The sequence below is a fragment of the Pan troglodytes genome, chromosome 18 (genome assembly GCF_028858775.2).
Source record: "Pan troglodytes isolate AG18354 chromosome 18, NHGRI_mPanTro3-v2.0_pri, whole genome shotgun sequence".
Taxonomy (NCBI): domain Eukaryota; kingdom Metazoa; phylum Chordata; class Mammalia; order Primates; family Hominidae; genus Pan; species Pan troglodytes.
In genome coordinates, this window is record NC_072416.2 from 34,949,647 (window position 1) to 35,056,155 (window position 106,509).

The 106,509-nt window shown below is 54.7% G+C and overlaps 5 protein-coding genes across 22 annotated transcripts; 4 read left to right on the forward strand and 1 right to left on the reverse strand.

Annotated features, from left to right (window-relative positions):
- The first annotated feature begins 655 nt into the window (after positions 1–655).
- On the forward strand, positions 656–25,910 carry FBXL19 (F-box and leucine rich repeat protein 19). 7 transcript variants are annotated; one of them, XM_063797769.1, is made up of 11 exons: positions 657–958; positions 3,536–3,736; positions 5,111–5,254; positions 5,376–5,462; positions 5,548–5,766; positions 6,271–6,303; positions 7,877–8,388; positions 19,480–19,643; positions 19,741–19,902; positions 24,078–24,296; positions 24,400–25,910. In XM_063797769.1, the coding sequence occupies exons 1-11, from the start codon at positions 917–919 to the stop codon at positions 24,576–24,578; spliced, it is 1,962 nt and encodes a 653-aa protein (XP_063653839.1). In that variant the 5' UTR covers positions 657–916; the 3' UTR covers positions 24,579–25,910. The 7 variants fall into 7 exon arrangements, with proteins under 7 accessions (XP_054525296.2, XP_063653839.1, XP_063653838.1 ...); XM_063797768.1 differs by having other exon boundaries at positions 786–958; positions 6,271–6,432; XM_054669319.2 differs by lacking the exon at positions 657–958 and adding an exon at positions 1,378–2,264 and having other exon boundaries at positions 6,271–6,432.
- Positions 25,911–26,385: 475 nt separating this feature from the next.
- ORAI3 (ORAI calcium release-activated calcium modulator 3) lies at positions 26,386–32,276 on the forward strand. Its single transcript, XM_016929733.4, has 2 exons — positions 26,386–26,856; positions 30,526–32,276. Exons 1-2 carry the CDS (start codon positions 26,629–26,631, stop codon positions 31,183–31,185), a joined length of 888 nt encoding a protein of 295 aa, XP_016785222.1. The 5' UTR covers positions 26,386–26,628; the 3' UTR covers positions 31,186–32,276.
- A 2,824-nt stretch (positions 32,277–35,100) lies between these two features.
- On the forward strand, positions 35,101–62,066 carry SETD1A (SET domain containing 1A, histone lysine methyltransferase). Of its 6 annotated transcripts, none has more exons than XM_016929721.4 (19): positions 35,101–35,311; positions 36,069–36,233; positions 36,445–36,540; positions 38,622–38,892; positions 40,785–40,906; positions 41,445–41,674; positions 41,961–42,810; positions 42,950–43,735; positions 44,234–44,410; positions 44,851–44,938; positions 46,700–46,857; positions 46,997–47,084; positions 48,784–49,125; positions 56,561–57,610; positions 57,901–58,073; positions 58,155–58,265; positions 58,477–58,596; positions 61,037–61,174; positions 61,252–62,066. In XM_016929721.4, the coding sequence occupies exons 2-19, from the start codon at positions 36,084–36,086 to the stop codon at positions 61,423–61,425; spliced, it is 5,124 nt and encodes a 1,707-aa protein (XP_016785210.2). In that variant the 5' UTR covers positions 35,101–35,311; positions 36,069–36,083; the 3' UTR covers positions 61,426–62,066. The 6 variants fall into 6 exon arrangements, with proteins under 6 accessions (XP_016785210.2, XP_016785211.2, XP_001155055.3 ...); XM_016929722.3 differs by having other exon boundaries at positions 35,142–35,272; XM_001155055.7 differs by lacking the exon at positions 35,101–35,311 and adding an exon at positions 35,334–35,471.
- Positions 62,067–62,187: 121 nt separating this feature from the next.
- Positions 62,188–66,567, forward strand: HSD3B7 (hydroxy-delta-5-steroid dehydrogenase, 3 beta- and steroid delta-isomerase 7). 7 transcript variants are annotated; one of them, XM_009430679.5, is made up of 7 exons: positions 62,188–62,699; positions 63,077–63,244; positions 63,469–63,624; positions 63,843–63,951; positions 64,025–64,124; positions 64,260–64,422; positions 65,188–66,567. In XM_009430679.5, the coding sequence occupies exons 1-7, from the start codon at positions 62,399–62,401 to the stop codon at positions 65,601–65,603; spliced, it is 1,413 nt and encodes a 470-aa protein (XP_009428954.2). In that variant the 5' UTR covers positions 62,188–62,398; the 3' UTR covers positions 65,604–66,567. The 7 variants fall into 7 exon arrangements, with proteins under 7 accessions (XP_009428954.2, XP_054525299.1, XP_001155219.1 ...); XM_001155219.7 differs by having other exon boundaries at positions 62,579–62,699; positions 63,073–63,244; XM_009430678.5 differs by having other exon boundaries at positions 62,583–62,717; positions 63,073–63,244.
- A 115-nt stretch (positions 66,568–66,682) lies between these two features.
- On the reverse strand, positions 66,683–88,768 carry STX1B (syntaxin 1B). Its single transcript, XM_016929734.4, has 10 exons — positions 88,496–88,768; positions 79,653–79,727; positions 78,485–78,584; positions 78,319–78,393; positions 74,908–74,981; positions 74,355–74,463; positions 74,087–74,160; positions 70,746–70,883; positions 70,529–70,639; positions 66,683–70,300 (listed from the first exon to the last, which is right to left on the reverse strand). Exons 1-10 carry the CDS (start codon positions 88,523–88,525, stop codon positions 70,220–70,222), a joined length of 867 nt encoding a protein of 288 aa, XP_016785223.2. The 5' UTR covers positions 88,526–88,768; the 3' UTR covers positions 66,683–70,219.
- Between the last annotated feature and the right edge of the window lie 17,741 nt (positions 88,769–106,509).

Here is a 106,509-nt window from a genome sequence, read left to right on the forward strand (position 1 = left end):
GAGTGGGAGGTGCCCAGGCTTTCTAGGGAACAAGAGTGTGAATACACTCTGGACGAGAACCACGCCCCCCTGTTCGACAAGACTGATTCCTGCTGCCTTCCTTTAAGGGCCCTCCCCTGAAACGCAAAGTCCTCGCCCCATGGAGAGGCGGACATTCTTTATTCCCGGATCGCCCGACGTTTTTCTCCCCCACCCGCACTGATCCCCACTGGTGACATAAATCCTTCCCCTCCACTCGCGAGTGAAAGCTTGGGACTACATTTCCCGCCAGGCTATTCAGAAGCCGGTGGCGGAGAGAGGAGAAAAGAGTCTTTCCGTTTCCGTCGCCTGGCAATTTGGCGTGTCCGCCGGGATTCACATTTCAACAGCGACGTCCTTTCTCTGTTGGGCTCGGCAAGGAACTACATTTCCCAGCAGGCACCGGCGCAGAGGTCGAGGGGCGAGGTCGCCATCTTTTTCGTAGTCCTCTCCCTCATTTCCGCAGGGAAGAGGCCAGACGCCTGGACTACACATCCCATGTCGCAGTCGCCCCGGCCCTGCAGCCGCCATCTTTGCCGGTGGCCCCGCCCCATCCCCTTCCATTGTCTCGACTTGAGATGATAAACGGGAGCCGGGAGACTGCAACTCCCGTCAGGCCGTGCGCCACTGGTGGGGGGGATTTCGAGACCACAGGCGGGCGAGGTGCCCAAGGTGGTGGAAAGCGGAGACCGGGAGAGGTTAGGTAGCCTGCCATCTTTACGGTAGTCTCCTCGTCCTCTTGGTTCCGCCATTCTTAAGGAACACTAGAAGGCTAGAAAACTACTAATCCCATCGCACCTCGTAAGATCGACTACTAGTCAGGTGTATGTCCCTCTTCCGCCATCTTGCTTGTAGTCCTCTTTCCTTTTCACCTTTCCATTGTTCCTGACGAGTAGAAATGGCAGCGGGAAGGCAGCAGATGGACTGCGACTCCCGTCAGGTACCACACACGCGGAGGGTTGTGGACAGGAGGGCGTGTGAGCGCCTGGGAAGGAGGTCGGGTCGGGGGAGAAGGCCATCTTGTTTGTAGTCATCGTTCCCTCTCCTTCTCGATGTTCTGCAACTGGGAGCCTCGGGGCAACGGGACTCTAACTCCCGGCATCCTCGGCTCCCGGCTGGGCACGCCCTCCGCCGTCCTGTTTGTAGTTCCCGCTGTCCCCAGCGTCCTATTGTTCCCCCGTAGCATCAGTGGCCGCAGGACTACAACTCCCGTCGAGCCCTGCGTGCGTTCGTCCTGGAAAGTGGAGATGGTGGAGGAAGGAGGGGGAAGGGGGCGGGGTTCCTCTGGGAGAAGGAGGGAGTAAAGAGGGGGAGGAGGAGGAGGAGGAGGGAAGGAGGAGGGAGGGGAGGGGAGGGGGGAAGAGAGGAGGAAGGAGGAAGGAGCTGAGGAGGGATGAGAGAGGCGGCCAGGGCCCCGGGCCGTAGCAGCGCGGGGCTGGGGGACCAGGGGGGCTGAGACACCCCAACTGCCCCCTTCCCCTTTCCCTCTCCCCCTCTATCCTTTCCTTCCACCCTCCCGCTTGAGGAGGGGGATTTATTCAAATTTTATTTAAATCCCTATCTCCCGAGGGTCGCGCGCTGGGGGGAGGGGGAGAGGTCGGGGGTGCGCGCGGGCTGGGGGGGCGGGGCCGGAGCAGCTTCCTTCACCCCCCCTCCGCTCATCTCGTAGCCGTAGGGCAGGGGGTCGCAGTCCAGGGGCGGGCCCAGGGGAGGGGGGCAGGTTACAGCGACCCCCCCCTCCCCGGGAACCGGCGGTGGGCGGGCTTGAACCCCGGAAACGTTGGGGGGGGGCCCAGGCCTGGCCCTGGACCCCTGGGCAGTGGGGTCCGGGAAGGGGCCAGTTAAAGGGCCAGGGGCGCTGGGGAGAGGCGGGGCGGGGTGGGGGGAGGGGAGCTGGGACTCGGACCCGGGACTGAGTGGGCCCCGGGCAGAAGCTGAGCACCCTGCGCCCAAGGAGCCCCCGTTGGCCTGGGGGGGCTGAGGGACTGAGCCCCCCAGAGCAGGACCTCCCCCTGGAAGGGCCGCGCCGCAGCCCGTGGGAGGGCCTCGCCCCCGGCGCCCCCCATCTCCACTCGCCGCCGTCCCGGCCTCCGCCGGAGGGAGGGGCCGAGCGCCCTCGGGGGGCCGTGGACCCCGGCGTTCTGAGCGTTCCGCGCCCCGCGCCGCCCGGCCCCCCCGCCGCCGATGGCCGCCGACCCGCCGGGAGCTGCCGAGAAGGGAGAGATGGCTCCCGGGACACGTGTGAGGTGGGTTCATGCGGCTCCTCCTCACCCCCAGACCTGGGCAGCGCCCACTCCCATTCATCCTCAGCCCGGCCTCTCTCTACCTTCCCCGCCCCCAGCCTCACCCTCTCTCTGCTCCAAACTCATCTCCAGCCCTCCTTCCTATGACCTCTCCACCCTGGGGAACTGGCCCTCCTTCCTAGACCCTGCTTCCCCTTGAAAGCCCCCACCCCCGCCTGCAGTCGCCGCCCTCCAGGCCCCTCCCCTGGAGCGCTGGAGGGCCCCTTAGCCCCATGGATGGGTATGAAAGTCCCCGGAAAGGGGGAATCTGGGGTAAGACTGACTGGGAAGAGACCCTCCAGGCTTCTAATTCCACATGGGATCTTGGAGGATCTGGTTTCCATGGGAGGGGGAGCCCAAGGGATTCTAGATGATTAGGGATGAAAGCAGCCCGGGAAGCTGGGGGTCCTAGGACTGAGCCCATCCTCAGTTCTGGGAAGATGTCAGGCTGGATTCTAGAATCCCAAGGAATTTGGGAGATTGCCCAGGTGGACCTGAGGGATCCAAGAGGAGGGTGTCCTGGAGGAGGGAACCCTGTGGGGAACAAGAGGGGCTGAGATCTTGGGCTGAGAAGGGTCTCTGAAGAAGCATCTCCAGGGCTGTCAGAGCTCTGGGGAGTTAGTGGGCAGAGGAGATCGTTAGGGACTTGGGGGCAAGGATCTCGCTGGATCTGGTGAGGATAACTGGGTTGAGGGGAAGAGAGATTGGATGGCTGCTGTGGATGAAAAGGTTGGTGGGGCGGGGGGGAGGAAAAGTCCGGAGCTTCCGTCTAGGAATCTCTGGGTATCTGGGAGGTGAATCTGGGCAGTTTACCCCAGATTGAGGTTGGGGAGAGCCTGGGATATTCTACACTCGGATAACAGGGGAAGAGTTGGGATCTCTCCAAGCTAACACCACGGACAAGGAGTGCCTGGCCTTTCCAAGGAGCTCCGGTGTGGGGATGGCAGAGGAGAGGGCCTCGGTGTCCCCTCCTGCTCCCTGGGCTAGGGAAGGGACCCTGAGGAGGCGGTAGAGGAGCGAGGCCAGGAAGCAGTTCTTGGGCTCCTCTTGAGCTGCTGCAGGGAGACAGGCCTTGAGTAGAGGATTGGCCCCCAGATACACAGAAGGGGGTGACCTCCTTGTCCCCCTGAGGAAGAGGGCAGGCTCTAGCTGCCTGTAGGTGGAGGGACCTGTCGGGGGTCTCCCAGGCCAGGGCCCCAGTGGGCCCATCTGACCCTGCCACCATCCACCTACAGCCCTCGGCGTTGCTGACGCCCCCAATGTCGTCGAGCAGCCGGGGGCCGGGGGCCGGAGCGCGCCGACGCCGAACCCGCTGCCGCCGCTGCCGGGCCTGTGTGCGAACTGAGTGCGGGGATTGCCACTTCTGCCGAGACATGAAGAAGTTCGGGGGGCCCGGGCGCATGAAGCAGTCGTGCCTGCTCCGGCAGTGCACTGCCGTGAGTTCTGCCCCCACCTTTGGGCTCTGCCCACCCTTCCCAATACCTTCTTGGAATGGCTGGTGACTGCCTCCCAGCCTGTACTGTGGAGTGGCTGTTTGTTCACTCGTTCATTTCTTCCCTTCATTCACTAGTTTGTGTCAGTATCCATTTTTGTCCTCAGCTCCAAGCTGGGGGCAGTGTCCGGGTGCACAGAAGGATCTGACCCAGTCCCCACTTTCAGGCTCTTCCCAGCTCTCAGAGTCACACCCCCGCAGAATGCCCAGCCCCTGCTCTATCACCCCCCAAGATGTCTCTGTGCAGGAGGGGGCCCATCCCCAGAGATGGCCCCCTTCCAACAGGTCTTGCCCTTCTCTGGCCTCTTCCTCACCCAGGGTGGTCTTGGATTTGAGGCTAAGCTCACCCTTTATGTGACCTTGAGCAAATCATGCTGAATGAACCTCAGGTTCCTTCTCTGTAAAATGTTTCCTTTGCTGAGTTGTAAAGATTAAACAATGGCATGGATGCGAGTGTGTCTACCACAAGGCCCAGCACACAGTAGGGATCAGGGAAGCATGGGTTTCCGCCCTGCCTTCCTCATCCTTTGAGCGTCCCTGGGCTCCAGAGCATGGCCCCTCCCCAGCAGCCGCGAGGAGCCAGCTGCATCCTGCGTCCCCCTCCCCACTCTGTCACCTCCCTCTCTTCCTCCTGCCACTCTTTCCTGGTTGGTCTCTTCACCCCTCAGCCCCTCACTTCTTTTCCTTTATCCCCCAACCCCTTGCCTCACTTTTCCTTCTCCCCCTACCTGCATCTTCCTTGATCCTGCCGCATCCTTGTTATGACTCAGTCCTACCACTGTCTTCCCCAAAGTCACACTGTCTGAGGCTGCCCCCACTTCCCCAGGACTAGTGGCTTCCCTAGTGTTCCCAGGGGGTCTTGCCAAAACCGGATTCATTGTGGGATTCAGAGCAACCCTTGGGCTGCTCATGGAGCGACCTTGGTATCACCCTAAGCTGTCTTCCCCACCCTCTGAGTGTTACTGTCCTCCTCTCCAAAGCCAGCTGTAATTTCAGGGTCCCACTGGCCCTGGGTCCAGCTATAACAGTCACAGGTGATAACAGCTACATATCAGTGTCTCTCGCATATTATTTTGCTCTCCCAAGAGTCCTGCGAGGGAAAGATTCTTAGCCCCATTCTGCAGATGCAGAAACGGAGACTTAAGGAGGTTAAATCAGTTGCTTGAGGTCACACTCCCAAAAGGAGCAAACTCAGGATCAGACCCAGCTTGACCCGTGGGTGCTGCACCTCATCCGTCACCTGGCCAGGGTCCCTAGAAGGAAGGGTCTTTCCCGTTGTTAGCTTTCGGGGCCCCTGATGTCCCCTCTCCCCCAACAGCCCGTGCTCCCACACACAGCTGTGTGCCTCTTGTGTGGGGAGGCTGGGAAGGAGGACACGGTGGAGGGAGAGGAAGAGAAATTTGGTTTGAGCCTCATGGAGTGTACAATCTGCAACGAGATCGTCCACCCCGGCTGCCTGAAGGTGATGGCCCTGGGACCCCGGCGTCTGGGGTGGGGCAGATTGTCAGGGAGCAGAGAGTGGGGGATCACCCTGGCTCTGGGCTTCCTGGCCAACCCCCCACTCACTGCCCTCTTGCCTACAGATGGGGAAGGCTGAGGGTGTCATCAATGCAGAGATCCCCAACTGCTGGGAGTGCCCTCGCTGCACCCAGGAAGGCCGCACCAGCAAGGTAGGGGCTGGGCTGGGCTGAGCTGTGGGTAGGTGGGGGTTGGGGAGCTGTGCAGGTCCTCACCCCCAGCTTCTGTCCCGCCTAGGATTCAGGTGAGGGGCCTGGCCGCCGTAGGGCCGACAACGGCGAGGAGGGCGCCAGCTTGGGGAGCGGATGGAAGCTGACAGAGGAGCCACCGCTTCCACCGCCCCCGCCCAGGCGCAAGGGCCCCCTGCCTGCCGGGCCCCCCCCGGAGGACGTGCCTGGGCCCCCCAAACGAAAGGAAAGGGAGGCAGGGAATGAGCCTCCCACCCCAAGGAAAAAGGTGAGCCACGGAGCACGCTCACTAGGCTTGTCCTGAGGAATTCTGGGAGCTGTAGTCCTGGCTGGTTCTGTGGGGCTGTGTGGGCCTGGGAGCGTGCTCTGTGGGTTCCCCAAGGACTGTTGGGAGATGTAGTTCAGGAGTTGAGTGGGGGGAGGATAGAGCATGCTCAGTGTGGAGGAGGGGGGGGCACAGGTGAGGTGAGCTGGCACTGCAGGAAGCTTTGGGAGCCCTGGGTGGGTTAGGGAGGCAGGAGAGAGCATGCTCAGATCATCCCTGCATGAGAGGAGGGAGGGGCTGGAGAGGGCCTGAGGGGAGGAAAGAGGAGATGGAGCATGCTCAGTGGGCTAGGACGCTGGGTGCAAGGTGAGCATGCTCAGAGTTATCCCTGGGACGGGGGCTTCTGGGATTTGTAGTCTAAGAGGAGGACATGGACCTTAGATTTCTGGCCCATGAGGGCCTAATGGGGTCTCTCCCTTCCCCCATATCTCCCTCTCACCCTGGTAGGTGAAAGGAGGCCGAGAGAGGCACCTGAAGAAGGTGGGTGGAGACGCCTGCCTCCTCCGAGGATCGGACCCAGGCGGCCCGGGCCTGCTGCCCCCCAGGGTTCTGAATCCGAGCCAGGCTTTCTCATCCTGCCACCCTGGGCTCCCTCCCGAGAACTGGGAGGTGTGCCGGGGACCTCCTTCCTCCCCTTTCCACCTTCCGTTGCCCCACCCTTCACCCTGGAGCCCAAGACCTGTCCCTTCCTGCTCACCTTGTTCTGCCCCAGCCCCACTTGGCCACGGTGGGTGTCCGGACACCTGGGATGAGTTGGGTGGGAGGGTGGGTTGAGTCCAGGCCACAGGAGCCCCTGACTTCCCAAAAACCCTTAGGGCTCATCTGACCTACTTGCCTCATCTTTCCAAGCCTTACAGGGGAGAGAACTGAGTTCAAATTTCTGTCCGACCGTTTACTCTTTGTATGATTCTAGCAGCTTGTCAGCCACCCTGAGCCTTAGTTTCTTTATCCATGTAGTGGAGATGCTGCTGCCTGCCTTGCCCCCTTATCCCGCAGAAGTGTATAAGTCTTACGAGGTTCTGAAAGGCAATGAGCTTTGTAAGCTATACAATTTACCCAGATTGAAGGGAAATAAGGCCCAGAGAGATTTGAAGACTTGTCCAAGTCACACAGTAAAGCCAGAATTGAGATATTACTTGGCACGGACACTCAACACAGGAGTCCGCCTAATTGGGTCCAAATCCTGCCTCTGCTGTTTGTCAGTTTGTAACCTTGGACAAGTCACTTTGTGCCTTTAAGCCTCGGTTTCCTCATGTCTGAAAAGAGTGGCCCAGGTCACCACTGTGTTAGAATACTGTGAGGACGGAATGAGTCAGCCGATGCGGGGTGCTGCTCGTGGGGCCAATCACTGTTACCCTCAGTTGATAGACAGACGCCTGCTCCAGCTGGTCCGTGTAGTGGATGATGAAGCAGGGGCTTCCCACAGCCATCCAGAGTTGAGGGCAAGCCAGGATTCAAAGCAGGGTCTCTCATTTCTCCATTCCCTACTGCTTTTGGAAATGCCTAAGCCATGCAAACCCATAAGGGCTGGAAATTATTTTATTTTATTTTATTTTTGAGACAGAGTCTCGCTCTGTCGCCCGTACTGGAGTGCAGTGGCGTGATCTCGGCCCGCTGAAACCTCCACCTCCCAGGTTGAAGCAATTCTGCCTCAGCCTCCCGAGTAGCTGGGACTACAGGCTTGTGCCACCATGCCCAGTTTATTTTTGTATTTTTAGTAGAGACAGGGTTTCACTATGTTGGCCAGGATGGTCTCGATCTCTTGACCTCGTGATCCTCCTGCCTCGGCCTCCCAGAGTGCTGGGATTACAGGCGTGAGCCACTGCACCCGGCTGGAAATTATTTTAATTAGCACTCTTCTGTTACCAATAAGAAAACTGAGGCCCAGGGCCTGGCAGTGGCTTTAGCAAGGTCTCTCACTGTCCGGAGCAGAGCCAGGGCTGGAACTCAGGACTGTCCCTCGGGCTGTTCATCCCCTGGTGACTCCTCGGGGTAGGGGGGTGGGAAAATGTATCCCAGGCCCTAGAACAGCATCAACCCTGTCTCCCTGCAGAAACCAAAGCCGCCTTTGGCCTCTGCAGAGGGCCCAGCGGTGCCGTCCCCGTCCCCGCAGAGGGAGAAGCTAGAGCGTTTCAAGCGGATGTGCCAGCTGCTGGAACGGGTGCCTGACACCTCCTCTTCCTCCTCGGACTCAGACTCCGACTCCGACTCTTCGGGCACATCGCTGAGTGAGGACGAAGCCCCCGGCGAGGCCCGGAATGGGCGACGGCCAGCCCGGGGCAGCTCTGGCGAGAAGGAGAACCGTGGGGGGCGGCGGGCTGTGCGCCCTGGCAGTGGGGGGCCCCTGCTCAGCTGGCCCCTGGGCCCAGCCCCACCACCCCGGCCTCCACAGCTGGAGCGGCACGTGGTGCGGCCCCCGCCTCGAAGCCCTGAGCCCGACACACTCCCCTTGGCTGCTGGATCCGACCACCCCCTGCCCCGGGCCGCCTGGCTTCGCGTCTTCCAGCACCTCGGGCCGCGGGAGCTGTGTATCTGCATGCGAGTCTGCCGAACTTGGAGCCGCTGGTGAGTGGCCTGGACAGGCCTGCGTTCCGTGGCCAGCAGGCTTCCCGCTTGCTGGGTGACCTGCGGTAGGTCTCTGGCCCTCTCTGGGCCTTGCTTTTATATTGGGGATACTTGTGTAGTATGCACAGATTACAGTGCATCCTTCCGTATTTCCCGTGTGCAGGCTAATTTCCACTTATGGGCTCATTTAACCACCTAGACAACTTTGAGGTAGAGGTTATTTTCCCCTTTTTCAGATGAAGCTGAGGCCCAAGGTCATGTGGAAGAGAAGTGGTGGTAGAACTAGGCATTGGAACCTAGGCCCTTTGGCTCCAGTGCCTTTCCTCCTAATAGTAGCGACTATATTGAGTGTCTAGTGTGTGTCAGCCATAGCACTGAGCGCTGTACTGCATTGTCACTTCTCATACTGCCACTTCCGAAAACAGTCTGACGATTGATTCCATTCACTTAGGAGAACGCCATGTGCTGGGCTGCCCCTGCCCTCGAAAGACAGCCAGGCTTGAACCTCCTGACTCGGTTCCTGCTTTCCTTCTGCCCTGGAGCCACCACTAATGCCCTCTGCCCATCCCCCAGCCCCCCAGCCTCTATTAGAAATGTCGGTCATCCTCCCGAGCCTCTTGTCTTCCTCTCTGATCTCGCCCCCAACAAAATTCCTCCTCCTCTCTATCAAACTCCCACAGCGCTCTGTTCCCCTCATAGAGCAAGCAGAGGCCTTCGGCGTGTTGACAAGCCTTCATTCATTTACTCATTTCATGTTCCCATCAGTTGCTGGGGTGGGAGCAGATAACTGTGTCTGTTTTATCTTCATGTCCCTAGCACGGGACAAAGGGCAGTATAAGTGCCCAAGAAATATTGCAGTAAATGAGGCTATCAGGCTCTTTCCCAGGGACTCGCTGTGGCTGGGACCAGGCTCCCTGTTGGGCACTGCACCAAGGTTAGCTGATTTGACCTTCATAATGGCAGCCCTGTGAGAGAAAAGGGACACCTGAAGTTACAGTACAAGTTCATGGCTGAACTCAAACTCTAGTCTTCTTTTGGGACCAGGTCTGGGCCACTGGTGCCTTCTGGTATCTGCAGAGATTGTGCAGCCAAAAGTACCAGAGTGCAGGCTCTGGAGGCAAATTGCCTGTGACAGAATCTTTTTATTTTTATTTTTTTTTAAGACGGAGCCTCACTCTGTGGCCCAGGTTAGAGTGCAGTGGCATGATCTTGGCTGATTGCAACCTCTGCCTCCCGGGTTCAAGCGATTCCCCTGCCTCGGCCTCCTGAGTAACTGGGATTATAGGCGCCCACCACCACACCCGGCTAATTTTTTTTTTTTTTTTTTTTTTTGTAATTTTAGTAGAGACAGGGTATCACCATGTTGGCCAGGCTGGTCTTGAACTCCTGACCTGAAGCGATCCACCCGCCTCAGCCTCCCAAAGTGCTGGGATTACAGGCATGAGCTACCGGTTATGGTTATAGCTGAAGAGCTATAAACCATTAGGCCAGTCACTTAACTTCCTGTGCCTCGGTTTCTTCATCTGAAAAACCAGATAATCAACGCTCTTGCATAGTGTTTTCTTGAGCTAATACACATGAAGAACTGAGCACAGTACCTGGGAAATAGGAACTACTTGAAAGAGCTCTCATTGTAGCCAGTATTTACTTAGTTGCAAATAGTTGCTGAACGCACAGCCTGTTAGGCCTCAGAATGTAGATCTGTGCCCTTGAAGAGCATATAGTTAAGCTGCAACATAGAAGCAGATAGTTACAGAAGTTGCAGGGGATGACACCTGCCTCATGTACTAATCAAGGAAATGTTTGCTGAGGCCCCTTCAAGGCCAGCTCTGTGCCTGGCATGTGGGAGCCAGAACTGAAAGGGACCTGATTTCTGCTTCAACGGGAGACGTGTGGCCCGAAGCAGACAAAGCGAGAGGCAATGGCTCCCAGTGTGGGCCCTGGACTCTGCATCCTTGGGTTTCACTGGCTGCGTGGCCATGTGTGGAGAGTGATACCTCTTGAGGCCCTGGTTTTCTCATCTGTAGTCTGGGTTTGTATGAATACTCACCTTTTGGGGATTAAGTGAAGTGATTCCTACAAAGCCCGCAGCACAATGCCTGGACGGTACTAAACACTCAATCAGATGGCACCTCCCAATGAAAAGGACACGAGCCGGGCAGAGCAGGGGCCTGTGGGGGCACAGCAGGACCACTCAGGAGGCTCTGCGAGGTCTGGGCACAGAAGCAGGGGTAGTGGGGAGAGATTTGCAATGATAACTTTTTTTTTTTTTTTTTTTTTTTTTTTTGACAGAGCCTTGCTCTGTCACCCAGGCTGAAGTGCAGTGGCATGCTCTCAGCTCACTGCAACCTCCGCCTTCCACGTTCAAGTGATTCTCCTGTCTCAGCCTCCCAGGTAGCTGGGACTACAAGCACCCGCCACCATGCCTGGCTAATTTTTTTTTTTTGAGATGGAGTCTTGCTCTGTCACCCAGGCTGGAGTGCCTTGGCGCAATCTCAGCTCACCACAACCTCCACCTCCCAGGTTCAAGGGATTCTCCTGCCTCAGCCTCCTGAGTAGCTGGGACTACAGGCATACGGTACCACGCCTGCCTAATTTTTGCACTTTTTTAGAAGAGACAGGGTTTCACCATGTTGGTCAGGCTGGTCTCGAACTCCTGACCTCAGGTGATTTGCCTGCCTCAGCCTCCCAAAGTGCTGAGATTACAGGCGTGAGCCACTGCGCCTGGCCTAATTTTTGTATTTTTAGTAGAGACAGGGTTTTGCCATATTGGTCAGGCTGGTCTCGAACTCCTGACCTCAGGTGATTCACCCACCTTGGCCTCCCAAAGTGCTTGGATTACAGGTGTGAGCCACCTTGCCAGGCCTTATTTTTGTTTGTTTTGTTTTTCTTTTTTAGAGAGGGTCTCTCTCTGTTGCCCAGGCTGGAGTACAGTGGTGCAGTCATAGCTCATTGCAGCTTCAACCTCCTGGGCTCAAGCAATCCTCCTGCCTCCGCCTCCTGAGTAGCTGGGATTGCAGGCACATGCCACTGTGCCTGGCCAATTTTTAAAACTTTTTTGCAGGAACCAGGGGCTCGCTGTTACCCAGGCTGGTCTTGAACTTCTGGCCTCAAGTGATCCTTCCACCTTGGCCTCCTAAAGTGTTGGGATTACAGGTGTGAGCCACTGCGCCCGGCCAAGAACTTTTTTTTTTTTTTGAGATGTAGTTTAGCTCTTGTTGCCCAGGCTGGAGTGCAATGGCATGATCTTGGCTCACCACAACCTCCACCTCCTGGGTTCAATCAGTTCTCCTGCCTCAGCCTCCCGAGTAGCTGGGATTACAGACATGCGCCACTATGCCTGGCTAATTTTGTATTTTTAGTAAAAACGGGGGTTTCTCCATGTTGGTCAGGCTGGTCTCGAACTCCTGACCTCAGGTGATCCACCCGCCTGGGCCTCCCAAAGTGCTGGGATTACAAGCATGAGCCACCACGCCCGGTGTAAGGACTTTTTAAGAAGTGGAATGGCTTGGGCCAGGCATGATGGCTCATACTTGTAATCGCAGCACTTCGGGAGGCCAAGATGGGCGGATCACTTGTCAGGAGTTCGAGACCAGCCTCGCCAACATGGTGAGACCCTCTCTCTACTAGAAATACAAAAAATTTAGCCAGGCATGGTGGCATACATCTGTAGTTCAGCTACTTGGGAGACTGGGACAGGAGAATCGCTTGAACCTGGGAGGTGGAGGTGCAGTGAGCCGAGATCACACCATAGCTCTCCAGCCTGGGCAGGAAGAGTGAAACTCCATCTCAAAAAAAAAAAAAAAAAAAAAAAATGGCCGGGCACGGTGGCTCACGCCTGTAATCCCAGCACTTTGGAAGGCCGAGGCAGGCGAATCACCTGAGGTCAGGAGTTTGAGACCAGCCTGGCCAACATGGTGAAACCCTGTCTCTGCTAAAAATACAAAAATTAGCTGGGCATGGTGGTGGGCGCCTGTAATCCCAGCTACTCGGGAGTCTGAGCCAGGAGAATCGCTTGAACCCGGGAGGCGGAGGTTGCAGTGAGCCAAGATTGAGCCACTGCACTCCAGCCTGGCCAACAGAGCAAGACCCTGTCTCAAAAAAAAAAATGTGGAATGGCTTGGACTTGGTGACTAACTGGCAGTGGGGACAGCAGGGTAACCCTCAGGTGAGTTTCTGACCCAGGAGCCTGGATGGGCAACAGCATCATTCCCCAGGCTCAGGAGGAGCAGTTTCCAGGAAGGTAAAGAGCTCAGATGACTGACGTGTGTGGTGTGCTCAGGACGTGTGGGTCTGATGCTCAGGAGAAAGATACAGGAGTTCTCAGGAGTTCTCAGCCTGTAGGTAGCAAGCCAAGCAGCTTTGATGAAGAGGGCAAAAGATCATACATCAGTACTTGTGAGTTAGAGCAAGAGCCTAGCCAGATAATTGGAGGAGCTCATGGCCAGAGGTGTGCCCCCGAGTAGAGAGCGAGGCAGGAGGGAATGTGGTAAGCCAAGGAGGATGCTGGTGAGAGGCCGTGGGAGATCAAGGACCAGGAAGTGGTGGTTGGATTTTGCTACCAGGAGGCCTTAGTGTCCTCAGCTGTGCTCTGGGGGTTGGGGGTCCAAAGCCAGATTGAATGGAGTCGAGGACATCAGCTTCCAGGCAGGGACTTGATTCGTTTGTTCCTGTTGTGTTCCTGGTGTCTAACAGCACCTGGCGGACAGTGGGCAGTGAGATCATCTTCGCTGAATGAGTGAAGGACAAGAGAGCAGGATGCAGTGTGGAAGGATGTACAGAGGGTGGCGCTGGAGAGGCGTGTGTAGGGGACAGCAGGAGGCTGCAGGCTTTCCTGTCTGGTGGCTTCCATCTTTTCTTGGAACTGAAAGGGAAGTGATCCCTTAAGAGTAAAGAGTGGAGAGAGGGCAGCAGGGAAGGCGTGCAGGGGTTATTGAGATGCAAGGAAGAGGGTTGGGGCTTTTGAGGACATGGACAGAGAGAAGGCGGCAAGGAAGGGACTGGAACACAAGGTGATCATGGTCGGGTAGGGCCTGGAGGTGGACAGATTGGAGGACAGTGGTAGCATCGGGGCCCAGAGAACTACAAGAGGGCGGAACTGGCAGTGCTTGGAGCCCTAGGGGCCGTGAGCCCTCAGAGGGCAGTAAGGGCTGGTCCAGCTCCCTGTTCCCGGGGGCTTCTGCAAGAGGGAGGGTTAGGATTGGAATTGAGGGTTTGCAGGTCGGCCTAGTAGGAGAGGACTCATTGCGGGGTGGCTGGAGTCCAGGAGGAAGTGAATGGGTTAGGGGACTTTGGCATCAAGCCACATGTCTCTGGGACAACGGCACACCTTGGCTCTTAGAGCTTTCCCTGCCTCTTGTCTCAGTGTCATTCTCCAGCTTAGAAAGAACCCACCTGTGGCTCCCTGTCGCCCTCACAACAGACGCCCACCATCGCAGTCCTGTTGGACATATGGACATGAACTGGGCCTACCGACTGCACCAACCACTTCCCTGAGCTGTGTCCCTTCCTTGTCACAGCAACCTCTGAAGGAAGCGCTGTTCTTCACCCCACTGTACAGTTTGGGAAATGGAAGCCCACACAGGGCGAGTGACTTGCCTGAGGCCCCCCAAAGCCTGGAGGTGGCAGAGCTGGGATTTAGATCCCCATAGCTCACATCCTCAGCTCTGGGCTCTGTGACCATGATAGTCTATGGCCTGGCGTTCTAGCCCTCCTTGACATGACACCCATCCCTCCTTTGCAGCTCCACTCTTGCCTCTTCTCTCCTCAGAATTCAGGCTTTCCACCCAGACGGGCTAGGTGGAACCCCGCCTCTACTACCTACCACTTGGTAGTTGTGGGACCTTGAATACATTTCTCAATCTTTCTGGGCCTCATTTTTTTTTTTTTTTTTTTGAGACGGAGTCTCACTCTGTCGCCCAGGCTGGCGACAATCTCAGCTCACTGCAAGCTCCGCCTCCCGGGTTCACGCCATTCTCCTGCCTCAGCCTCCTGAGTAACTGGGACTACAGGTGCCCGCCACCACACCTGGCTAATTTTTTTTTTTTAATTTTATTTTTTATTTTTTTAGTAGAGACGGGGTTTCACCATGTTAGCCAGGATGGTCTCGACCTCCTGACCTCATGATCCACCTGCCTCAGCCTCCCAAAGTGCTGGGATTACAGGCGTGAGCCAGCGCGCCCGACCTTTTTTTTTTTTTTCGAGGCAGAGTCTGACTCTGTTACCCAGGCTGGAGTGGAATGCTGTGGTCTCGGCTCACTGCAACCTCTGCCTCCCGGGTTCAAGTGATTCTCCTGCCTCAGCCTCCTGAGTAGCTGGGACTGCAGGCGCGTGCCACCACACCCAGCTAATTTTTGTATTTTTAGTAGAGACGAGGTTTCACTATGTTGGCCAGGCTGGTCTCGAACTCCTGACATCGTGATCCGCCCTCCTTGGCCTCCCAAAGTGCTGGGATTAACAGGCGTGAGCCACCGCGCACGCTTGCCTCATTTTCTTTACTGTAGAAAGGAGATGATGATGGTAATGTTGACCTCCTAGGGCTGGCATGAGGTTCAGTGCTTAATGCATGGGACAGTGCCTGGCACACAGTGAACCCTGGATAATGGCTGGTTAGTAGTGCTGAAGTCACTGTGATCAGCGTGACTCTGGTTATGATGATGAGTTCCTGTGGCCTGGGGTTTCCAGAGCTCTCCGTCTTGTCTCTTGTGGGCCTGGACACAGGTTCTTGCCCATCTGGAACACACACCCTCCTCCCCCTCCCCTTGCTGATATAACTACTGCTTTCCTCGGAGTCTCAGGTCAGGCATTGTCCCCCCAGGAGGCTCCCCCACCCAGTCCTTGAGGTGACTCTTACCATGCCCCTTGTCACCTCAGTTACTGCGGACTGTCCATGTCTCCCTGACTGTATGGCAGGAACCTGTCATCTTTGCCTCCTCCGTGCCCAGTGGAAGCCAGATACTTGGGATCAGTAGGGCCCTCAGTGACTGTTGGTTGTCCCTCTGAGGTTTAACCCCAGTGTCCTGGTTGTACAAGAGCAGGGGGACTGATGAGCTGTAGCCAAGGAAGGTGTGGGAGACTTCCTGGAAGAGGAGGCACTGGAGCCGAGCCACGAAGGCTCTGGGTTGGCATTTCTGGCAGAGGCACAGCATGTGCCACAACGTATTGGCATCAGACAGCACTGTGTCTATAGGTGGGCAGGTGTGTGGCCTGGCTGTTGTGGAGTATGATACAGAAACACAACTGGGGGCCTGTGGGTGCCCCCAGGGAAAGGGGCTTCCTTCCAGCTGTGGACCGTGGAAGGGAAGTGGCTTCAAGGAAGTGGTGACAGTTAAGCTGGGAGGCAGTCGTGGCAGGGTCACAGTGGGCAGAGAGAGGTTTTGGATAGAGCAGATGTCACCGATTTTCTTGCTCATGGAAAGAGCAAAGGGGCAGGACCTAGGGGTAGAAGCTGGGTCGGGCATGAGTTGGTTTTTTTCCTTTTCATGTTTTGAATTGGAGAGATTTGCAGATGTTTATTAGTTGAGAGGAAGGAATCAGGAGAGGGAGAGGCTAGAATGCCAGAAAAGCAGGATGAGGGTAGGAGGGAACAGGAGAGCGAGTGGCAGAGGGGTGAAGGTGTTCGGACTGAAGCCTTGGTGTCTGTGCCCTCAGCCTTCTCTAAAACGTCACACCAGGGCTGGGCCCAGTGGCTCACGCCTGTAATCCCAGCACTTTGGGAGGCTGAGGCAGGAGAATTGCTTGAGCCCAGGGGTTCAAGACAAGCTTGGGCAACATAGTGAGACCCCCATCTCTATTAAAAAAGAAAAAATTAGCTAAGCATACCTGTGGTCCCAGCCACATGGGAGGCTGAGGCAAGGGGATCACTTGAGCCCAGGAGTTTGAGGCTGCAGTGAGCTATGATTGCATCACTGAGCTCTAGCCTGGGCGACAGTGAGACTTTGTCTGAAAAAAATAATGAAATGACACACTGGGCCTCTGGAGTAGGTCTGGCATTTTTCAGTGACACAAAAATATGGCTTAATCCCTCTGTGAGTTTTGGAAAGGAAGTCTTTCCATTGGAAGGAAGTCTCTCCATTGGGTGCTTTTTTTTTTTTTTTGAGATGGAGTCTTGCTCTGTCGCCCAGGCTGGAGTGCAGTGGTGCAATCTCGGCTCACTGCCAGCTCCGCCTCCTGGGTTCACGCCATTCTCCTGCCTCAGCCTCCTGAGTAGCTGGGACTACAGGCGCCCGCCACCACGCCCAGCTAATTTTTTGTATTTTTAGTAGAGATGGGGTTTCACCGTGTTAGCCAGGATGGTCTCGATCTCCTGACCTCGTGATCTGTCCGCCTTGGACTCCCAAAGTGCTGGGATTACACCACACTTGGACTTCTGTGTTTATTTTTAAGATTAACATATTTATGTGAAACAATACTGGGGTTTTTTTTTGTTTTTTTTTGAGACGGAGCCTCGCTCTGTCGCCCAGGCTGGAGTGCAGTGGCACGATCTCGGCTCACTGCAAGCTCCACCTCCCAGATTCACGCCATTCTCCTGCCTCAGCCTCCCGAGTATCTGGGACTACAGGCGCCCTCCACCACGCCCAGCTAATTTTTTGTATTTTTTTTTTAATAGAGACGGGGTTTCACTGTGTTAGCCTGGATGGTCTTGATCTCCTGACCTAGTGATCCACCCGCCTCGGCCTCCCAAAGTGCTGGGATTACAGGCATGAGCCACCGCGCCCGGCAACAATACTGGTTTTAAGTGCAAAGAGGAGATGATTCAAAGATAAATCATGTTACGCAGATAAGTGAACAGCAAATACTGGAGCTTGGGAATCACTGCCCCAGCCCAGGGCTTCTGCAAGGAAAAGCCTTTCAGAGTTATGAGGGCAGGGAGGGAAGCAAGGGAAGGATTGCTTGAGCTCAGGAGTTCAAAACCAGCCTGGACAACCTTGTCTCTACTAAAAATAAAAAAATAGGCCAGGCACAATGGCTCACGCCTGTAATCCCAGCACTATGGGAGGCCAAAGTGGGCAGATCACCTGAGGTCAGGATTTCGAGACCAGCCTGGCCAACATGGAGCAACCCTATCTCTACTAAAAATACAAAAAATTAGCCGGGCGTGGTGGCGCATGCCTGTAATCCCAGCTACTCTGGAGGCTGAGGCGGGAGAATCGCTTGAACTCGGGAGACGGTGGTTTCAGTGAGCCAAGATCACACCATTGCACTCCAGCCTGGGCAATAAGAGTGAAACTCTGTCTCAAAAAAAAAAAAAAAAGTCAGGTGTGGTGGCATGTGCCTGTAGTCCCAGCTACTCAGGAGGCTGAGGTAGGAGGATGGCTTGAGCCCAGGAGTTTAAGGTTGCAGTGAGCTGTGATCGCAGCACTGCACCCCAGCCTGGGTGACTAAGCAAGACACTGTCTCAAGAAAAAAAAAAAAAAAAAGCTTCCTGGGCCTGCTGCTTCTGACACAGTCTATTGAGTCTCAGAGGCATTTCTGGACATGCCTTTGAGAACTACTGAACTCAGAGAAGAGAGTTCTCAAACTGAGTCCAAAGGAACTTCGGTGTACTACAAAATGTTACTAGATTACCTTGGGAGAGGTGGGGAAGGATTCCTGGGGAAGTACGTTTGAGAGGCCCTTCTCCAGTTCACTGCATGTTTTTTGTTTGTTTGTTTGTTTTTGAGACGGAGTCTCTCACTGTTGCCCCAGCTGGTGTGCAGTGGTGCGGATCTCGGCTCGCTGCAATCTCCGCCTCCCGGGTTCAAGTAATTCTCCTGCCTCAGCCTCCCGAGTAGCTAGGATTACAGGCGCCCGCCACCACGCCCAGCTAATTTTTTGTACTTTTAGTAGAGACAGGGTTTCACTAGTAGAACAGCCAGGTGTTCTCGAATTCCTGACCTCATGATCCACCCACCTCGGCCTCCCAAAGTGCTGGGATTACAGGCGTGAGCCACTGCACCCAGCCCCCTGCATGTTAGATAGTCTGTTGAGGCCTGTGGAGTGCTCGGGTTAGGAAACTTGTTTAATGTTGCTTAGGACTCGTTCATCTTTGTAGCTTCAATACTTGGGACCTATAACGCTTTCTATAATCAGAGTGAATAAATGAAATGCTGTAGATGAGGAGGTGGGGGAGAGTGGTCAGTGGAAGCTTTAAGTAGTTACTAGCTTGATTCATTCATTACAAATGGGCAGCTGGGTGCAGTAGCTCATGCCTGTAATCCCAGTGTTTTGGGAGGCCAAGGCAGGAGGATCGCTTGAGGCCAGGAGATCAAGACCAGCCTAGGCAACATAGTGAGACCCTGTCTCTACAAAAAAATTGTTTAAAAATTAGCCAGGCGTGGTGACATGTGCCTGTGGTCCCAGCTACTCAGGAGGCTGAGGTGGGAGGATTGCTTGAGCCCAGTAGGTTGAGGCTGTGGTGAGCCTGGGTCCAGCCTGGGTTACAGAGTGAGACCCTGTCTCAAAAAAAATTTTTTTTCAAAAAGTGGAAAACGCAAATCTGCCCTTGTGGAATTTACATTGTAGTTGGAGGAACACAGTAATGTAATAGGGAAGATATTAGGGCTATAAGTCCAGCTGCGGGCAGCTGGCTGTCAAGATGGGACAGGTGTGGATCAGAAGCAGAGATGAGTAAAGGAGGCAAGGACCCATGAGCACCGGAACTCAGTCAGGAATCAAGAAGCCCAAGGGTGGCTGGAGACGACTGGATAACACCAGTCCCCTTGGCATGACATCAGGCAGCATGCGTGGCGTTTGTGTATGTGTTGGGCAGCACACTTTCTATGCTGGGAGGCCCACAGCTGGGATGAGCCCATGTGACCTGACAGCTGCCCTGTGGGCAGGCAGAGTGGGGGGGCTATTGCCTTCAATCATAAACGAGGCTTCTGAGGCTCAGGGAGAGGAACAGACTTGCCCAGGGTCTCATTTCCAGTTAGTGATGGAGTTGGGTTCCAATCCCAGTGCTCTTGGCTGAGGTCAGGTGCTTCTTGCCACCCTGTTGTCTGTGTGGCCAGAAGAGAGCTGGGGTGCACCCTTGGAGCTGGGGAGCCTGGGAACTGTGGGCTGCTGAGAGCTGAGGGCTGAGGTCTCTTGTCTCCCCCCTATGGCCGCCAGGTGCTATGACAAGCGTCTGTGGCCTCGAATGGACCTGAGCCGGCGGAAGTCACTGACCCCGCCCATGCTCAGTGGTGTGGTTCGCCGCCAGCCCCGTGCCCTGGACCTCAGCTGGACAGGTGTCTCCAAGAAGCAGCTCATGTGGCTTCTGAACCGACTACAAGGTAGGGTGTGTGGTGCGGAGGACAGGGTGGGGACAGGGACAGGCCTGGGATGGAGTCCTCACAGCACCTGCTTCCTGACTGCCCCCTCTCTCCGCAGGCCTGCAGGAGCTGGTGCTCTCTGGCTGCTCCTGGCTCTCTGTCTCTGCCCTGGGCTCAGCCCCACTGCCAGCCCTGCGGCTCCTGGACCTCCGCTGGATCGAGGATGTTAAAGACTCCCAGCTCCGGGAGTTGCTGCTGCCTCCACCAGACACCAAACCAGGTGCAACCTCTGTTTGCTTTTCTGGAGAATGGGCTGGGCAAGGGTAGGGTAGGAGGCCTCAGGTCTCTTCTGACTCATGCTGGATGGTAAAGTATTTGAAGAAAGGAAAGAATACATGAGTTTGAATAGGAAGGCCCTGGTTGGGCATTATTCATTCATTCACCCACCTGCTGTGTACTTTGAACTGAGTCTTGAAAGGAACAGGGTTTTCCCAGGGAGTGTGAGACTGAGCAGTTTGGTGGGGCAGGAGGCCCATATTGGCAGAGGGGGATGCTGGGAGCAGAGGCCATCTCTCTTCATCTACTTAAATCTCATCATCCTTTAGGCCTGGGTATAAATGCCACTTCCTCCAAGAAGCTCTCCCTGATCCCACCCCACATTGAGCTCAGAGTCCCTCTCAGCTTTGAGAGCAGCCCGCCAGCATAATACTGGGCAATTGTGGAGTGCCTTGATGCACATCTGTGCCCTTCTGCCAGAGTCTCCAGCTCCCTGAGGGCAAGCGCTGGCTGGTCCCCCAGCACGTTCTCAGTGGCTGCTCCATAGATAGCTGTTGAATGAATAACTTGAATGAGCAATCAGGATGGGAGAGGTCTAGTTTGAGGAAAGATTTTCAAAAGGAGATTTGCAGTCCCCTGAAATAAGATAATCCTTTTGTTTGTTTTTGTTTTTTGAGACCATCTGGCTCTGTCATCCAGGCTGGAGTGCAGTGGCAAGATCTCAGCTTACTGCAACTTATGCCTCCTGGGTTCAAGTGATCCTCCCCACCTCAGCCTCCTGAGTAGCTGGGCCTACAGGTGTGTGCCACCACGCCTGGCTAATTTTTTTGTAATTTTTTTTTTTTTTTTTTTGAGGTGAAGTCTTGCTCTGTTGCCCAGGCTGGAGTGCAGTGGTGCGATCTCGGATCACTGCAAGCTCCACCTCCTGGGTTCACGCCATTCTCCTGCCTCAGCCTCCCAAGTAGCTGGGACTACAGGCACCCGCCACCACGCCCGGCTAATTTTTTGTATTTTTAGTAGAGACGGGGTTTCACTGTGTTAGCCAGGATGGTCTTGATCTCCTGACCTCATGATCCACCCGCCTCGGCCTCCCAAAGTGCTGGGATTACAGGCGTTAGCCACCGCACCCGGCCTGTAATTCTTATAGAAACAGGGTTTCATCATGTTGTCCAGGCCGATCTCGAACTCCTTGTCTCAAGTGATCTGCCCACCTCTGCCTTCCAAAGTGTTGGGATTATAGGCGTGAGCCACCACACCTGGCCAAAAGAATCTTTTCTTTTGGAGTTCTTTCACCCCTCTCTTTCATAGTTCCCTTCTTCCCACCATGCCCCCTCCACAACAGCCCTGAAAGGGGAGAATAGAGAAGCAACTAAGATTCTTCCCGTATTCTAGATGAGGCACTGGAGGCCCAGAGGGATTGACTGCTGCAGGTCACCCAGTCAGGCCAGAGCACTCAGCCATTGTCCACTCTTACCGGAATTGGACTGAGTTGGAGAGCTATGGGTGGGGGGTAAGGTGGGCATTGGGAATGGTGCATCCTGGGAGGTGAGAAAGTGCTGGCTGGTCCATTTCCTCCTGCTGGAATTCAGTTCAGTTCAGCCCTTTATCAGGAGCTCAGGAAGGCGGGCCTTTTTTTTTTTTTTTTTAGTTTTTAAATTTTTTTTTTAACTTTTAAGTTCATGGGTATATGTGCAGGTTTGTTAAATGGGTAAACTTGTGTCATGGGGGTTTGTTGTACCGATTATTTCATCACCCAGGTATTAAGTCTATTTACCATTAGTTATTTCTCCTGATCCTCTCCCTCCTCCCTCCGAAAGGCTCCAGGGTGTGTTGTTCCCATGGATGTGTCCATGTGTTCTCATCATTTAGCTCCCATTTCTAAGTGAGAACATGCAATTTCTGTTCCTGCATTAGTTTGCTAAGGATAATGGCCTCCAGCTCCTTCCATGTTCCTGTAAAGGACATGATCTTGTTCTTTTTTATGGTTGCATAGTATTCCATGGTGTATATGTACCACATTTTCTTTATTCATTCTTTCATTGATGGGCATTGAGGTTGATTCCATGGCTTTTACTATTGTGAACAGTGCCATACACCTTCAAACTCTTGCCCAGCTTAAATGCCACCACCTCAGTGAAATCCTCACTGATGCCTACTCCTCCCTGCCCAAGCCAGAAGTGACTTCTCTTTCCTCTGCTTTCCTCTATGGGCCTTTCCTCCTTGTGCCTTTAGCTGTGGCCCAAGGTTGAGGGCATCTGTAAAGGTATCCCCTCTCCAGGCCCTTGGCTCCTCAAAGACAGGAGGAGGGGTTAAAATTTAGGGCTTGCAAAGTCAAGTGCCCATAGAGTTGGCCTGGGAGGTAACAGAAGTGATGCATTGGTGTAGGACATTAGGGAGTGGCACCTAGCCACCCAGCTCCCCTCAGTCATCATCTGGTGGGAAGGAGTGCCTAGTGAGGCCACATCTTACGATTCTTCAAGGAAAAGCTCAGTATGTAAATTTATTTATAAAAATGTCCTTTTTGTAGTGTTAGTCATTAAGGAAGTTTTTAGCATTCTGTAGACTCCATAAAACATGTTTGGAGGGCAGCCTCATGGTTTGTGCCATCTGATCTATTAATAGTTTATCTTAGGGATAGGCTGGTGCCTGGGAAGCAGGCAACACTGTGGTAAGAGTTCAGATTCAGCATCACCAGGCCTGGGTTTCCTGGCTGTAAACAGGAATGATGATCAGAGATCTTGTCTCCCAAGGCTGTGGTTCTTAAAGTGTGTTCGGGGGACCAGCAGCATCCACAAAATTGGAGAACTTGTTAAAAAAGTAAACTCTGGGCCGGGCGTGGTGGCTCACACCTGTAATCCTAGCACTTTGGGAGGCCGAGGTGGGCAGATCACTTGAGGTCAGGAGTTTGAGACCAGCCTGGCCAACATGGTGAAACCCCATCTCTACTAAAAAAATACAAAAAATTAGCCAGGCGTGGTGGCAAATGCTTTTAACCCCAACTACTTGGGAGGCTGTGGCAAGGAGATTGCTTGAACCTGGGAGGTGGAAGTTGCAGTGAGCCAAGATTGCACCACTGTACTCCAGCCTGGGTTACAGAGTGAGACTCCATCTCAAAAAAAAAAAAAAAAAAGTAAACTCTGGTCAGGTGCGGTGGCTCAGGCCTGTAATCCCAGCACTTTGGGAGGCCAAAGTGGGAGGATCAAGGCTACAGTGAGCTACAGGGAGGTTGAGGCTGCAGTAAGCTGTGATTGTACCACTGCACTCCAGCCTGGGTGACAGAGCAAGACTCCGTCTCGGGGGAAAAAAAAAAAAAAAAGGAAAACGTATATATGTCAGAAAAATGCATATAATATGTCAAATGGTGAGAAAAGAGGAAAAAATGATGCAAGGAAGTGGTAGGAGTGTGGAGAATTACATTAGTTTTTGCATTGCTATAAAGAAATACCTTCGGCTGGGTAATTTATAAAGAAAAGAGGTTGAATTGGCTCAGGATTCTGCAAGCTGTACAGGAAGTATCGTGCCTGCGTCTGCTCAGCTTCTGGGGAGGCCTCACGTAGCTTTTACTCTTGATGGAACGTGAAGGAATCGGCATGTCACATGGCAAGACAGCTAGCAAGAGAGAGGAGGGGAGGTCACAGACTCCCTTATTTATTTATTTATTTATTTATTTTGAGATGGAGCCTCGCTCTGTTGCCCAGGCTGGGGTGGAGTGGCACAATCTTGGCTCACTGCAACCTCCACCTCTCGGGTTCAAGTGATTCTCCTGCCTCAGCCTCCTGAGTAGCTGGGATTACAGACGCCTGCCACCATACCCGGCTAATTTTTGTATGTTTAGTAGAGACAAGGTTTTGCCATGTTAGGCCAGGCTAGTCTCGAACTCCTGACCTCAAGTGAGCCGCCTGCCTCGGCTTCCCAAAGTGCTAGGATTACAGGCATGAGCCACCACGCCTGGCAGAATATTGTAGTCTCAAATACAATAATCATGGAAGGCCTCCGAGGAGGTGATGTGAGGAGTGGACAGATGAGGTCAGGCCATGAGGGTGTTTTTGAGAAGAGCAAGCCACAGAGTGCACCAGGTCACTCACTTATGTGGGAAGCAGGTGGAGGGCAGATGGTCTGGATACCTGGGCGCAGGGATGGGAGTGGCCAGGAGTGCTGACCTCTCATCTGGCTGCCCAGGGCAAACAGAGAGCCGTGGTCGGCTGCAGGGGGTGGCAGAACTGCGTCTGGCAGGTTTGGAGCTGACAGATGCCTCCTTGCGGCTCCTGCTGCGTCACGCACCCCAGCTGAGCGCCCTGGACCTGAGCCACTGCGCCCACGTCGGGGACCCCAGTGTTCACCTCCTCACGGCCCCCACGTCCCCACTCCGCGAGACCCTGGTGCACCTCAATCTTGCTGGTAAGCACGGTCCCCCGTCCGTCCTGCCAGCCTGTGGATCCCCACGGCCAGTGCCAACCCCTTGCTCACCTGCCTGGTCTCAGCTCCACTGCCCCATCCCCAGGTTGCCACCGCCTAACGGACCACTGCCTCCCGCTGTTCCGCCGCTGCCCTCGTCTACGCCGCCTAGACCTGCGCTCCTGCCGCCAGCTCTCACCCGAAGCTTGTGCCCGGCTGGCAGCTGCCGGGCCCCCTGGCCCCTTCCGCTGCCCTGAGGAGAAGCTGCTTCTCAAGGACAGTTAGTTGGGCGCCCCCCACCCTCCCCCGGACTCGACAGGAGCCTGGACCTCCGGCTTCATTTCACCCCTGCTGGGAGGCCAGGTTCCCACCTCACCACCCTGGGATTCCTGAGTGTCAGTGACTTGGGATTCCCACCCAGGGACTCAAGCCAGCCACCCACTTCTTTCCCCCCTGCACTGATATCTCTGGGGGTTTCTCCTTCCTATGTCCTCCCCCTGCTACCTGCTTCATTGTCCATCCCCTGGGGGAGTGGGTCAGAGGTATTGGAGGGTGCTGAGCCGAAGGGACGGTGGGAGGGGGGTTATGGTGCAAGTGTTGGGGAGAATGGGGAAAGGACACACACAGGATATGGGAGCCAGGGGCTGGGGGAGGTGGAAGGGGCGGGGGGCGGGGCAGACAGCAGACCACCAAGGGTTCAGGGAACAAAGACCAGTTACTTGGAGTGGGGGGTGGGGGTGGGGCCACAAAAGGAAAACCGGAGGAGCAATTGGGGATCCAGGTGTCAGAGGTAGGGGAACCAGGGGCAAGCCGGGGCTGAGCTGGAGGTGGGGATGAGAGCAGGTGTGGGGACAGCAATACCCCCTTGGGGGTCACCTCTCTGCTTCCCCCCTCCCCAGGCTTCAGTTCCTTCCCCCTGACCCTGACTCCTTGAACGTCACTGAAAACGGCAGCTATTGCAAGGAGTGGGGGCCGCGGGCAGCCGCTCTTCAGCTCGCGGCCCAGGGGAGTGGCGAGGGGCGCCCCAACCCCCTGCCCGCCTCTCCGCACAATACTTGAACATTCATCTGTACTGAAGTGTTACTTGAACCGGGGGAACCTCGGACCTGGGGGAGCCGGAGTGTGAGGGGACTGGACCAGCTTGGACTGAGACCTGAGACCGGGCCGGTGGGCGCCCATTTGGGACTGCGCCACCCCCAGGCTTGTTCTTGTTTTACTGTATTGAGCGGCGGCACCCGCCGGACCCGCATTATGGCTGGGGGCGCCAGCCCAAGAATGGGGACCATGGGACTCCTCCAGCCTGGCTCTTCCCACTCTTTCATCGTCATGGAAACTTGTATCCCATTTGCCCAGGGAACTGCCACTCCTGGTTGCCATGGAAATAGCCAACGGACACCTCCCGATGCCAGTGCTAAGGCTGGAAATGGCCCCCTCTTAGTTGCCATGGGAACCTAGTAACAGACTCTCCTGGCCCTCCTTCCCCGCCCCTTCCTCGAGCGCGGGGTGGGGCTTCGGGACCCCGGGGATGAGCCGGGCCAGGTCCCGCCCCTCCGCGCAGGCCTCCGGGGGGCCGGGGCTTACCATGTAGGGGAGGGGAGATCTATCCACATACCTCAGGTAACAGGGAGGTGCGCGGGTGGGGGAGGGCTGGGCGGACCAAAGGCCGGAGGGGTGGGGCCTGGGGATAGCGAGAGGCTTGAGAATGGGGCCGCTTTGGGGAGGGAAGAGGCAGCCCGGCTAGGGGCAAGCGGGGGACCCAGCCGGGCTGGGCCCCTGGGCCCCGGGTCTGTACAATACGGTTTGCTATAAAACTCAAAATCTTCCAGCCGGGGCTGCGGAGTTCGTGTGTGTATCTGCGGGGTCCCTACCTACAGATGAGTGGGCTCACCTCTCCTGGACTCATTTTGGGAGGGATTTGGAAGTGTGGACACCTGGGGTGTCCAGCTGTACCTTGGAGGGAGCTGGGGTTGGCGTGCACCTCTGTGGGGTCCGGGCGCTTGGATAACGTTCTTGGTGGGTAGGGGTCGCGGGGAATCTCTGCGGGCCCGGGACTGCGGGGACTTGGTCCCCGGCTCCACCCCATCATGTGGCTAGCCCCGGCTCCGCCTCTGTCCCAGTTCCTGTTTTGGCCTCCGCTGTCCCGCTCCGGCTCCTGGGGCTCCCCGCAGACGCTGCTTTTCCTGCTCCACTGGGGCTGCCTCTTCCTGGGCGCCCGCCGCCTGCATCCGGCTCGCCCTGTCTGGGAATGGGGCCGCCCCCGGGCTTGGGCCGGCCCGGCTGGGGCCCCCGAGGCGCTTCCGCCCCGTAGTGACCGCCTGGTGCCGCCGCCCCCAGGATGAAGGGCGGCGAGGGGGACGCGGGCGAGCAGGCCCCGCTGAACCCTGAGGGCGAGAGCCCTGCAGGCTCGGCCACGTACCGGGAGTTCGTGCACCGCGGCTACCTGGACCTCATGGGGGCCAGTCAGCACTCGCTGCGGGCGCTCAGCTGGCGCCGCCTCTACCTCAGCCGGGCCAAGCTCAAAGCTTCCAGCCGCACGTCTGCCCTGCTCTCGGGCTTCGCCATGGTGAGGGGCCGGGAGGGGTCACACCCGGTGGGGCAGAGCACGTGGGGGGCACAGGTCGGTGGGGGGGAGCGAAGTAAACAGGTCCCAGGGGAGACAGGTTAAAGGGGGCTTTCGTCAAAGGGGGAAGGAACAAGGTCCCGCGGGACTGAGCAAGTCCCTTCTTACGGATGTGTGTGTACAGGGGACCCCAGGAGACGGGGCCACCGGAGGACACGAAAGTCCTAAAGGTGTCGTAGTGGGAGTGGGGTGAACAAATCGCCGGTGGGGTTGACTGTAACAATGAGGCAGAGTGGTCCAGATGGAGCCTGCTCCTGGCAGAAGTGGTTCCTAAGTCCCAGTGCCAGCTTCAAAGGCAGGTCAGCTGGGTGGGGGCTGCATCAACAGGTGGGGGGCTCGAGATGGATTAGCTGGGTGGAAGGGTCACCCAGCTGAAGGTGGGCCCGTCCCAGGGAAGGTGGCCACTCTCCAGCGGGCCCAAGGGGTGCTAGTGTCAACCAGGAAAACTGACAAGAGATCATGCCCGGGAGGGAGCCGCTGGGGAAGGAGGCTGATGAGGAAACTGATAAGCGAGTCTCAAGCTGATAAACCCCAGGTGCAGGAGGACGGTGTCGGCTAACGGTCTGCCCCAGCAGTGGCCTCACAGGAAGTGGGATGGAGGGAGGTCCCAGGGTGAGGATCAGCAGACACAGTCCTGGCTCCTCCCTGCTTGTGGCCAGCTGTGTGACCCTGGACAGGCCTCCACCCCCCTTGCAAGCCAGTGGGAAACTGAGATCATGGAGGGTGCGCCCTCTGTAGCCAGCCAAGTAACCGCCCCAGGGTGAGCCAGGCATGTCAGAGCAGGTCACGTGCCAAGGATGGCTCAGACTAGCCTGCTAATTGGACAGGTGTGGAAAGTAAAAGCCTTGCCTCTGGGCAGGAGCGAATGAACTGGGACCCAGGGTTGCTGCTCTGTTAGTCTGGGGTTTCCCCACCATCACCCCAGGAAAAAGGAGAAAGTGAGCTGCAGGAGGTACTTTGGGGAACGCACTCCTGTGGGGGTGGATATCAGAGGCGGTTGGGGTGGGGACCATGGCGCTAGGGGATCTGGGCTAGTCCCTGCCCTGTCTGTGCCACAACCTCTGTATTTGAACGACGACAGGGAAACTCTCTAACCCTAAGGGTCATCATAAGCCTATGGTCTTCTATGTGGGGTCCCAGAATCCACAGACCAGCTTACCTTTCATGATGGGGGCATCACCTAGGGACAGGATGTTGGCTCCCCTTCATCTGCACAGCCTGCAGAGGGAAGGGAGCAGCCACCCAAGCTGAGGGAGGTCAACCCCATGGTCCAGCCTGTTCCCAAGGAGACAATCCCTCCACGGCAGAATATGCAGGTGCAGGTTGGTGGGGTGACAGCTTAAGGGCCCGAGCCTTCTCCGCAGGAGGAAGGGGCTGGAGGTTTAGGTTCCGGGGACAGGACTGGCCGCAGTCCTAGCAGGGGTGACCGAGGCTGGGCCAGGCTCTGGGAGAAACCAGGACTAAGCCTGGCCCAGATCCCTGTCTGTGGAAAACACCTCCTGACACCTGCCATGGCCCAATTTCCCAAAATACTCAGCCCTGTTTTCCTACCTCCACCCGCCAGCCTCTACACCTACCTTCTTCTTTCCCCAGGCCCAGAGCAATCGAATGGACCCTACAAGAACCAGGGATGGGGAGAGAGTGGGCTTCTGAAACTCAGGTGGCCTAAGTTAGAATAGCATTATACAAATTGTATCCAGCTGTCACTAAGCACCGGGCACTGCCCTCAGTGCCTTTATATACATCATCTGTTAGCCTACAAAGTGGGTACTGCTACTCTGGCCATTTTACAGATGAGGAAACTGAGGATCAGAGATGTTAAGACACCTGCCCAAGGTCCCACAGCAAGTAAGTGGCAGGATTTGAGCCTAAGCCGTCTGGTTCCAGACTCCAAATTTATAAATTCCTAGAATAGGGTCATCAACTCAAATGTTTGCAAAGGGCCAGGCAGGTAATATGGATGCCAAATTGGCTGGGTAGGGACTAGCAAGCAAGAGACCCCATGACATTGGGGGTGATGGCTCACACCTTTCATCCCAGCACTTTGGGAGGCCAAGGCAGGAGGATCGCTTGAGCCTAGGAGCCCAGGAGTTCGAGTCCAGCCAGCCTGGGCAACATAGCAAGACCTGGCATCTACCAAAAAAAAAAAAAAAGAGAGACCCCATGACCTTTCCAAGGGGAGCAGCCATGACTGATTTGAGCTGATAGTTCCATGCAGGAACGCGGGCCAAGTGTGGCTAGTTCTTCCAAGTTTTCAAGGGGATCTGGAAATAGGGATATAAGAAATCTCTTCAGTTTTACAAGTTGGCAGCATCTTCCATTTTTTAAGAAACACACTGTGTGAGCCAAGCAAAACACGTCTGCAAGCTGGCAGTGGTCCACAGTGTGCCGATTTGTAAACTCTGTCCTCAGACTTTAGCATTCACTATAGCAAGAACAGCAAACACATACCTAGTGCTTACTCTGTGCCTGGCACTGTTCTTTTTCTTTTTCTTCCTTTTCCTTTTCCTTTCCTTTCCTCTTTCTTTTTCTTTCTTTCTTTTCTTTCTTATCTTTCTTTTTTTTTTTTTTTGAGACAGAGTCCCACACTGTCACCCAGGCTGGAGTGCAGTGGTGCGATCTCGGCTCACTGCAACCTCTGCCTCCTGGATTCAAGCAATTCTCCTGCCTTAGCCTCCCAAGCTCCTGAGTAGCCGGGATTACAGGCGCACACCACCACGCCCGGCTAATTTTTATATTTTTAGTAGAGACAGGGTTTCACCATGTTGGCCAGGCTGGTCTTGAACTCCTGACCTCAGGTGATCCGCCCAACTTGGCCTCCCAAAGTGTTGGGATGAAAGGCGTGAGCCACCACTCCCAGCCCATTTCATGTATATTTCATTTAATGTTTATACCAACCCTATAAGGCAGGGAGGTGCTGTTATCAATCTCTATTTCCAGATAGGAAATTGAGGCACACAGAGAACTGAGTTGCTCAAGATTACACAGCTAGAGCAGAGAATGATCCCAGGCAGCCCAGCTCCAGAATCTGCTGTTTAATCCCTATGCAGTAAACCTGTTAGAAGCATGTCATCCAGCCCTTTTTTTAATTTTTATTTTTAATTTTTTTTTGAGACAGAGTCTTGCTCTGTTGCGCAGGCTGGAGTGCAGTCGCATGATCTCGGCTCACTCAAACTTCTGCCTCCTGGGTTCAAGCAGTTCTCCTGCCTCAGCCTCTCAAGTAGCAGGGATTACAGGCATGTGCCAAGATGCCCGGCTAATTTTTGTACTTTTAGTAGAGACGGGGTTTCGCCATGTTGGCCAGGTTGGTCTCAAACTCCTGACCTCAGGTGATCCACACACTTTGGCCTCCCAAAGTGCTGGGATTATAGGCATGAACCACCGCGCCCGGCCATCCAGCCCTCTTGATAGGGAGGTGGGGAAACCAGAGCAGAACAGAGCCTTTGCAAAGCTGTCCATTCGTTTACTCAACAGAGACTGAATGTCTCTGGTTTCTGCCAGGCACAGTTCTAGGTCCTAGGGATATGTATCAGTGATGTATCCCAATAGGCGGAAAAAATCTCTACAGTTGAGGTTATGGGGAGATCAGTACATCCCCTCTTGTCCCTGCAGGTGGCCATGGTGGAGGTGCAGCTGGAGAGCGACCACGAGTACCCACCAGGCCTGCTGGTGGCCTTCAGTGCCTGCACCACCGTGCTGGTGGCTGTGCACCTCTTTGCACTCATGGTCTCCACGTGTCTGCTGCCCCACATTGAAGCTGTGAGCAACATCCACAACCTCAACTCTGTCCACCAGTCGCCACACCAGAGACTGCACCGCTACGTGGAGCTGGCCTGGGGCTTCTCCACTGCCCTGGGCACCTTTCTCTTCCTTGCTGAAGTTGTCCTGGTTGGTTGGGTCAAGTTTGTGCCCATTGGGGCTCCCTTGGACACACCGACCCCCATGGTGCCCACATCCCGGGTGCCTGGGACTCTGGCACCAGTGGCTACCTCCCTTAGTCCAGCTTCCAATCTCCCACCATCCTCTGCGTCTGCAGCACCGTCCCAGGCTGAGCCAGCCTGCCCACCCCGGCAAGCCTGTGGTGGTGGTGGGGCCCATGGGCCAGGCTGGCAAGCAGCCATGGCCTCCACAGCCATCATGGTACCCGTGGGGCTCGTGTTTGTGGCCTTTGCTCTGCATTTCTACCGCTCCTTGGTGGCACACAAGACAGACCGCTACAAGCAGGAACTAGAGGAACTGAATCGCCTGCAGGGGGAGCTGCAGGCTGTGTGAGGCTGGTGTTAGCCACCGCTCACTGCAAGCACTGCCTCCCTCCGGGGTCTGTAAGAGGCCGCAGGGGCATACAGACCTCATCCCCCCATCCCCTGGCTGGAGCCACTTCCAGTGGCCACTCTCAGGCAGAGTTCAGATTCCTGCCCGCAGGGTCCTCTGGGCTGGGCCTTGGGGCAGCTCCCACATTCCCAGGGATTTTCCCCATCAGTCTGTCCCTTGGGTTTTGCAAGCTACTCTGCACTTGGGCTGGCCTCAGTTGAAGGATCATGCAGTAGATAGAGGGGAGGCAGGGAGAGCTTGTGGGACCTTCAGTGCTGACTTTAGCCACCATTTCCATTCCTATACAGGATGTGAAGGTCAGAAGGCAGCCAATTGTTGGTTTAATTTTTTTTTTTTTTTTTGAGACAGTCTGTTTCCCAGGCTGGAGTGTAGTGATACAGTCACAGCTCACTGTAGCCTCGACCTTCCAGGCTCAAAAGATGCTCCCACCACAGCCTCCCAGGTAGTGAGTAGCTGGTACTACAGGTGTGTGCTGCCACACCCGACTAATTTTTTTGTAGAGACGGTGTTTCGCTGTTCCCAGGCTGGTCTCAAACTCCTGGGCTCAAGTGAACCTCCCGCCTCGGCCTCCCAAAGTGCTGGGATTCCTTTCTTTATTTCTGTAGAATCTATTTTATGGTTGGCATTTTGGGGGAAGATTTCGATGGGTTCCACATTCTTGCTTTAGTTGTTGTAGAGGGATTTGGTCTACCCAAGGCATTGGTCTAGCTTTTCCTACAATGAACCTATCTTTGGAGGTTCAAGCTCCCCACCTTCCCCCACCGTGGTGACCTGTGGCCACTCGCAGAAGGGATGGTGCCTGACCCACTGCCCTAGCCCCACGCTATGCACCAAACTTGTTCTCCCCCTCCTGGTCCAGGGCTGGGGTCTTTAGAGACTGACAGCCTCTGCCCCAGGCCTGAGTCCTTAGCAAGGGTTGGGTAAGGAGGTTTTAAGGGAGAAGGTCCAGTCCTTAGCCCTTGAAATACAAAGCTCTTCTGACACTGAATTTGGATGCACCTTGTTTTATATAATAAATCGTGTTTCACAGATGTCCCTGTTGCTGTGAAGGGGATGCAGGGCAGGCCTTCTTAGGATAACTTTACTTGTTCCCAAGAGCCGGGTGGTGGCAAGTTTGGTTGGACAGGACCTGGGAGGGGAGTGGGTTTCAGGTGTAACCCTGTCAGATGCTAACAAGGGCCAACAGCTTCTGAATGGGGAGAGTTATTCCAAGGCTACAGGCTTTGAACTCTTGTCCCTGAGTTCAGAGTCTCTATCTCTCCCACTGAGTATTTATTTATTTAGAGACAGAGTCTTGTGTTGCCCAGGCTGGAGTGCAGTGGTGCGATCTCAGCTCACTGTAACCTCTGTCTCCCAGGTTCAAGCAATTCTCCTGCCTCAGCCACCAGAGTAGCTGGGATTACAAGTGTGTGCCGCCACACCCGGCTAATTTTTATATTTTTATTAGAGATGGGGTTTCGCCATGTTGGCCAAGCTGGTCTCAAACTTCTGACCTCAGGTGATCCACCTGTCTTGGCCTCCTGAAGTGCTGGGATTACAGGCATGAGCCACCACACCCAGCCCTCCCTGAGTGTTTAGTATAAGCACTCTTTTTTTTTTTTTTTTTTTTTTTTTTGAGACGGAGTCTCGCTCTGTCTCGCACTGTCGCCCAGGCTGGAGTACAGTGGCATGATCTCGGCTCACTGCAAGCGCCGCCTCCTGGGTTCACGCCATTCTTCTGCCTCAGCCTCCCAGGTAGCTGGGACTACAGGTGCCCACCACCACGCTCGGCTAATTTTGTTTTTGTATTTTTAGTAGAGATGGGGTTTCACCATGTTAGCCAGGATGGTCTTGATCTCCTGACCTAGTGATCCCCCTGCCTTGGCCTCCCAAAGTGCTGGGATTACAGGTGTGAGCCATCGCGCCCAGCCGAGACAGAGTCTCACTCTTTTGCCCAGGCTGGAGTGCAGCTGTGCAATCTTGGCTCACTGCAGCTTTGATCTCCCAGGCTCATGAGCCTCCCACCTCAGCCTCCCAAATAGCTGGCACCACAGGACGTCCCACCAACCCAGCTAATTAATTTTTTTTTTTTTTTGTAGAGAGGAGGGTCTCACTATGTTGTCCAGGCTGGTCTTGAACTCCTGGGCTCAAGTGATCCTCCCACCTTGGCCTCCCAAAGTGCTGAGATTACAAGTGTTAGCCACTGCACCTGGCCTCAAGTTTCTTTCTTGAGCAACTACCACATACTAGGGGACTTTCATAGGTTATCTTATTTAACTCTCACAACACCTTAAGCGTTAAGTCTTTATCATTTTCATTTCAGAGATAAGAAAACAGGCCCAAGAAGGCTGAAGATCTTGCCCAAAACCACACAGCTAGTCCATGAAACTGAACTTGGACTATCTACCCCTCACATGGGAATCTCTCTTTGATTTGAGAAAAGGAACCAGTGCCTTTCAACTGGAACAGAAAGGAATCTGATCTCAACAACTATGCCTCCACGTAAATTATTTTTTTCAGCCTTATTTCCCTCAAAATTGTAGAGTCCTAATCTTCTTCTATCTTGTGGTGTGAGACCTTGGATAAGTCTCCCTTCCACCTTTTCCTATTACTTAAAATGGTGAATTTGCATAAACCAGGCTCTAAGGGTCTTTTCTGCACTGTTCGGATGTGTACAAATTGACATCCAAGTTTAAAGGAAGACTCTGAAACTTAGGTCAATGACTTGCCCAAGGCCATATAGCGAGGGCCTGATGTACACATATCAGGAGCGTGGGGCATCCTCAGCTCAGGAAAAGGGACCTCCTGGGAGTGCCTGCGCCCACACGGGATCAAAACGGTGCCCAGCCTTCAGAAACCTCAGCCCGAGTTCCAGGGGTAGGCCTGGGCCGCTGCTGCCCTTGTGCGGAGGCATCCCGTGAGCATAGGGCGCCATAGCCAAAGAAGCGGGCAGTGGGACCATGACGCCAGGAGGACACACCAGTCCAGTCCCGTTCCTGTAGGACCTCGTTTATTATTACAAGGCCCATTTAAGGGCACTTAGGCCCCACTAGGCTCATCAGAAAACCTTGAGGCGGTCCCTGGATTTAACCACTAATGGTGGGTTTGAGTACGGCAAAGTAGGGCACCTTCTACAGGCCTCACTCTCCCCATCTGGCAAATGGGCATCCTAAGCAGCCAGACACCCAAGGGCAATAACGGGAAGGAAAGGCACCCTGCATTTTTGTGCGAGGCGGGGCAAACCGCCTGAGTCACCGCTCACGGTTGTGTTTTTCCACCTCCCGGCCGTCCCTCCCATCCGGGTGAGTCCTCGTGGGTCCTCCCGGAGGCGCCCCCTAGTCCCAGGCTCTGCACGCCCTGGCCCCGCCCCTTGACTCGGCCCCGCCCACAGCGGAATCCGCAGATTCGCCAGGCCGGATCCTCAGAATTCCTCGGGTCCCTCGATACTCGGCTGAAAATTCTCATCGGACTCTGAGAGGAGCGCTGGGCTGGAGGCATTTTCCCCAGGGTCAGAAGCGGGCTATTTTCTCACTTGGGCCAGTAAGAAAAATCCAAAAAAGTTGTCGACTCTGCCAGCAGGGATTGGCTAACGGGCCGTTATTTTCTTGACTCCACCAAGGCGGATGAAGGGGAGGCTACGGCTGAGGCCGGGAACAGTGGCGAATCTGCAGCCTCTCAGACTTCGGCAGTGCAAGGAAGGGACGGGGAAGAGAAGCAAAGCGGCGCGCATCCTGTCCAGCGATTCGCCCCGCCCGCCCGGTGAATCTGCGTCTGCAGAACGCGCCACTGAAGGTTCCCCAGCGCTGGCTGGCCTCCTCCCCTCCGCCCCGCCCCTTTTCCTCAGGGACTAGTCGCAGCTTTCGTCGCCGCCGATTCGTCAAGGTCCCGGGCCGCAGCATCTAGATCGTCGTGGCGAAGCCGACTCTCCGGGGGATGCGGCCAATCTCCAGGCTCCCTGGGCCGCAACTTCCGAGCCTCCCAGGGCGCCGGCCGAGGCGAAGCCGCTACCCTCGGCCCCGTGGGTCCCCCGGCAGCGCCTGTGGCGAAAGTGCGAATGCAGACCCTGTGCCCGCTGGGCCTCGCGCAGGTGGCGGTGGTGTTTGGTGCGCGCGCCGGGGAGGTGGTGGTGGGGGGGCGCCGCCGCCGCCACCGCTGCGGGGCCGGGTCTCGCGCTGCCGCTGCCGCCGCCTCGCGCCGCTGAGGTGCCGCGCGAGGTGGGGGGAGGGGGAGCCGCTCGCCGGGAGCGGGTGAGTGGGGCCGCGCGGCGCGCGTGCGCGGAGACCTGCTGGGGGGGTGCAGAACGCGCCGGGGCGGGAGGAGAGGGCAGCGGTGCGCGTTCCCCCCACCCCCCGCCCGGATTCGGGGTCGAAGCCGGGTCTCGGGCTCGGTCTCGCGGTGTTTCCAACGCCCCGAAGAGGTGCCACCTTTCGGCCGGAGAATCGGGGCGCGGGGACGAGAGCGGGTGTGTGGGAGCCGTGGCCGGGCTCGGCCCGGGCCGCTGGCCGGTGAGGAGGCGGGAGGGGGCGGGGCCTGCAGGGGGCGGGGGAGGGGTCTTGCGCCGAGGCCAAGTGGGGCGCGCGCTAGGGAGAGCGGGAAGGTAAGGGGGCTCGAGACGGGCCTGGGGGCCTGGGGGCCTGACAGTAGAGTTGGGAGGTGGAGAGAGGCTGGGTTGTTGTGGCGAAACAGAGGGTACTTGGGGGAGAATCCGGGGGAGCCCCGGGTCAGGGTGAGGGTTGGAAACTGGAGTGATGGGAGAACCTGGAATCGGGGCTAGCCAATGAGGAAAGGCAGGGGAGTCAGGCCCAAGTCCTGATTCTTCTTGCGTGTCCCCCTTCCCCTAACAGTGTAAATGAGCAAAGATGGATCAGGAAGGTGGGGGAGATGGGCAGAAGGCCCCGAGCTTCCAGTGGCGGAACTACAAGCTCATCGTGGATCCTGCCTTGGACCCTGCCCTGCGCAGGCCTTCTCAGAAGGTGTACCGCTATGATGGAGTCCACTTCAGTGTCAACGTGAGTGCCCGGGTCTTTGGTTGCCATCCGGGGAGCTCCAGGCGCCCCTGTCCTCTGTGATTCTGTTCAGCACCTAGAACGGTAGCCTGCCTTCTTGAAAGTGGGCAGTGGGACCCAGCTCTTCTGCATGAGTGTGTCCAGATGGGCTGCTTGGAGCTCCCTAGCCTGGATTCACCCTGAGCTCTCTTTCTGCTGCTGCTTTCCTTCCTAGGACTCAAAGTATATACCAGTCGAAGACCTCCAAGACCCCCGTTGCCATGTCAGGTCCAAAAACAGAGACTTTTCCCTCCCAGTCCCTAAGTTTAAGGTAAGTGTCTGCTGGGCTCCTGGTGTGGTAGTCCTAAGAGGGTGTGGAGGATGCGTCTTGGCACTATAGCTGAATAAAAGGGTTTCCAATGAAAGGGTCTCAGCCAGATCTAGCAACCTCTGAGGCTGTGAGACTCAGTTGTTTTGGACAGGAGGTACACTTAATCTTCTAGAAAGGTGCAGGTCAGGTGTCCTAAGTGTATCCCTGGTGGCTGGGGTGTCGACTTCTTGAAGGGTGAGGTAAAGACTCTTTAGCTGCTATACGTGTCACTGTATATTCGTAGACAGTGCATCATAGCACACAAGAGTGGGATCTCCCAGTTCCTTGACAGTCAAGGGGAGTGACAAGGCCACTGCCTACCTGGGTTGCACTGTTCCCCACCTCTCATTTGGCGATGTCATTTCCCTCTTGTTTCCTTCGAGAACTCCCATTCCCCACCCTAGACAAGATATTCTTCAGGCCTTGAACTGGGCCTGGAACACTGGTGGTTCTTCATTTCCTTCTCTGATTCTTTATTCATCCTTTCTAAATAAATTGTCTGTGGGGTGCCTTCATTCTTCTTCTTCTTTTTTTTTTTTTTTTTTTACTTTGTATACTTCACTTGGACAATCTCTTTCACACCCACAGCTTCAACTATTACCTAAATGTTGATGACTTCCAAATATCTGTTTCCAGCCAACATCTCTAGGCTTGTATGCCTGGTAGGGGGACAGTTTCATTTGGAGGCCACACATGTTTCAGATTTAAGGGATTTAAAACAAATTATCTACCTCCTTAACCTACCTTTTTCATTTTCCCTCTACTCATATGTGCCAGTACCATCGACTCAGCTGTACAGCCTGGCAGCCTGTGATTCTCTCCTTTTCTCTCACAGTTGGTCACCGAATCCTCCTGGCTCTTTTCCTTTTTATTCTTCATCTTTCTATTCTCATTGCCACTTAATGTAGAGCTTGGTATTCATTTCACCTGGTCTCCTTGCCTTTGTTCTTGCCTCAGTTTCTCCTCTGCCTTGCTGTCATTTGTCTCTTTGGCTTCACTACTCTGTTGTTTTCCTTTTGTTGCCAAGTCCATGTTTTGGGACATTGACATGTATGGTTATTGACCTGGCCAAGCCTTATCCTCCGCCTTGACACCACACCCCTGTGTTACATCCACACCATAACGCTTTGCGGTTTTTCAAAAACACCAAGTTGTTTTATATTTCCGTGTTCTAGGGGTCTTTGTCATTTGATGAATTGTTAATCCCCAAATCTCAGTAAGAATGACACCATCTTTATGAATTCTTCCCTGATCATACTCTGTACAAAGGTTTCCTTCCCTGGGCTCCAGAACACCATGTACGCATCAGCTGCCACTGGGTCGTGTTGTGTTTGTATGTGCATGTCATGCTACTTTTCTGTACGGGAATCTCTTCCTTTCTATCTCTGTATTTCCAGTGCCTTGTTCATGGTAGTTACCTAGTAAAGGCTGAGCTACGTAATCATCGCCCTGTAGCTCGTTCTCTCCACGTATATTTATTCCTCAGTGTATACATTTCTTTCTTTCTTTCTTTTTTTTTTTTTTTTTTGAGATGGAGTCTCGCTGTGTTGCCCAGGCTGGAGTGCAGTGGTGTGATCTCGGCTCAGTGCAACCTCTGCCTGCCAGGTTCAAGTGATTCTCCTGCCTCACCCTCCTGAGTAGCTGGGATTACAGGTGCCCACCATCACATCTAGCTAAATTTTTTTTTTTTGTATTTTTAGTAGAGACAGGGTTTTATCATGTTGGACAGGCTGGTCTTGAACTCCTGACTTCTGGTGATCCGTCCACCTCATCCTCCCAAAGTGTTGGGATTATAAGTGTGAGCTGCCACACCCGGCCTAGTTTGCACATTTCTGTTCTTAATTCTTGCTGTTATTCTGTGGTGAGAAGAATTCAGGGAAAAGGGGTCAGGTCTGATGGATCCCATATTTTGGGCCCCTTCCCTTGCCCCTCACTTTCCCGGATCTCTCTCTTGACTTCATGGAGCTTGCTAAAGTTTCCCGAAGGACAAAGGAACAGTGGTCAGTGTTGAGACCCCATACCAACTCCTGTTCTTTCCCCAGCTGGACGAGTTCTATATTGGACAGATTCCACTGAAGGAAGTGACTTTTGCAAGGCTGAATGACAACGTGCGGGAGACCTTCCTGAAGGATATGTGCCGTAAGTACGGTGAGGTGGAAGAGGTAGAGATCCTCCTTCACCCCCGTACGCGCAAGCACCTGGGCCTGGCCCGTGTGCTCTTCACCAGCACTCGGGGCGCCAAGGAAACGGTCAAAAACCTCCACCTTACCTCCGTCATGGGCAACATCATCCATGCCCAGCTTGACATCAAAGGTGAGGACTCCTCTGCCTGCCACTCAGGCTTGGCCTCCAGCGGAGGTTACATGCAAATGCCTGTCAGGGTCAGGCAGGCGCCCAGGGTCATGATCTGAAACTGCTGGGGCCAGTTGTGTTTCTGAAATCAGATCAGATTTTAGAGTGGAATTATGGTACATGGATGTTTGTGTGTGTGGTGTCTCCAGCAAGGTCGGGCAATAGGCCATAATCAAGCACGTAACTATCTGTAAAAAAAAAAAAAAATCATATGAAGGGTTGTACTAGGTAAGATGAATAGATTGTAGTAAATCAGCCCAGGTCAGGTTGGTTGCTTGGTTGGTTTTTGAGACAGGATCCTGCTCTGTCACCTAGGCTGGAGAGCAGTGGCGTGATCTTTCCTCACTGCAGCCTCCAGCCCCTGGGCTCAGCCACCCCAGCCTCCTGAGTAGCTGGGATTATGGGCACGCACCACCACACCTGGCCAAAGGTTTTTTGATTATTTGCAGAGATGAAGTCTCACTACACTGCCAAGCCTGTTTTTAATTTTTTTTTTTTTTTTTTTTTGAGATGGAATCTCAATCTGTCGCCCAGGCTGGAGTGCAGTGGCACGATCTTGGCTCACTGCAACCTCCACCTCCCAGGTTCAAGTGATTCTTCTGCCTCAGCCTCTTGAGTAGCTGGGATTACATTTATGCGCCACCACGCCCGGCTAATTTTTGTATTTTTAGTAGAGATAGGGTTTCACCCTGTTAGCCAGGCTGGTCTTGAACTCCTGACCTCAAGTGATCTGCCTGCCTCGGCCTCCCAAAGTACTGGTATTACAGGCATGAGCCACCATGCCTGGCCTCTTTTTAATCTTTCTGTATGCTATTCTATAACCCACATAGGTTTTGGTGCCAGATTCTCAGAAATACTGGATTTTCTGGGTTTTTAGGTTTGGAAATTTGAGATAGTAAAGGAGCTGTGAACACAAGCGAGGTGGTCTGGGCTTCTGTGTTGAGTGATGGGGAGCAGTGGGGTCTGTGGCGAGCTGCAGATTGCAGTATTGTCTGGAGGAGGCAGCCATTAGTAGGCACTGGCCAGTTCGCAAGTGGAAATGAGGTTTAACATTCTTGAATTTGATTTGTAAAAGAAAGCCAGGGCTGGGCATGCGGTGGCTCACGCCTGTGATCCCAAGACTCTGAGAGGCCAAGGTGGGCAGATCACCTGAGGACAGGAGCTCGAGACCAGCCTGGTCAACATGGTGAAACCCCATTTCTATTAAAAATAACAAAAATCCGGACGTGGTGGTTCATGCTTATAATCCCAGCTACTCAAGAGGCTGAGGCATGAGAATCACTTGAACCTGGGAGGTGGAGGTTACATCGTGCCACTGCACTCAAGCCAGAAATTTGGGTTTTTGTGTGAAATCTCATGGTTTTTAAATACCATGTTTCTTTCCTCACAAGGTGTTTCTGAGGTGTTCACTCCACAGCTCCTGCAGGCTCTGTTAGTCCCCGGGTTGCTGTGCTGCATGCTTTAGTTTACAGGATAAAGAGCATGCGGTGATCGAGCCTCTGGGTTTGAATTCCAATTTTTCCAATGACCAATTCTGTGACTTTGTGTAGATCGCTTTTAAGCCTCTAGAACAGAGGTACTGATGCTTCCCTTCTGGTGATCCAACATGGTAAAATAAGTAGAAGTGTTTTTGATAAATCGTGAAGTGTCATAAAATATGTTGTTTGTGGTAGTTTAGAGGTAGAGATGAGGTAGAAGGTCCCAAAGGTAGAGTTATGGTAGGAGAACTGAAATCCTGAAACCCAGATTCCAAGAAATTGTAGGAAACTTGAGGCCTGAGAAAGCAGGAATACCAGATCAGGAAGGAGTTAGTATCTCCATCTGACAATTGGTTCCCATTTCCCTCCCTCCAGGACAACAACGAATGAAATACTATGAACTAATTGTCAATGGCTCCTACACCCCTCAGACTGTGCCCACTGGGGGCAAGGCCCTGAGTGAGAAGTTCCAAGGCTCGGGTGCAGCCACTGAGACGGTGAGAAGTTTGTGGCTGCCACAGCCCCTAGCCATGTGGGCATGGTGTCCGGGTGCCCGGAGCAGGAACAGTCTTTGGGAGGTTCCGGGCTTTCCCGTTAAACAAAGAAGAGCCAAGCAAAGCCGCTGAGATGCTTTCAAAAGACAGGGAACTAGGGGCCAGGCACAGTGGCTCACGCCTGTAATCCCAGCACTTTGGGAGGCCGAGGCGGGTGGATCATGAGGTCAGGTGATTGAAACCATCCTGACTAATACGGTGAAACCCCATCTCTACTAAAAATACAAAAAATTAGCCGGGCATGGTGGCGGGCGCCTGTAGTCCTAGCTACTTGGGAGGCTGAGGCAGGAGAATGGCATGAACCCGGGAGGCGGAGCTTGCAGTGAGCCGAGATCACGCCACTGGACTCCAGCCTGGAAAATAGAGCGAGACTCCGTCTCAAAAAAAAAAAAGGGAACTAGGATTCCTGGTTTGGGGAAGGGCAGGTTTCAAGTGGTGTTTGAGCCCATTCCTCTCTCCTTGCCCTGCTCTGTCGCTCTAGGCTGAATCCCGCCGCCGCTCTTCCTCTGACACAGCTGCCTACCCAGCAGGCACCACTGCGGTGGGCACTCCTGGCAACGGCACGCCCTGCTCCCAGGACACAAGCTTCTCCAGCAGCCGACAAGATACCCCATCTTCCTTTGGCCAGTTCACACCTCAGTCCTCCCAAGGAACCCCCTACACGTCTCGGGGCAGCACCCCCTACTCTCAGGACTCCGCCTACTCCAGCAGGTACAGAGCAGACCCCGCCTGGGGCCCCGCCCGCAAAGTCTGGGAGCTGCCACTGGGAAGAAGATGCCCAGAGTCTCTCCAAGAGGGAGTTGGAAATAATTTGTCCTAGTTTCTCTGTGGATTCAGTCAACAAATTGCTGTCCTCGGGGAACACACTAGCTAGGAACCCAACATATAGCTCTTCTTTTGGAGGGCAGCATAGAGGGGCTTTGGGCCCTGGGACCCAGGACGCTGTGGTTTGGTCATAGAGAGCTGAGTCCAGCTAACTCCCCTGCTTCTTCTCCAGCACCACTTCAACCTCCTTCAAGCCCCGGCGGTCAGAGAACAGCTACCAAGATGCCTTTTCCCGCCGCCACTTCTCTGCATCTTCAGCCTCCACAACCGCCTCCACGGCCATTGCCGCCACCACTGCAGCCACTGCCTCATCCTCCGCCTCTTCCTCCTCATTGTCCTCGTCCTCCTCGTCGTCCTCTTCCTCCTCGTCCTCTCAGTTTCGTAGTTCTGATGCAAACTACCCAGCGTATTATGAAAGCTGGAATCGCTACCAGCGCCATACTTCCTACCCACCACGCCGGGCCACACGGGAGGAACCCCCTGGAGCCCCTTTTGCTGAAAATACAGCTGAGCGCTTCCCACCTTCCTACACCTCCTACCTGCCCCCCGAGCCCAGCCGGCCCACCGACCAGGACTACCGGCCTCCTGCCTCAGAGGCTCCACCCCCGGAGCCTCCAGAACCTGGTGGAGGCGGGGGTGGAGGAGGGCCCAGCCCTGAGAGAGAAGAAGTTCGGACTTCCCCCCGCCCAGCCTCACCTGCCCGCTCTGGCTCCCCAGCCCCGGAGACCACCAATGAGAGTGTGCCCTTCGCCCAGCACAGCAGCCTGGATTCCCGCATCGAGATGCTGCTGAAGGAGCAGCGCTCCAAGTTTTCCTTCCTGGCCTCTGACACAGAGGAGGAGGAAGAGAACAGCAGCATGGTCCTTGGGGCCAGAGATACAGGGAGTGAGGTGCCTTCTGGGTCAGGGCATGGGCCCTGCACACCCCCTCCGGCCCCAGCTAATTTTGAGGATGTGGCACCTACAGGGAGCGGGGAGCCAGGGGCTACCCGGGAGTCTCCCAAGGCAAATGGACAGAACCAGGTGAGGTTGGGGTCAGCCAGAGGAGGCACCTGGGCTCTGGGAGTCAGGGTTGGGCCTAGGGGAGAGGGAAGGGAACCAGATGAGAAAGTAGGGCTTGGGACAGGCAGAAGCCTTCTGTGACCCTCCTCTGCCCCCGCAGGCTTCTCCATGCTCTTCTGGAGACGACATGGAGATCTCCGACGACGACCGGGGTGGCTCACCCGCTCCGGCCCCGACGCCCCCTCAGCAGCCTCCGCCACCTCCCCCTCCCCCGCCTCCTCCTCCTCCCTACCTGGCGTCCCTTCCTCTTGGTTATCCTCCCCACCAACCTGCCTACCTCCTCCCACCCAGACCTGATGGGCCGCCACCCCCTGAGTACCCCCCACCTCCTCCACCACCCCCGCACATCTATGACTTTGTGAACTCCCTGGAGCTCATGGACCGACTTGGGGCTCAGTGGGGAGGGATGCCCATGTCCTTTCAGATGCAGACCCAGATGTTAACTCGGCTCCATCAGCTGCGGCAGGGCAAGGGATTGATTGCCGCCTCAGCTGGCCCCCCCGGTGGGGCCTTTGGGGAGGCCTTCCTCCCGTTTCCACCCCCGCAGGAGGCAGCCTACGGCTTGCCGTATGCTCTATATGCACAGGGGCAGGAGGGCAGAGGGGCATACTCACGGGAGGCCTACCACCTGCCCATGCCAATGGCAGCCGAGCCCCTGCCCTCCTCCTCAGTCTCGGGAGAGGAGGCCCGGCTGCCACCCAGGGAAGAAGCAGAACTGGCAGAGGGCAAGACCCTCCCGACGGCAGGCACCGTGGGCCGTGTGCTCGCCATGCTGGTCCAGGAGATGAAGAGCATCATGCAGCGAGACCTCAACCGCAAGATGGTGGAGAACGTGGCCTTCGGAGCCTTTGACCAGTGGTGGGAGAGCAAGGAGGAGAAGGCCAAGGTGAGGCCAGCGCCTGGGACCGGGGAGCCCTGGGCTTTGCAGGAGGAAATGGGCCTCTGGCTCCTCCAGGCTGCACAGCTCAGAGGAGACAGGTGATGGAGGCGAGTGGAGAGAGGCCGCAGGCCCTGCAGGCCACCCTGGGTGGGCAGGGGAGTTGAGGGGACAGAGAAGCAGGCACAGATGGGCCTGGGAGGCAGCAGAGCTTTGTCCTGGCTCCATTGCTTGCTTGCTTGCAGTGGACAAGGCCCTTAGCTCTCTTCAAGCTTTGGTCTTCCATTTTGCCACTTGTGAAGTGGGAATGGTGGCTATTTCTTAAGACTGGTGGGCGAAATGAGCAGACTTTTGAGAAAACGCCGTGCGGGGGCTGGGACAGGTGTGACCAAGATATGGAGCAGCAAGTAGATGCATTCTGTATTCCTGGGGTCCGGGAGTAGGTCTCAGGCAGGAGGGAATGCCTGGGTTCTGGGCGCTGGGCCTCAGCCCCACTGCTGCCTGCAGCCATTCCAGAACGCGGCCAAGCAGCAAGCCAAGGAGGAGGATAAAGAGAAGACGAAGCTGAAGGAGCCTGGCCTGCTGTCCCTCGTGGACTGGGCCAAGAGCGGGGGCACTACGGGCATCGAGGCTTTCGCCTTTGGGTCAGGGCTGAGAGGGGCCCTGCGGCTGCCTTCATTCAAGGTACTCAGAACTGTCGTTTTGTGGGGTAGGGTGGGGAGAGGGAGAGGGGGCCCCCTTCCTTGGGGTAGGGGTGGTCAGGAACCATGAGTGTTTGAGTTTTTTCTTTTTTTTGAGATGGAGTCTTACTCTGTTGCCCAGGCTGGAGTGCAGTGGCCTGATCTCAGCTCACTGCAACCTCCACCTCCCGGGTTCAAGCGATTCTCCTGCCTCAGCCTCCCGAGTAGCTGGGGTTACAGGCACCCGCCACCACGCCTGGCTAATTTTTGTATTTTTAGTAGAGCTGGGGTTTCACTGTGTTGGCCAGGCTGGTCTTGAACTCCTAACCTCAGGTGATCTACCTGCCTTGGCCTCCCAAAGTGCTGGGATTACAGGAGTGAGCCACCGTGCTCTGCCTGAGTGTTTGAGTTCTAAACAGGCCCCATCTTTTCCCCATCCCCCAGGTAAAGCGGAAAGAGCCATCGGAAATTTCTGAGGCCAGTGAGGAAAAGAGGCCTCGTCCCTCCACTCCTGCTGAGGAAGATGAAGACGGTGAGCAGGGTCAGGCATAAGGAGAAGGGGTGTGCTGCGTGGGTTCTGATGGGAGAGCAAGAGGTGGGGATGAAGGGGTCAGGTCGTCCTGAGGGCACAGCCAGGTGGAGGTGCAGGGTTGAAATGCAGCAGTTCTGAGAGGTGTGGGATGCACCAGGTAGAGTTATCCCCGGATTGTAGTTGCAGGTCTTCCTCTGGTCTGCTGATTTACATTTTCTGTATTTTGGGTTTTTCTACCCATGAAATTCAGTGTCTGGAATCACAGAATTCCGAGTTAAACGAGGCATCTCCCCAAGTTTCCCACCTGATGCTAATGCCCTCCTACCACCTTCCTCCTAGTTTGCCTGAGTTTGAGCCCTTGCTTGATAGCTACCATGGCCTGGAAACTTGCCCATTGAGTCAGATCTGCTTCCCTGGAGACCCACTGGCCTTCATACTCTTTTCTTGGGCCAGGCATAACAAGTCAGCTCCCTCTTCCACCCGACCAGAAAATGATACAAGATCAAATGGACAGGACATATTTAAAACTGTGTGGGCTGGGCGCAGTGGCTCCTGACTGTAATCCCAGCACTTCCAGAGGCTGAGGCAGGAGGATCACCTGAGGTCAGAAGTTCAAGACCAGCCAGGCCAACATGGCACAACCGTGTCTCTACTAAAAATACAAAACAGCCAGGCATGGTGGTGTTCACCTGTAATCCCAGCTACTTGGGAGGCAGAGGCACAAGAATCACTTGAACCCAGGAGGTGGAGGTTACAGTGAGCCAAGATTATGCCACTGCACTTCAGCCTGGGTGATAGCACGAGACTGTGTCTCAAAAAAAAAAAACAACATATATATATATATATATATATATATATATATATATATATACACACATACGTACACACACTTATGTATATACACACAAATATATACACGCACATATATATACACACACACATGCGTATCTATATATATTAAGGCCAGGCAGGGTGGCGCTCACCTGTAATCCCAGCACTTTGGGAGGCCGAGGCGGGCGGATCACAAGGTCAAGAGATCGAGACCATCCTGGCCAACATGGTGAAACCCCGTCTCTACTAACAATAGAAAAATTAGCCAGGCGTGGTGGCGGGTGCCTATAGTCCCAGCTACTTGGGAGACTGAGGCAGGAGAATTGCTTGAACCCGGGAGGCGGAGGCTGCAGTGAGCTGAGATTGTGCCACCGCACTCCAGCCTGGCGACAAAGCGAGACTCCGTCTCAAAAAAAAAAAAAAAAAAAAAAAAATATATATATATATATACCAGGCACGATGGCTCACGCCTGTAATCCCAGCACTCCAGGAGGCTGAGGCAGGAGGATCACTTGAACCCAGGAGTTCAATACCAGCCTGAGCAACATAGGTAGACCCTGTCTCTACAAAAATTTTTAAAAATTAGCTGGGTATGGTTGCATGCCCCTGTATAGTCCCAGTTACTCAGGAGACCGAGGCAGGAGGAGGATCGCTTGAGCCCAGCAGGTTGAGGCAGTGAGCTGTGATCATGCCACTGCACCCCAGCCTGAGTGACAGAGCAAGACCCTGTCCCAAAAACAAAAACAAATACAAAACTATGAAACATGAGGTAACTGAGGTGTTTGAGTTCCTCTGGTGAGCTTCCAAATTCTCATCTGTAAAATGAAGACCATCAGGAAGATTGGTAATAGTATATGTAAAGCCCCTTGCACAGGGCAAGTATCTTGTGGTTGATGGTAAATTTCCCTAACTACCACTCTGCTGGCCTAGACCCTGAACAAGAGAAGGAGGCTGGAGAGCCCGGACGTCCGGGGACCAAGCCCCCGAAGCGGGACGAAGAGCGAGGCAAGACCCAGGGCAAGCACCGCAAGTCCTTTGCTCTGGACAGCGAAGGGGAGGAGGCATCCCAGGAGTCCTCCTCGGAGAAGGTGAGGGCCCGGGCGCCGGCTCCTGGCCGAAGCCTACTTCCCATAGCCAGCATCTTTGTGGTTGGAGCCCAGGCAGCTGTGCGTGGTGTAGGACCAGTTGTCCCCTTTCTGTTAGTCCCCATTTGTCTTTTTTCTTAAGGATGAGGAGGATGACGAGGAAGATGAGGAAGATGAAGATCGAGAGGAAGCTGTGGATACCACAAAGAAGGAGACAGGGGTGTCGGATGGTGAGCACAGACAGTGGAATCGACTTTGGGCTCGGAGGAGGGGTTCGGCTGCCTGGCTAGCCCTTTTCTGAGCTCACATGACCTTCCTGCTGGGCTTGTGGGTCACCTTTGCCTTCTGCAAGGGCATCTGTTTGGGCCACATTCTTAGGAACCTTTGGCCCCTTGACAGCAATAAGCTCAGTGCTCAAAATGCTCCCTCCTGCTCCCTCTTCTGCTGAGACATAGCTGTCCAAAAAGACAGCCTGGTAGAACGCTTTTTTTGTTTTGTTTTGTTTTTTTTGTTGTTGTTGTTGTTGTTGTTTTGAGAGAGTTTCGCTCTTGTCGCCCAGGCTGGAGTGCAATGGCGCAATCTCGGCTCACTGCAACCTCCGCCTCCTGAGTTCAAGAGATTCTCCTGCCTCAGCCTCCGTTGTAGCTGGGATTACAGGCACCCACCACCACCCCCAGCTAATTTTTTGTATTTTTAGTAGAGACAGGGTTTCACTATGTTGGCCAGACTGATCTGAACTCCTGAGCTCAGGCGATCCACCCACCTCAGCCTCCCAAAGTGCTGGGATTACAGGTGTGAGCCACCACACCCAGATTTTTTTTTTTTTTTTTTTTTTTTTTGAGACGGAGTCTCGCTTTGTCACCCAGGCTGGAGTGCAGTGATGTGATCTTGGCTCACTGCAACCTCCGCCTCCCTGGTTCCAGCGATTTTCCTGCCTCAGCTTCCCAAAGTGCTGGGATTACAGGCGTGAGCCACCACACCTGGCTAATTTTTGTATTTTTAGCAGAGATGGGGTTTTACCGTGTTGGCCAGGCTGGTCTCAAACTCATGACCTCAAGTGATCCACCCACCTCGGCCTCCCAAAGTGCTAGGCTTTCAGCTGTGAGCCACTGCACCCAGCCTCTTGCAGCAGTCTTGACTGATTTCCCTGTCTCTCTTTTTGTCCTTCTCCCTCTGTTCCAGTCCATTTTCCAAACTGCTTATAGAATCTCTTTCCTAAAATGCACTCCTGACCCTGTGACTTCCCTCCATAAGGTCCTTCCTGGCAACTTGTTCTCCACAGGGTGTCCCCCCAGGCCAACACCATGGGCCGTTTGTCTCCTGGCCCTGCTCTGTTCAGCTCCATCTCGCCCTCCTCCAGTCCGCTCCCCAGCTGCCACCACCTTCTAGTCTAACTTATCCAATTCTGTTCCTCAAAAACTGAAATTCTTCAGTTTTTTCGAGTCCTTCCCGTACATGAGCAGTCTCAGAATATAGAGCCTGTCGTGTTTTTTAACCTTTTCAGCCCAGAATCCTTTTTCACCCAGTCCTTCGTCCATACTGGGTCCTGAGACCCACTTTAGGAAGGTTTGAGTGCCAGAGCAGCCTGCTTCCCAGTCTCCAAGCCTCCACTTCCTCTTGCTTCCGACATCCCTGTGCAGTCCCCATGTCTGTGTGGTGGACTCCTTGTCCTTGAGTTCAGCTTGTCCCCTGGGATGCTTTCCTTGTCGGGCCTCTTCAGACAGAGTCTAGGGCTTCCTTTGCCATCCTCCCCACATGCTGATGTTTATCTCACAGTGAAAATGGTTTGCTTATGCAGCTCCTTGGTCTGTTGGACTTCCCCGTCCCTAGCCCAGAGCCCAGCATCCACAGCAGGGAGTGAGTGAGGAGCCCACGGCTGGCCAAGTGAGGTCTGCCCACCTCTCCTGACTGCCCCTTCTGGATTTCCAGGCGAGGACGAGGAAAGCGATTCGTCTTCCAAATGTTCTCTGTATGCTGACTCAGATGGCGAAAATGACAGCACATCAGACTCCGAGAGCAGCAGCTCTTCCAGCTCCTCATCCTCCTCCTCCTCCTCGTCCTCATCCTCCTCGTCCTCTTCATCCTCTGAGTCCTCCTCTGAAGATGAAGAGGAAGAGGAGCGGCCAGCAGCCCTTCCCTCAGCCTCCCCACCCCCCAGAGAAGTCCCAGTGCCCACGCCAGCACCTGTGGAGGTGCCAGTGCCGGAGAGGGTTGCAGGCTCCCCAGTCACACCCCTGCCCGAACAGGAGGCGTCTCCAGCAAGGCCTGCAGGTAGGTGCCACAGGGCTGTCGGTTGGATCGCTGTGTGTGTGAGAGAGAGAGAGAAAACAGTGGTGCTTGCATTTATTGTGTACAAGTGTGTGACTTTATTAGAAAAACATACAAAGAAAATGTCACCATCTCCTGTCACTCCCTTCTAGAGACATTGATTGTCTGACACACCTCAAACTGTACCGTCATGGTGGTTTACAGAACCCCAGGCTAAGCTGCCTACTAAAGTAAAATGGGTTGGTCTCTTCTCAAGTAAATTAAGGAGAAAGTGCCCAGTTGAATAAGTTCTTCCTCCTAATTTTTCTTAAGCCTGTTCTTCAGTGAGTAGTGAACAAGTGCAGGTGATTAAATGGGCAAATAGGTAGAAAACAAGTATTAACATAACACAGAACTTGGTCCTAGCTGCTTTCCTTTGTTCATTTGTACTTCCAGTTGTTATACTCTAGCACATTCGCATAGCTTAGCCTGCTGAGGGAACCGCTCCTTCAAGTAGTAGATATTTTTTTGAGTGCTCATCGCAGCCAAACAGTAGGTGCAGGGGATGGGTTGCTGAGCCTCACAGGCAGTGTTCTCACTCTCATCATGCTTACAGTCTACAGGGAAAGACATCTTCATTGAGTAAGAAATACATAGGAGGCCGGGCGTGGTGGCTTACGCCTGTAATCCCAGCACTTTGGGAGGCCAAGGCGGGTGGATCACGAGGTCAGAAGATGGAGACCATCCTGGCTAACATGGTTGAAACCCCATCTCTACTAAAAAATACAAAAAATTAGCCAGGTGTGGTGACAGGCACCTGTAGTGCCAGCTACTCAGGAGGCTGAGGCAGGAGAATGGCGTGAACCCAGGAGGCAGAGGCTTGCAGTGAGCCGAGATCGCACCACTACGCTCCAGCCTGGGCGACAGAGCGAGACTCCATCTCAAAAAAAAAAAAGACCAGCCTGGGCAACATGATGAAACCCTGTCTCTACAAAAATTACAAAAATTAGCTAGGCGTGGTGGCACACACCTGTGATCCCAGCTGCTCGGGAGGCTGAGGTGGGAGTATCACTTGAGCCCAGGAGGCAGAGGTTGTAGTGAGCCAAGATCACACCACTGCACTCCAACCTGGGTGGCAGAGCGAGACCCTGTCTCAAAAAAAAAAAAAAAAAAAAAAGAGAATACTTAGGAAAACCTGTGGTTACGAACCATGAGAAGCACCAGGAAGAGGCACAGGGCAGCCAGCCGGAGCACATCTGCAGGAGGAGGAAGGCTTCCTGCTGAGGTACTGCTGGGCTGAAGTCTGGGCAAAGCAGGCAGCACGGCTGGCTTAGCGTGTGCAAAGGCCCTCCAGCAGGGGAAGCAGCGGGTTGGAAGACTGGAAGAAAGCCGACCCTTCAGAGGGTTGAGCACAAGGGGGCACTGGGGTGGCTGAAACTGGAGAAGTGAGTGAGAATTGGGCCCAGCAGACAAATAGGCCAGCCATGTCAGGAATTTGGCCTTTATTTTGAAGTAGAAACCCATCAGAGGAATGACATGGTCAGATGTATGTTTCGAAAAAATGCAGTGCAGAGAAAGCTTGGAAAGGGGCCACAGTGGATGTAGGGCGCTTCTTAAGTGGCTATTGTAGAATGTAAGGCGAATTATGGTGATAGCTTGGACTTAGGGTGTTGCAAGGATAGATCAAATAAGTCAGTGTTCAAGATGTGCTATGAGCTTTAGGAGGCCGAGGCGGGCAGATCACTTGAGGTCAGGAGTTCGAGACCGGCATGGTCAACATGGCGAAACCCCGTCTCTACCAGAAAATACAAAAATTAGCCAGATGTGGTGTTGTGTACCTGTAGTCCCAGCTACTTGGGAGATCGAGGCACGAGAATCGCTTGAACCCAGGAGGTGGATGTTGCAGTGAGCAGAGATCATGCCACTGCATTCCAGCCTGGGCAACAGAGTGAGACCCCATCTCAAAAATCAGATGTGCTGTGAAGATGTGCATGGCCTCCCGGGGTCTCCCAGTTGCACGTTGTTGAGAATCCGTGGTCTGAGATAGGCAGTGCCCACAGGAAGACCTCCTCACCCTGGTGCACTCTACTAAGCTCCAGACCCCATGAGAGGGGAGTTGAGGCTCTCATTACACCTCAGATGACTCTCCAACCTCTTCTGGGCCCATTGGGTACCAGAAGGGCCTGTGGGGTCACCGGCAGGTCAGAAGGCATGGATCTTAGTCCTCTTCCATTCTCATCAGAGCAGGAAGGAGAGGGGCCTGACCATATCTGCATTTCAGAAAGCCCATTCTAGCAGGAGGAGGAGAGATTTGGAAGAGAGGAGCAAGGAGGTGGGTGACATGAGGAGGTTTGAAAGGATGCAGGTGAGATTTAATGGCATGAACCAAAGCCGAGCGGTTCTAATGTGGCAGAAGAGTGGAGTGGAAATGGGGGTGAGGATTGGAGGGAAATTTAGGAGGTAGGATGACTTGGTTAAACTTCCCCAGGAAAAGAAACTTGGGAAGAAAACCAGGATTAGGAAGAAAACTGATGAGTGTAGTTGAGGTTGCATTTGAGGTGCCCCTTGGGCTTCCCAGTAGAAACAGTGGCAGTTGGATCCATGGATCTGGGGTCTGGAAAGAACGGTAGGCTGGATATGAGGTCGGTGCTTAGGTCTTGAAAGTGTAGCAGTGAATTCACCTGTAGACCCAGGTAGGCGAGTGGGGGGAGAGAAAGGGCAGAGCCTTCCCATCCTATGAGAGTGGTGGGCAAGCAGGGCCCGAGGAGGCTGAGAGCGGTGACCAGAGGCGAGAAGGGAAGCAGGTAGTGGAGAGGCTCTGCAAAGCAGGGAGTGGCCTTGTATCACCAGGCCACCAGCAAGGCTGAGATAGGAAGTATCTGTTGCATTTGACAGTTAGGAGGTCATTGGTGACCTTATCAATTTCAGTTGAGTGGTTCAGACTGAAGCCAAGTTACAGGGTGTTAAGGAATGAGGGGAGGGCAGTTTTCTGGAAGGGTGGACCACTCTTGCTGAGATAGAAAGGAGAGTTGGGGCCGGGCGCAGTGGCTCACACCTGTAATCCCAGCACTTTGGGAGGCTGAGGTGGGCAGATCACTTGACGTCAGGAGTTCGAGACCAGTCTAGCCAACATGGTGAAACCCCATCTTAACTAAAAATACAAAAATTAGGCTGGGTGCGGTGGCTCACGCCTGTAATCCCAGCACTTGGGAGGGCTGAGGCGGGCAGATCACGAGGTCAAGAGATCAAGACCATCCTGGCCAGCACCAACATGGTGAAACCCCATCTCTACTAAAAATACAAAAACTAGCTGGGAATAGTGGCACATGTCTGTAATCCCAGCTACTCGGGAGGCTGAGGCAGGAGTAATCGCTTGAACCGGGGAAGCAGAAGTTGCCATGAGCCGAGATCGTGCCACTGCACTCCAGCCTGGTGACAGAGCGAGACTGTCTCCAAAAAAAAAAAAAAATTAGCCATGCATGCTGGCAGGCGCCTGTAATCCCAGCTGCTCAGGAGCCTGAGGCAGGAGAATCACCTGAACCTGGGAGGTGGAGGTTGCGGTGAGCCGAAATTGTACCACTGCACTCCAGCCTGGGCGACAGAGCGAGACTTCATCTCAAAAAAAAGAATTGGGGGTTGTGATATCAGCTCCCATGTGTCAAGTACCTATGTGTGCCAGGCTCTAGGCATAGCATGTTGACAATTCATTTTCTCATTGAATCCCCACAACCTCTCCCTTTTTTTTTTTTTTTTTTTTTGAGATGGAGTCTCATTGTGTTACCCAGCCGGGAGTGCAGTGGTGCAATCTCGGCTCACTGCAACCTCCGCTTCCCGGGTTCATGTGATTCTCCTGCTGCCTCAGCTTCCCAAGCAGCTGGGATTACAGGTGCATACTGCCACGCCTGGCTAATTTTCGTATTTTTAGTTGAGACAGGGTCTCACCATGTTGCCCAGGCTGGTCTCAAACCCCTGACCTCAAGTTATCAGCCCACTTTGGCCTCCCAAAGTACTGGGATTACAGGTGTGAGCCACTGCGCTTGCCCCACAACCTCCCTGTGATTCCCATTTTATAGATGAGGGCTTCAAGGCTTAGTGAGATGCAGGAACAAACTAAGGTTACCAGCCAGAGCTGGAGAGAGAGCAAGAAGAGAGGGCAGGGTTGAGGGAGGGGTTAGCTTTTCCAAGTAGGTGAGGTTTGGGCATGTTCCACTGAAGGGAACAGGGGCCAGGTAGATGTGCCGGGAGAGAGGAATGCTTGCTGGCATGGCCTTTTTGGGGAGGTGGAGGAGTAGCTTCCAGATCTGATGCAGTTATACCCTTCGGTGGGGAGGCAGGGAGATGGGGGTGTTGTGCCTGAGTCCTCTTTTGACCCTGTGCTGTAGGACTGTGAGAGGAAGAGTGGAGTAAGAACCTTGGAAAGTGGAGAAAAGTTGCTCCAGTCCAGGCGCGGTGGCTCACACATGTAATCCCAGCACTTTGGGAGGCCGAGGCAGGAGGATCTCTTGAGCCCAGAAGTTCGAGACCAGTCTGGCTAACAACAACAACAAAAAAAGCCAGGCATAGTGGCACGTGCCTGTGGTCCCAGCTTCTGGGGAGGCTGAGTCGGGAGGATTGCTTGAGCCTAGGAGGTTGAGGAGGCTGCAGTAAACAGTGATTGTGCCGCCGCACTGTATCCTGGAGACAGAGCAAGCCTCTCGCCTGGGCCTCCCCATGCTGGAAGGCCTTGCCAGAGCTGGGGCCTGGGAGTAAGGGGAGAAGAGGCTGCTGGCTGGCTCCACAGGGTAAAGGTGTGGTGGAATGATGAGGACCTGGGGCTGTGCTGGGACAGGAGAGGGCAAAGTACGGGCTCTGGGGTCTGGGCAGGGTGGAGGAGGAAGTTGGGAAGAGGGTGATGTGCTAGAGGGAAACTGAAGGATGGGAAGTTGAAGGTGCAGTGGGGCAGACTGAATGGACAGTGGGGAATGTTGGAGAGGATGGGGAATCTCCAAGGCGGAGCCATTCTGGGATTGACAAGGCCAGGTATGTGGCTGCTTGAGGGGAGCTGAGGGTGATTGAAGGGGATCACTGGAGATGCAAGAATCCAGGTAAACAGGCGTGATTGCCAAGTCCCCTGGGGAGGTGGCAGAGGTGGAAGAGGAGAGGAAGATGCAGGCAGCCCCTTGGTGTCTGGATAGTGAGAGGGCACGACAAGGGAGTCTGAGTTACCGAGGACAGAGGAGCCGTGGCTCAGAGCAAGGGGTGCTTAGTGAAGGCTCACTGAGTTTCTTCTCTTTTTTTTTTGAGATGGAGTCTCGCTTTGTCACCAGGCTGGAATGCAGTGGTGCCATCTCGACTTACTGCATCCTCAGCCTCCCAGGTTCAAGTGATTCTCCTGCCTCAGCCTCCTGAGTAGGTGGGACTAAGGCACGCGCCATCACGCCCGCTAATTTTTGTATTTTTAGTAGAGACGGGATTTCACCATGTTGGTCAGGATGGTCTCGATCTCTTGACCTCATGGTCCACCCGCCTCGGCCTCCCAAAGTGCTGGGATTACAGGCGTGAGCCCCCTCGCCCGGCCAGCTCACCGAGTTTCTAATAACCAGAACCAGTTTCAGTCACCACCGTCTTAGTGATCGCCACCTGGGGATGTTAGTGATGGCCCTGGGGAGGGGCAGGTTATGCAGTAGGAACTGGCTTCTGGGGCCTCGCCCCATGGACCTGAGCGTGGCAGTAGAGCAGTTCTCAGAGGAAGGTGGTGGGAGTCGTATTGACTGGGCAGGTGCCCCCAAAAGTTGTCTCCTAAATGAAAGGGATGGGCAGGTTTCCTTCGGGACAGTTGCAGAGGGAAGTGTGTGTGCAGCAGCTGTGCTGGTGGAGGAGTGTGTTCTTCGAGCGAGGCTTCCCGAGGACATGCATGCTGAAGCGTGAGGTGGTCTGTAGGGGGCGCTGCCCCAGCGTGGTGGGGAGGAAGGTGAGAGGAGGCCTGCGCGCATCTGGGTCCTCACTGGCTTCCTGGAGTGGGTTGCTGCCACAGGCTGAGACCCCAGCGGGTGTCTAGAGCCTAAGGTGCAGCCAAGAGCCTGGCTCAGGGCGCCAGGGTTGGGAGTGCGGTGGACTCAGGTGAATCGCTGCCTCCTAGGGCCAGGCCTGGTGCCGGCAGCCCTGTTGGCGCTGAGCGGGGAAGCCAGTTGTGAAGCCAGTGAGTCCGTGGGCTGCAGTTCAGAGCATGAGCTCAACCCACATGGCCTGGGAGCAGAGCTTGTTCTGTCATCTGGTAACTGACCACATCTCTGTGCCTCAGTTTTCCTGTCTGTAAGATAGGACCCTCTGCTGGGTACAGTGGCTCACGCCTGTAACCCCAGCACTTTGGGAGGCCGAGGCGGGCAGATCACAAGGTCAAGAGATCGAGACCATCCTGGCCAACATGGTGAAACCCTGCTTCTACTAAAAATACAAAACTTAGCTGGGTGTGGTGGTGCATGCCTGTAGTCCCAGCTACTCGGGAGGCTGAGGCAGGAGAATCGCTTGAACCCGGGAGGCGGAGGTTGCAGTAAGCCGAGATTGCGCCACTGCACTCCCACCTGGCGACAGGGCGAGACCCCATCTCAAAAAAAAAAAAAAAAAAGATAGGAACCTCTTTGGGCTGTTGTGAGGATTACATGAGTTACTCTACGTAAGAGGTGTGATTGGTGTTAGACACAAAATCCATTGGGCTGGCTCTGAGAGCCTCATGCAGGCTTTCCCAGGGATGGCGGCCAAGGGAGGATGCACTCCCCGTCCTGAGGGTATGCTGGGGAGGCAGCACCCCCAGCTCGGAGCCAGTGTGTTCCCTCCCCAGCCACCCACATCCTGGGATCTCCACTCCAGCCCTGCTTCTCTAGCAGCGCTGTCTCCTGCCCCTCCCTGCAGGGCATGTTCAAATTCTGTAGGGGATGGGGAGGAAGGCAAGTTTCATAAAATATTTTAATACAAAGATGCCACTTTTTAGGTTGTATCGTGTTCACCTTGCTAAACTGAGAATATTGTTTATGATGGAGATAATGGATATTTTAGCTGAAATGTGGCTGACTGGGTCCTTGGCATGCGACATGGCTGGGGCCTGGGCACAGGGCTGTCCCGCCAGTCTGGGTAGGAAAGTGGAGTCCAGGGCGAGTGGTGCCGCCCTTCTCAGCGTGGTTACAGCTTATGTTGTGGTGGTGTCTCCTGTTGGACTGTGGCTCCGGGAGGACATGGAAGGTGTGTGTGTGGACTCCGAGTGTCCCCCACACCTGTCACAGCGGGAACGAATGGGTGGGAAACCCCCTCTCATCAAGGGAGTTCATCTTGCTGGGATGTGGGGCTGAGGCCAGGGCGTCTGTGTTCCCCCCGGGGTTCCTGGGCGGAAGTGGGGGAGAGCACACAGCCTGTGGTCATGGGCGGCCAGGGCGGCTGAGCCTGGGTCTCCCTGACCTCCTTTCCTTCCTATGTGCTTCCTTCCCAGGCCCCACGGAGGAGTCACCCCCCAGTGTGCCCCTGCCTCCCCCAGAACCACCTGCTGGGCCCCCGGCCCCTGCCCCATGCCCCGATGAGCGTCCCTCTTCTCCCATCCCCCTCCTGCCCCCACCCAAGAAACGCCGGAAAACTGTCTCCTTCTCTGCCATCGAGGTGGTGCCAGCCCCGGAGCCCCCTCCAGCCACACCGCCGCAGGCCAAGTTTCCTGGCCCAGCCTCCCGCAAGGCTCCCCGGGGCGTGGAGCGGACCATCCGCAACCTGCCCCTGGACCACGCATCTCTGGTCAAGAGTTGGCCCGAGGAGGTGTCCCGAGGAGGCCGGAGCCGGGCTGGAGGCCGAGGCCGCGCCACCGAGGAAGAGGAGGCTGAGCCAGGGACAGAGGTGGACCTGGCGGTCCTGGCCGACCTGGCCCTGACCCCTGCCCGGCGCGGGCTGCCTGCCCTGCCTGCTGTTGAAGACTCAGAGGCCACAGAGACATCGGACGAGGCCGAGCGCCCTGGGCCCCTGCTCAGCCACATCCTCCTGGAGCACAACTATGCCCTGGCCGTCAAGCCCACGCCCCCTGCGCCAGCCCTGCGGCCCCCGGAGCCAGTGCCCGCACCCGCCGCCCTCTTCAGTTCCCCAGCTGATGAGGTCCTGGAGGCCCCTGAGGTGGTGGTGGCTGAGGCGGAGGAGCCCAAGCCGCAGCAACTGCAGCAGCAGCGGGAGGAGGGCGAAGAGGAGGGGGAGGAAGAGGGGGAGGAAGAGGAGGAGGAGTCCTCTGACAGCAGCAGCAGCAGCGATGGGGAGGGCGCCCTCCGGAGGCGCAGCCTCCGCTCCCACGCCCGGCGCCGCCGCCCTCCGCCCCCACCCCCGCCGCCACCGCCCCGCGCCTACGAGCCACGCAGTGAGTTTGAACAGATGACCATCCTGTATGACATTTGGAACTCGGGCCTGGACTCAGAGGACATGAGTTACCTGCGGCTTACGTACGAGCGGCTGCTGCAGCAGACAAGCGGGGCTGACTGGCTCAACGACACTCACTGGGTCCATCACACAAATATCCTGAGTGTGGGCGGCCTTCCCCGGGCTTGGGTCTTCCCCCGACCCCTCCTGGCACCTACATCTGTCCCCCACTCTGTCTGCCTCCCCTCTGGCTCCAAGCCATCTTTTCTCTCCTCCTGGTGCCTCTTTTCTGCCTTCCAAAGCATTTCTGGCAGGAACGATGGGGCTGGGGCTTCCTCCCCTCTCCCTCACCTGGGTATGCTCAGCGGCGTGGGCCCCGCCCTCTCCTTTGGCTGGGACGCAGGTGGCCAGAGAGGAGCCGTTCTCTTCCTTAACACCCTGCACTCACCAACCTGACCACCCCAAAACGCAAGCGGCGGCCCCAGGACGGGCCCCGGGAGCACCAGACAGGCTCAGCCCGCAGCGAAGGCTACTACCCCATCAGCAAGAAGGAGAAGGACAAGTACCTGGACGTGTGCCCAGTCTCGGCCCGGCAGCTGGAGGGCGTGGACACTCAGGTGGGCCCAACCCCGCTGCCGCGTCCTCCTGCCATTCACCTCCCTGCCCTGCTCACCTCCTCCCTGCCCTGTGTCTCACAGGGGACGAACCGCGTGCTGTCCGAGCGCCGGTCCGAGCAGCGGCGGCTGCTGAGCGCCATCGGTACCTCCGCTATCATGGACAGTGACCTGCTGAAACTCAACCAGCTCAAGGTGAGGCTGGGCTGCAGGAGGGGCTGGGTGGGGTGGGGTGGGGCAGGAAGGGGCAGAGGCCAGGGGACCACCCAGCAGGCTCCTGTGGTTCCCTCGGGTGGAGTTGGGGGGTAAGCGGCCAGAACACCCTCTGCCCAGGAAGTCTGTGGGAAGAGTGAGGGTCTGGGGTGTGGGAGGTGTCTGGCAGTTGAGTCTCCCTTCTGCCCCCCAGTTCCGGAAGAAGAAGCTCCGATTTGGCCGGAGCCGGATCCACGAGTGGGGTCTGTTTGCCATGGAACCCATTGCTGCTGACGAGATGGTCATCGAATACGTGGGTCAGAACATCCGTCAGGTGAGGCTGTACTCCTAGCCCCGCCCCGGCTTCTGATGCAACAAGACAGCATGGGGGCTCACACACATGCCGTTTGTCTGGTTAAAGCCTTACACACTCCCTAACCCCGGTACCTAGCCAGTGAGACCAGCCTCCCTCCGGTGTGGTCAGCAGGTGTCAGTGGTCCAGCAGGAGGCACGGCTGATGGCATTGCTCCCTTTCTTTTTTTGTTTTGAGACATAGTCTCTCTCTGTTGCCAGGCTGGAGTGCAGTGGTGCGATCTTGGCACACTGCAACCTCTGCCTCCTGGGTTCAAGCGATTCTCCTGCCTCAGCCTCCCTAGTAGCTGGGACTACAGGCGTGTGCCACCATGCCCAGCTAATTTTTGTATTTTTAGTAGAAATGGGGTTTCACCATGTTGGCCAGGATGGTCTCGATCTCCTGATCTTGTGTTCTGCCTGCCTTGGCCACTCAAAAGTGCTGGGATTAACAGGCGTGAGCCATCGCATCCAGCCAAGCGCTGCTCCCTTTCAAAGGGCCTGGGAAGCGGGAGGACAGGCACTGAACAAGTATCCACACAGAAGGATGGTGTTCCAGCCTGAGCAATATTGCCAGACCCCGTTTCTGCAAAAAATACAAAAGCTAGCCGGGTGTGGGGGTACGTGGCTGTGGTCCCAGCTACCCAGGAGGCTGAGGTGGGAGGATCACTCGAGACCACGAGGTGGAGGCTGCCATGAGCCAAGATCGCACCACTGCACTCCAGCCTGGGCAACAGGGTGAGACCATGTCTCTAGAAAAAACAAAAGCCAAAAGGATGGCATTTGGTATTAACAAGATCTTAACAAGATCTGGGGAGTTGGGCTATGGGAACACACACCTGGGGGGCCTAAGACCTTCCAGAGACCATGGTGCTTGAGTAAAGCTGAAAGGAGCTCGCAGACCCAGACAAGTGGCAGTGCGTGTGCGCTTGGTTGCGAGACACCATGTGCACGAACCTAGAGGCAGGGTCGTCTTGTGAGAGTGTGGAGGTCAGCTTGGCTCATTAGAAACCAGGGCCATGGCCAGGCGCGGTGGTTCATGCCTGTAATCCAAGCACTTTGGGAGGCTGAGTCAGGCAGATCACCTGAGGTCAGGAGTTCGAGACCAGCCTGGCCAGCATGGTAAAACCCCGTCTCTACTAAAAATACAAAAATTAGCCAGGCATGGTGGCAGGCGCCTGTAATCCCAGCTACTAGGGAGGCTGAGGCAGGAGAATCGCTTGGACCTGGGAGGCGGAGGTTGCAGTGAGCCAAGATCGCGCCATTGCACTCCAGCCTGGGCGACAGAGCAAGACTCCGTCTCAAAAAAAAAAAAAAAAAAGAAAAGAAAAAACAGGGTCAGTGGCAGCGACGTGCGGCTGGAGGGAACAGAGAGCCCAGACCGCACGGGCTTGGGAGCCTGTGAATCCACTTGGGCCTGTGGTGAGAGAGGAGGAAAGTCCCGGAGCTTTCTTCAGGAGAGGGTCCTTCCGCAGGAGAGGGCCCCATGGCTAGTGAGCTCCATGTCTAGGCTGACACCAGTATCCAGGCAAAGGCAAGGGTGGCCCGACCCAAGCAGTGGCAGCAGAGGTGACAGAGAGGAGGCTTTGGGTGCAAGGTGGTTGGCTGGGCTCAGCAGTGAGAGGGTGAGGGGGACGGGAGGCCCTCTCTCGGTGCTGCTCTTAGCTGCTGGGAGTATGGTGGGAGGGCCAGTGAGATGGGTGTGAGGAGGAAGAGTAAATATATGGTCAAGATGAGCTCCAGTCTGGACATGTGGGGTTGCAATGCCCCAGGGACATCTAGGGGATGACGCCCAGCAGCTCCACTGAGGTGGCTTTTGGCTGGAAATGGAAGTTTGGGAGGAGTTCCCACCACATAGCTGGCGGCTGAGGCTCTGGAAGGGAGTGAGGTCACCCGAGGAGGGCGCGCAGAGGCTCCTCACTGTCTTCTGGGAAGTGAGGGTTGCTCCTCACACGGAGGTGCGGGGCCTGACATGGGCGGCCTGCCATTTGCATTAGCTGGTGGCAGCCAACAGGTGCCTGTTTTGGAGAGAGGTCCAGGGAGGAGAGATGAGCAGGGTGCCATCGGTGACATGGCCAGTCATTTCAGGAGCTGCCCCAACCCCAGACTTGCCCCAGCAGTCCGGGACCCCACTGTGACCAGGCAGATGCTCGAAGGAGTCAGTGGCTCTCTTACCCAGTGCAGATTTCCCTGGAGTTCCCTGTGGGTGACTTAGAATGGCCACCAGAGGCTTAGGATGCTGCCCCAAAGAGGGAGGGCTCCTGGAAGCAGAGTCGAGAGAGTCAGTGCCGGGTTAGCAGGAGCTGGAGGCAGAGCTGCAGCTCCAGGCCTGGTGGGCGTGGACCTGGGGTGCTGGCTGGCAGGCGTGCTCAGGGGCAGGAAGTGGGGGACTCTTCCCTGACCATCGCATCTCACCCTGGCAGATGGTGGCCGACATGCGGGAGAAGCGCTACGTGCAGGAGGGCATTGGCAGCAGCTACCTGTTCCGGGTGGACCACGACACCATCATCGATGCCACCAAGTGTGGCAACCTGGCCAGATTCATCAACCACTGCTGCACGGTGCGCCAGGGGCCAGCCGGGGCAGGAGTTGGGGGTCGGTGGGGGTGGCCACGGCTCACACGCCCTTCCATCCGCAGCCCAACTGCTACGCCAAGGTCATCACCATCGAGTCCCAGAAGAAAATCGTGATCTACTCCAAGCAGCCCATTGGCGTGGACGAGGAGATCACCTACGACTACAAGTTCCCACTGGAAGACAACAAGATCCCGTGTCTGTGTGGCACGGAGAGCTGCCGGGGCTCCCTAAACTGAGGTGGGGCAGGATGGGTGCCCACACCCCTATTTATTCCCCCTGGTGCCCTGAGCTCCCAGCACCCCCCCAGCCTTAGTGGGCTCAGCAGGGCCCACATGCCCCCATCTCCAAGCGTGGGGTTGGGCGCCCCAAGTCCAGCGAGGGAGCCTCAGTCCCTGGAGGCAGCTTCTGCCTCTCTTGTCACCCCTGCCCACCACCCCCTGATTGTTTTTCTTTGCGGAGAAGAAGCTGTAAATGTTTTGTAGCAGCCAGCAGCTGTTTCCTGTGGAAACCTGGGGTGCCGGCCTGTACAGATTCTGTCCTGGGGGGCTACACAGTCCTCTCGCTTTGTGTTAATGGGGACTTCCCCTTATGCCCTGCGTGTACCCCTCCCCAGTTTAGGGGTCTCTGGGGCAGTGGCCATGTTCTCCCCCTGGGGGGGCTCTGCACCCCCAGTCCTGGGGACTCCGTGCCTGGAACCCTGCCTCATCTGTTCCTGCCAGACCCTGAGGGTCACCCTTCCACCCTGGTGTCACTCCCCGGCTCAGCCAGGCCAGGATGGCGGGGTGGGTCCCTTCTGCTGGGCTGGACTGTACATATGTTAATAGCGCAAACCCGACGCCACATTTTTATAATTGTGATTAAACTTTATTGTACAAAAGTGTTTGGTCGGTGTATTTGGGCAGGAGCAAGGGGTTGGGGGTAGAGGGCATGGAGGGTTGGGCAAGATGAAGAGAGGGAAAAGTGGGTACCTGAAGTGTGGGGCAGGTAAAGGGGCCTTCAGGCAAGAGCCCAGACCTGCAGAGACAGTCCGAGACTGTCTCGGACCCCCTGACAGGCTGCAGCAGCCGCACCCGCACCAGGAATACCCCACCAGTGCCCGCCAGGGTGGTGCCAAGGTCAGGCTTCCCCTTCCTACAATCACAGCTGCGGCTGGACCTCCGGCCTCCTGGGAAGCCCAGCAGGAGGGAAGGCCTGAGGTCACACTGTGGGATGAGGTCACCGCTGGCTCCACCCACAGCCCCAGACCCCTTCAGCCCACTCTGCAAGTTCGAGCTTCATCCCCACCAAGTTCTCCGCTGGACCCAGATGCCAGTGGAGCACAGAGCGGCCGCCAGGGGGTGCCTTGGGGCAAGAGTGGTGGGGGTTGTGGCTGGGCGGGTCTCTGTTCCTGGAATGGGGCAGGAGGGAGAAGGAGGAGCCAGCGGAAGGACGGTGTGCGGGCCGGCCAGCCCTGGACGAAAGAAGAGGGCCCCTCCGGGCCAGTCTGGGCACCCTGGGATAGCGGCCGCAGGTAGGATAGCGGCTGCAGGTAGGCAGAGGCACTGCCAGTGCCCAGGTGGCCTTTCCCTCCATCCGGCCCTTCCCACCTTCCTATAACCTTCCCTCCACCTCCCTCAACTCCTGGCCTCCCCACCCTTTTACTGCCTTCAAATCTCTCTCCCTAAACCCTGACCCCTTCCTGCACCCCAAGCCTGCCCCTCTCTCCATAACTCAGCCATCAGCAGGGGCAGACGGCAGGTGGCCTGGTTGCTGCAGCTCCCAGGATCAGCTCTGCCCTCCCCCCAAACGCCAGCCTCGTCACCGCTCCAGGGCACCTCCAGCAGTAACAGGTGGTTGCAGCAGGTGGCAGCCAGCCCCTGGATGAGCCAAGGTCTCTTCCCCAGCCAGGCATGGCCGACTCTGCACAGGCCCAGAAGCTGGTGTACCTGGTCACAGGGGGCTGTGGCTTCCTGGGAGAGCACGTGGTGCGAATGCTGCTGCAGCGGGAGCCCCGGCTCGGGGAGCTGCGGGTCTTTGACCGACACCTGGGTCCCTGGCTGGAGGAGCTGAAGACAGGTTCTTGTTGGGGGAGCTTGTGGTGGAGAGGGTGTGGACGCTTCCCCAACCCTTCCCAAGCTGGGATCCCCACCCCTGCAGTGGAACAGATGATGCTGGTTTCTGTCCACATGGATGGGTCGAGTGAGTCACATTGGGAACGTGACTCCAGGGTGGAAGATGAACCCAGCCTCTGGCCTCTGGCCCCAGCTCTGACATGGCCTGTGTCCTCCAACCCCGGCCAGGGCCTGTGAGGGTGACTGCCATCCAGGGGGACGTGACCCAGGCCCATGAGGTGGCAGCAGCTGTGGCCGGAGCCCATGTGGTCATCCACACGGCTGGGCTGGTAGACGTGTTTGGCAGGGCCAGTCCCGAGACCATCCATGAGGTCAACGTGCAGGGTGAGGAGCTCTGGACACTCCTGGCCATCTTGCCTGTTTGTTCCCCACTCTGTCTTTGGCCTTGACCTCCGGTGACTCCCCTGGGACAAGTTGTCCTATTGACAGCCCTGCCCCCGCCTCCCCTGACCTGTCATGGTTTTCCCTGGACCTGGGATGGGGAGGAGGAAGATGCAGAGAGGGAAGAAGCTGCAGCTTGGATATGCCCCCTCCTCTGCCAGGTACCCGGAACGTGATCGAGGCTTGTGTGCAGACCGGAACACGGTTCCTGGTCTACACCAGCAGCATGGAAGTTGTGGGGCCTAACACCAAAGGTCACCCCTTCTACAGGTGAGTGGCAGGCCCTCTTGTCCTCTAAGAGCCCATTTCCCTCAGCATTGAGTCTTCCTTCTCCTCCCACCAGGGGCAACGAAGACACCCCATACGAAGCAGTGCACAGGCACCCCTATCCTTGCAGCAAGGCCCTGGCCGAGTGGCTGGTCCTGGAGGCCAATGGGAGGAAGGTGAGCCCAGAAAAAGGAGGCGCAGAGATGGGGCTCCTGCCCTGCACACCCCCTTACCCTGCCAGCCCAAGGAGGCCGGGGCCGAGAGCAAGCTGTCGGGTCCCAGGTCTCAGCAGTACCTGCCTTTGCCACCAGGTCCGTGGGGGGCTGCCCCTGGTGACGTGTGCCCTTCGTCCCACGGGCATCTACGGTGAAGGCCACCAGATCATGAGGGACTTCTACCGCCAGGGCCTGCGCCTGGGAGGTTGGCTCTTCCGGGCCATCCCGGCCTCTGTGGAGCATGGCCGGGTCTATGTGGGTGAGGACTGGGCTAGGCAGGGGGAGGCTGAGAATATGGCAGGAGGACTTGCTCTAGAAGGGGGCAGGACCCACATGGCCCCGGGAGAGAAGTGTGGACTCTGGCTAGAAAAATATGGTCTATACATGGGCCAAGGTAGACTGTGATTATGTCTCCACAGCCTGCAGAGAATACAGGATCCATGCAAGTTGGGACATTAAAAAGTGTATCATAGGCTACAGAGAAGATTGCAGCTATGGGAGCAGCCATTCCCCAGGAGAGGAGAGGAGAGGGACAGTGTGTACACAGCACTAAAAGGGCTGGGTTCAGTGGCTCGCATCTATAATCCCAGCACTTTAGGAGGCTGAGGCGGGAGGATGGCCTGAGCCCAGGAGTTGGAGGCTGCAGTGAGCTATGACTGCACCACTGCACTCCAGCCTGGATGACAGAGACAGATCCTGTCTCTAAAACTTTTTTTAAAGGAAGTAGCATCTACACAGGGAATAAGGTCACCTGCCACTCCATCCTGCAGTCCCCAAGCCTCTCAGGGCCCACCACGCAGGTCCTGGCTTCTCTATCCTATCCCCAGGTTCTTTGCAGATGCAGGCTGGCCCAGGAGAGCAAGTGACTACCAGGGCGAGGGAGAAGGCAGCCTTTCCCAGGCTGCTGTGGGGATGTGGGCGGCAACTACCTGGGCCCAAAGAGGGGGTGGCCCAGGAGAGCAGCCTCGATGTGATGTTGCAAGGGCACTCAGGGGTGTGTCCGCCTCTCTTCCGCCACCGGCAGGCAATGTTGCCTGGATGCACGTGCTGGCAGCCCGGGAGCTGGAGCAGCGGGCAGCCCTGATGGGCGGCCAGGTATACTTCTGCTACGATGGATCACCCTACAAGAGCTACGAGGATTTCAACATGGAGTTCCTGGGCCCCTGCGGACTGCGGCTGGTGGGTGCCCGCCCATTGCTGCCCTACTGGCTGCTGGTGTTCCTGGCTGCCCTCAATGCCCTGCTGCAGTGGCTGCTGCGGCCACTGGTGCTCTACGCACCCCTGCTGAACCCCTACACACTGGCCGTGGCCAACACCACCTTCACCGTCAGCACCGACAAGGCTCAGCGCCATTTCGGCTATGAGCCCCTGTTCTCGTGGGAGGATAGCCGGACCCGCACCATTCTCTGGGTACAGGCCGCTACGGGTTCAGCCCAGTGACGGTGGGGCTGGGGCCTGGAGGCCCAGATACAGCACATCCACCCAGGTCCCGAGCCCTCACACCCTGGACGGGAAGGGACAGCTGCATTCCAGAGCAGGAGGCAGGGCTCTGGGGCCAGAATGGCTGTCCTTGTCGTAGAGCCCTCCACGTTTTCTTTTTCTTTTTTGAGACAGGGTCTTGCTCTGTCACCCAGACTGGAGTGCAGTGGTGTGATCATAGCTCACTGCACCCTCAACCTCCTGGGTTCAAGCAATCCTCCTGCCTCAGCCTCCTGAACAGCTGGGACCACAGGTGCACGCCACCACACCTGGCTTTTTTTTGTTGTTTTTAGAGACAGGGTCTCACTATATTGCTCAGGCTGGTCTTGAACTCCTGGGCTTAAGTGATCTTCCCACGTGGGCCTCCCAAAATGCTGGAACTACAAGTGTGAGCCACCGCGCCTGGCCCAAGCCCTCCACATTTTCAATCCAGGAGCCTTGAGTCTGTGTTGTGTCCTGACACCTCCAAGTTCTAGGGCCGTCAGGACACAGGGGAGGGTTTGGGGACAGTGTCCTTCCTCTGTCCTCTCACCCCAGTCCTGATGGCCGCTTGGTGAGTGTCTGGTGCCCTGGTGGCCTGCCCCGGCTCTCTTCTGGCTTTCTGAGCAGGAAGCGAGCAGAGGCTCCACAGGCTTACGCTGCTCTCCTGACATCCACACGCGACCCTCGGTGCAGAGTGCAGAGGCGGCTCTGGTTCCTCCAGCCACCTCAGTCCCTCTTTGGGAGGTGATGTTCCCATTGTTTCTCAAAGGCCTCACCTTCAACTGTCTGTCTTAGAATTCCCCTCTGGAGGGCTATGGCCTCCCTACGCTTTCACTTCCCACCACTCTACCTAAGTTCCTTCCCGGCACATCGCCAGCCCTGGGCCTGGGGATGTCCCCAATGCTGTACCTGGCTGACCCTGGATTAAAAGCCTCATCCACGACCGTGTCCATCTGTCTGTCCAGCTCCCCCTCCCGTCCCCCCACCCCATGTCCGCCTCCCCACGGCGCCCATCCCACGTGGGGACAGAAGGAAGTGAGCACACGGCACACCCGCTGTTGGATTGGTTGCTATTTCTCCCGTCCCACAGGGCCCGACCTGGCCCAGGGTGGGGTGGGGGGCTCTGGGGACAGGACATGCAGGGAGGAAGGGGGGGGCAGGATTTTCCTGTGTTTTATCCATTTGCAAGTTGGTCACCAATAGAGAGAAATGGGACTCTGAGGGCTAACAGGAGAGGGCGGCCTGGCTCTGGGCCCCAGCCAGGCCCCAGGAGTCCTGTCCCCTCTGAGAAGGGGAGGGAGAGAGCTCTAGAAACCAACGGAGAAACAGAGAAGGGGGCAGGGGCTCATGTCAGCAAACACGGCTACATCACGTGACACGCCAGCGACACAGAAACACACGCCAACGCACACGGCTGCACAGCGGGCAGGGGCGGTTAGGGGAAAGGGAGCCGGGGCCACCCATCTTGTCCTCTGCAGGGCGGGCTGGGGGGCAGGGTGAATGCATAGAACACGTCATGTGTACACGCTCAGGGCGTGGCAAGAGCGTGCGTCGACCCACGGGTACATGGGATGGACACGCAGTGTGCTTCGTGAGGGGTGGGAACAGGGAGGAGGGGGAAGAGGAGCACTGAGCCCTGGCCAGGCCCGGGACCACCCGCAGGGCACGCGTGGGGCACATGTGGGCTCAATGGTTGCAGGCGCCTGGGCAGGTGGCACACATTTGTCCGAGAACATGCAAAAGACACCAGCCCCCAGACAACATGCCAGGACGCACACAGACAGCAGCCAACAAGCAGGCACATCATAGGATGCGGGGGACACATAGAAAGGGCACAGCAGACCCTTAGAGATCCCCTGGTCCACCTGAGGCCCAGAGATGAGCAGCTGTGGGCCCAATGCCACTCCAGGTGGGGGGAGTGGTGCCCCAGCCACGCTGCAACCCTTCTCCTGTGGCCCCAAGGCCGTGGGACTTCCGGGAACACCTGGGCTGAATAGGGGTCCTGTCCAGGCGGCCGGAAGAGGGGACTGGGGGCTGAGGCCTGCTCTGATGTCTCCCAAGCAGCCCGAGATGGGAGCAGGAGGGCCGTGGCCAGACTTGGGGCAGACTTCCTGTCCTGCAGAGGGGCATTCTGGGAAGGGACAGGCAGGCCCCCAGCTCAGGACAGCCCACCTGGGGTTACGCACGTGGCCACACTGACACACACACAGGACAAGGGAGAGCTCGGCTGTCTGAGCTCGGGTAGAGGTGGAGGGGTACTGTGTTCTGGGAGGTCACATCTGTTTGGCCACATGCACACACACACAATGTACACACACATACAATGCACACATACAATGCACACACACGTACGCTTCACATGACCTGGGACCCTGGGGTCCGCGCACACACACTGAGTGCCTTGCCTGTGCACACATAAGCCCCATGCCAGGGCATGGCACATTTGTGTACTTGTGTGTTCACCTTTCATGATCCTAGGCCATGGAGTGGGGACCTCTAACACTGTCCTTTCTCCCACGCACCACCTACCTGCCACCAAACCCACAAATTGTGCCTGTGCTGGCTACACAACAGGGGAGGTGCTAGCCCCTTCCTCACACCAGAAATCCAGGCCTGTGTACCCCTCAGTCACACCCTGGTGTGGGGAGCAGCCTGAGGGTTCAGCAGGAGAGGTGTCGGGGATGGGTCTCAGGACCCAGCCCACCCTGAGTGGCCACTGCCACACTGGCCACTCCAGTACTTCTGAAATAAACATTTCCCCAAACCCGAGTTCCCTGAGGCAGAGCCCAGAGCATCCGATGGGGCAGTGGGGGACACACAGTCCTCTCCCAGGTCCGAGGTGGGTGTGTGAGGAAGGGGTCGTGTCCTGATCTTTGATCCTTGCAGGGAAGTCCTTGGCATCTTGCCTTATCAGTAACATTCCCACAAGTAGCCCTTTCCTTCCAGGAGGCATTCGTGTGATCCCCGCACCCATGCCAGCGTGCATGGTTTGTGCCTGGTATGGCCCCTGCCTGGGGCCACCTCGGCCTTGCCACGTGTGAGCACACTGAGGGGTACCAGCTTCCAGGGGCTCGGGGCTATGCTGGGCAGAGACATGGAGGAAGATGAGGATCTAGGTGTGAGCGTGCAGAGCCCTGAGGCTGGGCAGGCAGGGAGCTCTGTCTGCACAATGATGTAGCCGTGTGTGGCCACACCAGCACTGGGCAGCACCTCTGGGGAGGGGGGCAGGGCAAGGACAACTGGAGAGACAAAGCCAGATGGGGCCACGTCCTTAGAAGTGTGTGTGCACGCACGTGTGTGTGTGTGTGTGTAATACGCAGGGCAGAAACACACCATGTAGGTCAGGCAGGACAGAAACACATCATGTAGGCCAGGCGTGGTGGCTCAGGCCTGTAATGCCAGCACTTAAGGAGGCCAAAGTGGGTGGATCACCTGAGGTCAGGAGTTCGAGACCAGCCTGGCCAACATGTCAAAACCTCATCTCTACTAAAATTCTAAAATTAGCCAGGCGTGGTGGCAGGCGCCTGTAGTCCCAGCTACTTGGGAGGCTGAGGCATGAGAATCGCTTGCGTCAGGGAGGCACAGGTTGCAGTGAGCTGAGATCGCGCCACTGCACTCCAGCCTGGGTGACAGAGCAAGACTCCGTCTCGAAGAAAACAAAAAACAAAAAAAAATTAAAAAGCACACCATGTAGAGAGCCCCTAACACACACACACATGCATACACACGCACGCCACACACACACAGCTGCATTCTAGGTAGCAAGAAATACACATTTCTGTGCCCTCCCAAAACAGGTGTCCAGTCCACAGTGTGGAGGGCTCTATCTGAGAAGACCTATCAATACTTCAGGCACATCCTGGACACACACACACACACACACATGCACACCCTCCTGGGACACGCCACAGCCCCTGGGGTAACAAAGACATGGGGTGTCTGCCATGGCCTGTGTGTACCTGGGCCTCCCTGGATCCTCTGAGAATGTGAGTGTGAGTCCACACACACCACCTGCCTGGTTTGTAGCAGACACAAAGGGCTCAGGTATCAGTGGCTTTGTTGCTGTTGCATTAGGTTCAAACACTCAAACACAAAATTCCACATACACAAATGGTGTGTCCACAGATCTGTGGTCTCACGCACGCACACACACTGTTCACAGAGGACAGAGAGGGCGTGATGGGCTGCTGTGTTACACTTGGCTGCAGTCTACACAACAGCCCCGGTGAAGGGGGAAGCTCAGACCACGCACACACACCCAAGGTGGGGGTGGAGGGGGTGCTCTGGTGCATCACACACATCACACGCACACGCACGCTGGGGTGTCCACACGTCTCGAGCATGTGCCGGCGGCATGCATGTTGGTGTGCATGTGTAATCACGCCTGCTGCGATCTACGTGCGGGGGCGGGGGGGTCCATGGCCCGGTGAGGTCCAGGGACACCAGGGTCTGCCGTGGGGGTGGAGGAGGGGTGGGGCTGCCTGGGTCTGTTTTGGGGGTGAGCCTGGAGCAGGGGATGGAGTGAAAGGGGTGGTGGGGGTATTGCTCCCGATGTGGTGGGGGAAGGGTCTGGGAGAGAGAAGGGTGGGGGGGGCCTACAAGCCCAGCGTCCCCCCAATGGATGACGCCAAGACCACCCCCAGCACCACACAGCAAATGATGATCATGATTTTCTTCTGCAGCAGAAAGAGGAGTGAGACAGGCCGACAGTGAGAGAGATCGACACACGGACAGATGCAGGGACAGACGGGGCAGAGGGTGGCAGGGAGAAGAGGGGAGAGAAAACAGAAACAGGAAGAGGTCAGAGCCAGAGATAAGGCCTCCCGCCCGCTGCCATCACTCACCTCAGCCCGGGCTCAGCCTTGGGCTCCCCCGCCTACCCCCAGGCCGCCTGCCCCGCTCACCCTCCGGGCCTTGCTCTGATATTTCACTGCTTTCTTGGTGTCAGACACAGCTCGCTCCACGTAGTCCACAGAATGTTCCACGTTGTACTCGATGCGGTCAATCATCTCTCCCTGCAGACAGAGGAGACATGCACAGGGAGGGATGGGGGCTGGGCTGGAAGAGGGGACCTCAGGCCCAGGGAGGCTCCCAGAGTGGCATGGGTGGCAGAGCCAGTACCTGGCTCTCTACAAGCATGGCCATGTCCACAAACATATCGTGCAGCTCGCGGATGCTGGTCTCCAGCTTGATGATCTCATTGTGCCTCGTCTCAATCTCATTCAGCGCCTGCTTCGTCATCTGTGAGTCCATTTTGATCTAGGGCGACGAGGGAGAGAGCTACAATCACCCTTCCCCACCATGAGCGCCTCCACCGCAGTGGAGTGGCCAGGGTCAAATCCGGTGTCATTTACTAGCTGAAACCTTAGGCACATTATTTACCTGCTCTTGGCCTCAGTTTCCCCACCTAGAAAATGTGGATCATAACACTGCCCACCTCACAGGGTGGTTGTGAAGACTGAGTGAGTTAATATGTACACATCGGTCAGGCACGATGGCTCACGCCTGTAATCCCAGCACTTTGGGAGGTGGGTAGATCACCTGAGGTCAGAAGTTTGAGACCAGCCTGGCCAACATGGCGAAACCTCGTCTCTACTAAAAATATAAAAATTAGCCTGGTGTGGTGGTGGGCACCTGTAATCACAGCTACTCAGGAGGCTGAGGCAGGAGAGTTGCTTGAACCCGGGGGGGCAGAGGTTGCAGTGAGCTGAGATCACGCCACTGCACTCCAGCCTGGGCAACAAGAGTGAAATTCCATCTCAAAAAAAAAAAAGAGTCAGGGCTGGGCACAGTAGGTAGCTCACGCCTGTAATCCCAGAACTTTGGGAGGCTGAGGCGGGCGGATCACGAGGTCAGCAGACCAAGACTATCCTGGCTAATGCGGTGAAACCCCGTCTCTACTAAAAATACAAAAAATTAGCCGGGCGTGGTGGTGGGCGCCTGTAGTTCCAGCAACTTGGGAGTCTGAGGCAGGAGAATGGCGTGAACCCGGGAGGCGGAGCTTGCAGTGAGCCGAGATTGCGCCACTGCACTCCAGCCTGAGCCACAGAGCGAGACTCCGTCTCAAAAAAAAAAAAAAGAGTCAGTAGGGAGAGGCCTGTAACCCCAGTACTCTGGGAGGCCAAGGCAGGAGGATCACTTGAGCCCAGGAATTTGAGGCCAGCCTGGGCAACATAGTGAGACTTTGTTTCTATCAAAAAAAAAAAAAAAAAAGGAAATTAGCTGGGCATGGTGGCGCCTGTGGTCCCAGCTACTCAGGAAACTGAGGCAGAAGGATTGCCTGACCCCAGGAGGTCGAGGCTGCAGTGAGCTATGATTGCTTCACTTCACTCCAACATGGGCCACAGAGTGAGACCATGCTGAAAAAAAAAAAAAAAAAGCCAGTGGGGAAGAGACCGTGACCCACAGTCAGATATGCCTCCTCTCCACAAACACCCAGCCTCAGCCAGGTGACTCACTTCCCAAATTACTCACTGTTCTTACCACATTGAGCCACTCCTCTGCTCTACAGCCTGTCATGGCTCCCCACTACCCAAGGCTCCACACCTTCCCTTCAGCAGTCAAGGCCCAGACTCCCTCTCCCCTCATCTCCTGCTCATCCTATGACCATTCTATAAGCCGAAATCATCCAATGGCTGTTTGGACAGTGTTCAGTCTCCCCGTCTTTTTTTCTTTTTTTTTTTTTTTTGGTTTTTGTTCTTTGTTGAGACAAGTTCTTGCTCTGTCACCTAGGCTGGAGTGCAGTGGTGCTATCATAGCTCACTGCAGCCTTGACCTCCTGTACTCAGGCAATCCTTCCACCTTAGCCTCCCGAGTAGCTGGGACCACAGGCACACGCCACCATGCCTGGCTAATTAAAGCAGGTTTCACCATAGAACTGATTTGCCTACATTAAAAGAAATTGTTTTTTAAATCAAAAAAACATTTTTTTTGTAGAGATGGGGGTCTCACTTTGTTGCCCAGGCTGGTCTATGAACTCCTGGGCTCAAGCCCTCCGTCCTCCTTGGCCTCCCAAAATGCTGGGATTACAGATGTGAGCCACCACACCGGGCTGCTCAATGCGTTTTCAACAAAGATCAGTTCTCCAAATAACAATGAGCTGAAAACTTTTAAGACAGTCATAGCGCATCCTTTAAACCTGGTCTAGAACCCTTAACCAGAGTCATTTTGCCACCAGAAACAGAAATGGAGACAGGAGTGGGCAGGCCGGGGCAAAAGTCCACTGAGAGAAACAAGAACTAGGTTCGGGGAAAGCCCATCCTTTCTTTCTTTCTTTCTTTTTTTTTTTTAGAGACAGAGTGTCGGTCTGTTGCCCAGGCCGGAGTGCAGTGGCAAGATCTCGGCTCACTGCAACCTCCGCCTCCCAGGTTCAAGTGATCCTCCTGCCTCAGCCCCCTAGTAGCTGGGATTACAGGCACGTGCCACCATGCCCCGCTAATTTTTGTATTTTTAATAGAGACAGAGTTTTGCCATGTTAGCCAGGCTGGTCTCGAACTCCTGACCTCAGGTGATCTACCTGCCTTGGCCTCCCAAAGTGCTGGGATTACAGGCATGAGCCACTGGGCCCGGCCAGCCCATCCTTTCATATGTAAAAGGACAAAGGCAGCACAGGGGACAAAACCTAAGCAAAACTAAAACTTGTTTTAAAAAAAATCTTCAAAATGTAGGCAAATTAGGCTGGATTCGGTGGTTCACGTCTGTAATCCCAGCACTTTGGGAGGCTGAGACAGGCAGATTATTCGAGCCCAGAAGTTTGAGACCAGCCTGGGCAACAGAAGAAGACCCCCCATCTCTACAAAAAAAGGTTTTTTTAGGCGGAGTGGTGGGCGCCTGTAATCCCAGCTACTCGGGAGGCTGGGGCAGGAGAATCGCTTGAACACAGGAGGCGGAGGTTGCAGTGAGCTGAAATCTCGCCACTGTACTCCAGCATGGGTGATAAGAGCAAAACTCCGTCTTGAAGAAAAAAAAAAGAAAAAAACTTTTTTTAATTAAAAAAAATTTCTTTTAATGTAGGCAAATCAGTTCTCTGGTGAAACGACTTGCTTCAGTAGCAGAGTATGTCGTGTATCCTAGGGCTCGAGAGTTCTGACTCTGAAACTAGACAGGATTCAAGTCCTGGCCCTCCCCCTCGCTCTGAGATCTTGCCAAGTGATTTCATCTCTCTGGGCCAGTTTTCCTTATCTGTGAAATGGGGTTTCCTCGAAGGGGATGTGTGAGTATTAAATGAGTTGGTGGGTGAATGTGAAGGTGGAAAGTGCTTAGAACAGTGCCTGGCACACGAACGACTCCGTCATCTGATGGGGGTGCCTTCCTGCTCCGCTCCCATGGAATTCCCCAGTTCCCGGCTCAGGCTTCCCCCTGCTCATTTTTCCAGGGTGGACTTAGGACCTTAGTTCAACCTGAACTTAGGGAGGGGAGGCAAAAATTTTCCAAAAACAGAGCCCGCCCCACCCGCGGCTCACGTCATCTGTGAAGATGGCCAGCTTCCCGCTCTCCAGCATGTCTTCCAGTTCTTCGTTGGTGGTGGTCCTTCCAGCTGCGGGAAGAAAGGACTCCCTGCTCAGGGGCTGGGACAGCCTGGGGGCCTGAGGTGGGGTGATGGGGCGGGGACCTGGGGCCCACCCTCCCACGCCGCCTTAAGCCAGGGGCCCCCTCCAGAGAGGAAATGCCTGGAAGGGGGCTTGGGCAGCCTCAAGGAGTTTGGGGTCCTGGGGTGGGGGGCACACGCACTGATCTCCAGTTGCCGCTGGATCCGGTCCTTGCAGCGGTCCCGGTACTTGGACTGGGTCGCGTTATATTCGGTCATTACCTCCACGAACTTCCGGGACAGTGTGGAGTGCTACGGTGGGGGTGGGAGGACAGACGGATCAGGGAGGTAGTCAGGGATCAGGGAGGGAGTCAGGGAGCAGAGACCGAGGCAGGTGAGGAGGCAGTGCATGGGCGGAATAAGGAGGACGCGCTGAATTAGTTTACGGTCCCTTCTTCAGCTCTGGCCGCGATCCCAAACCCTGACAAGTTCATGGTTCCCTACCCGCCCGGTACCCCCATCTTAGGCCAACACCAGCTAGAGACACTGCTACTGCGCTGAGATGCGGCTCGACCCCGCCCTCCCCGAGAGCCCCGCCCCAGGGCCCCGCCCGCTCTAGCCTCGCCCCCAGAGCCCCGCCCCAGCCCTCCCTGACCACGCCCCCGCCGGTAGCTTGGCCCTGGCCCGCCAACCTCCAGCCTGGGCTCCTCCCGAGCTGGGTCCCGACCCGACCCCCACTGGGCTGCCGCCTCCTACCTGGGTCTTGCGGATGCGCAGGTCCGCGGAGGAACGGTTCAGCCCCTCCTCCTGTTCAATGCTTTGCTCGATCGCTGCGGGAGAGAGGGCGCAGCGATGGGCGGGAGACCCGGGGCACATGGGGCGAGGGTCCGGGGCGTACGAATGGTCAACACCCCGCGGCAGCGCCAGGCCCGGGGAGAAACGTCATCCCCAGGGCGAGTGCGGGCAGCGCTGCCCCAGGGTGGTGTTAGGAGCCAGCAGATAAACAGACGAACAGACGTTTGAGGGGGTTCCGAAGGCAGGCAGGGATACTGAGGGTCAGAGGGTCACCAGACAGAAGGGGGCTATTTGTTCTAGTGGCAGAACTGGGTCTTGGAAAGTCCCATCAGTGGTAATTCCTGTCCAACTCCATGAGGGCGTGCCGGCCCAGCCCGCGTGAAGGGGCCATGTATGTGGGGTGCTCCCTACTTCCTACAGCCTCTGGACAGGGGGCAAGAACACAGCCTGCCTTTTTTCTGATGGAAGGCAGTCACCTCCAGGTGGATCAGGTTCTAGTGGCCCCTCTTTCCCAGGGGAATTCAAGGGCAAACACATGGATATTCCAAGGGAGAAAGCAGCCCTCTCCCTGCCCTGCAAGGTGATCCCCGATCCGGGAATTCCCGCTTCTGAAGGACGTTCTGGAAAAGTGCACAGATTAACTGAGATTCCTGCTTCTGGATCAAGCACTCCTGACACTATCGTTCCGATTTTCTAAAAAAGAGATTGTGGCAAAATCTACCTCGGTGAGATCAGAAAATGCAGCAGGGATGAATCACCGGCCCTCTCAGACCTCACCGGCCTCCAGGCCATTCCTAAGAGCCTCACTCCTCCGTTCTGTTGGCAGTGGGGGAGGTACGGGGCCAGATGGCACCCCAAGGCTCCCCCGATTGAGTGACAGCTCTGGCTCAGCAACACATGGCCCAAGGATATTGGAATCGGCTGGCCCAGATTGGGGCCCGACTGTCAGCCTTGGGGTTGGGGTCAAGTCCGGAGGGAGGGATCTCTTACAGGATCTCATTGACTTTTTACAACATTCCTGGGAGTTCAGTGATATCAGCTCATGTTTTAGACTAGAAACTCAGTTTCCAGTGGGCAAAACCACTCACTCAAGGTCACACCCAAAGCCTGAGCTCATGCCACCAGCTGGAAGAGGACTAAGAGAATCCTCTCTCCTTTCCTGGAGGTCTGAAAGGTCAGCTTCTCTAAACCACGGCCACTTTTCCAGCTTCTTTCTTGGTCTATTCCTGAACCCCTCACCCACAGAGCCCTCCCCAGGGTCTTACAGAGAGTGTTCAAGGTCAAGGCTTGATGGACCTAGAGAAACCATTGAGCCCAGGGGATTTTAAACTGCCAGCAGGAACCTTGTTTCTCAGAAGGAATTTCAGGGGCTGTTGCAGAGAATGAAGAGAGGTCAGGCAGGTAGGTGCTCCCAGCTCCAGCTCAGCTAGAACAACCTGACTTTTATGTTTTATATATTGGGATTCTTTGTATGACTTTGGAAAAAAAAGTATTTTGATGCCCTCCACCCCCCACCCCCAAAACAAGCTAATTTTGAAATTGCTTTCATTTGTCTTACTGTACTGATAAGGAAGCTGAGAGTAGGGGACTTGTCCAGGGTGAGCTGATGGTGGAGGTTGGACTCTGTCTGCCTGGATTTGCACTTAACGTGCTCCCAGATTCAGACAGTTTCCATCCAGCAGACTCTCCTGAGTACAAAGGGCTTGTTTTTACAAATCCACATCTGAGGCTCACATATGGCCTCCCCTCCAGTCCAGAGGGCATGGAGTTACTACCCTTCTCTCTCTGGGCCAAGGTCAGTGTTCTCCAGGCCAGGTAGCTGATATAGCTCCTCTTCCCCAAAGCCTAGCAATGTGCCTCGGACATTGGAGGTGCTCAGCATACGTTTTCTGATACTGACTTACCAGGAGCATGCAAAACAGCATGCCGGTAACACTGCTATTTCCCTGGTATGAGCAGACAAGGAGGTTCCCAACCCACGGTGCTTTGGGGGAAGGTGGTTATTACCAGCACCCAAGTCCTTAAATTAGAGTGAATAAATGAACATTTGGCAAGTCCCTCTTGAAAGCTCGCCAGCCCCTGATGTCAGCCACACAAGTCCAATCTGTCCTGAGCCAAGGATACCGATTCAGAGGCATTTGCTGGGCCCACCCACTGGGTGCTCTGTGCCATGCCAGGGGCCTGCTCAGGAGAGATGAGGACTTAATGAAATCGAAGCCACTCGGAAGATCACCTTTTTCTGGTGAACCTTCATGCTGGTGGAACCAGCAGGGCTCAGATGCAATTTAGACAAACACTCTCCTTTCCCTCATTTCCTATCATACATCTTTCTCCAAAGAACTGGAGCAAGGGGGAAAGCTGGGGTTTTGTGCTTTCTCACTGTTTAATAATCTGGCTCCTGGAACTTTGTAGAAATTCCTTAGAGAAAGGCCTGTTTTGCTCAATGGATGGCAAAGTTCTTTTTTTTTTTTTTTTGAGAAAGAGTCTTGCTCTGTCATCCAGGCTGGAGAGCAGTGGCGCGATCTCGGCTCACTGCAACCTCTGCCTCCCGGGTTCAAGTGATTCCCCTGCCTCAGCCTCCCAAGTGGCTGGGATTACAGGCGCCTGCCACCATGCCCGGATAATTTTTGTATTTTTAGTACAGATGGGGTTTCACCATTTTGGCCAGGATTTGGTTAGGATTTTGAACTCCTAACCTCAGGTGATCCACCCACCTTGGCCTCCCAAAGTGCTGGGATTATAGGCATGAGCTACCACGCCCAGTCCCTTTTTTTTTTTTTTTTTTTTTGTTTGTTTGAGACAGGGTCTCTATCTGTAACCCAGGCTGGAGTGCAGCAGCATGATCTCGGCTCACTGCAGCCTCGACCCCCTGGGCTCAAGCGATTCTTGTGCCTCAGCCTCCCAAGTAGTTGGAACAGAGGCACGTACTACCATGCCCAGCTAATTTTTTTTTTTGAAACAGAGTCTCTCTCTGTCACCCAGACTGTAGTGCAGTGGCGTGATCTCAGCTCACTGTAACCTCCACCTCCCGGGTTCAAGCAATTCTCTGCCTCAGCCTCCTGAGTAGCTGGGATTACAGGTGCCCGCCACCACACCCAGCTAATTTTTGTGCTTTTAGTAGAGATGAGGTTTCACCATCTTGGCCAGGCTGGTCTTGAACTCCGGACCTCGTGATTCACCCGCCTCGGCCTCCCAAACTGGCCCAGCTAATTTTTGTATTTTTTGTAGAGACAGAGTTTTGCCATGTTGCCCAGGCTGGTGTTGAACTCCTGGGATTGAGCAATTGGCCCTGCCTCGCCCTCCCAAAGGCCTGAGCCACCATGCTCCACCCACAATTCTTTTCCTTCCTGGTTGAGGGATTGTCCTCCTCACCTTTCAATTTGGACCGAACCTTGTTGGCCGTCTTCTTGATGTCTGCAGTGAGATCCTCCAGCTCCTGTTTGGTCTCTGAGGGGAGGGCGAGGGCAAGTGAGATGTCTGGGTGGGAACCCCAGACCCCTTCTCCTCCCACCCCACAGTCACCAGCAGCCACACTCACTCTCATCTGGGTTGGGTGCGGCCAGGATGGCGCTATGCTGTTTTTTCACCTGCTCCACATCCTCCGACAGTTTCTCAATGCAGCCCCGGATCTCTTCCACCTGGAGCAGAAAATCGGCTATACCCAGCCAAGCTGTCAGGCCAAACAACGGGTTCCAGGGGAACCAGCCAGGGTTCAGGGGGATGGACCAGCCCCAGAACGGCTGATAAAAGGCCAGGGAGGGTGCAGGAGCAGGGAAGTGGGGGACAGGGAAAAGGAAGTTGTCGGTGGCTAGGGGCTGGGTGCTGGGGCTGGGGCTGGGTGCCGGGGCTGGGGCTGGGCAGTGGGACTAGGGGCTGGGTGCTGGGGCTGGGGCTGGGTGCCGGGGCTGGGGCTGGGCAGTGGGACTAGGGGCTGGGGCTGGGGCTGGGGCTGGGTGCTGGGGCTGGGCAGTGGGACTAGGGGCTGGGGCTGGGGCTGGGGCTGGGTGCTGGGGCTGGGCGGTGGGACTAGGGGCTGGGGCTGGGTGCTGGGGCTGGGGCTGGGTGCTGGGGCTGGGGCTGGGCAGTGGGACTAGGGGCTGGGGCTGGGGCTGGGGCTGGGTGCTGGGGCTGGGCAGTGGGACTAGGGGCTGGGGCTGGGGCTGGGCGCTGGAGCTGGGTGCTGGGGCTGGGCAGTGGGACTAGGGGCTGGGGCTGGGGCTGGGTGCTGGGGCTGGGGCTGGGGCTGGGCAGTGGGACTAGGGGCTGGGGCTGGGGCTGGGCGCTGGAGCTGGGGGCTGGGGCTGGGGCTGGGGCGGGGGCTGGGGCTGGGTGCTGGGGCTGGGGCTGGGGCTGGGCAGTGGGACTAGGGGCTGGGGCTGGGGCTGGGCGCTGGAGCTGGATGCTGGGGCTGGGCAGTGGGACTAGGGGCTGGGGCTGGGGCTGGGGCTGGGGCTGGGCAGTGGGACTAGGGGCTGGGGCTGGGGCTGGGTGCTGGGGCTGGGGCTGGGTGCTGGGGCTGGGGCTGGGGCTGGGCAGTGGGACTAGGGGCTGGGGCTGGGGCTAGATGCTGGAGCTGGGGCTGGAGCTGGGCAGTGGGACTAGGGGCTGGGGCTGGGCGCTGGGGCTGGGCAGTGGGACTAGGGGCTGGGGCTGGGGCTAGGTGCTGGAGCTGGGCGCTGGGGCTGGGGGCCTTGGAGGCCCATTACCTGTTCAAAGAACTCATCCATGAAGTGGTCCCGATCCACGTGGACCACCTCCTCTTCATCATCACTGTCTTTCGCCTGGGGACAAGGAAGGCTGAGTCCATGAGCAGGCCCTACCTGGGTCCCCAAGGCTGGCTCTCCAGCTCTCCCACCCTCTCCCTGCTATGCACACACAGGTGCTCCCAGCTCTAGGCTCAGAGGAGGGGTCCTGGGAGGGGTCCCATGCAGGGGAGATGGCAAAGGCACCAAAAGTGTTTGTCAGCCCAAAGGATTCCTTAGAAGGAATTGGCAAAAGACCCCCTCTCAGGGTGGATGTGGCCTTGGGGGCGCAGAGCCAGCCTTGACCAGCCAATAGGGATGATTTCAATATTTCAACAACGGCTCAACGTCAGGCTTGCAGTAACTGACCCTGGGCTCCGTGAAGGGTCCTGGACTGGAGTCCCGGGAGCCTGGATCTCCCTACTGTTCCTGCTCTCCTGCCCGGATCTCACTTTACTCCTTCTCTTCCTCTCCTGCCCCACCTGACCAGACATGTCCCCTGTGCAAGGTCACTTCACTGCCAGCGGCAGGTGCCAAGTTGAGCAAGCAGTGAGGGCTGGATAAGAGATACGGGCAGCACCCCGACCTCCCTCGCGCCCTGTGGCCCCCTCTTCCCGCCCACTCTCCCTCCCCTCCCAGCCGGCTCTCCCTCGCAGTGGATTCACTTGCTTTCATCCAGCCCCTTCCAACTTCACACCCACCTACTCTTGCTGGCTTGGATTTCCCAGTTGCAACCTGCAGCTGCTCAACCCTCCACCCGCAGGGCTCAGAGACACAAAGAGATTTACCCACCCACAGCACCACTGCCACCGACAGACAGACTCGAGACACAGACAGAAGAGCTGACACCCAAGGCACACAGGAATAGGCCCCCCCAACACCCACACGGGGATGCACTGATGCTGGCGTTCACCCGCACGCAGACTCACAGCTGAGCCGCACTGACATGTGTGGACACACTGGCTTTCAGCTGCACCCCTGAGGACATTTGGGAGGGCTCACTGGGCTTGTTCTTCCAGCTTCTCCGAGCCTCATGTCTGCACACACACTCAGAGCTGGACAGGAGAGGCTGTAGGGGAGGTGCCCTGTGCTACACACACCTGAGTCCTTCTCTGCTTGGAACAGAGGTCTGACAGCAAAATCTGAGCCCATCGAGCTTAATGACATCTGGAGCCCTGATCAGCCCCAGTGGAAATGTATACAGAGTTCATCCTGATTTCCAAAAAGAACCCAGCCAGAGCTCAGACAGAATCCAAACCCTAGAGCCTGGGTGAAATCAAGACAGGATCCAAACAGCATCCACCTGGGGGTGTAGTCAGTTGGAATCCAAAAAGAAGAGCTTGCCAGGGTCCCAGCGGAACGCAGACAGGGCCTAACAGAAACCAGACAGGCTCAGACTGAACTAGCCGAGGCTCACACAGATCCCAGACAGATCCCAGACAGCTCAGACTGAACCTAGACAGGGCCAGATGGGACTTAGGTGCAGTCCACACAGCCAAAACTCAGGATCAGCAGTGCCCCACAGCCCCAGGAAAAGCCCGCACAGCCTGGGGGGCCTCCAGCAACACGCTCCTGAGCCACCCCAGCCTCCCTGCTAAGCCCAGCCCAAATGGAACTCCAGGGAGTCTTCACACAGACGCTGGGCCCACACTGTGTCGGAAAATGTGTTCAGCACTTGTGTTGAATTTCCAGACAATCCCAACCATCCGCCTGGAAAGGGAGTTTCCTCCGTCTTGGCTCACAGCTGCCCCCAGAAAGTGGGGCAGCACAGGTGGCATAAGTTGGGGACCCTGAGAGGCTCTGGGATGCTGGGCTCACCTCTGAGGACCCATCGGCCTACCATGATGCTCTTCACTTTCTCTGTCCTCAAAATCCAGCTGTGCTACAAGGCCTCCTTCCCCTAGAGCCAAAAGCCTTCCTCTGCCCTTTCTCTCCCTTCAACCACTCACTCAGCCACCAGCCTCACGCAGGTCATGCGGCCTCTCCCTGGCCCGGGTGCCTGAGGACTTTCCTGTTCTCTGTGTCTCTCCCTTCCCCATGCTAACGTTAGGAAGTCTTTCCTAAAATCTAATTTCAATCTCTCCTGTTGTTCTTGGAGCCACCTCCCTTAGGTTCATCTCTGGAGCACCCTGGGCTACCTATTTGTTTGCCCTGAAGACAGGAAGAATGATAGAAGGCCCAAGTGTGGTTTATTTGGTATAATAAATACAAAGAGAGCTGGGAGCTAATAATCCTCTACCATTTACAAACACTTTTACATCCATAATCCGTTTTGATCCTCAGCACCACCAGCCCTGAGAGAAAAGCTGCATAAACATCATCGTCCCCATTTCACAGATGAGGGAACAGGAAGCCAGGGGGGTAAAAGGAGAGTGACTTGCCCAAGGGCACCCAGGCCACATAGGGCCAGAAAACCATGGGCATCCAGCCCCTCAAAGACCGCTGTTAGGCTCCAGACTGGGCTACCTCCCCCACTGACTTTCCGCTCCCAGTTACTTTCCCTCTCAGTGAGCGCCTGCTAAGTCCCAATCTGGGGAAGGCTCTGTGTCCGGACAACCTAGCAAAACAAGAGCACTTGATGGTATTTTTTGCGTAAGTCTTACATTCTTGTTATCTCAGTTAATCTTCATTAGGACTCTGTAAGGACCATTGGCCAACATAATTATACTTATGCAAATATTTAGATGATGTTTTACAATGTGCCAGGCACTGTTCTATGTGCTCCACATATATCTATCCATTTCATTCTTATAACAGTCCCCTTGGAGGTATTATTATAGCCCCCTTTTATAGATGGGGAAACTGAGGCATAGAGCTAAATAACTCAGGCCAGTTGTAGTGGCTCACGCCTGTAATCCCAGCACTTTGGGAGGCTCTGGTGGGAGGATCACTTGAACCCAGGAGTTCAAGACCAGCCTGGGCAACATAGCAAGACCATGTCTCTACAAAAAATACAAAAATTAGCTGGGCATGGTGGTGCGCACCTGTAGTCTCAGCTACTTGGGAGGGTGAGGTAGGAGGATCCCTGGAGCTCAGGAGGTCAAGAGACTGCAGTGAGCTGTGATTGTGCCACTGCACTCCAGCCTGGGTGACAGAGCAAGACCCCGTTTCTTAAAAAAAAAAAAAAAAAAAGAACTTGCCCCAGGTCAGCTGTTAGTTAGAAGACCATTTGGCTCTACCCCTGAGCCTAGTCTCTGCATTTGCTGAGTGGTAACAATGCCTACCACCGGCTGATTCCATGTCACAGACAAGGAAACAGGCTCAGAGAGGTTGCCTGACCTGCCTAAAGCTTCACAGCAAATGAGGCCAGAGGTAGGACCTGAACCCAGGACTGTCTGGCACTAAATGTCAGGCTCTCTCCCTTCTGTCCTGCTGACAGATGGCAGTCCCTCCTGGTCCTAAAAAGCCCACTCTGCCATGTCCTCAGGACTGCTGAACTCCTGCAGCCAGGACAGAAAATCAGTAGGAGGGGCCCAGGGCTGCAGGAAGAGCTTGGACAGGAGGCCAGGCCTCCCAGCCTCCGTCTGTCTTGCTGTGTGACCCCAGGCAAACTTCGACTCCTCCCTGGGCCCCAGTTCCCTCGTCACTGAAATGAGCAGACTGGTGCAAGTGCCCACCCTGCTCTGAGGGGCCCTCCGTGCTCTGAGTGATGCATATTTAGTAATGAGCACAGCATCCATTTCTGGAAGAAGTTAGGCCAGCCAAAAAGAAAGCAGGCTGTGGGCAAACCAGACTACCTAGGAAAAGATGATCAAATGTGCCCCAGTCTACTTTATGGTGGCCGCAGGTTACAGGTGAACGATTCAAGCCTCAGTTGCCTCATGTGCAAATCGAGGATGTAACATATATGTGCTGATTACCACGAGTTGTGTCCTATTACAAGTGCTTTGCATTTCTTTTTTTTTCTTTTTCCTTTTTTTTTTTTTTTGAGAGATGGGATCTCACTATATTGCCCAGGCTGGTCTCGAACTCCTGGGCTCAAGAGATCCTCTCTCCTTGGCCTCCCAAAGCGCTGGGATGACAGGTGTGAGCCACTGCACCCAGCCTGCATTTCTTGTTTAATCCTCACGACCACTCCATGAGGTCATATTCTTATTCTCATTGGACAGATGAGGAGGTGGAGGCGCAGAGAGATTGGGTAACTTGCCCAAGATCACACAGCTGATGGGATGACTCAAACTCAGGCACTCTGCTCTACAGCACACAGCTCCTTGAGCACTTGAGAGGGATTGAATGAGAGAGTGCAGTGCCCCTGAGCCCCTTCCAGAAGCACCTGGGGACTGCGCACATCAGATCCAAGCCTCCAGCTGCAGCCTGACCTCCTCAGGGGCCCCCTAAGTCCAGGTCTTCCACACCAGAGCCACCACGGGCCTTGTGTGTATGTCGATGTGGAGCGACGGCAAGGACAGATACAGAAGCGGAAGGAGGAGAGTGACAGTGAGAGCCAGCAAGTCAGTGACCAGAGAGACAGATGGTGAGACGGTGACAAAAACAGAGAGGCGGCAAGAGACTGGAATTGGGTGACAGAAAAGTCAGAGAGAGTGTGCGTGTGTGTACGTGTGTGTGTGTAAACACATGCGTGCCCCAGCACTGACACACACGGGCTTCCCATGCTCCTCAGGGGTGCAAGCATCATCGTTTGATCGGAGGCAGCAGCCTCCCGCTGCGCCCCTTCCCCCACCCTCTGCTTCAGTCCATCTGTCTCCCTGGCTGGGGCCTCTCCTTGCTCCCTCCCCCTGAGCAGCCTGGCCCTCTCACCCTGACCTCTCTCCTCCATCTTTCCTGCCTTACCCCCTGCCCCTTTCTCATCCTCCCTCTGCTTCATGGAGTCATTCATTCATCTAACGGATGTGTCTGATTTGTGCCAGGTGCTCTTCTGGGTGCTGCTGGCGATGTGGTGGTGAAGAAGACAGGCGAGGAGGGCCTGCCTCCAGGGAGCTGGCATTCCAGTGGGGGAGGCAGACAATGGGAGGTGAACAAGACCATTTCAGATTGTGCTGAATAGCAGGAGGGAGATAAGCAGAAAGATGGAATTGAGAGACATGGGAATTGGGGGGGATTGTGGAAGGATTTCTACAGGATGGTTAGCAGGGCTTTTCTGGGGAGGTGACATCTGAGCTAGGTCCTGAAGGAGCCAACTGTGCCACAGTGCTGGGGAAACAGAATTCAGGGCAGAGGGAACAGCATGCTGGGCAGAGGGAACAGCATGCGCGAAGGTCCTTGGACAGGGGTAAACTTGTGTGTTTGGATAGCAGAAAGAAGCCCAGTGCCAGCCGAGCGCGGTGGCTCATGCCTGGAATACCAGCACTTTGGGAGGGCGTGGCGGGAGGATCATTTGAGGCCAGGAGTTCAAGACCAGTCTGGTCAACATAGACCCCATCTCTACAAAAGTAAAAAGAATTAGCCAGGCGTGGTGGTGCGCATCTGTAATCCCAGCTACTCGAGAGGCTGAGGCAGGAGGATCCCTGGAGACCAGGAGGTCAAGGCTGCAGTGAGCTGTGATTGCACCGCTGCACTCCAGCCTAGGCGACAGAGGAAGACCATGTCTCTAAAAACATTTTTTAAAATATAAATAAAGGCAGCCCAGAGCAGCTGGAGGATATGGATCCATCACCCAGGGTTCGTTGGTCTCTGCACCCTGTGATTTCAGGGCTGCGTTTCTAAAGCACCTACTGTGCCTGCCTCATACCTGAGGGCCTTTGGGGCACGGGGCGGTCCCTCAGCAGCCTTCATCCTGTCCAGCCTCAGATTCAGGCTCCTGCAGTGCAGGCCCCACCTTCCTCCCAGGTTGTCTCCGCACTTCTCCCACCGGACTCCACAGCTGCGTCTCAGACCTCAGCCCTCCCTGTGCCCCTCCTGTCTTCTCCCATAACCCACCTTCCTCTCCACCTCACTCGCTCTGCTCTTTCCTCTTGAGCCCCACTCTGGCTTCACTCCTTAGACCCTGGGACACCTATTTAGCTGATTAACTCCTTTTCACAGCCTCCACAACCAGCCTAGCACCAACCAAGGTTGCCTGGTAAACTGGACGCAGAAAACCCTGGTTCAAGCCCACCTCGACCGTTAAAAGCTATCTGACCTTGGACAAGTCAGGTTTTTTTTACCCCCTCTGGCCCTCAATGTACTCCAAAATAAAATAGGGGCCATGTCCTGCCCATCGCAGGGGGCTTGTGTGGTGTTGAAGAGAAATAAACAAGCCATCTGCTGGGTAACAGACACACAGCACTGCTGGGCGCCAGGCCCCCTCCTAGGCACCTGATGCATATTAACTACTTCCAGTCCTCAGGACAACCCTGTGAAACAGGCACTCTTACTTCTCCCAACTCATACGCGAAGAAATTGAGGACCAGAGAGGTTAAGCAACTTGCCCAAGGTCTCACAGGAAGTAGCAAAATTAGAATTTGAACCCAGACAGTCTGGCTCCCGAAACCACTGTGTGACAAACGGACTTGAGAACCCCTTGGGAATGCCAAGGTACTGTTGGAAAGACAATCAGTCCCCTGGGCTAATGTCCCCTCCCACCACCGCCCCTGCCTCATCCCTCCCAGTGTCTCAGAGACCCCATTTCCAGGTCCCCCACACCCTGCCGGGTGTCTCCCGCATCCCAGCCTCCTTGCTTTCAACTGTAGCAGGGAGACCCTTACGCTACCCGAATCTGTCAGCTTTTCCCACCCCGCCCGCCCCCTCTTGAATCTCCAGTTTTCCTGAGCTGTGACTAATACCAAAGCCACCACATCCACTCAGCCCCTTCACCCTTCCACACCACCTCCGGCAGCCACAGCCAACAGGATTCCTTACCTCTGAGCAGGGGCCCCTGACTCATTCATGAGGCCTCCCCCTCCCCTGCCTCCCCCTTACCCCGCTTAGCCTTTTCCCTCCCTCTTTCTTGAATTGTACCCCAATTCCACACCACCTGATCCCAACCCACTTCCATTTCCCTGGGGTTTGGAGTCATGGAATAGTCCTGGTAGCAGGGGAACTGGGTTCAAGTCCGGATCCCTCACCTGCTAGCTGTGTGACCTTTGGAAAGTTATTCAACCACTCCGGGCCTCAGTTTCCCCAACTCTAAAATGAAAGAGCCTCCCCGTCCACTTGCCAGGAGGTCAGTGGGGCTCTAATGACATCACGGATGAAAGCCTGCTCTGCAAACTGAGGAGGGGAATTGACAGCACCGATGCTGAAGCCGGCCTGCCTGGGTTTGAATCCTGCCTTTACCAGCTGTGTGACTTTGGTCTAATTACTTAACCTCTCTGAGCTTAGTGTCCTTATCTATAAAATGAGATAACATATATCTATATATCTAAAAAGATATTTATATATCTATGAAATGAGATAACCAGTCTCATAGGATTGCTGTGAGGATCAAAATGAGTGAATATGCATAAAACACTTCAAACAATGTTTATTATTACTGTCACTTTCCTCATGCCTGAGTGTATATTCAGTAAAAATGTAATAAAGAAACCTTTAAAATTCCCTCCCTCAGCCACCAGCTCCTCCTTGCTTCCCATTTGGCAACCTGTCTGTCCCCAGAGACAGCGGTCACTTGCCTCCAAACACCTTCTTCTCGTCTGTCTGTAACCTGGGTCCCCACCCCCAAATCCAGGGGACAGCTCTTCACCCCCAGTGCTGAAACTTCTGTTTCAAAGGCCAGAAAAGCAGAGACCTGTGTCAACCTGGCAGACAGGAAACCCAGATTGCAGTCTGCCCCCCACCCACTTGCTTGGTGACCTTGGACAAGTCCCTTCCCACGCCTGAATCTCAGTTTCCTCGTCTGTCAAGTGGGGTAATAACCCCTGGGGTAACAACCCACCAGTTCCCTGTAAAAGCTCAGTGCATTGGGCAGCTCAGCCGGGGCCGGTACCCTTATTAACATAACACCACCAGCCCAGCACAGTGCGGACTGTCAGTGCTGCCTCCTCAGGCCCCAGGTCATTTCTCCAAATGCCCCAGTGTCCTCCCTGCCCCTGAAACCATTCTCATCGAACCCCACTCCCCAGTTCCTTCAGGTAGCAGCCTCCACTGCAGTCCTTCCCCTGTCCCCCCAAAACCAGGGACTGCCTGGCCAGACTCTTGGAGCCGGGCCTCTTCAGGCCTGCAGACCTGGGGCCTGCATCAGCCCTTGACTGCCCGGGGTGCCCCAGTTCCCCCAAGCAGAGCGCGGCCCGTGTTCCATGGCCCTCTCCTCTGCATCCCCATCTCCCACCTCTGGGTCACCCTGTCTCAGGCCCTGGCCCTCTGGCTCTCTCCGGAGGCCACCTCTTCCCTCCCTGTCTCGGAGAGATGCCCCCTCCCTATGGGGAGTGACACACGCGTGTGCACACACACACACACACTTCATTCACTGCCAGGTGCTGGCATCTCAGTCCCAACCTGTGTCCTTCCCCGTAGCATCCCCTGAATCTGGGTCCTGCTAGACTCTCAGCCTGGCCCAGTCACCGCCCCCATGCTTCTCTTTGGCAAACCTGCCCAGGGGATGACAGTCTCCTCCGGTTTCTCCTGATATCCACTCTCTCCCATCCCCAGACCAGACCCCGGGGCCCTCCTGGGAATGCGGGGTGTTCGAGGCCCCTGAGACCTCTCCTGCCCCCTTGTGTCTTCATGGCCTCCAACCCCTTCCAGGCACTGTCCCCAAAATGCAGGTTCACTGGAGAGACATCAGGCGCCTGAAGATACTGGGGTGCTCCGGCTACCAACCTCCGATCTCATCCTTCGCCCCCACGTCCCAGCACCTCCCCCACTCCATCCCCACGAGCTCCCCCAATATTGGGGTCCCGCCCCCCCATTCTCCCCACCCCCAAGCTCACACTCCGCAGCTCTTGAGTCCGATCCTTCATCCTGCGACGGCTCCTCCTCCTCCTCCTAGTCCTCCTGCCTCTGCTGCTGCTCCGGGTCTCCCGCCTCTGTGCCGGAGGCCGGGGTCTGGGGGCGCCGGGGGGCGCCGCGGCCGCTGCGGGGGGCCTGCGGGCGGGGGCGGGGCCGGGGGCGACTGGCCGAGGGCCGGGCAGGGGCAGGGGCCTGGGCCGGGCTCGGCTCTGCCGGGCTGCGGTGGCGATGCGGCTGCGGCACAGGGTAGGATGGAGGGATGCGGGAGCCGAGCGCGGGGGAGGGGGGCGGAGGGAGGTGAGGAGGAAGCGAGGGCGGGGGGAGCGGGAGCGCGCAGGGAGCAGGGGGCATGCGCAGCGCCCAGGCCGGGGGCGCCTGGGGGTTGTAGTCACGGGCTTGGGGGACACCCGAGGAGGGGGCGGGAGAGGCCTGGAGGCGGGTGGGGGTGGGCAGAGCCCGAGGAGCAGGGAGAGATGCGGAGAGCCAAGCGGAGATGCTAGGGTGGCCCGGGGGGTGGGGTGGCCCGGCGGAAAGAGGGGGTGACGGAATGAATTCAGGGAATAACCTGGGAGCCGGGATGTGGATCCCTTTCCAGGAGACACAGATCGCGGCTGTGTTTTGTGTCTGGTGTCTGCGTGAGGCTGCGCGCGACCACCTCTGGGTGCGAGCCCATGTGTGTTCCTGCAGGAGGCTCTTTGGACACTATAAATAGAAAGACCGACCCTCTGTGTGGTTTTTACGATGCAGGGAACCAGCCAGGTGCTTGCTGAGAAGGACACGGGGCTTGTGTTGCACAGCCTGGGCCTCTCCCGCCGCGGTGGGTCTCGGAGCTCTGCTTGTCTGCCTCCAGGGACAGGGTGCTCACTACTTCCCAGGACCTCTTGGCCCATCTGCAGATGGCTCTGACTGTTGAACATGAAATTTGTCCTTAGTGGGAGGGGAAATCAGGTGCCCCTGAGGGTCTGAGTGACCTCCTGTTCTGATGCCCACCTCTCCTCTCCCCATCCTTACACCACACCAGCTCCTCCCACCCCCTGCAATGGGGCGCCGGTCCCCAATGGGACAGGTCTTGACTCTCAATCGATCCTCCTGCCTCAGCCTCCCAAAGTGCTGGGATTCCATGCCTGGGCCACCACACCCGGCATTCTCTTGCCAGGTACCCAGTGACCTCCTTGGTGCCAAATCTGTGTCTGATAAACCCTCATCCCACACCGCCAGTCGGGCCTTACCATCCCTGACCTCTCAGTAGCATGTGACCCTGATGAGCCCCTCTTCCTGAAACCCTCCTGTCTGTGGTGCTCCGCCCACCTACCCCCCAACCTGATCTGTGAGTGTTGTCTCCCAGCCTCTTTCCAGGTCCTTACCTTTTTTCCCACAGCCCTTCAACCTCAGGGTTCCTTGGGCTCCGTCTATTCTCTTTTTTTTTTTTTTTTGAGTTAGGGTCTCATTCTGTTGCCCAGGCTAGAGTACAGTGGTGCAATCTCGGCTCACTGCAGCCTCAACGTCCCAGGCTCAAGTGATCCTCCCACCTCAGCCTCCTGAGTAGCTGGGACTACAGGCACACGCCACCACACCTGGCTAATTTTATTTTTTGTAGAGACAGGGTCTCACTATGTTGTCCAGGCTGGTTTTGAACTCCTAGGGTCAAGCAATCCTCCTGCCTCAGCCTCCCAAAGTGCTGAGATTACAGGCCTGGGCCACCATGCCTGGCATTCTCTTCCTTCTTTACCTGCATCTTTCTGCACCTCCGTGTCTGCAGTGCCCACATCTGTACCTGCGAGCCAGATCCTCCCCCTGTAAGACAGCCCCTACTATATGCCTAAGCTCTGAGCTGGGCACCAAGAAGACAGAGATTGAAGATGCCACCAGAGCCATGAGTAGATCCATGACTACAGTGGGCATGGCTAGCGCTGACGTGGGGACCTCAAGGAGGTGGCTGTCCCCAAAGTGCTCCTTCCTGTGTTCTCCCTCAGAGATGGCGTCATCTCCATCCACCCAGCCACTCAAAGCACAGAAAGCTGTCCTTGCCTCCCCGCCATTATAATGCCAGCACGTTCTGGGCATCCAACGTGTTGCATTCACTATGCTGGTAGCTCCCAGAAACCTCCCAACCTCACAGTAGCCACTGCTAAGATCCCAAGTGTTATAGACAAGGACACTGAGGCTTTGCATGGTCACATAACATATCCAAGTTCACAAGGTTAATAAAGGGCAGGGCTGGGGTCTTGTTTGCTTTTTTTTTTTTTTTTTTTTTTTCTCCAGAGACAGGGTCTCACTCTGTTCCCCAGGCTGGAGTGCAGTGGTGCAATCACACCTCACAGCAGCCTTGACCTCCTGGGCTCAAGCGATCCTCCCATCTCAGCCTCCTGAGTAGCTGGGACTACAGGTGTACACCACTGTGTCCAGCTAATTTTCTTTCTTTCTTTCTTTCTTTTTTTGAGAGAGAGTCTCGCTCTGTCACCCAGGCTGGAGTGCAATGGCGTGATCTTGGCTCACTGCAATCTCCGCCTCCTGGGTTCAAGTGATTCTCCTGCCTCAACCTCCCAAGTAGCTGTGATTACAGGTGCCTGCCACCATGCCTGGCTAATTTTTGTATTTTTAGTAGAGACAGGGTTTCGCCATGTTGGCCAGGCTGGTCTGGAACTCCTGACCTCAAATGATCCACCCGCCTTGGCTTCCCAAAGTGCTGGGACTGCAGGTGTGAGCCACTGTGCCTGGCCCTAATTTAACTTTCTTTTTTTCTTTCTTTTTTTTTTTTGCAGAGACGAGGTTGGTCCTAGCCTCCTGGGCTCTCACCTCGGCTTCCCAAGTGCTGGTATTATAGGCATAAGCCACTGTGTCTGACCTTGTTTGTATCTTTTGATTGCAAAGCCCATTCTTCTTTTCTTCTTTCTTCTTCTTCTTCTTCTTCTTCTTCTTCTTCTTCTTCTTCTTCTTCTTCTTCTTCTTCTTCTTCCTCTTCCTCTTCTTCTTCTTCCTTCTCTTTCTTCTTTCTTTTTTCCTTCTCCTTCTCCTTCTTCTTCTTCTTTTTTAAGAGATGGGGTCTTACTCTGTTGCCCAGCCTGGACTCAAACTCCTGGGCTCAGTCTTCCTACCTCATCCTCCTGAGTGGCTGGGACTACAGGGGCACACCACTGCACCTGGCTCACAACCCATTCTTGTAAAAGCATGCTCTTATAGCTCCTCTCTCAACTGTGACACCCAGAGCCGTCTCCAGGCCCTCTCCTGTCCCCACCACCTCAGGTCAGTCTAGGCCCTCACTGTCTTTCACTTGGGCCGTCAGCACAGCCTTCTCTCTCTGGTCTTCCCACTTGAACGAAGCCCCTTTCCTTTACATATGTCTTCCTCCCCAGTCCTTAATGTGATTGCCCCCAAAACAAATGTGACCTGCCGGGCGCAGTGGCTCATGCCTGTAATCCCAGCACTTTGGGAGGCTGAGGCAGGTGGATCACCTGAGGTGGGGAGTTCGAGACCAGCCTGACCAACGTGGAGAAACCCTGTCTCTACTAAATATATGAAATTAGCCGGGCGTAGTGGCACATGCCTGTAATCCCAGGCACTAGGGAGGCTGAGGCAGGAGAATTGCTTGAACCTGGGAGGCGGAGGTTGCAGTAAGCCGAGATCATGCCATTACACCCCAGCCTGGGCAATAAGAGCGAAACTCCATCTCAAAAATACATAAATAAATACATAAAAATAAAAAATAAAAATATAAAAATTAGCCAGGTGTGGTAGCATGTGCCTGTAATCCCAGCTACTCTGGAGGCTGAGGCAACAAGTATGGTTGAATCTGGGAGGCGGAGGTTGGAGTGAGCCAAGATCGTGCCACTGCACTCCAGCCTGGGAGACAGAGCAAGACTCTGTCTCAAAAACAAACAAACAAAAAAATCAGAATGAATAAATGGCATATTCCTGCACCCGTTTTACCCAGGCATAAAGAACAAAGCAAACTGTGAAGGCAGGGAGTTTTGTCTGTTGTGTGTTCACTGCTGGTTCTCCAGTGGCTCCACGGCACCTGGCACATGGTAGGCGCTCAGTAATTACGTGTTATAGGAATGAATGAGTGAATGGCGCACCACTCAAATCTGTCTGCAGCTCTAAAGATGGACACAGGCACACACATATGGCAATTCCTCTCACTGATCAGTGATTTCAAGCTCATTACATTCATGATCACTTATGGGCTACCCAAAGTGAGTCATCTGAATCATGAAGGAACTTCCTATGCAGTCTCCTACCCAGTGCCCCGCACCCTTTTTTTTTTTTTTTTTTTTGAGACGGCGCCTTGCTCTGTCACCCAGGCTGGAGTGCAGTGGCACAATCTCCACTCACTGCAACCTCCACCTCCCAGGTTCAAGCGATCCTCCCACTTCAGCCTCCCGAGTAGCTGGGACCACAAGCATGTGCCATCTCACCCATCTAATTTTTTTGTATTTTTTGTAGAGACAGGGTTTCACCATGTTGCCCACACTGGTCTTGAACTCCTGACCTCAAGCAATCCACCCGCCTTGGCCTCCCAAAAGTGCTGGGATTACAGGTGTGAGCCACTGTGCCTGGCCAAATTTTTAAAGCATTGATATAACCAGGCCAGCCCCTGATCAGAAAATTTCCCTGGTTTCCCATTGCTTATGGGGTAAAGCCCCAATTTCCTAACCTGGCTTTCCACTTTAGGGCATGCCACCTATTCTCACGCACCTTCTACTCCTATCCCGTTATTCCCTGCATTTTCATATCTCCATGCCTTTCCTCGTGTCATTCTTGTCCCCTGGAACTCCCTTCCCTCTAACATCCCCAAGCCCACCTCCTGCTCTTCTATCAAAGTTCAACTACGGTGTCTTTCTTGGCCCTCCTGACGCTAGAGGGAAAGCATAGCCAAATCCAGGCTCAGCTGCTCACTGCCCAAATGCTAAACACGAGACGAGAGTTGGGGGCCGAGCACGGTGGCTCATGCCTGTAATCCCAGCACTTTAGGAAGCCAGGATGGGTGGATCACCTGAGGTCAGGAGTTCAAGACCAGCCTGGCCAACATGGCGAAACCCTGTCTCTACTAAAAATACAAAAATTAGATGGGCATGGTGGCTCACGTCTGTAATTCCAGCTACTCGGGGGTGCTGAGGCAAGAGAATCGCTTGAATCCGGGAGGTGGAGGTTGCAGTGAGCCGAGATCATGCCACTGCACTCCAGCCTGGGCGACAGAATGAGACTCTGTCTCAAAAAAAAAAAAAAAAAAAAAAAAGAGTTGGTAGGAGGAAAGCAGGTTTATTCGGAGAGCCAGCAAACCGAGGAGATGGCAGACTAATGTCTGAAAGTCTCATCTCAAAATTTTCAGGCTGGCTGGGTTTTATATATTATTTGAGACAAGCTCTCTCTCTGTTATCCAGGCTGGAGTACAGTGGCACAGTTATAGTTCACTGCAGCCTTGATCTCCCAGGCTCAAGCGATCCTCCCATGTCAGCCTCCGAAATAGCTGGAACTACAGGCACGTGCCACCAACCTGGCTCACTTTTTGATTTTTTTTGTAGAGATGGGGTCTTGCTATGTTCCCTAGGCTGGCCTGAAACTCCTGAGCTCAAGTGACGCCCCTACAACCAGCAGCCCCCCACCTTGGCCTCTCAAAGTGCTGGATTACAGGCATGAACCACCGCGCCCAGCCGGTGGGGGTTGGTTATGAGAGGAGGTGGTTATGAGAGGGGATATATGGAAGCTATGCACAGGTTGACTCGAGGTGGGTCAGTGTGTCTGGTCTCGTTGACAGTCTTGAGCAGTGGGCCATCTGGTGGTCTGGCTGGCACTGGTTCGGGTGCAACAGGAATACAGGAGGCACTCAGCATTCTTCCCAGGGCTGGACATGCTGCAACCTTGATTCCCTGCTTAGTTTTTCAAGGCCACTTCCTGGAGTTCTTTATGCCAAGCACTAGTTAAGCATTATTAAAAACCCAGCATAAAAGGAAAGGAGGGGAAAAATAAAAGCAAAAAAGAATAACTGATTTTCAAGATGGGGTGGTAGTTTCTGTCTCAAAAGCCTATTTTTTTTTTTTTTTTTCAAGACAGTGTCTCACTCCATCACCCAGGCTGGAGTGCAGTGGCGCCATCTTGGTTCACTGCAACTCCACCTCCTGGGTTCAAGTGATTCTCTTGCCTCAGCCTCCCCAGTAGCTGGGATTACAGGCACGCACCACCACGCCTGGCTAATTTTTTTTTTCCTTTTTTTGAGATGGAGTCTGGCTCTGTCGCCCAGGCTGGAGTGCAGTGGCGCGATCTTGGCTGACTGCAACCTCTGCCTCCCAGGTTCAAGCGATTCTCCTGCCTCAGCCTCCTGAGTAGCTGGGACTACAGGAACGCACCACCATGCCTGGCTAATTTTTATTATTTATTTTATCTTATTTTATTTGTTTTATTTTATTTTATTTTATTTTTTGAGACAGAGTTTCGCTCCTGTTGCCCAGGCTGGAGTGCAATGTCGCAATCTCGGCTCACTGCAATCTCCGCCTCCTGGGTTCAAGCGATTCTCTTGCCTCAGCCTCCCCAATAGCTGGGATTATTACAGGCATGCGCCACCACGCCTGGCTTTTTTTTTTTTTTTTTTTTTTTTTTTTTTTGAGACGGAGTCTTGCTCTGTCGCCCAGGCTGGAGTGCAGTGGCGCGATCTCGGCTCACTGCAAGCTCCGCCTCCCGGGTTCACGCCATTCTCCTGCCTCAGCCTCCTGAGTAGCTGGGACTACAGGCACCCGTCACCGCGCCCGGCTAATTTTTTTTGTATTTTTAGTAGAGACGGGGTTTCACCGTGGTCTCGAGCTCCTGACCTCGTGATCCACCCGCCTCGGCCTCCCAAAGTGCTAATTTTTTTTTCTTTTTTTTTTTTGAGATGGAGTCTGGCTCTGTCACCCAGGCTGGAGTGCAGTGGCGTGATCTTGGCTCACTGCAACCTCTGGTTCCCAGGTTCAAGTGATTCTCCTGCCTCAGCCTCCTGAGTAGCTGGTATTACAGGCATGCACCACCATGCCTGGCTAATTTTTATTATTTATTTTATTTTATTTTATTTTTTGAGACGGAGTTTCGCTCTTGTTGCCCAGGCTGGAGTGCAGTGGCGCGATCTCGGTTCACTGCAACCTCCGCCTCCCGGGTTCAAGCAATTCTCCTGCCTCAGCCTCCCGAGTAGTTGGGATTATAGGCATGTGCCACCACACCCGGCTAATTTTGTATTTTTAGTAGAGACAGGGTTTCTCTGTGTTGGTCAGGCTGGTCTCCAACTCCCGACCTCAGGTGATCTGCTCGCCTCAGCCTCCCAAATTGTTGGGATTACAGGTGTAAGCCACCGCGCTCAGCCAATTTTTGTATTTTTAGTAGAAACAGGGTTTTACCATGTTGGCCAGGCTGATCTCGAACTCCGGGAGGCTGAGGTGGGAGGATCACTTGAGCCCGGGAGGCGGAGATTGCAGTGAGCCAAGATCACATCACTGCACTCCAGCCTGGGTGACAGAGCAAGACTCTATCTCAAGAAAACACACACACAAAAATATGAATGCAGCTGGGGTGGAGCACAAACATTGAACCCCTAACAGAATACCATGATCAAACTTTCATTTTGCAAAGATCCTGCTGGTGGCCGTGTGCGGGACCACCACAGATGGCTGTGCCAGAGTGCACTACGTGAAGCAGTACGCCCCAGAAGCACTGCTCACATCCCAGACATCATGTATTTGAATATTTATTATAACAATTATCTGACAGGTGGAGGTACAGTGTCATGAGGAAAGAATGCCTTTAACTAATTTCCACCAAGGTGCAGTCAAGTTGGCAGTAGCTCTGGCTCTGTGAAGGTTGATAGGGAGATCAGTTAGGAACCACCCAGGCCAAAAATAATGAGGCCTGCACCGAGGCCTAAAGGTGGGGATGGAACATCCATTACACAGGTGTGTCATGGGGGGAAATTTGTCAGACACGATTGCAGATTGGAACAGGTGATGAAGGAGGGAGGAGGGTCCTAGATCACTCCTGGGTCTCTTGCTGTTACTGTATGTGGAGTAAGTTTGATGGAATAAGAGAAAGATCTTGGCTAGGCGTGGTGGCTCATGCCTGTAATCCCAGCACTTTGGGAGGCCGAGGTGGGCAGATCACATGGTCAGGAGTTCGAGACCAACCTGATCAGCATGGTGTAATCCTGTCTCTACTAAAAATACAAAAATTAGCCAGGCATGATGGTGCGAACCTGTAATCTTAGCTACTCAGGAGGCCGAGGCAGGAGAATCACTTGAACCCGGAGGCAGAGGTTGCAGTGAGCTGAGATTATGCCACTGCACTCCAGCCTGGGCAACAAGCGAGACTCCATCTCAAAAAAAAAAAGTGAAAGATCTTGAAATACATTGCCTTTATAAATCTTACCAGCAAACTACTAGGAAATGTAAAAATGCCATTTATAGAAATCTATAGTACCTGGCAGGGTGCAGTGGCTCACACCTGTAATCCCAGAACTTTGGGAGGCTGAGTTAGGAGGATCACTTGAGGCCAGAATTTCAAGACAAGCCTGGGGAACATAGCAAGACCCTGTCTCTAAGGAAAAAATTTAATTAGTTAAAAAAAATCGCTGGGCACGGTGGCTCACACCTATAATCCCAGGACTTTGGGAGGCCAAGGCGGGCGGATCACCAGGTCAGGAGATCGAGACCATCCTGGCTAACACAGTGAAACTCCATCTCTACTAAAAATATAAAAAATGACCCGGGTGTGGTGGCACATGCCTGTAGTCCCAGCTACTCGGGAGGCTGAAGCAGGAGAATTGTTTGAACCCAGGAGTCGGAGGTTGCAGTGAGCCGAGATCATGACACTGCCGTCCAGCCTGGGCGATAGAGCAAGACCCCATCTCAAAACAAAACAAAACAAAAAACTATAGCGTTTAAGAATAAATCTTTAAAACATATGTTAATGTCCTTTATGAGAGAAAAGAATTAAATTTTATTGAAAGACTTTAGAGAAGTCCTTTTTTGAAACAGGATCTCACTTTGTCGCCCAGGCTGGAGTTCAGTGGCACAATCAGGACTCTCTGCTCTGCAGCCTTGCGCTCGCGGGCTCAAGTGATCCTCCCACCTCAGCCCCCTGAGTAGCTGAGACTACAGGAACATGCCACCATGCCGAGTAATTTTAAAATTTTTTGTAGAGACATTATGCTGCCCAAGCTGGTCTCAAACTCCTGGCCTCAAGCCATTCTCCCGCCTTGGCCTCCCAAGGCACTAGAATTACAGATGTGAGCCACTGCGCCCTGCCCAGATGAACACTTGCTTTGCTCACCACTGTGTCTCTATCTAGCATCAGAGCATCGTCCTGGTACAAAGAGTGGGGCCTGAATAAAGATTTACTGGTTAATGGATGGATAGGTCAAATGGGTATTCATTCTTTTGTTCCTGAGCACAACAGGTGTAATAGGTCCTGTGCCAGGTGGCACGGGGAGGCAGAGATTAGTCAAATGGGGGCCAGGTGTGGTGGCTCACACCTATAATCCCAGCACTTTGGGAGGCCGAGGCGGGCAGATCACCTGAGTGCCTCTCGAGTGGCTGGGATTGCAGGCACACACTACCATACCCAGCTAATTTTTTTGTGTATTTTTAGTAGAGATGGGGTTTCATCACGTTGGCCAGGCTGGTCTTGAACTCCTGACCTCAAGTGATCCACCCGCCTCAGCCTTCCAAAGTGCTGGAATTACAGGCATGAGCCACTGTGCCCAGCCTCATATGCTGAATCTCTAATCTCCAATGTGATGGGAGTAGGAGGTGAGGCCTTTGAAAGGTAACTAGGTTTAGATGAGATCCCAAGGGTGGAGGATCATGAGGATGATGGGACTCGTGCCATTATTTAAAAAGGAAGAAGGCCAGGCATGGTGGCTCATGCCTGTAATCACAGGAATTTGGGAGGCCAAGGCGGGTGGATCACTTGAGCTCAGAAGTTCAAGAACAGGCTGGGCAACATGGCAAAACCCTTCTCTACCAAAAATATAAGAAAACTAGCTGGGCATGGTGCATGCACCTGTAGTACCAGCTACTCAGGAGGCTGAGGTGGGAGGATTGCTTGAACCCCGGAGGTTGCAGTGAGCCGAGATTGTGCCATTGCACTCCAGCCTGGGCTTTTTTTGAGACCCCCATCTCAAAAAAAAAAAAAAAAAAAAAAAAAAGGAAGAGACACCAGACACCAGAGCTTTCTCTCTCTCTGCCATGTAATAATACAAGAAGGTGGCTGTCTGCAAACTAGGAAGTGAGCCCTCACTGTGAACAGAATCTGCTCGCAGAATCTTGGACTTTCCAGCCTTTGGAACTGTGAGAAATAAATGTCAGTTGGTTAAGCCACCCCATCTATGGTATTTTGTTAAAGCAGCCCAAACTAACTAAGACATAGTTAAAATTGGTTTAAAATTACTCAAAGGTACCATTCTTTGATATATTACCTTTTAACATTCTTTCTTTTTTCTTTTCTTTCTTTCTTTTTTTTTGGAGAAGGAGTCTCGCTCTGTCGCCCAGAGTGCACTCCAGAGTGCAGTGGCGCGATCTCAGCTCACCACAACCTCTGCCTCCTGGCTTCAAGCAATTCTCCTGCCTCAGCCTCCTGAGTAGCTGGGATTACAAGCGCCCGCCACCACGCCCAGCTAATTTTTCTATTTTTTTAGTAGAGATAGGGTTTCCCTATGTTGGTTAGGCTGGTCTCGAACTCCTGACCTTGTGATCTGCCCACCTCGGCCTCCCAAAGTGCTGGAATTACAGGCATGAGCCTCCGCGCCCGACCAACATTCTTTCTTTACCATTATTTATTTAATATATTTTTTCAAATAGGTAGTACTTTCACATAGTACAAAAATCTAAATATTACCAAAAGGGTTCAGTGAAATTCTTACTCTAACAGCTCTACTAGCCACTTTGTTCCCATGAACCACACCTACGGAACCACTTTTATTAGTTTCTTATAAACCTTCCAGAATTTCTTTATGCAGATGTTACCAGAAAGGGGTCTGGATCCAGACCTCAAGAGGGGGTTCTTGGACCTTGCTCAAGAAAGAATTCAGGGTGAGTTGATAGAGTAAAGTGAAAGCAAGTTTATTAGAAAAGTAAAGGATTAAAGAATGGCTACTCCATAGACAGAGTGGCCCCAAGGGCTGCTGGTTGCCCATTTTTATGGTTATTATTATTATTTTTTTTATTTTTTGAGACGGAGTTTCACTCTTGTCGCCCAGGCTGGATGCAGTGGCACAATCTCGGCTCACTGCAGCCTCTGCATCCCACGTTCACACGATTCTCCTGCCTCAGCCTCCCAAGTAGCTGGGATTACAGGCGCCTGCCACCATGCCCAGCTAATTTTTGTATTTTTCGTAGAGACGGGGTTTCACCATTGGCCAGGCTGGTCTCGAACTCCTGACCTCAGGTGATCTGCCCGCCTCGGCCTACCAAAGTGCTGGGATTACAGGCACGAGCCACTGTGCTGGGCTGGTTATTTTTTGATTATATGCTAAAAAAGGGGTGGATTATTCATGCCTCCTCTTTTTAGACCATATAGGGTAACTTCCTGACATTGCCATGGCATTTGTAAACTGTCATGACCTTGGTGGGAGTGCTGCAGTGAGGACGCCCAGAGGTCACTCTCATTGCCATCTCAGTTTTGGTGGGTTTTAGCTGGCTTCTTTACTGCAAACTGCTTTATCAACAAGGTCTTTATGACCTATATCTTGTGCTGATCACCTATCTTATCCTGTGACTTAGAACACCTTAACTGTCTGGGATGCAGCCCAGTAGGTCTCAGCCTCATTTTACCCAGTTCCTATTCAAGATGGAGTTGCTCTGGTTCAAATGCCTCTGACATAGATACAAGCAAACACACACACACACACACAATTTTTTTCTTACATAACATTAAGCATGATACACTTATTCTACACTTTGATATTCAATGAACAAATATTTCATATCTATGCAAAATGAAGCTTCTAATTCTTTTTGACAGCTCTGTACCTGCTGATGGACAAGTTATGATTATTGCAAATACTGGGTGAATTACATTGGATGGATGGGTCATTTCATACATGCGCAGACGTGTTGAATTAAAATTCTATTTCCCCAACCTTTGAAGTTGGTGTGGACTTGAGACTTGCTTTGGCTAACAGAATGTGGTAGAAGTCATGTGCAAATTCTGAGCAAGGCCTCAAGATTTTGTTACTGTTTCCACTTTCACTTTCCTGGAAGTCTAAGGCCATTACGCTAAGAAGAAACCCAGGATGAAATGTAACATGCTGGGAGTGGCTCAACTGTTCCCGCCAACCTAGTCATCAGAGCTAAGATAGCAGACAACAGGTGAGTGAGTCCATCTTGGGCCATCCAGCCCCAGCTGCGGTGCCAGCTGACTGCAGTCACTTATATAATACAAGCCACCCAGCTCCTCTCAGAATCTGGAGAAACAATACATTGTTGTTTATCTCGGTAAGAAAACTCAAGGTTTGGGAGTGGTTTTTTACCCAAGAGTGGCTAACTGATAAAACAGAAATCTCTTTCAGATAGATTTTCAGAAGTAAGATGACTGGTTCAAAGTGTAAATGCTTGCTGGGCGCGGTGGCTCATGCCTGTAATCCCGCACTTTGGGAGGTCGAGGCGGGCAGATCACCTGAGATAAAGAGTTCAAGACCAGCCTGACCAACATGGAGAAACCCCGTCTCTACTAAAAATCCAAAATTAGCCAGGCGTGGTGGCTCATGGCTGTAATCCCAGCTACTCAGGAAGCTGAGGCAGGAGAATCACTTGACCCCGGGAGGCAGAGGTTGCGGTGAGCCGAGACTGCACCATTGCACTCCAGCCTGGGCAACAAGAGTGAAATTCTGTTTCAAAAAAAAAACAAAAACAAAAAACAAAGTATAAATGCAGCTGGGTGAAGTGGCCCATGCCTGTCATCCCAGCACTTTAGGAGGCTGAGGCAAGGGGATCGCTTGAGTTTGAGACCAGCCTGGACAACATAGCGAGACCCTGTCTCTACAAATAATTTTTAAAATTAGCTGGGTGTGGTGGTGTGTGCTTGTGGTCCCAGCTACTTAGGAGGTTGAGGCAAGAGGATTACCTAAGCCCGGGAGATCAAGGTTGCAGTGAGCTGCGATTGTGCCACTGTACTCCCGCCTGTGTTAAAGAGTGAGACCCTGCTCAAAACAACAACAATAAAACAAAATGTAAATACATTTGTAATTTTGATAAACATTTTCTGGCTTGTATCATTTTCCATTCCCACCAACAATGGGTGAAAGGACCCATCTCCCCACAATCTTGCCAAAAGAGTGTTTTGCCAAACTTACATCTGTATATGTGTCTAAGGCCTTATTGTTTTTGTGAACTGTCATGTTCTTTGCCCATTTTTTGTTGAACTACCGGTCTTTCTTATCAATATATGAGAGCTCTTAAAACAGTAGGGAGATTAGACCGTTGTATGCAATAATAGCTGCAAATATTTTTCCCAGTTTTTTTTTTTTTCCCGAGACAGGGGGTCTTGCTCTGTTGCCCAGGCTGGAGTGCAGTGGCATGATCTCAGCTCCCTACAGCCTCTGCCTCCCCAGTTCAAGCGATTCTTGTGCCTCAGCATCCCGAGTAGCTGGGGTTACAGGTGTTCACTACCACACCCAGCTAGTTTTTGTATTTTTAGTACAGATGGAGTTTCAACATGTTGCTTAGGCTGGTCTCCAACTCCTGGCCTCAAGTGATCTTCCCACCTCGACCTCTCAAAGTGCTGGGACTACATGCATGAGCCACTGTGCCCGAACAGTTGTCTTTTGATTTTACTTATGATGTTTTTTGCCATGCAGAATTGTTGTATGTAGACAAAGGTATTAATCTCTTCTTTTACAGTTTCTGTATTCTGAGTTGGAGTTGGAAGGGCCTTCCTCACTCCAGAAGTTATAAAAGATTTTGACCATATTTTCTTCTAGCATTTTATTTAATTTTTTTTTTTTTTTTTTGGACAGAGTCTCGCTCTGTCGCCTAGGCTGGGGTACAGTGGTGCAATCTTGGCTCACTGCAACCTCCATCTCCTGGGTTCAAGCAATTCTCCTGCATCAGTCTCCTGAGTAGCTGGGACTACAGGGGTGTGCCACCATGCCCGGCTAATTTTTGTGTCAGTGCACTCCACTTAGTAGAGGAGTACTACTCCTTTTAGTAGAGGCGGGGTTTCACTATGTTGGCCAAGCTGGTCTTGAACTTCTGACCTCAAATGATCCACCCACCTCGGCCTCCCAAAGTGTTGGGATTACAGGCATAAGCCGCCGTGCCCAGCCTCTTCTACCATTTTAATATAGTTTATCCAAACAAATTGTATGATCCATCACCTTTACAATAAAGTTCAGGGCAGGCCGGGTGCGGTGGCTGACGCCTGTAATTCCAGCACTTTGGGAGGCCAAGGTGGGCAGATCATCTGAGGCCAGGAGTTTGAGACCAGCCTTGGCAACGTAGTGGAACACTGTCTCTATTAAAAATATAAAAATTAGCCGGGAGTGGTGGGGTGTGCCTGTGCCTGTGTTCCCAGCTACTCGGGAGGCTGAGGCAAGAGAATTTCTTGAACCTGGAAGGCAGAAGTTGCAGTGAGGCAAGAGTGCACCATTGCACTCCAGCCTGGGCAACAAGAGTGAAACTCCATCTCAACAACAACAACAACAAAAAGGAATAGGGCCGGGTGCGGTGGCTCATGCCTGTAATCCCAGCAGTGTGGGAGGCCGAGGTGGGCAGATCACCTGAGGTAGGGAGTTCGAGACCAGCCTGACCAACATGGAGAAACCCCGTCTCTACTAAAAAATACAAAATTAGCCAGGTGTGGTGGCGCATGCCTGTAATCCCAGCTACTCGGGAGGCTGAGGCAGGAAAATTGCTTGAACCCGGGAGGTGGAGGTTGCAGTGAGCCGAGATCGAGCCACTGCACTCCAGCCTGGGCAACAACAGCAAAACTCTGTCTCAAAAAAAAAAAAAAAAGGAATAAAGTTCAGGGCCAAAATTATGACATGAGTGACCCAATTGTAAAATTATGACAGTGTCATCCACGTGGATGGGAAACAGGAGGAAGAGTGGCTGGCTCAGGAGGTTCTCAGCGGGAGGCAATGCTTCCTGTTTGGGACACTTTCAGCTTAAAATATCTGTGGGACCTCCAGGAGGCAAGTGGATTCAAGGGTCTGGAGTTAGGAGAAATTTGGGGCTGGAGATAGGGACTTGCAGGCCAGCATACGGTTATTCAAAGCCACAAGAGTATGTAAATAGTTTGAGGAAGAGAGGGTCTCAGATGAAACTCTAGGGAGTGGTCAAGTTTAAGCCCAAAACATGCCCATGGGGAGAGAGCTATGGGGGTGTATCGTCTCCATGGCCCTTAGGGCTTGGCACAGAAACAGCCTCAGAGATGTCTGTAGGGTTAACTGCAGCCCTTACTTGAGTCCTGTGTGGATATCTTTGGCTGCTTGGGACACAGCTCACAGGGAGAAGGGGAGGAACAATAACCTCGCTGGCAATCAGCCCTAACCCAGCGGTGTGGCAGAGACCTGAGACGGGGACAGGGGGAGGCTCAGTGGGTATAAGTCATCTGCCCCTCCTCCCCCAGACAGTCCAAAGCAGGATATCAATAGGTGGCAGCAGGTACCCAACGGTAGGTGGAACACGGCCACCCGAACTGGTATTTCCCTGGGATCACAGTGCAGTGGTTAGGAGTACAAACAGTATGGGCCGGGAGCGGTGGCTCACGCCTGTAATCCCAGCACTTTGGGAAGCCCAGGTGGGAGGACTGCTTGAGACCAGGAGTTTGAAACCAGCCTGGACAACATAATGAGACCCCATTTGTACAAAAAAATAAAATAAAATAATTAGCCAGACATAGTGGCACTCGTCTACGGTCCCAGTTACTCTCAGTAAGCCGAGGTGAGAGGATCCCTTGAGCCCACGAATTCAAGTCTTCAGTGAGGCATGATTGCACCACTGAACTCCAGGCTGGGTGACAAAGCAAGACCCTGTCTCAACATCAATAACAACGAAAAAATACAAACTGTGGAGCTCCAGCATCTGGGTTAAAATTCCGGCTGTATCCTTTACTGGCTGTGTAACCTCAGGCAAGTTCCTCAATTTCTCTGTGCCTCCACTCCTTCCTTTATAAAATGAGAACAGTAATAGTACCTCCCTCATAAAACTGTTATGAGATTAAATGAGTTAATAAAGTGCTTATGTTAGTGTCTGGCACATAAAGTGCTTTATAAATATTGAATAAGAAATAATTTCATTCATTCGTGAGTATTTGTCAAGTGGCTACTGTGTACCAGGCACTATTGTAGGTGCTGGGGGCACAGCTGGGGGTAAGGCAGGTGAAAACCCTTGTCCTGTGGAGCTTACATTCTAGTTGATGGGGGAGCAGTGATCAGACAATACGTAAATTTTTTTTTTTTTTTTTTTGAGATGGAGTCTCGTTCTGTTGCCCAGGCAGGAGAGCAATGGCACGATCTCGGCTCACTGCAACCTCCACCTCCCGGGTTCAAGTGATTCGCCTGCCTCAGACTCCAGAGTAGCTGGGATTACAGGTACACACCACCACATCTGGCTAATTTTTTATATTTTAGTAGAGATGGGGTTGCACTGTGATGCCCAGGCTGGTCTTAAACTCCTGAGCTCAGGCAATCCACTCGCCTTGCCCTCCCAAAGTGCTAAAATTATAGGTGTGAGCCACCACGCCCGGCCAATTTTTTTTTTTTTTGAGAAAGAGTCTTGCACAGTCGCCCAGGCTGGAGTGCAGTGGCATGATCTCGGCTCACTGCAAGCTCCACCTCCCAGGTTCACACCATTCTCCTGCCTCAGCCTCCTGAGCAGCTGAGACTACAGACACCCGCCACCCGCCCAGCTAATGTTTTTGTATTTTTAGTAGAGACGGGGTTTCACCGTGTTAGCCAGGATGGTCTCAATCTCCTGACCTCGTGATCCACCCGCCTCGGCCTCCCAAAGTGCTGGGATTACAGGTGTGAGCCACCGTGCCCGGCCTATTTTTATATTTAGCATAGACGGGGTTTCACCATGTTGGCCAGGTTGGTCTCGAACTCCTGATGTCAGGTGATCCGCCCGCCTCAGCCTCCCAAAATGCTTGGATTACAGAAGTAAGCCACCATGCCTGGACTTTATTTTTTATTAAAAAATTTTTTTCTGAGACAGGGCCTTACTCTGTCACCCAGGATGGAGTGCACTGGCACAATCGTAGCTCACTGCAGCCTTTAACTACTGGCCTCAAGCAATCCTTCTGTCCCAGCTTCCCAAGTAGCTGGGACTACAGGTGCGTGCCACCATACCCAGCTAATATTTTATTTATTTAAATTATTTATTTATTTATTTTTTGAGACAGAGTCTCACTCTGTCTCCCAGGCTGGAGTGCAGTGGCGTGATCTTGGCTCATTGCAACCTCTGCCTTCCAGGTTGAAGCGATTCTCTTGCCTCAGCCTCCCCAGTAGCTGGGATTACAGGCGTGCACCACCACACCCGGCTAATTTTTGTATTTTTAGTAGAGACAGGGTTTCTCCATGTTGGCCAGGCTGGTCTCAAACTCCTGACCTCAGGTGATCCACCCACCTCAGCCTCCCAAAGTGCTGGGATTACAGGTGTGAGCCACCGCACCCGGCCTTATTTTTTATTTTGTAGAGATGGGGTCTCACTATGTTGTCCAGACTAGTCTCAAACTCCTGAGCTCAAGCGATCCTCCTGCCTCAGCCTCCCAAAGTGCTGAGATTACAGGCATGAGCCACCATGCCTAGCCCAATATGTAAATAAATTAGCAAAATATATGGTATGTCAGCTCCAAGTGGAGACACAAGAGATGGGTGTGAGCTGGCAAGGCTGATAGCCCTGGCCCTGGTGCACAGTGGGACCCAGAAGATGGAGAGCAGAAGGAAGTCCCCAGATAGGCAGCAACATGGACCCTCTAGCAGAGACATTAGAGCTGCTAAAAGATTCAGAGTAACAATCATCGCCGTCATACAACAGCAGGA

Excerpts from the sequence above, each read along its gene's own strand:
- FBXL19 (XM_063797768.1), top strand. The coding sequence starts at position 917 with ATGGCAGCGGGAAGGCAGCAGATGGACTGCGACTCCCGTCAG. Across the intron at positions 8,389-19,479 it reads TGCCGAACTTGGAGCCGCTG|GTGCTATGACAAGCGTCTGT; the intron begins GTGAGTGGCCTG and ends TATGGCCGCCAG. Across the intron at positions 19,903-24,077 it reads TCCACCAGACACCAAACCAG|GGCAAACAGAGAGCCGTGGT; the intron begins GTGCAACCTCTG and ends CTGGCTGCCCAG.
- ORAI3 (XM_016929733.4), top strand. The coding sequence starts at position 26,629 with ATGAAGGGCGGCGAGGGGGACGCGGGCGAGCAGGCCCCGCTGAACCCT. Across the intron at positions 26,857-30,525 it reads TGCTCTCGGGCTTCGCCATG|GTGGCCATGGTGGAGGTGCA; the intron begins GTGAGGGGCCGG and ends TTGTCCCTGCAG.
- SETD1A (XM_016929721.4), top strand. The coding sequence starts at position 36,084 with ATGGATCAGGAAGGTGGGGGAGATGGGCAGAAGGCCCCGAGCTTCCAG. Across the intron at positions 58,074-58,154 it reads TGGAGGGCGTGGACACTCAG|GGGACGAACCGCGTGCTGTC; the intron begins GTGGGCCCAACC and ends TGTGTCTCACAG. Across the intron at positions 61,175-61,251 it reads TCATCAACCACTGCTGCACG|CCCAACTGCTACGCCAAGGT; the intron begins GTGCGCCAGGGG and ends TTCCATCCGCAG.
- HSD3B7 (XM_009430679.5), top strand. The coding sequence starts at position 62,399 with ATGAGGTCACCGCTGGCTCCACCCACAGCCCCAGACCCCTTCAGCCCA. Across the intron at positions 62,700-63,076 it reads CCCTGGGATAGCGGCCGCAG|GCATGGCCGACTCTGCACAG; the intron begins GTAGGATAGCGG and ends TTCCCCAGCCAG. Across the intron at positions 63,952-64,024 it reads AAAGGTCACCCCTTCTACAG|GGGCAACGAAGACACCCCAT; the intron begins GTGAGTGGCAGG and ends TCCTCCCACCAG.
- STX1B (XM_016929734.4), bottom strand. The coding sequence starts at position 88,525 with ATGAAGGATCGGACTCAAGAGCTGCGGAGT. Across the intron at positions 74,464-74,907 it reads TGCGCATCCGCAAGACCCAG|CACTCCACACTGTCCCGGAA; the intron begins GTAGGAGGCGGC and ends CCCCCACCGTAG. Across the intron at positions 74,161-74,354 it reads CCAGCGGCAACTGGAGATCA|CTGGAAGGACCACCACCAAC; the intron begins GTGCGTGTGCCC and ends TTCTTCCCGCAG.